The sequence below is a fragment of the Schistocerca gregaria genome, unplaced genomic scaffold, assembly GCF_023897955.1.
Source record: "Schistocerca gregaria isolate iqSchGreg1 unplaced genomic scaffold, iqSchGreg1.2 ptg000414l, whole genome shotgun sequence".
In the NCBI taxonomy this organism is placed as follows: Eukaryota; Metazoa; Arthropoda; class Insecta; order Orthoptera; family Acrididae; genus Schistocerca; species Schistocerca gregaria.
The window spans coordinates 2,144,236-2,280,688 of NW_026061847.1; the positions used below are offsets into that span (position 1 = coordinate 2,144,236).

At 43.3% G+C, this 136,453-nt stretch overlaps 3 protein-coding genes across 6 annotated transcripts; all 3 read right to left on the reverse strand.

Annotated features, from left to right (window-relative positions):
- Positions 1 to 2,658: 2,658 nt before the first annotated feature.
- Positions 2,659 to 8,660, reverse strand: LOC126311358 (balbiani ring protein 3-like). 4 transcript variants are annotated; one of them, XM_049992222.1, is made up of 4 exons: positions 7,751 to 8,660; positions 4,948 to 5,640; positions 3,267 to 3,959; positions 2,659 to 2,705 (listed from the first exon to the last, which is right to left on the reverse strand). In XM_049992222.1, exons 1-4 carry the CDS (start codon positions 7,884 to 7,886, stop codon positions 2,659 to 2,661), a joined length of 1,569 nt encoding a protein of 522 aa, XP_049848179.1. In that variant the 5' UTR covers positions 7,887 to 8,660. The 4 variants fall into 4 exon arrangements, with proteins under 4 accessions (XP_049848179.1, XP_049848178.1, XP_049848181.1 ...); XM_049992221.1 differs by having other exon boundaries at positions 7,421 to 8,660; XM_049992224.1 differs by lacking the exon at positions 4,948 to 5,640 and having other exon boundaries at positions 3,267 to 4,058.
- A 6,631-nt stretch (positions 8,661 to 15,291) lies between these two features.
- On the reverse strand, positions 15,292 to 71,844 carry LOC126311356 (balbiani ring protein 3-like). Its single transcript, XM_049992219.1, has 9 exons — positions 71,812 to 71,844; positions 68,782 to 69,505; positions 67,660 to 67,956; positions 64,433 to 64,696; positions 55,038 to 55,565; positions 49,716 to 50,014; positions 29,047 to 29,101; positions 18,230 to 18,889; positions 15,292 to 16,220 (listed from the first exon to the last, which is right to left on the reverse strand). Exons 1-9 carry the CDS (start codon positions 71,842 to 71,844, stop codon positions 15,958 to 15,960), a joined length of 3,123 nt encoding a protein of 1,040 aa, XP_049848176.1. The 3' UTR covers positions 15,292 to 15,957.
- A 41,574-nt stretch (positions 71,845 to 113,418) lies between these two features.
- Positions 113,419 to 115,070, reverse strand: LOC126311362 (keratin-associated protein 5-5-like). The gene is made up of 2 exons (XM_049992228.1): positions 113,580 to 115,070; positions 113,419 to 113,447 (listed from the first exon to the last, which is right to left on the reverse strand). Exon 1 carries the CDS (start codon positions 114,729 to 114,731, stop codon positions 113,817 to 113,819), a length of 915 nt encoding a protein of 304 aa, XP_049848185.1. The 5' UTR covers positions 114,732 to 115,070; the 3' UTR covers positions 113,419 to 113,447; positions 113,580 to 113,816.
- Positions 115,071 to 136,453: the final 21,383 nt, after the last annotated feature.

Here is a 136,453-nt window from a genome sequence, read left to right on the forward strand (position 1 = left end):
CACCTATTTGGGAAGAAGCACTACACAGACACACACCTATTTGGGAAGAAGCACTACACAGACACACACCTATTTGTAAAGAAGCACTACACAGACACACACCTATTTGGGAAGAAGCAGTACACAGACACACACCTATTTAGGAGGAAGCACTACACAGACACACACCTATTTGGGAGGAAGCACTACACAGACACACACGTATTTGAAAGGAAGCACTACACTGACACACACTTATTTGGGAAGAAGCACTACACTGACTAACACTTATTTGCGAAGAAGCATTACACTGAATCACACTTATTTGGGAAGAAGCACTACACTGACACACACTTATTTGGGAAGAAGCACTACACTCACACACACCTATTTGGGAGGAAGCACTACACTGACACACACCTATTTGGGAGGAAGCACTACACTGACACACACCTATTTGGGAAGAAGCACTACACTGACACACACCTATTTGCTGACAAGCACTACACTGACACACACCTATTTGGGGACAAGCACTACATGGACCCACATCTATTTGGGAAGAAGCACTACACTGACACACACTTATTTGGGAAGAAGCACTACACTGACACACACTTATTTGGGAAGAAACACAACACTGACACACACCTATTTGGTAAGAAGCACTACACGGACACACTCTTATTTGGGATGAAGGACTACACTGACACACACGTATTTGGCAAGAAGCACTACATTGACACACACCTATTTGGGAAGAAGCACTTCACTGACACACACCTATTTTGGAAGAAGCACTACACTGACACACACCTATTTGGCAAGAGGCACTACACTGACACACACTTATTTGGGAAGAAGCACTACACTGACACACACTTATTTCGGAAGAGGCACTACACTGACACACTCCTATTTGGGAAGAAGCACTACACAGACACACACCCATTTGGGAAGAAGCACTACACGGACCCACATCTATTTGGGAAGAAGCACTACACTGACACACACTTATTTGGGAAGAAGCACTACACTGACACACACTTATTTGGGAAGAAGCACAACACTGACATACACCTATTAGGTAAGAAGCACTACACGGACACACACATATTTGGGAAGAAGGACTGCACTGACACACACCTATTTGGCAAGAAGCACTACACTGACACACACCTATTTGGGAAGAAGCACTTCACTGACACACACCTATTTTGGAAGAAGCACTACACTGACACACACCTATTTGGGAAGAAGCACTACACTGACACACACTTATTTGGGAAGAAGCACTACACTGACACACACTTATTTGGGAAGAGGCACTACACTGACACACACCTATTTGGGAAGAAGCACTACAGACACACACCCATTTGGGAAGAAGCACTACACAGACACACACCTATTTGGGAAGAAGCACTACACTGACACAAACCTATTTGCTGACAAGCACTACACTGACACACACCTATTTGGGGACAAGCACTACACTGACACACACCTATTTGGGGACAAGCACTACACTGACACGCACCTATTTGGGAAGAAGCACTACACGGACCCATATCTATTTGGGAAGAAGCACTACACTGACACACACGTATTTGGGAAGAAGCACTACACTGACACACACTTATTTGGGAAGAAGCACAACATTGACACACACCTATTTGGTAAGAAGCACTACACGGACATACACTTATTTGGGAAGAAGGACTACACTGACACACACCTATTTGGCAAGAAGCACTACACTGACACACATCTATTTGGGAAGGAGCACTACACTGACACACCTATTTGCTGACAAGCACTACACTGACACACACCTGTTTGGGGACAAGCACTACACTGACACACACCTATTTGGGGACAAGCACTACACTGAGACACACCTATTTAAGAAGAAGCACTACACGGACCCACATCTATTTGGGAAGAAGCACTACACGGACACACACTTATTTGGGAAGAAGGACTACACTGACACACACCTATTTGGCAAGAAGCACTACACTGACACACACCTATTTGGGAAGAAGCACTTCACTGACACACACCTATTTTGGAAGAAGCACTACGCTGACACACACCTATTTGGGAAGAAGCACTACACTGACACACACTTATTTGGGAAGAAGCACTACACTGACACACACTTATTTGGGAAGAGGCACTACACTGACACACACCTATTTGGGAAGAAGCACTACACAGACACACACCCATTTGGGAAGAAGCACAACACAGACACATACCTATTTGGGAAGAAGCACTACACTGATACACACCTATTTGCTGACAAGCTCTACACTGATACACACCTATTTGGGGACAAGCACTACACTGACACACACCTATTTGGGGACAAGCACTACACTGACACACACCTATTTGGGAAGAAGCACTACACGGACCCATATCTATTGGGGAAGAAGCACTACACTGACACACATGAATTTGGGAAGAAGCACTACACTGACACACACCTATTTGGGAAGAAGCACAACACTGACATACACCTATTTGGGAAGTAGCACTACACAGACACACACATATTCGGGAAGAAGCACTACACAGACACACACCTATTTGTGAAGAAGCACTTCACAGACACACACCTATTTGTGAAGAAGCACTTCACAGACACACCCCTATTTGTGAAGAAGCACTTCACAGACACACACCTATTTGGGAAGAGGCACTACACATACACACACCTATTTGGGAAGAAGCGCTACACAGACACACACCTAATTGGGAAGAAGCACTACACTGACACACACCTATTTGGGGACAAGCACTACACTGACACACACCTATTTGGGAAGAAGCACTACACGGACCCATACCTATTTGGGAAGAAGCACTACACGGACCCATATCTATTTCGGAAGAAGCACTACACTGACACACATGTATTTGTAAAGAAGCACTACACTGACTCACAGTTATTTGCAAAGAAGCTCAACACTTACACACACTTATTTGGGAAGAAGCACTACACTGACACACACCCATTTGGGAAGAAGCACTACACTGACACACACCCATTTGGGAAGAAGCACTACATTGACACACACTTATTTGGGAAGATTCACTACACAGACACACACCTATTTGGGAAGTAGCACTACACAGACACACACATATTCGGGAAGAAGCACTACACAGACACACACCTATTTGTGAAGAAGCACTTCACAGACACACACCTATTTGTGAAGAAGCACTTCACAGACACACACCTATTTGGGAAGAAGCACTACACAGACACACACCTATTTTTGAAGAAGCACTACACAGACACACACCTAATTGGGAAGAAGCACTACACAGACACACACCTATTTGGGAAGAAGCACTACACAGACACACACCTATTTGGGAAGAAGCACTACACAGACACACACTTATTTGGGATGAAGCACTACACTGACACACACGTATTTGGGAAGAAGCTCTACACTGACACACACGTATTTGTGAAGAAGCACTACACTGACACACACGTATTTGTGAAGACGCACTACACTGACACACACTTATTTGCGAAAAAGTACTACACTGACACACACTTATTTGGGAAGAAGCACCACACAGACACACACCTATTTGGTAAGAAACACTACACTGACACACACCTATTTGGGAAGAAGCACTACACTGACACACACCTATTTGGGAAGAAGCACTACACAGACACACACCTATTTGGGAAGAAGCACTACACAGAAACACTCCTAATTGAAAAGAAGCACTACACTGATTCACACCTATTTGGGAAGATGCACTACACTGACCCACACCTATTTGGGAAGAAGCACTACACTGACACACACCTATTTGGGAAGATGCAGTACACTGACACACACCTATTTGGGAAGAAGCAATACACTGACACACACCAATTTGGGAAGAAGCACTACACTGACTCACACCTATTTGTGAAGAAGCACTACACAGACACACACCTATTTGGGAAGAAGCTTTACACAGACACACACCTATTTGGGAAGAAGCACTACACAGACACACACCTATTAGGGAGGAAGCAATACACAGACACACACCTGTTTGGGAAGAAGCACTACACAGACACACACTTATTTGGGAAGAAGCACAATACTGACACACACTTATTTGGGAAGAAGCACTACACTGACTCACACTTATTTGCGAAGAAGAACTACACTGAATCACACTTATTTGGGAAGAAGCACTACACTGAATCACACTTATTTGGGAAGAAGCACTACACTGAATCACACTTATTTGGGAAGAAGCACTACACTGACACACACCTATTTGGTAAGAAGCACTACACTGACGCACACCTATTTGGGAAGAAGCACTACACTGACACACACGTATTTGTGAAGAAGCACTACACTGACACACACCTATTTGCTGACAAGCACTACACTGACACACACATATTTGGGGACAAGCACTACACTGACACACACCTATTTGGGGACAAGCACTACACTGACACACACCTATTTTGGAAGAAGCACTACACGGACCCACATCTATTTGGGAAGAAGCACTACACTGACACACACTTATTTGGGAAGAAGCACTACACTGACACACACTTATTTGGGAAGAAGCACTACACTGACACACATATATTTGGGAAGAAGCACTACACTGACACACACTTATTTGGGAAGAAACACTACACTGACACACACTTATTTGGGAAGATTCACTACACAGACACACCTATTTGGGAAGTAGCACTACACAGACACGCACATATTCGGGAAGAAGCACTACACTGACACACACTTATTTGTGAAGAAGCACTTCACAGACACACACCTATTTGTGAAGAAGCACTTCACAGACACACACCTATTTGGGAAGAAGCACTACACAGACACACACCTATTTTTGAAGAAGCACTACACAGACACACACCTAATTGGGAAGAAGCACTACACAGACACACACCTATTTGGGAAGAAGCACTACACAGACACACACCTATTTGGGAAGAAGCACTACACAGACACACACTTATTTGGGATGAAGCACTACACTGACACACACGTATTTGGGAAGAAGCTCTACACTGACACACACGTATTTGTGAAGAATCACTACACTGACACACACGTATTTGTGAAGACGCACTACACTGACACACACTTATTTGGGAAAAAGTACTACACTGACACACACTTATTTGAGAAGAAGCACCACACAGACACACACCTATTTGGTAAGAAACACTACACTGACACACACCTATTTGGGAAGAAGCACTACACTGACACACACCTATTTGGGAAGAAGCACTACACAGACACACACCTATTTGGGAAGAAGCACTACACAGAAACACTCCTAATTGAAAAGAAGCACTACACTGATTCACACCTATTTGGGAAGATGCACTACACTGACACACACCTATTTGGGAAGAAGCACTACACTGACACACACCTATTTGGGAAGATGCAGTACACTGACACGCACCTATTTGGGAAGAAGCACTACACTGACACACACCTATTTGGGAAGAAGCACTACACTGACTCACACCTATTTGGGAAGAAGCACTACACAGACACACACCTATTGGGGAAGAAGCACTACACAGACACACACCTATTAGGGAGGAAGCAATACACAGACACACACCTGTTTGGGAAGAAGCACTACACAGACACACACTTATTTGGGAAGAAGCACTATACTGACACACACTTATTTGGGAAGAAGCACTACACTGACTCACACTTATTTGCGAAGAAGAACTACACAGAATCACACTTATTTGGGAAGAAGCACTACACTGAATCACACTTATTTGGGAAGAAGCACTACACTGAATCACACTTATTTGGGAAGAAGCACTACACTGAATCACACTTATTTGGGAAGAAGCACTACACTGACACACACCTATTTGGTAAGAAGCACTACACTGACACACACCTATTTGGGAAGAAGCACTACACTGACACACACCTATTTTTGAAGAAGCACTACACTGACACACACCTGTTTGTTGACAAGCACTACACTGACACACACCTATTTGGGGACAAGCACTACACTGACACACACCTATTTGGGGACAAGCACTACACTGACACACACCTATTTTGGAAGAAGCACTACACGGACCCACATCTATTTGGGAAGAAGCACTACACTGACACACACTTATTTGGGAAGAAGCACTACACTGACACACACTTATTTGGGAAGAAGCACTACACTGACACACATATATTTGGGAAGAAGCACTACACTGACACACACTTATTTGGGAAGAAACACTACTCTGACACACACTTATTTGGGAAGAAGCACTACACTGACACACTTATTCTATAAGAAGCACTACACTGACACACACTTATTTGGGAAGAAGCACTACACTGACACACACTTATTTGGGAAGAAGCACTACACTGACTCAAACTTATTTGCGAAGAAGCTCGACACTTACACACACTTATTTGGGAAGAAGCACTACACTGACACACACTTATTTGGGAAGGAGCACTACACTGACACAAACTTATTTGGGAAGAAGCACGACACAGACTCACACCTATTTGGGAAGAAGCACTACACAGACACACACCTATTTGGGAAGAAGCACTACACAGACACACACCTATTTGGGAAGAAGCACTACACAGACACACACCTATTTAGGAGGAAGCACTACACTGACACACACCTATTTGGTAAGAAGCACTACACGGACACACACTTATTTGGGAAGAAGGACTACACTGACACACACCTATTTGGCAAGAAGCACTACACTGACACACACTTATTTGTGAAGAAGCACTACACTGACTCACAGTTATTTGCAAAGAAGCTCAACACTTACACACACTTATTTGGGAAGAAGCACTACACTGACACACACTCATTTGGGAAGAAGCACTACATTGACACACACTTATTTGGGAAGATTCACTACACAGACACACACCTATTTGGGAAGTAGCACTACACAGACACACACATATTCGGGAAGAATCACTACACAGACACACACCTATTTGTGAAGAAGCACTTCACAGACACACACCTATTTGGGAAGAAGCACTACACAGACACACACCTATTTGGGAAGAAGCACTACACAGACACACACCTAATTGGGAAGAAGCACTACACAGACACACACCTATTTGGGAAGAAGCACTACACAGACACACACCTATTTGGGAAGAAGCACTACACAGACACACACTTATTTGGGATGAAGCACTACACTGACACACACGTATTTGGGAAGAAGCTCTACACTGACACACACGTATTTGTGAAGAAGCACTACACTGACACACACGTATTTGTGAAGATGCACTACACTGACACACACTTATTTGGGATAAAGTACTACACTGACACACACTTATTTGGGAAGAAGCACCACACAGACACACACCTATTTGGGAAGAAACACTACACTGACACACACCTATTTGGGAAGAAGCACTACACTGACACACACCTATTTGGGAAGAAGCACTACACAGACACACACCTATTTGGGAAGAAGCACTACACAGAAACACTCCTAATTGAAAGGAAGCACTACACTGACTCACACCTATTTGGGAACAAGCACTACACTGACACACACCTATTTGGGAAGATGCACTACACTGACACACACCTATTTGGGAAGAAGCACTACACTGACACACACCAATTTGGGAAGAAGCACTACACTGACACACACGTATTTGGGAAGAAGCACTACACTGACACACACCTATTTGGGAAGAAACACTACACTGACACACACCTATTTGGGAAGAAGCACTACACTGACACACACCTATTAGGCAAGAAGCACTACACTGACACACACCTATTTGGGAAGAAGCACTACACAGACACACACCCATTTGGGAAGATGCTCGACACTGACACACACCTATTTATAAAGAAGCTCGACACTGACACAAATCTATTTGCGAAGAATCTCGACACTTAAACACACTTTTTTGGGAAGAAGCACTACACTGACACACACTTATTTGGGAAGAAGCACTACGCTGTCACACATTTATTTGGGAAGAATCACTACACTGACACACACTTATTTGGGAAGAAGCACTACACTGACACACACTTATTTGGGAAGAAGCACTACACTGACATACACTTATTTACTTATTTAGGAAGAAGCACTACAATGACACACTTATTTGGGAAGAAGCACTACACTGACACACACTTATTTGGGAAGAAGCACTACACTGACACACTCTTATTTGGGAAGAAGGACTACACTGACACACACGTATTTGGGAAGAAGCACTACACTGACACACACTTATTTGGGAAGAAGCACAATACTGACACACACTTATTTGGGAAGAAGCACTACACTGACACACACCTATTTGGGAAGAAGCACTTCACTGACACACACCTATTTGGGAAGAAGCACTACACTGACACACACCTATTTGGGAAGAAGCAATACACAGACACACACGTATTTGGGAAGAAGCACTACACTGACACACACTTATTTGGGAAGAAGCACTGCACTGACAAACACCTATTTGGGAAGAAGCACTACACTGACGCACACCTATTTGGGATGAAGCACTACACTGACACACACCTATTTGGGATGAAGCACAACACTGACCCACACTTATTTTTGAAGAAGCACTACACTGACACACACTTATTTGTAAAGAAGCACTACACTGACTCACACTTATTTGCAAAGAACCTCAACACTTACACACACTTATTTGGGAAGAAGCACTACACTGACACACACTCATTTGGGAAGAAGCACTACACAGACACACACCTTTTTGGGAAGAAGCACTACACAGACACACACGTATTTGGGAAGAAGCACTACTCTGACACAGACGTATTAGGGAAAAAGCAATACACTGACACACACCTATTTGGGAAGAAGCACTACACTGACACACACCTATTTGGGAATAAGCACTACACTGACACACACCTGTTTGGGAAGAAGCACTACACTGACACACACCTGTTTGGGAAGAAGCACTACACTGACACACACCTATGTGGGAAGAAGCACTACACTGACGCACACGTATTTGGGATGAAGCACAACACTGACACACACCTATTTGTGAAGAAGCTCGACACTTACACACACTTATTTGGGAAGAAGCATTACACTGACACATACTTATTTGGGAAGAAGCACTACACTGACACACACTTATTTGTAAAGAAGCACTACACTGACTCACACTTATTTGCAAAGAAGCTCAACACTTACACACACTTATATGGTAAGAAGCACTACACTGACACACACTCATATGGGAAGAAGCGATACACAGACACACACCTATTTGGTAAGAAGCACTACACATACACACACGTATTTGGGAAGAAGCACTACACTGACACACACGTATTTAGGAAGAAGCACTACTCTGACACACACGTATTTGGGAAAAAGAACTACACTGACACACACGTATTTGTGAAGAAGCACTACACTGACACACACTTATTTGGGAAGAAGCACTACACTGACACACACTTATTTGGGAAGAAGCACTACACTGAATCACACTTATTTGGGAAGAAGCACCACACTGACTCAAACTTATTTGCGAAGAAGCTCAACACTTACACACACTTATTTGGGAACAAGCACTACACTGACACACACTTATTTGGGTAGAAGCACTACACTGACACACACCTATTTGGGAAGAAGCACTACACTGACACACACCTATTTGGGAAGGAGCACTACACTGACACACACCTATTTGCTGACAAGCACTACACTGACACACACCTATTTGGGGACAAGCACTACACTGACACACACCTATTTGGGGACAAGCACTACACTGACACACACCTATTTGGGAAGAAGCACTACACGGACCCACATCTATTTGGGAAGAAGCACTACACCGACACACACTTATTTGGGAAGAAGCACTACACTGACACACACTTATTTGGGAAGAAGCACAACACTGACACACACCTATTTGGGAAGAAGCACTACACGGACACACACTTATTTGGGAAGAAGGACTACACTGACACACACCTATTTGGCAAGAAGCACTACACTGACACACACCTATTTGGGAAGAAGCACTTCACTGACACACACCTATTTGGGAAGGAGATCTATTTGGGAAGAAGCACTACACTGACACACACCTATTTGGGAAGAAGCACTACACTGACACACATTTATTTGGGAAGAAGCACTACACTGACACACACTTATTTGGGAAGAGGCACTACACTGACACACACCTATTTTCGAAGAAGCACTACACAGACACACACCCATTTGGGAAGAAGCACTACACAGACACACACCTATTTAGGAAGAAGCACTACACTGACACACACCTATTTGGGAATAAGCACTACACTGACACACACCTACTTGGGAATAAGCACTACACTGACACACACCTGTTTGGGAAGAATCACTACACTGACACACACCTATTTGGGAAGAAGCACTACACTGACGCACACCTATTTGGGAAGAAGCACTACACTGACACACAGCTATTTGAGAAGAAGCACTACACTGACACACACCTATTTGGGAAGAAGCACTACACTGATACACACATATTTGGGAAGAAGCACTACACAGACCCACATCTATGTGGGAAGAAGCACTACACTGACACACACTTGTTTGGGAAGAAGCACTACACTGACACACACCTATTTGGGAATAAGCACTACACTGACACACACCTATTTGGGAATAAGCACTACACTGACACACACCTGTTTGGGAAGAAGCATTACACTGACACACACCTATTTGGGAAGAAGCACTACACTGACGCACACCTATTTGGGAAGAAGCACTACACTGACACACACCTATTTGGGAAGGAGCATTACACTGACACACACTTATTTGGGAAGATGCACTACACTGACACACACCTATTGGGGAATAAGCACTACACTGACACACACCTATTTGGGAATAAGCACTACACTGACACACACCTGTTTGGGAAGAAGCACTACACTGACACACACCTACTTGGGAACAAGCACTACACTGACCCACACCTATTTGGGAAGAAGCACTACACTGACACACAGCTATTTGAGAAGAAGCTCTACACTGACACACACCTATTTGGGAAGAAGCACTACACTGATACACACATATTTGTGAAGAAGCACTACACTGACACACACCTATATGGGAAGAAGCACTACACTGACACACATCTATTTGGGAAGAAGCACTACACTGACACACACCTATTTGCTGACAAGCACTACACTGACACACACCTATTTGGGGACAATCACTACACTGACACACAAATATTTGGGAAGAAGCACTACACTGACACACATATATTTGGGAAGAAGCACTACACTGACACACACTTTTTTGGGAAGAAACACTACACTGACACACACTTATTTGGGAAGGAGCACTACACTGACACACGCTTATTCTGGAAGTAGCACTACACTGACACACACTTATTTGGGAAGAAGCACTACACTGACACACACTTATTTGGGAAGAAGCACTACACTGACTCAAACTTATTTGCGAAGAAACTCGACACTTACACACACTTATTTGGGAAGAAGCACTACACTGACACACACTTATTTGGGAAGAAGCACTACACTGACACACACTTATTTGGGAAGAAGCATGACACAGACATACACCTATTTGGGAAGAAGCACTACACAGACACACACCTATTTGAGAAGAAGCACTACACAGACAAACACCTATTTGGGAAGAAGCACTACACAGACACACACCTATTTAGGAGGAAGCACTACACAGACACACACCTATTTGGGAAGAAGCACTACTCAGACACACACTTATTTGAAAAGAAGCACTACACTGACACACACTTATTTGGGAAGAAGCACTACACTGACTCACACTTATTTGCGAAGAAGCACTACACTGACTCACACCTATTTGGGAATAAGCACTACACTGACACACACTTATTTGGGAAGAAGCACAACACTGACACACACCTATTTGGGAAGAAGCACTACATGGACACACACTTATTTGGGAAGAAGGACTACACTGACACACACCTATTTGGGAAGAAGCAGTTCGTTGACACACACCTATTTTGGAAGAAGCACTACACTGACACACACCTATTTGGGAAGAAGTACTACACTGACACACACTTATTTGGGAAGAGGCACTACACTGACACACACCTATTTGGGAAGAAGCACTACACAGACACACACCTATTTGGGAAGAAGCACTACACTGACACACACTTATTTGGGACGAAGCACGACACAGACACACACCTATTTGGGAAGAAGCACTACACAGACACACACCTATTTGAGAAGAAGCCCTACACAGACAAACACCTATTTGGGAAGAAGCACTACACAGACACACACCTATTTAGGAGGAAGCGCTACACAGGCACACACCTATTTGGGAAGAAGCACTACACAGACACACACTTATTTGAAAAGAAGCACTACACAGACAAACACCTATTTGGGAAGAAGCACTACACAGACACACACCTATTTAGGAGGAAGCACTACACAGACACACACCCATTTGGGAAGAAGCACTACACAGACACACACCTATTTGGGAAGAAGCACTACACTGTCACACACCTATTTGGGAATAAGCACTACACTGACACACAGCTATTTGGGAAGAAGCACTACACTGACACACACCTATTTGGGAAGAAGCACTACACTGACACACACCTATTTGGGAAGAAGCACTACACACACACACACCTATTTGGGAAGAAGCACTACACTGACACACACCTTTTTGGGAAGAAGCACTACACTGACACACACTTACTTGGGAAGAAGCACTACACTGACACACACTTATTTGGGAAGAAGCACTACACAGACACACACCTATTTGGGAATAAGCACTACACAGACACACACCTATTTGGGAAGAAGCACTACACTAACACACACCTATTTGCGAATAAGCACTACACAGACACACACCTATTTGCGAAGAAGCACTACACAGACACACACCTATTTGGGAAGAAGCACTACACAGACACACACTTATTTGGGAAGAGGCACTACACAGACACACACTTATTTGGGAAGAAGCACGACACAGACACACACCTATTTGGGAAGAAGCACTACACTGACACACACCTATTTGGGAATAAGCACTACACTGACACACACTTATTTGCGAAGAAGCACTACACAGACACACACCTATTTGGGAAGTAGCACTACACGGACACACGTTTATTTGGGAAGAAGCACTACACTGACACACACGTATTTGGGAAGAAGCACTACACTGACACACACTTGCTTGGGAAGAAACACTACGCAGACACACACCTATTTGGGAAGAAGCACAACACAGACACACTCCTATTTGGGAAGAAGCACTACACAGACACACACTTATTTGGGAAGAAGCACTACACAGACACACACTTATTTGGGAAGAAGCACTACACTGACTCACACTTATTTTTGAAGAAGCACTACACTGACTCACACTTATTTGCGAAGAAGCTCGACACTTACACACACTTATTTGGGAAGAAGCACTACACTGACTCACACTTATTTGGGAAGAAGCACTACACTGACACACACTTATTTGGGAAGAAGCACTACACTGACACACACGTATTTGGGAAGAAGCACTATACTGACACACACTTACTTATGATGAAGCGCTACACAGACACACACCTATTAGGGAAGAACCACAACACTGTCACACACCTATTTGCGAAGAAGCTCCACCCTTACACACACTTATTTGGGAAGAAGCACTACACCCACACACTTATTTTGGAAGAAGCGCTACACTGACACACACAGTTATTTGGGAAGAATCACTACACTGACTCACACTTATTTGGGAAAAAGAACTACACTGACTCATACTTATTTGCGAACAAGCTCGACACTTACACACACTTATTTGGGAAGAAGCACTACACTGACTTACACTTATTTGCAAAGAAGCTCGACATTTACACACACTTATTGGGAAGAAGCACTACACTGACACACACTTATTTGGTAAGAAGCACTACATGGACACACACTTATTTGGGAATAAGCACTACACAGACACACACCTATTTGGGAAGAAGCACTACACTGACACACACCTATTTGGGAAGGAGCACTACACTGACACACACCTATTTGGGAATAAGCACTACACAGACACACACCTATTTGGGAAGAAGCACTACACAGACACACACCTAATTGGGAAGAAGCACTACACTGACACACACCTATTTGGGAATAAGCACTACACAGACACACACCTATTCGGGAGGAAGCACTACACAGACACACACTTATTTGGGAAGAAGCACTACACTGACACAAACTTATTTGGGAAGAAGCACTACACTGACACACACTTATTTGGGAAGATGCACGACACAGACACACACCTATTTGGGACGTAGCACTACACAGACACACGCCTATTTGGGAAGAAGCATTACATAGACACACACCTATTTGAATAGAAGCACTACACTGACACACACCTATTTGGTAAGAAGCACTACACTGACACACACCTATTTGGGAAGATGCACTACACTGACACACATCTATTTGGTCAGAAGCACTACACTGACACACACCTATTTGGGAAGAAGCACTACACTGACACACACCTATTTGGGTAGAAGCACTACACTGACACACACCTATTTGGGAAGAAGCACTACACACACACACACCTATTTTAGAAGAAGCACTACACTGACACACACCTATTTGGGAAGAAGCACCACACTGACACACACCTATTTGGGAAGTAGCACTACACTGACACACACCTATTTGGGAAGAAGCACTACACTGTCACACACCTATTTGGGAAGAAGCACTACACGGACACACACTTATTTGGGAAGAAGGACTACACTGACAAACACCTATTTGGGAAGAAGCACTATACTGACACACACCTATTTGGGAAGAAGCACTACACTGACACACACTTATTTGGGAAGAAGCACGACACAGACACACACCTATTTGGGAAGTAGCATTACACAGACACACACCTATTTGGGAAGTAGCACTACACAGACACACACCTACTTGGGAAGAAGCACTACACTGACACACACCTATTTGGGAATAAGCACTACACTGACACACACCTATTTGGGAAGAAGCACTACAGTGACACACACCTATTTCGGAAGAAGCACTACACTGACACACACCTATTTAGGAAGAAGCACTACACTGACACACACCTATTTGGAAGAAGCACTACACTGACACACACCTATTTGGGAAGAAGCACTACACTGACACACACTTACATGGGAAGAAGCACTACACTCACACACACTTATTTGGGAAGAAGCACTACACAGACACACACCTATTTGGGAAGAAGCACTACACTGACACACACTTATTTGGGAAGAAGCACTACACTGACACAGACGTATTTGGGAAGAAGCACTATACTGACACACACTTGCTTGGGAAGAAACACTACGCAGACACACACCTATTTGGGAAGAAGCACAACACTGACACACACCTATTTGGGAAGAAGCACTACACACACACATACACCTATTTGGGAAGAAGCACTACACTGACACACACCTATTTGGGAAGAAGCACTAAACAGGCACACACCAATTTCGGAAGAAGCACTACACAGACACACACCTATTTGGGAAGAAGCACTACACTGACACACACTTATTTGGGAAGAAGCACTACACTGGCACACACTTATTTTGGAAGAAACACTACACTGACACACACTTATTTGTAAAGAATCACTACACTGACTCACACTTATTTGGGAAAAAGAACTACACTGACTCATACTTATTTGCGAACAAGCTCGACACTTAGACACACTTATTTGGGAAGAAGCACTACACTGACTTACACTTATTTGCAAAGAAGCTCGACATTTACACACACTAATTGGGAAGAAGCACTACACTGACACACACTTATTTGGGAAGAAGCACTACACGGACACACACTTATTTGGGAATAAGCACTACACAGACACACACCTATTTGGGAAGAAGCACTACACAGACACACACCTATTTGGGAAGAAGCACTACACTGACACACACCTATTTGGGAAGGAGCACTACACTGACACACACCTATTTGGGAATAAGCACTACACAGACACACACCTATTTGGGAAGAAGCACTACACAGACATACACCTATTTGGGAAGAAGCACTACACTGTCACACACCTATTTGGGAATAAGCACTACATAGACACACACCTATTTGGGAAGAAGCACTACACAGACACACACTTATTTGGGAAGAAGTACTACACCGACACACACTTATTTGGTAAGAAGCACTACACTGACACACACTTATTTGGGAAGAAGCACGACACAGACACACACCTATTTGGGACGTAGCACTACACAGACACACGCCTATTTGGGAAGAAGCATTACATAGACACACACCTATTTGAATAGAAGCACTACACTGACACACACCTATTTGGGAAGAAGCGCTACACTGACACACACGTATTTGGGAAGATGCACTACACTGACACACATCTATTTGGTCAGAAGCACTACACTGACACACACCTATTTGGGAAGAAGCACTACACTGACACACACCTATTTGGGAAGAAGCACTACACACACACACACACTTATTTTAGAAGAAGCACTACACTGACACACACCTATTTGGGAAGAAGCACCACACTGACACACCTATTTGGGAAGAAGCACTACACTGACACACACCTATTTGGGAAGAAGCACTACACTGACACACACCTATTTGGGAAGAAGCACTACACTGACACACACCTATTTGGTAAGAAGCACTACACTGACACACACCTATTTGGGAAGAAGCACTACACTGACACACACTTACTTGGGAAGAAGCACTACACTGACAAACACTTATTTGGGAAGAAGCACTACACAGACACACACCTATTTGGGAATAAGCACTACACAGACACACACCTATTTGGGAAGAAGCACTACACTGACACACACCTATTTGGGAAGAAGCACTACACTGACACACACCTATTTGGGAATAAGCAGTACACAGACACACACCTATTTGGTAAGAAGCACTACACAGACACACACTTATTTGGGAAGAAGCACTACACAGACACACACTTATTTGGGAAGAAGCACTACACTGACACACACTTATTTGGGAAGAAGCACGACACAGACACACAACTATTTGGGAAGTAGCACTACACAGACACACACCTATTTGGGAAGTAGCATTACACAGACACACACCTATTTGGGAAGAAGCACTACACAGACACACACCTATTTGGGAAGATGCACTTTACAGACACACACCTATTTGGGAAGTAGCACTACACGGACACACATTTATTTGGGAAGAAGCACTACACTGACACACATGTATTTTGAAGAAGCACTACACTGACACACACTTGCTTGGGAAGAAACACTACACAGACACACACCTATTTGGGAAGAATCACTACACAGACACACTCCTATTTGGGAAGAAGCACTACACAGACACACACTTATTTGGGAAGAAGCACTACACAGACACACACTTATTTGGGAAGAAGCACTACACTGACTCACACTTATTTGCGAAGAAGCTCGACACTTACACACACTTATTTGGGAAGAAGCACTACACTGACTCACACTTATTTGGGAAGAAGCACTACACTGACACACACTTATTTGGGAAGAAGCACTACACTGACACACGTATTTGGGAAGAAGCACTACACTGACTCACACTTATTTGCGAAGAAGCTCGACACTTACACACACTTATTTGGGAAGAAGCACTACACTGACTCACACTTATTTGGGAAGAAGCACTACACCGACACACACTTATTTTGGAAGAAGCACTACACTGACAAACACTTATTTTTGAAGAATCACTACACTGACTCACACTTATTTGTTAAAAAGAACTACACTGACTCATACTTATTTGCGAACAAGCTCGACACTTACACACACTTATTTGGGAAGAAGCACTACACTGACTTACACTTATTTGCAAAGAAGCTCGACATTTACACACACTTATTGGGAAGAAGCACTACACTGACACACATCTATTTGGTCAGAAGCACTACACGGACACACACTTATTTGGGAATAAGCACTACACAGACACACACCTATTTGGGAAGAAGCACTACACAGACACACACCTATTTGGGAAGAAGCACTACACAGACACACACCTATTTGGGAAGGAGCACTACACTGACACACACCTATTTGGGAATAAGCACTACACAGACACACACCTATTTGGGAAGAAGCACTACACAGACACACACCTATTTGGGAAGAAGCACTACACTGACACACACCTATTTGGTAATAAGCACTACACAGACACACACCTATTTGGGAAGAAGCACTACACAGACACACACTTATTTGGGAAGAAGCAATACACTGACACACACTTATTTGGGAAGAAGCACTACACTGACACACACTTATTTGGGAAGAAGCACGACACAGACACACACCTATTTGGGACGTAGCACTACACAGACACACGCCTATTTGGGAAGAAGCATTACATAGACACACACCTATTTGAATAGAAGCACTACACTGACACACACCTATTTGGGAAGAAGCACTACACTGACACACACCTATTTGGGAAGATGCACTACACTGACACACATCTATTTGGTCAGAAGCACTACACTGACACACACCTATTTGGGAAGAAGCACTACACTGACACACACCTATTTGGGAAGAAGCACTACACACACACACACTTATTTTAGAAGAAGCACTACACTGACACACACCTATTTGGAAGAAGCACCACACTGACACACACCTATTTGGGAAGAAGCATTACACTGACACAAACCTTTTTGGGAAGAAGCACTACACTGTCACACACCTATTTGGGAAGAAGCACTACACGGTCACACACTTATTTGGGAAGAAGGACTACACTGACAAACACCTATTTGGGAAGAAGCACTATACTGACAAACACCTATTTGGGAAGAAGCACTACACTGACACACACTTATTTGGGAAGAAGCACTACACTGACACACACCTATTTGGGAAGAAGCACTACACTGACACACACCTATTTGGGAATAAGCACTACACAGACACACACCTATTTGGGAAGAAGCACTACACAGACACACACTTATTTGGGAAGAAGCACTACACTGACACACACTTATTTGGGAAGAAGCACTACACTGACACACACTTATTTGGGAAGAAGCACGACACGAACACACACTTATTTGGGAAGAAGCATTACACTGAAACACACGTATTTGGGAAGAAGCACTACACTGACACACACTTGTTTGGGAAGAAACACTACACAGACACACACCTATTTGGGAAGAAGTACTACACAGACACACTCCTATTTGGGAAGAAGCACTGCACAGACACACACTTATTAGGGAAGAAGGCCTACACTGACACACACTTATTTGGGAAGAAGCACTACACTGACTCACACTTATTTGCGAAGAAGCTCGACACTTACACACACTTATTTGGGAAGAAGCTCTACACTGACTCACACTTATTTGGGAAGAAGCACTACACTGACACACACTTATTTGGGAAGAAGCACTACACTGACACACACGTATTTGGGAAGAAGCACTATACTGACACACACTTACTTATGATGAAGCACTACACTGACACATACCTATTTGGGAAGAACCACGACACTGACACACACCTATTTGCGAAGAAGCTCGACACTTACACACACTTATTTGGGAAGAAGCACAACACTGTCTTACAATTATTTGCAAAGAAGCTCGACATTTACACACACTTATTGGGAAGGAGCACTACACTGACACACACTTATTTGGGAAGAAGCACTACACTGACACACACTTATTTGGGATGAAGCGCTACACAGACACACACCTAATTGGGAAGAAGCACTACACAGACACACACCTATTTGGGAAGAAGCACTACACTGACACACACCTATTTGGGAAGAAGCACTACACAGACACACACTTATTTGGGAAGAAGCACTACACTGACACACACTTATTTGGGAAGAAGCACTACACAGACACACACCTATTTGGGAAGAAGCATTACATAGACACACACCTATTTGAAAAGAAGCACTACACTGACACACACCTATTTGGGAAGAAGCACTACACTGACTTACACTTATTTGCAAAGAAGCTCGACATTTACACACACTTATTGGGAATAAGCACTACACTGACACACACATATTTGGGATGAAGCACTACACTGACACACACTTATTTGGGAAGCAGCGCTACACAGACACACACCTATTTGGGAAGAAGCACTACACAGACACACACCTATTTGGGAAGAAGCACTACACTGACACACACCTATTTGGGAATAAGCACTACACAGACACACACCTATTTAGGAAGAAGCACCAAACAGACACACACTTATTACGAAGAAGCACTACACAGACACACAATTATTTGGGAAGAAGCACTACACTGACACACACTTATTTGGGAAGAAGCACGACACAGACACACACCTATTTGGGAAGTAGCACTTCACAGACACACACCTATTTGGGAAGTAGCACTACACAGACACACACCTATTTGGTAAGAAGCACTACACAGACACACACCTATTTGGGAAGATGCACTACACAGACACACACCTATTTGGGAAGTAGCACTACACGGACACACATTTATTTGGGAAGAAGCACTACACTGACACACACGTATTTGGGAAGAAGCACTACACAGACACACACTTATTTGGGAAGAAGCACTACACTGACTCACACTTATTTGCGAAGAAGCTCGACACTTACACACACTTATTTGGGAAGAAGCACTACACTGACTCACACTTATTTGGGAAGAAGCACTACACTGACACACACTTATTTGGGAAGAAGCACTACACTGACACACACGTATTTGGGAAGAAGCACTGTACTGACACACACTTACTTATGATGAAGCGTTACACCGACACACACCTATTTGGGAAGAACCACGACACTGACACACACCTATTTGCGAAGAAGCTCCACACTTACACACACTTATTTGGGAAGAAGCACTACACCGACACACACTTATTTTGGAAGAAGCACTACACTGACACACACTTATTTGGGAAGAATCACTACACTGACTCACACTTATTTGGGAAGAAGTACTACACTGACTCATACTTATTTGCGAACAAGCTCGACACTTACACACACTTATTTGGGAAGAAGCACTACACTGACTTACACTTATTTGCAAAGAAGCTTGACATTTACACACACTTATTGGGAAGAAGCACTACACTGACACACACTTATTTGGGAAGAAGCACTACACGGACTCACACTTATTTGGGAATAAGCACCACACAGACACACACCTATTTGGGAAGAAGCACTACACAGACACACACCTATTTGGGAAGAAGCACTACACTGACACACACCTATTTGTGAAGGAGCACTACACTGACACACACCTATTTGGGAATAAGCACTACACAGACACACACCTATTTGGGAAGAAGCACTACACAGACACACACCTATTTGGGAAGAAGCACTACACTGACACACACCTATTTGGGAATAAGCACTACACAGACACACACCTATTTGGGAAGAAGCACTACACAGACACACACTTATTTGGGAAGAAGCACTACACTGACTCACACTTATTTGCGAAGAAGCTCGACACTTACACACACTTATTTGGGAAGAAGCACTACACTGACTCACACTTATTTGGGAAGAAGCACTACACTGACTCACACTTATTTGGGAAGAAGCACTACACTGACACACACTTATTTGGGAACAAGCACTACACCGACACACACTTATTTTGGAAGAAGCACTACACTGACACTCACTTATTTGGGGAGAATCACTACACTGACTCACACTTATTTGGGAAGAAGAACTACACTGACTCATACTTGTTTGCGAAGAAGCTCGACACTTACACACACTTATTTGGGAAGAAGCACTACACTGACTTACACTTATTTGCAAAGAAGCTCGACATTTAGACACACTTATTGGGAAGAAGCACTACTCTGACACACACTTATTTGGGAAGAAGCACTACACTGGCACACACTTATTTGGGAAGAAGCGCTACATAGACACACACCTATTTGGGAAGAAGCACTACACAGACACACACCTATTTGGGAAGAAGCACTACACTGACACACACCTATTTGGGAAGAAGCACTACACTGACACACATTTATTTGGGAAGAAGCACTACACTGACACACACCTATTTGGGAAGAAGCACTACACTGACACACACCTATTTGGGAAGAAGCACTACACACACACATACACCTATTTTAGAAGAAGCACTACACTGACACACAACTATTTGGGAAGAAACACTACACAGACACACACCTATTTGGGAAGAAGCACTACACGGACACACACTTATTTGGGAAGAAGCACTACACTGACACACACGTATTTGGGAAGAAGCACTACACAGACACACACCTATTTGGGAAGAAGCACTACACTGACACACACCTATTTGTGAAGGAGCACTACACTGACACACACCTATTTGGGAATAAGCACTACACAGACACACACCTATTTGGGAAGAAGCACTACACAGACTCACACCTATTTGGGAAGAAGCACTACACTGACACACACCTATTTGGGAATAAGCACTACACAGACACACACCTATTTGGGAAGAAGCACTACACAGACACACACTTATTTGGGAAGAAGCACTACACTGACTCACACTTATTTGCGAAGAAGCTCGACACTTACACACACTTATTTGGGAAGAAGCACTACACTGACTCACACTTATTTGGGAAGAAGCACTACACTGACTCACACTTATTTGGGAAGAAGCACTACACTGACACACACATATTTGGGAACAAGCACTACACCGACACACACTAATTTTTGAAGAAGCACTACACTGACACACACTTATTTGGGAAGAATCACTACACTGACTCATACTTATTTGCGAAGAAGCTCGACATTTACACACACTTATTTGGGAAGAAGCACTACACTGACTTACACTTATTTGCAAAGAAGCTCGACATTTACACACACTTATTGGGAAGGAGCACTACACTGACACACACTTATTTGGGAAGAAGCACTACACTGGCACACACTTATTTGGGAAGAAGCGCTACATAGACACACACCTATTTGGGAAGAAGCACTACACAGACACACACCTATTTGGGAAGAAGCACTACACTGACACACACCTATTTGGGAAGAAGCACTACACTGACACACATTTATTTGGGAAGAAGCACTACACAGACACACACCTATTTGGGAAGAAGCACTACACTGACACACACCTATTTGGGAATAAGCACTACACGGACACACACTTATTTGGGAAGAAGGACTACACTGACACACACTTATTTGGGAAGAAGCACTACACTGACACACACCTATTTGGGAAGAAGCACTACACTGACACACACCTATTTGGGAAGAAGCACTAAACAGGCACACACCTATTTGGGAAGAAGCACTACACAGACACACACCTATTTGGGAAGAAGCACTACACAGACACACACCTATTTGGGAAGAAGCACTACACGGACACACACTTATTTGGGAAGAAGCACTACACTGACACACACGTATTTGGGAAGAAGCTCTACACTGTCAAACAATTGTTTGGGAAGAAACACTACACAGACACACACCTATTTGGGAAGATGCACTACACTGACACACATCTATTTGGGAATAAGCACTACACAGACACACACCTATTTAGGAAGAAGCACTAAACAGACACACACTTATTACGAAGAAGCACTACACTGACACACACTTATTTGGGAAGAAGCACGACACAGACACACACCTATTTGGGAAGTAGCACTTCACAGACACACACCTATTTGGGAAGTAGCACTACACAGACACACACCTATTTGGTAAGAAGCACTACACAGACACACACCTATTTGGGAAGATGCACTACACAGACACACACCTATTTGGGAAGTAGCACTACACGGACACACATTTATTTGGGAAGAAGCACTACACTGACACACACGTATTTGGGAAGAAGCACTACACAGACACACACTTATTTGGGAAGAAGCACTACACTGACTCAAACTTATTTGCGAAGAAGCTCGACACTTACACACACTTATTTGGGAAGAAGCACTACACTGACTCACACTTATTTGGGAAGAAGCACTACACTGACACACACTTATTTGGGAAGAAGCACTACACTGACACACACGTATTTGGGAAGAAGCACTGTACTGACACACACTTACTTATGATGAAGCGCTACACTGACACACACCTATTTGGGAAGAACCACGACACTGACACACACCTATTTGCGAAGAAGCTCCACACTTACACACACTTATTTGGGAAGAAGCACTACACCGACACACACTTATTTTGGAAGAAGCACTACACTGACACACACTTATTTGGGAAGAAACACTACACTGACTCACACTTATTTGGGAAGAAGAACTACACTGACTCATACTTATTTGCGAACAAGCTCGACACTTACACACACTTATTTGGGAAGAAGCACTACACTGACTTACACTTATTTGCAAAGAAGCTCGACATTTATACACACTTATTGGGAAGAAGCACTACACTGACACACACTTATTTGGGAAGAAGCACTACACGGACACACACTTATTTGGGAATAAGCACTACACAGACACACACCTATTTGGGAAGAAGCACTACACAGACACACACCTATTTGGGAAGAAGCACTACACTGACACACACCTATTTGGGAAGAAGCACTACACAGACACACACCTATTTGGGAAGAAGCACTACACTGACACACACCCATTTGGGAATAAGCACTACACAGACACACACCTATTTGGGAAGAAGCACTACACAGACACACACTTATTTGGGAAGAAGCACTACACTGACTCACACTTATTTGCGAAGAAGCTCGACACTTACACACACTTATTTGGGAAGAAGCACTACACTGACTCACACTTATTTGGGAAGAAGCACTACACTGACTCACACTTATTTGGGAAGAAGCACTACACTGACACACACTTATTTGGGAACAAGCACTACACCGACACACACTTATTTTGGAAGAAGCACTACACTGACACTCACTTATTTGGGAAGAATCACTACACTGACTCACACTTATTTGGGAAGAAGAACTACACTGACTCATACTTGTTTGCGAAGAAGCTCGACACTTACACACACTTATTTGGGAAGAAGCACTACACTGACTTACACTTATTTGCAAAGAAGCTCGACATTTACACACACTTATTGGGAAGAAGCACTACTCTGACACACACTTATTTGGGAAGAAGCACTACACTGGCACACACTTATTTGGGAAGAAGCGCTACATAGACACACACCTATTTGGGAAGAAGCACTACACAGACACACACCTATGTGGGAAGAAGCACTACACTGACACACACCTATTTGGGAAGAAGCACTACACTGACACACATTTATTTGGGAAGAAGCACTACACTGACACACACCTATTTGGGAAGAAGCACTACACTGACACACACCTATTTGGGAAGAAGCACTACACACACACATACACCTATTTTAGAAGAAGCACTACACTGACACACAACTATTTGGGAAGAAGCACTACACTGACACACACCTATTTGGGAAGAAGCACTACACTGACACACACCTATTTGGGAATAAGCACTACATGGACACACACTTATTTGGGAAGAAGGACTACACTGACACACACTTATTTGGGAAGAAGCACTACACTGACACACACCTATTTGGGAAGAAGCACTACACTGACACACACCTATTTGGGAAGAAGCACTAAACAGGCACACACCTATTTGGGAAGAAGCACTACACAGACACTCACCTATTTGGGAAGAAGCACTACACAGACACACACCTATTTGGGAAGAAGCACTACACGGACACACACTTATTTAGGAAGAAGCACTACACGGACACACACTTATTTGGGAAGAAGCACTACACTGACACACACGTATTTGGGAAGAAGCACTACACAGACACACACCTATTTGGGAAGAAGCACTACACTGACACACACCTATTTGTGAAGGAGCACTACACTGACACACACCTATTTGGGAATAAGCACTACACAGACACACACCTCTTTGGGAAGAAGCACTACACAGACACACACCTATTTGGGAAGAAGCACTACACTGACACACACCTATTTGGGAATAAGCACTACACAGACACACACCTATTTGGGAAGAAGCACTACACAGACACACACTTATTTGGGAAGAAGCACTACACTGACTCACACTTATTTGCGAAGAAGCTCGACACTTACACACACTTATTTGGGAAGAAGCACTACACTGACTCACACTTATTTGGGAAGAAGCACTACACTGACTCACACTTATTTGGGAAGAAGCACTACACTGACACACACTTATTTGGGAACAGGCACTACACCGTCACACACTAATTTTTGAAGAAGCACTACACTGACACACACTTATTTGGGAAGAATCACTACACTGACTCATACTTATTTGCGAAGAAGCTCGACACTTACACACACTTATTTGGGAAGAAGCACTACACTGACTTACACTTATTTGCAAAGAAGCTCGACATTTACACACACTTATTGGGAAGGAGCACTACACTGACACACACTTATTTGGGAAGAAGCACTACACTGGCACACACTTATTTGGGAAGAAGCGCTACATAGACACACACCTATTTGGGAAGAAGCACTACACAGACACACACCTATTTGGGAAGAAGCACTACACTGACACACACCTATTTGGGAAGAAGCACTACACTGACACACATTTATTTGGGAAGAAGCACTACACAGACACACACCTATTTGGGAAGAAGCACTACACTGACACACACCTATTTGGGAAGAAGCACTACACACACACATACACCTATTTTAGAAGAAGCACTACACTGACACACAACTATTTGGGAAGAAGCACTACACTGACACACACCTATTTGGGAAGAAGCACTACACTGACACACACCTATTTGGGAATAAGCACTACACGGACACACACTTATTTGGGAAGAAGGACTACACTGACACACACTTATTTGGGAAGAAGCACTACACTGAAACACACCTATTTGGGAAGAAGCACTACACTGACACACACCTATTTGGGAAGAAGCACTAAACAGGCACACACCTATTTGGGAAGAAGCACTACACAGACACACACCTAATTGGGAAGAAGCACTACACAGACACACACCTATTTGGGAAGAAGCACTACACGGACACACACTTATTTGGGAAGAAGCACTACACTGACACACACGTATTTGGGAAGAAGCTCTACACTGACAAACAATTGTTTGGGAAGAAACACTACACAGACACACACCTATTTGGGAAGAAGCACTACACAGACACACACTTATTTGGGAAGAAGCACTACACTGACACACACTTATTTGGGAAGAAGCACTACACTGACTCACACTTATTTGCGAAGAAGCTCGACACTTACACACACTTATTTGGGAAGAAGCACTACACTGACTCACACTTATTTGGGAAGAAGCACTACACTGACACACACTTATTTGGGAAGAAGCACTACACTGACACACACGTATTTGGGAAGAAGCACTATACTGACACACACTTACTTATGATGAAGCACTACACTGACACACACCTATTTGGGAAGAACCACGACACTGACACACACCTATTTGCGAAGAAGCTCCACACTTACACACACTTATTTGGCAAGAAGCAGTAAACCGACACACACTTTTTGTGGAAGAAGCACTACACTGACACACACATATTTGTGAATAATCACTACACTGACTCACACTTTTTTGGGAAGAAGAACTACACTGACTCATACTTATTTGCGAAGAAGCTCGACACTTACACACACTTATTTGGGAAGAAGCACTACACTGACTTACACTTATTTGCAAAGAAGCTCGACATTTACACACACTTATTGGGAAGAAGCACTATACTGACACACACTTATTTGGGAAGAAGCACTACACTGACACACATTTATTTGGGAGGAAGCGCTATGCAGACACACACCTATTGGGGAAGAAGAACTACACAGACACACACCTATTTGGGAAGAAGCACTACAGAGACACACACCTATTTGGGAAGAAGCACTACACTGACACACACCTATTTGGGAAGAAGCACAACACAGACACACACTTATTTGGGAAGAAGCATTACACTGACACACACCTATTTGGGAAGAAGCACTACACAGACACACACCTATTTGGGAAGAAGCATTACATAGACACACACCTATTTGAAAAGAAGCACTACACTGACACACACCTATTTGGGAAGAAGCACTATACTGACTTACACTTATATTCAAAGAAGCTCGACATTTACACACACTTATTGGGAATTAGCACTACACTGACACACACTTATTTGGGAAGAAGCACTACACTGACAAACACTTATTTGGGAAGAAGCGCTACACAGACACACACCTATTTGGGAAGAAGCACTACACAGACACACACCTATTTGGGAAGAAGCACTACACTGACACACACCTATTTGGGAAGAAGCACTACACAGACACACACTTATTTGGGAAGAAGCACTACACTGACACACACCTATTTGGGAAGATGCACTACACAGACACACACCTATTTGGGAAGAAGCATTACATAGACACACACCTATTTGAAAAGAAGCACTACACTGACACACACCTATTTGGGAAGAAGCACTACACTGACACACAGCTATTTGGGAAGACGCACTACACTGACACACACCTATTTGGGAAGAAGCACTACACACACACACACCTATTTTAGAAGAAGCACTACACTGACACACACCTATTTGGGAAGAAGCACCACACTGACACACAACTATTTGGGAAGAAGCACTACACTGACACACACATATTTGGGAAGAAGCACTACACGGACACACACTTATTTAGGAAGAAGGACTACACTGACAAACACCTATATGGGAAGAATCACTATACTGACACACACCTATTTGGGAAGAAGCACTACACTGAAACACACTTATTTGGGAAGACGCACTACACTGACACACACCTATTTGGGAAGAAGCACTACACTGACACACACTTATTTGGGAAGAAGCACTACACTGACACACACTTATTTGCGAAGAAGCTCTACACTTACACACACTTACTTGGGAAGAAGCACTACACTGATACACACGTATTTGGGAAGAAGCACTACACAGACACACACCTATTTGGGAAGAAGCACTACACAGACACACACCTATTTGGGAAGAAGCACTACACTGACACACACTTATTTGGGAAGAAGCACTACACTGACACACACCTATTTGGGAAGAAGCACTACACTTTCACACACCTATTTTTTGAAGAAGCACTACACTGACACACACCCATTTGGGAAGAACCACTACACTGACACACTCCTATTTGGGAAGAAGCACTACACAGACACACACCTATTTGGGAAGAAGCACTACACTGATACACACCTATTTGGGAAGAAGCACTACACTGACGCACACCTATTTGGGAAGAAGCAGTACACTGACACACACCTATTTGGGAAGAAGCACTACACTGACACACTCCTACTTGGGAAGAAGCACTACACTGACACACACCTTTTTGGGGACAAGCACTACACTGACACACACCTATTTGGGGACAAGCACTACACTGACACACACCTATTTGGGGACAATCACTACACTGACACACACCTATTTGGGAAGAAGCACTACACTTACACACACTTATTTGGGAAGAAGCACGACACTGACACACACCTATTTGCGAAGAAGCTCGACACTTACACACACTTATCTGGGGAGAAGCACTACAGTGACACACACTTACTTGGGAAGAAGCACTACACTGACACACACTTATTTGGAAAGAAGCACTACACAGACACACACCTATTTGGGGAGAAGCGCTACACAGACACACACCTATTTGTTAAGAAGCACTACACTGACACACACCTATTTGGGAATAAGCACTACACAGACACACACCTATTTGGGAAGAAGCACTACACTGACACACACCTATTTGGGAAGAAGCACTACACTGACACACACCTATTTGGGAATAAGCACTACACTGACACACACCTATTTGGGAATAAGCACTACACAGGCACACACCTATTTGGGAAGAAGCACTACACAGACACACACTTATTTGGAAAGAAGCACTACACTGACACACACTTATTTGGGAAGAAGCACTACACTGACACACACTTATTTGGGAAGAAGCACGACACAGACACACACCTATTTGGGAAGTAGCACTACACAGACACACACCTATATGGGAAGTAGCACTACACAGACACACACCTATTTGGGAAGAAGCACTACACAGACACACACCTATTTGGGAAGAAGCACTACACAGACACACACCTATTTGGGATGAAGCACTACACGGACACACACTTATTTGGGAAGAAGCACTACACTGACACACACGTATTTGGGAAGAAGCACTACACTGACACACACTTGTTTGGGAAGAAACACTACACAGACACACACCTATTTGGGAAGAAGCAACACACAGGCACACACTTATTTGGGAAGAAGCACTACACTGACACACACTTATTTGGGAAGAAGCACTACACTGACTCACACTTATTTGCGAAGAAGCTCGACACTTACACACACTTATTTGGAAAGAAGCACTACACTGACTCACACTTATTTGGGAAGAAGCACTACACTGACACACACCTATTTGGGAAGAAGCACTACACTGACATACACGTATTTGGGAAGAAGCACTATACTGACACACACTTACTTATGATGAAGCACTACACTGACACACACCTATTTGGGAAGAACCACGACACTGACACACACCTATTTGCGAAGAAGCTCCACACTTACACACACTTGTTTGGGAAGAAGCACTACGCCGACACACACTTATTTTATAAGAAGCACTACACTGACACACACTTATTTAAGAAGAATCACTACACTGACTCACACTTATTTGGGAAGAAGCACTACACGGACACACACTTATTTGGGAAGAAGCACTACACTGACACACACGTATTTGGGAAGAAGCTCTACACTGACAAACAATTGTTTGGGAAGAAACACTACACAGACACACACCTATTTGGGAAGAAGCACTACACAGACACACACTTATTTGGGAAGAAGCACTACACTGACACACACTTATTTGGGAAGAAGCACTACACTGACTCACACTTATTTGCGAAGAAGCTCGACACTTACACACACTTATTTGGGAAGAAGCACTACACTGACTCACACTTATTTGGGAAGAAGCACTACACTGACACACACTTATTTGGGAAGAAGCACTACACTGACACACACGTATTTGGGAAGAAGCACTATACTGACACACACTTACTTATGATGAAGCACTACACTGACACACACCTATTTGGGAAGAACCACGACACTGACACACACCTATTTGCGAAGAAGCTCCACACTTACACACACTTATTTGGCAAGAAGCAGTAAACCGACACACACTTTTTGTGGAAGAAGCACTACACTGACACACACATATTTGTGAATAATCACTACACTGACTCACACTTTTTTGGGAAGAAGAACTACACTGACTCATACTTATTTGCGAAGAAGCTCGACACTTACACACACTTATTTGGGAAGAAGCACTACACTGACTTACACTTATTTGCAAAGAAGCTCGACATTTACACACACTTATTGGGAAGAAGCACTACACTGACACACACTTATTTGGGAAGAAGCACTACACTGACACACATTTATTTGGGAGGAAGCGCTATGCAGACACACACCTATTGGGGAAGAAGAACTACACAGACACACACCTATTTGGGAAGAAGCACTACAGAGACACACACCTATTTGGGAAGAAGCACTACACTGACACACACCTATTTGGGAAGAAGCACAACACAGACACACACTTATTTGGGAAGAAGCATTACACTGACACACACCTATTTGGGAAGAAGCACTACACAGACACACACCTATTTGGGAAGAAGCATTACATAGACACACACCTATTTGAAAAGAAGCACTACACTGACACACACCTATTTGGGAAGAAGCACTATACTGACTTACACTTATATTCAAAGAAGCTCGACATTTACACACACTTATTGGGAATTAGCACTACACTGACACACACTTATTTGGGAAGAAGCACTACACTGACAAACACTTATTTGGGAAGAAGCGCTACACAGACACACACCTATTTGGGAAGAAGCACTACACAGACACACACCTATTTGGGAAGAAGCACTACACTGACACACACCTATTTGGGAAGAAGCACTACACAGACACACACTTATTTGGGAAGAAGCACTACACTGACACACACCTATTTGGGAAGATGCACTACACAGACACACACCTATTTGGGAAGAAGCATTACATAGACACACACCTATTTGAAAAGAAGCACTACACTGACACACACCTATTTGGGAAGAAGCACTACACTGACACACAGCTATTTGGGAAGACGCACTACACTGACACACACCTATTTGGGAAGAAGCACTACACACACACACACCTATTTTAGAAGAAGCACTACACTGACACACACCTATTTGGGAAGAAGCACCACACTGACACACAACTATTTGGGAAGAAGCACTACACTGACACACACATATTTGGGAAGAAGCACTACACGGACACACACTTATTTAGGAAGAAGGACTACACTGACAAACACCTATATGGGAAGAATCACTATACTGACACACACCTATTTGGGAAGAAGCACTACACTGAAACACACTTATTTGGGAAGACGCACTACACTGACACACACCTATTTGGGAAGAAGCACTACACTGACACACACTTATTTGGGAAGAAGCACTACACTGACACACACTTATTTGCGAAGAAGCTCTACACTTACACACACTTACTTGGGAAGAAGCACTACACTGATACACACGTATTTGGGAAGAAGCACTACACAGACACACACCTATTTGGGAAGAAGCACTACACAGACACACACCTATTTGGGAAGAAGCACTACACTGACACACACTTATTTGGGAAGAAGCACTACACTGACACACACCTATTTGGGAAGAAGCACTACACTTTCACACACCTATTTTTTGAAGAAGCACTACACTGACACACACCCATTTGGGAAGAACCACTACACTGACACACTCCTATTTGGGAAGAAGCACTACACAGACACACACCTATTTGGGAAGAAGCACTACACTGATACACACCTATTTGGGAAGAAGCACTACACTGACGCACACCTATTTGGGAAGAAGCAGTACACTGACACACACCTATTTGGGAAGAAGCACTACACTGACACACTCCTACTTGGGAAGAAGCACTACACTGACACACACCTTTTTGGGGACAAGCACTACACTGACACACACCTATTTGGGGACAAGCACTACACTGACACACACCTATTTGGGGACAATCACTACACTGACACACACCTATTTGGGAAGAAGCACTACACTTACACACACTTATTTGGGAAGAAGCACGACACTGACACACACCTATTTGCGAAGAAGCTCGACACTTACACACACTTATCTGGGGAGAAGCACTACAGTGACACACACTTACTTGGGAAGAAGCACTACACTGACACACACTTATTTGGAAAGAAGCACTACACAGACACACACCTATTTGGGGAGAAGCGCTACACAGACACACACCTATTTGTTAAGAAGCACTACACTGACACACACCTATTTGGGAATAAGCACTACACAGACACACACCTATTTGGGAAGAAGCACTACACTGACACACACCTATTTGGGAAGAAGCACTACACTGACACACACCTATTTGGGAATAAGCACTACACTGACACACACCTATTTGGGAATAAGCACTACACAGGCACACACCTATTTGGGAAGAAGCACTACACAGACACACACTTATTTGGAAAGAAGCACTACACTGACACACACTTATTTGGGAAGAAGCACTACACTGACACACACTTATTTGGGAAGAAGCACGACACAGACACACACCTATTTGGGAAGTAGCACTACACAGACACACACCTATATGGGAAGTAGCACTACACAGACACACACCTATTTGGGAAGAAGCACTACACAGACACACACCTATTTGGGAAGAAGCACTACACAGACACACACCTATTTGGGATGAAGCACTACACGGACACACACTTATTTGGGAAGAAGCACTACACTGACACACACGTATTTGGGAAGAAGCACTACACTGACACACACTTGTTTGGGAAGAAACACTACACAGACACACACCTATTTGGGAAGAAGCAACACACAGGCACACACTTATTTGGGAAGAAGCACTACACTGACACACACTTATTTGGGAAGAAGCACTACACTGACTCACACTTATTTGCGAAGAAGCTCGACACTTACACACACTTATTTGGAAAGAAGCACTACACTGACTCACACTTATTTGGGAAGAAGCACTACACTGACACACACCTATTTGGGAAGAAGCACTACACTGACATACACGTATTTGGGAAGAAGCACTATACTGACACACACTTACTTATGATGAAGCACTACACTGACACACACCTATTTGGGAAGAACCACGACACTGACACACACCTATTTGCGAAGAAGCTCCACACTTACACACACTTGTTTGGGAAGAAGCACTACACCGACACACACTTATTTTATAAGAAGCACTACACTGACACACACTTATTTGTGAAGAATCACTACACTGACTCACACTTATTTGGGAAGAAGAACTACACTGACTCATACTTATTTGCGAAGAAGCTCGACACTTACACACACTTATTTGGGAAGAAGCACTACACTGACTTACACTTATTTGCATAGAAGCTCGACATTTACACACATTTATTGGGAAGAAGCACTACACAGACACACACTTATTTGGGAAGAAGCACTACACTGACACACACTTATTTGGGAAGAAGCGCTACGCAGACACACACCTATTTGGGAAGAAGCACTACACAGACACACACCTATTTGGGAAGAAGCACTACACTGACACACACCCATTTGGGAAGAAGCATTACATAGACACACACCTATTTGAAAAGAAGCTCTACACTGACACACACCTATTTGGGAAGAAGCACTATACTGACTTACACTTATTTGCAAAGAAGCTCGACCTTTACACACACTTATTGGGAATAAGCACTACACTGACACACACTTATTTGGGAAGAAGCACTACACTGACACACATTTATTTGGGAAGAAGCGCTACACAGACACACACCTATTTGGGAAGAAGCACTACACAGACACACACCAATTTGGGAAGAAGCACTACACTGACACACACCTATTTGTTAAGAAGCACTCCACTGACACACACTTATTTGGGAAGAAGCATTACACTGACACCTATTTGGGAAGAAGAACTACACAGACACACACCTATTTGGGAAGAAGCATTACATAGACACACACGTATTTGAAAAGAAGCACTACACTGACACACACCTATTTGGGAAGAAGCACTACACTGACACACAGCTATTTGGGAAGACGAACTACACTGACACACACTTATTTTTGAAGAAGCACTACACTGACACAAACCTATATGGGAAGAAGCAATACACTGACACACACTTATTTGGGAAGAACCACTACACTGACACACACTTATTTGGGAACAAGCACTACACTGACACACCTATTTGGGAAGAAGCACTACACTGACACACACTTATTTGTGAAGAAGCTCGACACTTACACACACTTACTTGGGAAGAAGCACTACACTGATACGCTCTTATTTGGGAAGAAGCACTACACAGACACACACCTATTTGGGAAGAAGCACAACACTGACACACACCTATTTGGGAATAAGCACTACACTGACACACACCTATTTGGGAAGAAGCATTACATAGACACACACCTATTTGAAAAGAAGCACTACACTGACACACACCTATTTGGGAAGAAGCACTACACTGACACACACCTATTTGGGAAGATGCACTACACACACACATACACCTATTTTAGAAGAAGCACTACACTGACACACAACTATTTGGGAAGAAGCACTACACTGACACACACCTATTTGGGAAGAAGCACTACACTGACACACACCTATTTGGGAATAAGCACTACACGGACACACACTTATTTGGGAAGAAGGACTACACTGACACACACTTATTTGGGAAGAAGCACTACACTGACACACACCTATTTTGGGAAGAAGCACTACACTGACACACACCTATTTGGGAAGAAGCACTAAACAGGCACACACCTATTTGGGAAGAAGCACTACACAGACACACACCTATTTGGGAAGAAGCACTACACAGACACACACCTATTTGGGAAGAAGCACTACACGGACACACACTTATTTGGGAAGAAGCACTACACTGACACACACGTATTTGGGAAGAAGCACTACACTGACAAACACTTGTTTGGGAAGAAACACTACACAGACACACCTATTTGGGAAGAAGCACTACACAGACACACACTTATTTGGGAAGAAGCACTACACTGACACACACTTATTTGGGAAGAAGCACTACACTGACTCACACTTATTTGCGAAGAAGCTCGACACTTACACACACTTATTTGGGAAGAAGCACTACACTGACTCACACTTATTTGGGAAGAAGCACTACACTGACACACACTTATTTGGGAATAAGCACTACACTGACACACACGTATTTGGGAAGAAGCACTATACTGACACACACTTACTTATGATGAAGCACTACACTGACACACACCTATTTGGGAAGAACCACGACACTGACACACACCTATTTGCGAAGAAGCTCCACACTTACACACACTTATTTGGGAAGAAGCACTACACCGACACACACTTATTGTGGAAGAAGCACTACACTGACACACACATATTTGTGAAGAATCACTACACTGACTCACACTTTTATGGGAAGAAGAACTACACTGACTCATACTTATTTGCGAAGAAGCTCGACACTTACACACACTTATTTGGGAAGAAGCACTACACTGACTTACACTTATTTGCAAAGAATCTCGACATTTACACACACTTATTGGGAAGAAGCACTACACTGACACACACTTATTTGGGAAGAAGCACTACACTGACACACATTTATTTGGGAGGAAGCGCTATGCAGACACACACCTATTTGGGAAGAAGCACTACACAGACACACACCTATTTGGGAAGAAGCACTACAGAGACACACACCTATTTGGGAAGAAGCACTACACTGACACACACCTATTTGGGAAGAAGCACAACACAGACACACACTTATTTGGGAAGAAGCATTACACTGACACACACCTATTTGGGAAGAAGCACTACACAGACACAAACCTATTTGGGAAGAAGCATTACATAGTCACAAACCTATTTGAAAAGAAGCACTACACTGACACACACCTAATTGGGAAGAAGCACTATACTGACTTACACTTATTTTCAGAGAAGCTCGACATTTACACACACTTATTGGGAATAAGCACTACACTGACACACACTTATTTGGGAAGAAGCACTACACTGACAGACACTTATTTGGGAAGAAGCGCTACACAGACACACACCTATTTGGGAAGAAGCACTACACAGACACACACCTATTTGGGAAGAAGCACTACACTGACACACACCTATTTGGGAAGAAGCACTACACAGACACACACTTATTTGGGAAGAAGCACTACACTGACACACACCTATTTGGGAAGAAGCACTACACAGACACACACCTGTTTGGGAAGAAGCATTACATAGACACACACCTATTTGAAAAGAAGCACTACACTGACACACACCTATTTGGGAAGAAGCACTACACTGACACACAGCTATTTGGGAAGACGCACTACACTGACACACACCTATTTGGGAAGAAGCACTACACACACACACACCTATTTTAGAAGAAGCACTACACTGACACACACCTATTTGGGAAGAAGCACCACACTGACACACACCTATTTGGGAAGAAGCACTACACTGACACACACATATTTGGGAAGAAGCACTACACGGACACACACTTATTTAGGAAGAAGGACTACACTGACAAACACCTATATGGGAAGAAGCACTATACTGACACACACCTATTTGGGAAGAAGCACTACACTGATACACACTTATTTGGGAAGACGCACTACACTGACACACACCTATTTGGGAAGAAGCACTACACTGACACACACTTATTTGGGAAGAAGCACTACACTGACACACACTTATTTGCGAAGAAGCTCTACACTTAAACACACTTACTTGGGAAGAAGCACTACACTGATACAAACTTATTTGGGAAGAAGCACTACAGAGACACACACCTTTTTGGGAAGGAGCACTACACAGACACACACCTATTTGGGAAGAAGCACTACACTGACACACACTTATTTGGGAAGAAGCACTACACTGACACACACCTATTTGGGAAGAAGCACTACACTGACACACACCTATTTTTTGAAGAAGCACTACACTGACACACACCTATTTGGGAAGAAGCACTACACTGACACACACCTATTTGGGAAGAAGCACTACACAGACACACACCTATTTGGGAAGAAGCACTACACTGATACACACCTATTTGGGAAGAAGCACTACACTGACACACCTATTTGGGAAGAAGCAGTACACTGACACACACCTATTTGGGAAGAAGCACTACACTGACACACTCCTACTTGGGAAGAAGCACTACACTGACGTACACCTATTTGGGGACAAGCACTACACTGACACACACCTATTTGGGGACAAGCACTACACTGACACACACCTATTTGGGGACAATCACTACACTGACACACACCTATTTGGGAAGAAGCACTACACTTACACACACTTATTTGGGAAGAAGCACGACACTGACACACACCTATTTGCGAAGAAGCTCGACACTTACACACACTTATCTGGGGAGAAGCACTACAGTGACACACACTTACTTGGGAAGAAGCACTACACAGACACACACTTATTTGGGAAGAAGCACTACACAGACACACACCTATTTGGGAAGAAGCACTACACAGACACACACCTATTTGTTAAGAAGCACTACACTGACACACACCTATTTGGGAATAAGCACTACACAGACACACACCTATTTGGGAAGAAGCACTATACTGACACACACCTATTTGGGAAGAAGCACTACACTGTCACACACTTATTTGGGAAGAAGCACTACACTTTCACACACCTATTTGGGAAGAAGCACTACACTGACACACACCTATTTGGGAAGAAGCACTACACTGACACACACCTATTTGGGAATAAGCACTACACTGACACACACCTATTTGGGAATAAGCACTACACAGGCACACACCTATTTGGGAAGAAGCACTACACAGACACACACTTATTTGGGAAGAAGCACTACACTGACACACACTTATTTTGGGAAGAAGCACTACACTGACACACACTTATTTGGGAAGAAGCACGACACAGACACACACCTATTTTGGATGTAGCACTACACAGACACACACCTATATGGGAAGTAGCACTACACAGACACACACATATTTGGGAAGAAGCACTACACAGACACACACCTATTTGGGAAGAAGCACTACACAGACACACACCTATTTGGGAAGAAGCACTACACGGACACACACTTATTTGGGAAGAAGCACTACACTGACACACACGTATTTGGGAAGAAGCACTACACTGACACACACTTGTTTGGGAAGAAACACTACACAGACACACACCTATTTGGGAAGAAGCAACACACAGGCACACACTTATTTGGGAAGAAGCACTACACTGACACACACCTATTTGGGAAGAAGCACTACACTGACCCACACTTATTTGCGAAGAAGCTCGACACTTACACACACTTATTTGGGAAGAAGCACTACACTGACTCACACATATTTGGGAAGAAGGACTACACTGACACACACCTATTTTGGAAGAAGCACTACACTGACACACATGTATTTGGGAAGAAGCACTATACTGACACACACTTACTTATGATGAAGCACTACACTGACACACACCTATTTGGGAAGAACCACGACACTGACACACACCTATTTGTGAAGAAGCTCCACACTTACACACACTTGTTTGGGAAGAAGCACTACACCGACACACACTTATTTTATAAGAAGCACTACACTGACACACACTTATTTGTGAAGAATCACTACACTGACTCACACTTATTTGGGAAGAAGAACTACACTGACTCATACTTATTTGCGAAGAAGCTCGACACTTACACACACTTATTTGGGAAGAAGCACTACACTGACTTACACTTATTTGCATAGAAGCTCGACATTTACACACACTTATTGGGAAGAAGCACTACACTGACACACACTTATTTGGGAAGAAACGCTACGCAGACACACACCTATTTGGGAAGAAGCACTACACAAACACACACCTATTTGGGAAGAAGCACTACACTGACACACACCTATTTGGGAAGAAGCACTGCACAGACACACACTTATTTGGGAAGAAGCACTACACTGACACACCTATTTGGGAAGAAGCACTACACAGACACACACCTATTTGGGAAGAAGCATTACATAGACACACACCTATTTGAAAAGAAGCTCTACACTGACACACACCTATTTGGGAAGAAGCACTATACTGACTTACACTTATTTGCAAAGAAGCTCGACATTTACACACACTTATTGGGAATAAGCACTACACTGACACACACTTATTTGGGAAGAAGCACTACACTGACACACATTTATTTGGGAAGAAGCGCTACACAGACACACACCTATTTGGGAAGAAGGACTACACAGACACACACCAATTTGGGAAGTAGCACTACACTGACACACACCTATTTGGGAAGAAGCACTACACTGACACACACTTATTTGGGAAGAAGCATTACACTGACACACACCTATTTGGGAAGAAGCACTACACAGACACACACCTATTTGGGAAGAAGCATTACATAGACACACACGTATTTGAAAAGAAGCACTACACTGACACACACCTATTTGGGAAGAAGCACTACACTGACACACAGCTATTTGGGAAGACGCACTACACTGACACACACTTATTTTTGAAGAAGCACTACACTGACACAAACCTATTTGGGAAGAAGCACTACACTGACACACACTTATTTGGGAAGAAGCACTACACTGACACACACTTATTTGGGAACAAGCACTACACTGACACACACTTATTTGGGAAGAAGCACTACACTGACACACACTTATTTGTGAAGAAGCTCGACACTTACACACACTTACTTGGGAAGAAGCACTACACTGATACGCTCTTATTTGGGTAGAAGCACTACACAGACACACACCTATTTGGGAAGAAGCACAACACTGACACACACCTATTTGGGAATAAGCACTACACTGACACACACCTATTTGGGAAGAAGCATTACATAGACACACACATATTTGAAAAGAAGCACTACACTGACACACACCTATTTGGGAAGAAGCACTACACTGACACACAGCTATTTGGGAAGACGCGCTACACTGACACACACTTATTTTTGAAGAAGCACTACACTGACACAAACCTATTTGGGAAGAAGCACTACACTGACACACACTTATTTGGGAAGAAGCACTACACTGACACACACTTATTTGGGAAGAAGCACTACACTGACACACACCTATTTGGGAAGAAGCACTACACTGACACACAGCTATTTGGGAAGACGCACTACACTGACACACACCTATTTGGGAAGAAGCACTACACACACACACACACACACACCTATTTTAGAAGAAGCACTACACTGACACACACCTATTTGGGAAATAGCACCACACTGACACACACCTATTTGGGCAGAAGCACTACACTGACACACACCTATTTGGAAAGAAGCACTACACGGACACACACTTATTTGGGAAGAAGGACTACACAGACAAACTCCTATTTGGGAAGAAGCACTATACTGACACACACCTATTTGGGAAGAAGCACTACACTGACACACACTTATTTTTGAAGAAGCACTACACTGACACAAACCTATTTGGGAAGAAGCACTACACTGACACACACTTATTTGGGAAGAAGCACTACACGGACACGCACTTATTTGGGAATAAGCACTACACACACACACACACACACCTATTTTAGTAGAAGCACTACACTGACACACACCTATTTGGGAAATAGCACCACACTGACACACACCTATTTGGGCAGAAGCACCACACTGACACACACCTATTTGGGCAGAAGCACTACACTGACACACACTTATTTGGGAAGAAGCACTACACTGATACGCTCTTATTTGGGAAAAAGCACTACACAGACACACACCTATTTGGGAAGAAGCACTACACAGACACACACCTATTTGGGAAGAAGCACAACACTGACACACACCTATTTGGGAGTAAGCACTACACTGACACACACCAATTTGGGAAGAAGCACTACACTGACACACACGTATTTGGGAAGAAGCACTGCACTGACACACACCTATTTGGGAAGAAGCACTACACAGACACACATATATTTGGGAAGAAGCACTACACTGACACACACTTATTTGGGAAGAAGCACTACACTGATACACACCTATTTGGGAAGAAGCACTACACTGACACACACCTATTTGGGAAGAAGCACTACACTGACACACACCTATTTGGGAAGAAGCAGTACACTGACACACACCTATTGGGAAAGAAGCACTACACTGACACACTCCTATTTGGGAAGAAGCACTACACTGACACACACCTATTTGGGAAGAAGCACTACACTGACACACACGTATTTGGGAAGAAGCACTATACTGACACACACTTACTTATGATGAAGTGCCACACTGACACACACCTATTTGGGAAGAACCACGACACTGACACACACCTATTTGCGAAGAAGCTCCACACTTACACACACTTATTTGGGAAGAAGCACAACACCGACACACACTTATTTTGGAAGAAGCACTACACTGACACACACTTATTTGGGAAGAATCACTACATTGACTCACACTTATTTGGGAAGAAGAACTACACTGACTCATACTTATTTGCGAACAAGCTCGACACTTACACACACTTATTTGGGAAGAAGCACTACACTGACTTACACTTATTTGCAAAGAAGCTCGACATTTACACACACTTATTGGGAAGAAGCACTACACTGACACACACTTATTTGGGAAGAAGCACTACACGGACACACACTTATTTGGGAATAAGCACTACACAGACACACACCTATTTGGGAAGAAGCACTACACAGACACACACCTATTTGGGAAGAAGCAGTACACTGACACACACCTATTTGTGAAGGAGCACTACACTGACACACACCTATTTGGGAATAAGCACTACACAGACACACACCTATTTGGGAAGAAGCACTACACAGACACACACCTATTTGGGAAGAAGCACTACACTGACACACACCTATTTGGGAATAAGCACTACACAGACACACACCTATTTGGGAAAAAGCTCTACACAGACACACACTTATTTGGGAAGAAGCACTACACTGACTCACACTTATTTGCGAAGAAGCTCGACACTTACACACACTTATTTGGGAAGAAACACTACACTGACTCACTCTTATTTGGGAAGAAGCACTACACTGACTCACACTTATTTGGGAAGAAGCACTACACTGACACACACTTATTTAGGAACAAGCACTACACTGACACACACTTATTTTGGAAGAAGCACTACACTGACACACACTTATTTGGGAAGAATCACTACACTGACTCACACTTATTTGGGAAGAAGAACTTCACTGACTCATACTTATTTGCGAAGAAGCTCGACACTTACACACACTTATTTGGGAAGAAGCACTACACTGACTTACACTTATTTGCAAAGAAGCTCGACATTTACACACACTTATTGGGAAGAAGCACTACACTGACACACACCTATTTGGGAAGAAGCACTACACTGACACACACCTATTTGGGAAGAAGCACTACACTGACACACATTTATTTGGGAAGAAGCACTACACTGACACACACCTATTTGGGAAGAAGCACTACACTGACACACACCTATTTGGGAAGAAGCACTACACACACACATACACCTATTTTAGAAGAAGCACTACACTGACACACAACTATTTGGGAAGAAGCACTACACTGACACACACTTATTTGGGAAGAAGCACTACACTGACACACACCTATTTGGGAATAAGCACTACACGGACACACACTTATTTGGGAAGAAGGACTACACTGACAAACACCTATTTGGGAAGAAGCACTATACTGACACACACCTATTTGGGAAGAAGCACTACACTGACACACACTTATTTGGGAAGAAGCACTACACTGACACACACCTATTTGGGAAGAAGCACTACACTGACACACACCTATTTGGGAAGAAGCACTAAACAGGCACACACCTATTTCGGAAGAAGCACTACACAGACACACACCTATTTGGGAAGAAGCACTACACTGACACACACTCATTTGGGAAGAAGCACGACACAGACACACACATATTTGGGAAGAAGCACTACACAGACACACACCTATTTGGGAAATAGCACTACACAGACACACACCTATTTGGGAAGAAGCACTACACAGACACACACCTATTTGGGAAGAAGCACTACACAGACACACACTTATTTGGGAAGAAGCACTACACAGACACACACTTATTTGGGAAGAAGCACTACACTGACACACACGTATTTGGGAAGAAGCACTACACTGACACACACTTGTTTGGGAAGAAACACTACACAGACACACACCTATTTGGGAAGAAGCACTACACAGACACACACTTATTTGGGAAGAAGCACTACACTGACACACACTTATTTGGGAAGAAGCACTACACTGACTCACACTTATTTGCGAAGAAGCTCGACACTTACACACACTTATTTGGGAAGAAGCACTACACTGACTCACACTTATTTGGGAAGAAGCACTACACTGACACACACTTATTTGGGAAGAAGCACTACACTGACACACACGTATTTGGGAAGAAGCACTATACTGACACACACTTACTTATGATGAAGCACTACACTGACACACACCTATTTGGGAAGAACCACGACACTGACACACACCTATTTGCGAAGAAGCTCCACACTTACACACACTTATTTGGGAAGAAGCACTACACTGACACACACTTATTGTGGAAGAAGCACTACACTGACACACACATATTTGTGAAGAATCACTACACTGACTCACACTTTTTTGGGAAGAAGAACTACACTGACTCATACTTATTTGCGAAGAAGCTCGACACTTACACACACTTATTTGGGAAGAAGCAACACACTGACTTACACTTATTTGCAAAGAAGCTCGACATTTACACACACTTATTGGGAAGAAGCACTACACTGACACACACTTATTTGGGAAGAAGCACTACACTGACACACATTTATTTGGGAGGAAGCGCTATGCAGACACACACCTATTTGGGAAGAAGCACTACACAGACACACACCTATTTGGGAAGAAACACTACAGAGACACACACCTATTTGGGAAGAAGCACTACACTGGCACACACCTGTTTGGGAAGAAGCACAACACAGACACACACTTATTTGGGAAGAAGCACACACTGACACACACCTATTTGGGAAGAAGCACTACACAGACACACACCTATTTGGGAAGAAGCATTACATAGACACACACTTATTTGAAAAGAAGCACTACACTGACACACACCTATTTGGGAAGAAGCACTATACTGACTTACACTTATTTTCAAAGAAGCTCGACATTTACACACACTAATTGGGAATAAGCACTACACTGACACACACTTATTTGGGAAGGAGCACTACACTGACAGACACTTATTTGGGAAGAAGCGCTAAACAGACACACACCTATTTGGGAGGAAGCACTACACAGACACACACCTATTTGGGAAGAAGCACTACACTGACACACACCTATTTGGGAAGAAGCACTACACAGACAAACACTTATTTGGGAAGAAGCACTACACTGACACACACCTATTTGGGAAGAAGCACTACACAGACACACACCTATTTGGGAAGAAGCATTACATAGACACACACCTATTTGAAAAGAAGCACTACACTGACACACACCTATTTGGGAAGAAGCACTACACTGACACACAGCTATTTGGGAAGACGCACTACACTGACACACACCTATTTGGGAAGAAGCACTACACAGACACACACCTATTTGTTAAGAAGCACTACACTGACACACACCTATTTGGGAATAAGCACTACACAGACACACACCTATTTGGGAAGAAGCACTATACTGACACACACCTATTTGGGAAGAAGCACTACACTGTCACACACTTATTTGGGAAGAAGCACTACACTTTCACACACCTATTTGGGAAGAAGCACTACACTGACACACACCTATTTGGGAAGAAGCACTACACTGACACACACCTATTTGGGAATAAGCACTACACTGACACACACCTATTTGGGAATAAGCACTACACAGGCACACACCTATTTGGGAAGAAGCACTACACAGACACACACTTATTTGGGAAGAAGCACTACACTGACACACACTTATTTTGGGAAGAAGCACTACACTGACACACACTTATTTGGGAAGAAGCACGACACAGACACACACCTATTTTGGAAGTAGCACTACACAGACACACACCTATATGGGAAGTAGCACTACACAGACACACACATATTTGGGAAGAAGCACTACACAGACACACACCTATTTGGGAAGAAGCACTACACAGACACACACCTATTTGGGAAGAAGCACTACACGGACACACACTTATTTGGGAAGAAGCACTACACTGACACACACGTATTTGGGAAGAAGCACTACACTGACACACACTTGTTTGGGAAGAAACACTACACAGACACACACCTATTTGGGAAGAAGCAACACACAGGCACACACTTATTTGGGAAGAAGCACTACACTGACACACACCTATTTGGGAAGAAGCACTACACTGACCCACACTTATTTGCGAAGAAGCTCGACACTTACACACACTTATTTGGGAAGAAGCACTACACTGACTCACACTTATTTGGGAAGAAGCACTACACTGACACACACCTATTTTGGAAGAAGCACTACACTGACACACATGTATTTGGGAAGAAGCACTATACTGACACACACTTACTTATGATGAAGCACTACACTGACACACACCTATTTGGGAAGAACCACGACACTGACACACACCTATTTGTGAAGAAGCTCCACACTTACACACACTTGTTTGGGAAGAAGCACTACACCGACACACACTTATTTTATAAGAAGCACTACACTGACACACACTTATTTGTGAAGAATCACTACACTGACTCACACTTATTTGGGAAGAAGAACTACACTGACTCATACTTATTTGCGAAGAAGCTCGACACTTACACACACTTATTTGGGAAGAAGCACTACACTGACTTACACTTATTTGCATAGAAGCTCGACATTTACACACACTTATTGGGAAGAAGCACTACACTGACACACACTTATTTGGGAAGAAACGCTACGCAGACACACACCTATTTGGGAAGAAGCACTACACAAACACACACCTATTTGGGAAGAAGCACTACACTGACACACACCTATTTGGGAAGAAGCACTGCACAGACATACACTTATTTGGGAAGAAGCACTACACTGACACACCTATTTGGGAAGAAGCACTACACAGACACACACCTATTTGGGAAGAAGCATTACATAGACACACACCTATTTGAAAAGAAGCTCTACACTGACACACACCTATTTGGGAAGAAGCACTATACTGACTTACACTTATTTGCAAAGAAGCTCGACATTTACACACACTTATTGGGAATAAGCACTACACTGACACACACTTATTTGGGAAGAAGCACTACACTGACACACATTTATTTGGGAAGAAGCGCTACACAGACACACACCTATTTGGGAAGAAGGACTACACAGACACACACCAATTTGGGAAGAAGCACTACACTGACACACACCTATTTGGGAAGAAGCACTACACTGACACACACTTATTTGGGAAGAAGCATTACACTGACACACACCTATTTGGGAAGAAGCACTACACAGACACACACCTATTTGGGAAGAAGCATTACATAGACACACACGTATTTGAAAAGAAGCACTACACTGACACACACCTATTTGGGAAGAAGCACTACACTGACACACAGCCATTTGGGAAGACGCACTACACTGACACACACTTATTTTTGAAGAAGCACTACACTGACACAAACCTATTTGGGAAGAAGCACTACACTGACACACACTTATTTGGGAAGAAGCACTACACTGACACACACTTATTTGGGAACAAGCACTACACTGACACACACTTATTTGGGAAGAAGCACTACACTGACACACACTTATTTGTGAAGAAGCTCGACACTTACACACACTTACTTGGGAAGAAGCACTACACTGATACGCTCTTATTTGGGAAGTAGCACTACACAGACACACACCTATTTGGGAAGAAGCACAACACTGACACACACCTATTTGGGAATAAGCACTACACTGACACACACCTATTTGGGAAGAAGCATTACATAGACACACACATATTTGAAAAGAAGCACTACACTGACACACACCTATTTGGGAAGAAGCACTACACTGACACACAGCTATTTGGGAAGACGCACTACACTGACACACACTTATTTTTGAAGAAGCACTACACTGACACAAACCTATTTGGGAAGAAGCACTACACTGACACACACTTATTTGGGAAGAAGCACTACACTGACACACACTTATTTGGGAAGAAGCACTACACTGACACACACCTATTTGGGAAGAAGCACTACACTGACACACAGCTATTTGGGAAGACGCACTACACTGACACACACCTATTTGGGAAGAAGCACTACACACACACACACACACACACCTATTTTAGAAGAAGCACTACACTGACACACACCTATTTGGGAAATAGCACCACACTGACACACACCTATTTGGGCAGAAGCACTACACTGACACACACCTATTTGGAAAGAAGCACTACACGGACACACACTTATTTGGGAAGAAGGACTACACAGACAAACTCCTATTTGGGAAGAAGCACTATACTGACACACACCTATTTGGGAAGAAGCACTACACTGACACACACTTATTTTTGAAGAAGCACTACACTGACACAAACCTATTTGGGAAGAAGCACTACACTGACACACACTTATTTGGGAAGAAGCACTACACGGACACGCACTTATTTGGGAATAAGCACTACACACACACACACACACACACACCTATTTTAGTAGAAGCACTACACTGACACACACCTATTTGGGAAATAGCACCACACTGACACACACCTATTTGGGCAGAAGCACCACACTGACACACACCTATTTGGGCAGAAGCACTACACTGACACACACTTATTTGGGAAGAAGCACTACACTGACACACACTTATTTGCGAAGAAGCTCGACACTTACACACACTTACTTGGGAAGAAGCACTACACTGATACGCTCTTATTTGGGAAAAAGCACTACACAGACACACACCTATTTGGGAAGAAGCACTACACAGACACACACCTATTTGGGAAGAAGCACAACACTGACACACACCTATTTGGGAGTAAGCACTACACTGACACACACCAATTTGGGAAGAAGCACTACACTGACACACACGTATTTGGGAAGAAGCACTGCACTGACACACACCTATTTGGGAAGAAGCACTACACAGACACACATATATTTGGGAAGAAGCACTACACTGACACACACTTATTTGGGAAGAAGCACTACACTGATACACACCTATTTGGGAAGAAGCACTACACTGACACACACCTATTTGGGAAGAAGCACTACACTGACACACACCTATTTGGGAAGAAGCAGTACACTGACACACACCTATTGGGAAAGAAGCACTACACTGACACACTCCTATTTGGGAAGAAGCACTACACTGACACACACCTATTTGGGAAGAAGCACTACACTGACACACACGTATTTGGGAAGAAGCACTATACTGACACACACTTACTTATGATGAAGTGCCACACTGACACACACCTATTTGGGAAGAACCACGACACTGACACACACCTATTTGCGAAGAAGCTCCACACTTACACACACTTATTTGGGAAGAAGCACAACACCGACACACACTTATTTTGGAAGAAGCACTACACTGACACACACTTATTTGGGAAGAATCACTACATTGACTCACACTTATTTGGGAAGAAGAACTACACTGACTCATACTTATTTGCGAACAAGCTCGACACTTACACACACTTATTTGGGAAGAAGCACTACACTGACTTACACTTATTTGCAAAGAAGCTCGACATTTACACACACTTATTGGGAAGAAGCACTACACTGACACACACTTATTTGGGAAGAAGCACTACACGGACACACACTTATTTGGGAATAAGCACTACACAGACACACACCTATTTGGGAAGAAGCACTACACAGACACACACCTATTTGGGAAGAAGCAGTACACTGACACACACCTATTTGTGAAGGAGCACTACACTGACACACACCTATTTGGGAATAAGCACTACACAGACACACACCTATTTGGGAAGAAGCACTACACAGACACACACCTATTTGGGAAGAAGCACTACACTGACACACACCTATTTGGGAATAAGCACTACACAGACACACACCTATTTGGGAAGAAGCACTACACAGACACACACTTATTTGGGAAGAAGCACTACACTGACTCACACTTATTTGCGAAGAAGCTCGACACTTACACACACTTATTTGGGAAGAAACACTACACTGACTCACTCTTATTTGGGAAGAAGCACTACACTGACTCACACTTATTTGGGAAGAAGCACTACACTGACACACACTTATTTGGGAACAAGCACTACACTGACACACACTTATTTTGGAAGAAGCACTACACTGACACACACTTATTTGGGAAGAATCACTACACTGACTCACACTTATTTGGGAAGAAGAACTACACTGACTCATACTTATTTGCGAAGAAGCTCGACACTTACACACACTTATTTGGGAAGAAGCACTACACTGACTTACACTTATTTGCAAAGAAGCTCGACATTTACACACACTTATTGGGAAGAAGCACTACACTGACACAAACTTATTTGTGTAGAAGCACTACACTGGCACACACTTATTTGGGAAGAAGCGCTACATAGACACACACCTATTTGGGAAGAAGCACTACACAGACACACACCTATTTCGGAAGAAGCACTACACTGACACACACCTATTTGGGAAGAAGCACTACACTGACACACATTTATTTGGGAAGAAGCACTACACTGACACACACCTATTTGGGAAGAAGCACTACACTGACACACACCTATTTGGTAAGAAGCACTACACACACACATACACCTATTTTAGAAGAAGCACTACACTGACACACAACTATTTGGGAAGAAGCACTACACTGACACACACTTATTTGGGAAGAAGCACTACACTGACACACACCTATTTGGGAATAAGCACTACACGGACACACACTTATTTGGGAAGAAGGACTACACTGACAAACACCTATTTGGGAAGAAGCACTATACTGACACACACCTATTTGGGAAGAAGCACTACACTGACACACACTTATTTGGGAAGAAGCACTACACTGACACACACCTATTTGGGAAGAAGCACTACAGTGACACACACCTATTTGGGAAGAAGCACTAAACAGGCACACACCTATTTCGGAAGAAGCACTACACAGACACACACCTATTTGGGAAGAAGCACTACACTGACACACACTTATTTGGGAAGAAGCACGACACAGACACACACATATTTGGGAAGAAGCACTACACAGACACACACCTATTTGGGAAATAGCACTACACAGACACACACCTATTTGGGAAGAAGCACTACACAGACACACACCTATTTGGGAAGAAGCACTACACAGACACACACTTATTTGGGAAGAAGCACTACACGGACACACACTTATTTGGGAAGAAGCACTACACTGACACACACGTATTTGGGAAGAAGCACTACACTGACACACACTTGTTTGGGAAGAAACACTACACAGACACACACCTATTTGGGAAGAAGCACTACACAGACACACACTTACTTGGGAAGAAGCACTACACTGACACACACTTATTTGGGAAGAAGCACTACACTGACTCACACTTACTTGCGAAGAAGCTCGACACTTACACACACTTATTTGGGAAGAAGCACTACACTGACTCACACTTATTTGGGAAGAAGCACTACACTGACACACACTTATTTGGGAAGAAGCACTACACTGACACACACGTATTTGGGAAGAAGCACTATACTGACACACACTTACTTATGATGAAGCACTACACTGACACACACCTATTTGGGAAGAACCACGACACTGACACACACCTATTTGCGAAGAAGCTCCACACTTACACACACTTATTTGGGAAGAAGCACTACACTGACACACACTTATTGTGGAAGAAGCACTACACTGACACACACATATTTGTGAAGAATCACTACACTGACTCACACTTTTTTGGGAAGAAGAACTACACTGACTCATACTTATTTGCGAAGAAGCTCGACACTTACACACACTTATTTGGGAAGAAGCACTACACTGACTTACACTTATTTGCAAAGAAGCTCGACATTTACACACACTTATTGGGAAGAAGCACTACACTGACACACACTTATTTGGGAAGAAGCACTACACTGACACACATTTATTTGGGAGGAAGCGCTATGCAGACACACACCTATTTGGGAAGAAGCACTACACAGACACACACCTATTTGGGAAGAAGCACTACAGAGACACACACCTATTTGGGAAGAAGCACTACACTGGCACACACCTGTTTGGGAAGAAGCACAACACAGACACACACTTATTTGGGAAGAAGCACACACTGACACACACCTATTTGGGAAGAAGCACTACACAGACACACACCTATTTGGGAAGAAGCATTACATAGACACACACTTATTTGAAAAGAAGCACTACACTGACACACACCTATTTGGGAAGAAGCACTATACTGACTTACACTTATTTTCAAAGAAGCTCGACATTTACACACACTAATTGGGAATAAGCACTACACTGACACACACTTATTTGGGAAGGAGCACTACACTGACAGACACTTATTTGGGAAGAAGCGCTAAACAGACACACACCTATTTGGGAAGAAGCACTACACAGACACACACCTATTTGGGAAGAAGCACTACACTGACACACACCTATTTGGGAAGAAGCACTACACAGACAAACACTTATTTGGGAAGAAGCACTACACTGACACACACCTATTTGGGAAGAAGCACTACACAGACACACACCTATTTGGGAAGAAGCATTACATAGACACACACCTATTTGAAAAGAAGCACTACACTGACACACACCTATTTGGGAAGAAGCACTACACTGACACACAGCTATTTGGGAAGACGCACTACACTGACACACACCTATTTGGGAAGAAGCACTACACACACACACACACACCTATTTTAGAAGAAGCACTACACTGACACACACCTATTTGGGAAGAAGCACCACACTGACACACACCTATTTGGGAAGAAGCATTACACTGACACACACATATTTGGGAAGAAGCACTACACGGACACACACTTATTTAGGAAGAAGGACTACACTGACAAACACTTATATGGGAAGAAGCACTATACTGACACACACCTATTTGGGAAGAAGCACTACACTGATACACACTTATTTGGGAAGACGCACTACACTGACACACACCTATTTGGGAAGAAGCACTACACTGACACACACTTATTTGGGAAGAAGCACTACACTGACACAAACCTATTTGGGAAGAAGCACTACACTGACACACACTTATTTGGGAAGAAGCACTACACTGACACACACTTATTTGGGAACAAGCACTACACTGACACACACTTATTTGGGAAGAAGCACTACACTGACACACACTTATTTGTGAAGAAGCTCGACACTTACACACACTTACTTGGGAAGAAGCACTACACTGATACGCTCTTATTTGGGAAGAAGCACTACACAGACACACACCTATTTGGGAAGAAGCACAACACTGACACACACCTATTTGGGAATAAGGACTACACTGACACACACCTATTTGGGAAGAAGCATTACATAGACACACACATATTTGAAAAGAAGCACTACACTGACACACACCTATTTGGGAAGAAGCACTACACTGACACACAGCTATTTGGGAAGACGCACTACACTGACACACACTTATTTTTGAAGAAGCACTACACTGACACAAACCTATTTGGGAAGAAGCACTTCACTGACACACACTTATTTGGGAAGAAGCACTACACTGACACACACTTATTTGGGAAGAAGCACTACACTGACACACACCTATTTGGGAAGAAGCACTACACTGACACACAGCTATTTGGGAAGACGCACTACACTGACACACACCTATTTGGGAAGAAGCACTACACACACACACACACACACCTATTTTAGAAGAAGCACTACACTGACACACACCTATTTGGGAAATAGCACCACACTGACACACACCTATTTGGGCAGAAGCACTACACTGACACACACCTATTTGGAAAGAAGCACTACACGGACACACACATATTTGGGAAGAAGGACTACACAGACAAACTCCTATTTGGGAAGAAGCACTACACTGACACACACCTATTTGGGAAATAGCACCACACTGACACACACCTATTTGGGCAGAAGCACCACACTGACACACACCTATTTGGGCAGAAGCACTACACTGACACACACTTATTTGGGAAGAAGCACTACACTGACACACACTTATTTGCGAAGAACCTCGACACTTACACACACTTACTTGGGAAGAAGCACTACACTGATACGCTCTTATTTGGGAAAAAGCACTACACAGACACACACCTATTTGGGAAGAAGCACTACACAGACACACACCTATTTGGGAAGAAGCACAACACTGACACACACCTATTTGGGAGTAAGCACTACACTGACACACACCTATTTGGGAAGAAGCACTACACTGACACACACCTATTTGTGAAGAAGCACTGCACTGACACACACCTATTTGGGAAGAAGCACTACACAGACACACATATATTTGGGAAGAAGCACTACACTGACACACACTTATTTGGGAAGAAGCACTACACTGATACACACCTATTTGGGAAGAAGCACTACACTGACACACACCTATTTGGGAAGAAGCACTACACTGACACACACCTATTTGGGAAGAAGCAGTACACTGACACACACCTATTGGGAAAGAAGCACTACACTGACACACTCCTATTTGGGAAGAAGCACTACACTGACACACACCTATTTGGGAAGAAGCACTACACCGACACACACGTATTTGGGAAGAAGCACTATACTGACACACACTTACTTATGATGAAGCGCTACACTGACACACACCTATTTGGGAAGAACCACGACACTGACACACACCTATTTGCGAAGAAGCTCCACACTTACACACACTTATTTGGGAAGAAGCACAACACCGACACACACTTATTTTGGAAGAAGCACTACACTGACACACACTTATTTGGGAAGAATCACTACATTGACTCACACTTATTTGGGAAGAAGAACTACACTGACTCATACTTATTTGCGAACAAGCTCGACACTTACACACACTTATTTGGGAAGAAGCACTACACTGACTTACACTTATTTGCAAAGAAGCTCGACATTTACACACACTTATTGGGAAGAAGCACTACACTGACACACTTATTTGGGAAGAAGCACTACACGGACACACACTTATTTGGGAATAAGCACTACACAGACACACACCTATTTGGGAAGAAGCACTACACAGACACACACCTATTTGGGAAGAAGCAGTACACTGACACACACCTATTTGTGAAGGAGCACTACACTGACACACACCTATTTGGGAATAAGCACTACACAGACACACACCTATTTGGGAAGAAGCACTACACAGACACACACCTATTTGGGAAGAAGCACTACCCTGACACACACCTATTTGGGAATAAGCACTACACAGACACACACCTATTTGGGAAGAAGCACTACACAGACACACACTTATTTGGGAAGAAGCACTACACTGACTCACACTTATTTGCGAAGAAGCTCGACACTTACACACACTTATTTGGGAAGAAGCACTACACTGACTCACACTTATTTGGGAAGAAGCACTACACTGACACACACTTATGTGGGAACAAGCACTACACTGACACACACTTATTTTGGAAGAAGCACTGCACTGACACACACTTATTTGGGAAGAATCACTACACTGACTCACACTTATTTGCGAAGAAGCTCGACACTTACACACACTTATTTGGGAAGAAGCACTACACTGACTTACACTTATTTGCAAAGAAGCTCGACATTTACACACACTTATTGGGAAGAAGCACTACACTGACACACACTTATTTGGGTAGAAGCACTACACTGGCACACACTTATTTGGGAAGAAGCGCTACATAGACACACACCTATTTGGGAAGAAGCACTACACAGACACACACCTATTTGGGAAGAAGCACTACACTGACACACACCTATTTGGGAAGAAGCACTACACTGACACACATTTATTTGGGAAGAAGCACTACACTGACACACACCTATTTGGGAAGAAGCACTACACTGACACACACCTATTTGGGAAGAAGCACTACACACACACATACACCTATTTTAGAAGAAGCACTACACTGACACACAACTATTTGGGAAGAAGCACTACACTGACACACACTTATTTGGGAAGAAGCACTACACTGACACACACCTATTTGGGAATAAGCACTACACGGGCACACACTTATTTGGGAAGAAGGACTACACTGACAAACACCTATTTGGGAAGAAGCACTATACTGACACACACCTATTTGGGAAGAAGCACGACACAGACACACACATATTTGGGAAGAAGCACTACACAGACACACACCTATTTGTGAAATAGCACTACACAGACACACACCTATTTGGGAAGAAGCACTACACAGACACACACCTATTTGGGAAGAAGCACTACACAGACACACACTTATTTGGGAAGAAGCACTACACGGACACACACTTATTTGGGAAGAAGCACTACACTGACACACACGTATTTGGGAAGAAGCACTACACTGACACACCCTTGTTTGGGAAGAAACACTACACAGACACACACCTATTTGGGAAGAAGCACTACACAGACACACACTTATTTGGGAAGAAGCACTACACTGACACACACTTATTTGGGAAGAAGCACTACACTGACTCACACTTATTTGCGAAGAAGCTCGACACTTACACACACTTATTTGGGAAGAAGCACTACACTGACTCACACTTATTTGGGAAGAAGCACTACACTGACACACACTTATTTGGGAAGAAGCACTACACTGACACACACGTATTTGGGAAGAAGCACTATACTGACACACACTTACTTATGATGAAGCACTACACTGACACACACCTATTTGGGAAGAACCACGACACTGACACACACCTATTTGCGAAGAAGCTCCACACTTACACACACTTATTTGGGAAGAAGCACTACACCGACACACACTTATTGTGGAAGAAGCACTACACTGACACACACATATTTGTGAAGAATCACTACACTGACTCACACTTTTTTGGGAAGAAGAACTACACTGACTCATACTTATTTGCGAAGAAGCTCGACACTTACACACACTTATTTGGGAAGAAGCACTACACTGACTTACACTTATTTGCAAAGAAGCTCGACATTTACACACACTTATTGGGAAGAAGCACTACACTGACACACACTTATTTGGGAAGAAGCACTACACTGACAGACATTTATTTGGGAGGAAGCGCTATGCAGACACACACCTATTTGGGAAGAAGCACTACACAGACACACACCTATTTGGGAAGAAGCACTACAGAGACACACACCTATTTGGGAAGAAGCACTACACTGGCACACACCTGTTTGGGAAGAAGCACAACACAGACACACACTTATTTGGGAAGAAGCACTACACTGACACACACCTATTTGGGAAGAAGCACTACACAGACACACACCTATTTGGGAAGAAGCATTACATAGACACACACCTATTTGAAAAGAAGCACTACACTGACACACACCGTTTTGGGAAGAAGCACTATACTGACTTACACTTATTTTCAAAGAAGCTCGACATTTACACACACTAATTGGGAATAAGCACTACACTGACACACACTTATTTGGGAAGAAGCACTAGACTGACAGACACTTATTTGGGAAGAAGCGCTACACAGACACACACCTATTTGGGAAGAAGCACTACACAGACACACACCTATTTGGGAAGAAGCACTACACTGACACACACCTATTTGGGAAGAAGAACTACACAGACACACACCTATTTGGGAAGAAGCATTACATAGACACACACCTATTTGAAAAGAAGCACTACACTGTCACACACCTATTTGGGAAGAAGCACTACACTGACACACACCTATTTGGGAAGAAGCACTACAGAGACACACACCTATTTGGGAAGAAGCACTACACTGATACACACCTATTTGGGAAGAAGCACTACACTGACACACACCTATTTGGGAAGAAGCAGTACACTGACACACACCTATTTGGGAAGAAGCACTACACTGACACACTCCTACTTGGGAAGAAGCACTACACTGACACACACCTATTTGGGGACAAGCACTACACTGACACACACCTATTTGGGGACAAGCACTACACTGACACACACCTATTTGGGGACAGTCACTACACTGACACACACCTATTTGGGAAGAAGCACTACACTTACACACACTTATTAGGGAAGAAGCACGACACTGACACACACCTATTTGCGAAGAAGCTCGACACTTACACACACTTATCTGGGGAGAAGCACTACACTGACACACACTTACTTGGGAAGAAGCACTACACTGACACACCCTTTTTTATGAAGAAGCACTACACAGACACACACCTATTTGGGAAGAAGCACTACACAGACACACACCTATTTGTTAAGAAGCACTACACTGACACACACCTATTTGGGAATAAGCACTACACAGACACACACCTATTTGGGAAGAAGCACTATACTGACACACACCTATTTGGGAAGAAGCACTACACTGACACACACTTATTTGGGAAGAAGCACTACACTGACACACACCTAATTAGGAAGAAGCACTACACTGACACACACCTATTTGGGAAGAAGCACTACACTAACACACACCTATTTGGGAATAAGCACTACACTGACACACACCTATTTGGGAATAAGCACTACACAGGCACACACCTATTTGGGAAGAAGCACTACACAGACACACACTTATTTGGGAAGAAGCACTACACTGACACACACTTATTTGGGAAGAAGCACTACACTGACACACACTTATTTGGGAAGAAGCACGACACAGACACACACCTATTTGGGAAGTAGCACTACACAGACACACACCTATATGGGAAGTAGCACTACACAGACACACACCTATTTGGGAAGAAGCACTACACAGACACACACCTATTTGGGAAGAAGCACTACACAGACACACACCTATTTGGGAAGAAGCACTACACGGACACACACTTATTTGGGAAGAAGCACTACACTGACACACACCTATTTGGGAAGAAGCACTACACTGACACACACTTGTTTGGGAAGAAACACTACACAGACACACACCTATTTGGGAAGAAGCAACACACAGGCACACACTTATTTGGGAAGAAGCACTACACTGACACACACTTATTTGGGAAGAAGCACTACACTGACTCACACTTATTTGCGAAGAAGCTCGACACTTACACACACTTATTTGGGAAGAAGCACCACACTGACTCACACTTATTTGGGAAGAAGCACTACACTGACACACACCTATTTGGGAAGAAGCACTACATTGACACACACGTATTTGGGAAGAAGCACTATACTGACACACACTTACTTATGATGAAGCACTACACTGACACACACCTATTTGGGAAGAACCACGACACTGACACACACCTATTTGCGAAGAAGCTCCACACTTATACACACTTGTTTGGGAAGAAGCACTACACCGACACACACTTATTTTATAAGAAGCACTACACTGACACACACTTATTTGTGAAGAATCACTACACTGACTCACACTTATTTGGGAAGAAGAACTACACTGACTCATACTTATTTGCGAAGATGCTCGACACTTACACACACTTATTTGGGAAGAAGCACTACACTGACTTACACTTATTTGCATAGAAGCTCGACATTTACACACACTTATTGGGAAGAAGCACTACACAGACACACACTAATTTGGGAAGAAGCACTACACTGACACACACTTATTTGGGAAGAAGCGCTACGCAGACACACACATATTTGGGAAGAAGCACTACACAGACACACACCTATTTGGAAAGAAGCACTACACTGACACACACCTATTTAGGAAGAAGCACTGCACAGACACACACTTATTTGGGAAGAAGCACTACACTGACACACCTATTTGGGAAGAAGCACTACACAGACACACACCTAATTGGGAAGAAGCATTACATAGACACACACCTATTTGAAAAGAAGCTCTACACTGACACACACCTATTTGGGAAGAAGCACTATACTGACTTACACTTATTTGCAAAGAAGCTCGACATTTACACACACTTATTGGGAATAAGCACTACACTGACACACTCTTATTTGGGAAGAAGCACTACACTGACACACATTTATGTGGGAAGAAGCGCTACACAGACACACACCTATTTGGGAAGAAGCACTACACAGACACACACCAATTTGGGAAGAAGCACTACACTGACACACACCTATTTGGGAAGAAGCACTACACTGACACACACTTATTTGGGAAGAAGCATTACACTGACACACACCTATTTGGGAAGAAGCACTACACAGACACACCTATTTGGGAAGAAGCATTACATAGACACACACGTATTTGAAAAGAAGCACTACACTGACACACACCTATTTGGGAAGAAGCACTACACTGACACACAGCTATTTGGGAAGACGCACTACACTGACACACACTTATTTTTGAAGAAGCACTACACTGACACAAACCTATTTGGGAAGAAGCACTACACTGACACACACTTATTTGGGAAGAAGCACTACACAGACACACACTTATTTGGGAAGAAGCACTACACTGACACACACTTATTTGCGAAGAAGCTCGACACTTACACACACATACTTGGGAAGAAGCACTACACTGATACGCTCTTATTTGGGAAGAAGCACTACACAGACACACACCAATTTGGGAAGAAGCACAACACTGACACACACCTATTTGGGAATAAGCACTACACTGACACACACCTATTTGGGAAGAAGCATTACATAGACACACACCTATTTGAAAAGAAGCACTACACTGACACACACCTATTTGGGAAGAAGCACTACACTGACACACAGCTATTTGGGAAGACGCACTACACTGACACACACTTATTTTTGAAGAAGCACTACACTGACACAAACCTATTTGGGAAGAAGCACTACACTGACACACACTTATTTGGGAAGAAGCACTACACTGACACACACTTATTTGGGAAGAAGCACTACACTGACACACACCTATTTGGGAAGAAGCACTACACTGACACACAGCTATTTGGGAAGACGCACTACACTGACACACAACTATTTGGGAAGAAGCACTACACACACACACACACACCTATTTTAGAAGAAGCACTACACTGACACACACCTATTTGGGAAATAGCACCACACTGACACACACCTATTTGGGAAGAAGCACTACACTGACACACACCTATTTGGGAAGAAGCACTACACGGACACACACTTATTTGGGAAGAAAGACTACACAGACAAACTCCAATTTGGGAAGAAGCACTATACTGACACACACCTATTTAGGAAGAAGCACTACACTGACACACACTTATTTTTGAAGAAGCACTACACTGACACAAACCTATTTGGGAAGAAGCACTACACTGACACACACTTATTTGGGAAGAAGCACTACACTGACACACACTTATTTGCGAAGAAGCTCGACACTTACACACACTTACTTGGGAAGAAGCACTACACTGATACGCTCTTATTTGGGAAGAAGCACTACACAGACACACACCTATTTGGGAAGAAGCACTACACAGACACACACCTATTTGGGAAGAAGCACAACACTGACACACACCTATTTGGGAGTAAGCACTACACTGACACACACCTATTTGGGAAGAAGCACTACACTGACAAACACCTATTTGGGAAGAAGCACTGCACTGACACACACCTATTTGGGAAGAAGCACTACACAGACACACATATATTTGGGAAGAAGCACTACACTGACACACACTTATTTGGGAAGAAGCACTACTCTGATACACACCTATTTGGGAAGAAGCACTACACTGACACACACCTATTTGGGAAGAAGCACTACACTGACACACACCTATTTGGGAAGAAGCAGTACACTGACACACACCTATTGGGAAAGAAGCACTACACTGACACACTCCTATTTGGGAAGAAGCACTACACTGACACACACCTATTTGGGGACAAGCACTACACTGACACACACCTATTTGGGGACAAGCACTACACTGACACACACCTATTTGGGGACAATCACTACACTGACACACACCAATTTGATAAGAAGCACTACACTTACACACACTTATTTGGGAAGAAGCACGACACTGACACACACCTATTTGCAAAGAAGCTCGACACTTACACACACTTATCTGTGTAGAAGCACTACACTGACACACACTTATTTGGGAAGAAGCACTACACAGACACACACCTATTTGGGAAGAAGCACTACACAGACACACACCTATTTGTTAAGAAGCACTACACTGACACACACCTATTTGGGAATAAGCACTACACAGACACACACCTATTTGGTAAGAAGCACTACACAGACACACACTTATTTGGGAAGAAGCACTACACTGACACACACTTATTTGGGAAGAAGCACTACACTGACACACACTTATTTGGGAAGAAGCACTACACTGAAACACACTTATTTGGGAAGAAGCACTACACTGACACACACTTATTTGGGAAGAAGCACTACACTGACACACACGTATTTGGGAAGAAGCACTACACTGACACACACTTGTTTGGGAAGAAACACTACACAGACACACACCTGTTTGGGAAGAAGCACTACACAGACACACTCCTATTTGGGAAGAAGCACTACACAGACACACACTTATTTGGGAAGAAGCACTACACTGACTCACACTTATTTGCGAAGAAGCTCGACACTTACACACACTTATTTGGGAAGAAGCACTACACTGACTCACACTTATTTGGGAAGAAGCACTATAGTGACACACACTTATCTGGGAAGAAGCACTACACTGACACACACGTATTTGGGAAGAAGCACTATTTTGACACACACTTACTTATGATGAAGCACTACACTGACACACACCTATTTGGGAAGAACCACGACACTGACACACACCTATTTGCGAAGAAGCTCCACACTTACACACACTTATTTGGGAAGAAGCACTACACCGACACACACTTATTTTGGAAGAAGCACTACACAGGCACACACTTATTTGGGAGATATCACAACACTGATTCACACTTATTTGGTAAGAAGAACTACACTGACTCATACTTATTTGCGAAGAAGCTCGACATTTACACACACTTATTGGGAAGAAGCACTACACTGACAAGCACCTATTTGGGAAGAAGCACTACACTGACACACACTTATTTGGGAAGGACTACACTGACAAACACCTATTTGGGAAGAAGCACTATACTGACACACACCTATTTGGGAAGAAGCACTACACTGACACACACTTATTTGGGATGAAGCATTACACTGACACACACCTACTTGGGAAGAAGCACTACACTGACACACACCTATTTGGGAAGAAGCACTAAACAGGCACACACCTATTTCGGAAGAAGCACTACACAGAAACACACCTATTTGGGAAAAAGCACTACACTGACATACACCTATTTGGGAATAAGCACTACACAGACACACACCTATTGGGGAAGTAGCACTACACAGACACACACTTATTTGGGAAGAAGCACTACACTGACACACACTTATTTGGGAAGAAGCACTACACTGACACACACTTATTTGGGAAGAAGCATGACACAGACACACACTTATTTGGGAAGAAGCACGACACAGACACACAGCTATTTGGGAAGAAGCACTACACAGACACACACCTATTTGGGAAATAGCACTACACAGACACACACCTATTTGGGAAGAAGCACTACACAGACACACACCTATTTGGGAAGAAGCACTACACAGACACACACCTATTTGGGAAGAAGCACTACACGGACACACACTTATTTGGGAAGAAGCAGTACACTGACACACACGTATTTGGGAAGAAGCAGTACACTGACACACACGTATTTGGGAAGAAGCACTACACTGACACACACTTGTTTGGGAAGAAACACTACACAGACACACACGTATGTGGGAAGAAGCACTACACAGACACACACTTATTTGCCAAGAAGCTCGACACTTACACACACTTATTTGGGAAGAAGCACTACACTGACTCACACTTATTTGGTCAGAAGCACTACACTGACACACACTTATTTGGGAAGAAGCACTACACTGACACACACGTATTTGGGAAGAAGCACTATACTGACACACACTTACTTATGATGAAGCACTACACTGACACACACTTGTTTGGAAGAAAGACTACACAGACACACACCTGTTTGGGAAGAAGCACTACACAGACACACTCCTATTTGGGAAGAAGCACTACACAGACACACACTTATTTGGGAAGAAGCACTACACTGATTCACACTTATTTGCGAAGAAGCTCGACACTTACACACACTTATTTGGGAAGAAGCACTACACTGACTCACACTTATTTGGGAAGAAGCACTATAGTGACACACACTTATTTGGGAAGAAGCACTACACTGACACACACGTATTTGGGAAGAAGCACTATTTTGACACACACTTACTAATGATGAAGCACTACACTGACACACACCTATTTGGGAAGAACCACGAAACTGACACACACCTATTTGCGAAGAAGCTCCACACTTACACACACTTATTTGGGAAGAAGCACTACACTGACACACACTTATTTTGGAAGAAGCACTACACAGACACACACTTATTTGGGAGATATCACTACACTGATTCACACTTATTTGGGAAGAAGAACTACACTGACTCATACTTATTTGCGAAGAAGCTCGACATTTACACACACTTATTGGGAAGAAGCACTACACTGACACACACCTATTTGGGAACACTATACTGACACACACCTATTTGGGAAGAAGCACTACACTTACACACACTTATTTGGGAAGAAGCACTACACTGACACACACCTATTTGGGAAGAAGCACTACACTGACACACACCTATTTGGGAAGAAGCACTAAACAGGCACACACCTATTTCGGAGGAAGCACTACACAGAAACACACCTATTTGGGAAGAAGCACTACACTGACATACACCTATTTGGGAATAAGCACTACACAGACACACACCTATTGGGGAAGAAGCACTACACAGACACACACTTATTTGGGAAGAAGCACTACACTGACACACACTTATTTGGGAAGAAGCACTACACTGACACACACTTATTTGGGAAGAAGCACGACACAGACACACACTTATTTGGGAAGAAGCACGACACAGACACACACCTATTTGGGAAGAAGCACTACACAGACACACACCTATTTGGTAAATAGCACTACACAGACACACACCTATTTGGGAAGAAGCACTACACAGACACACACCTATTTGGGAAGAAGCACTACACAGACACACACCTATTTGGGAAGAAGCACTACACGGACACACACTTATTTGGGAAGAAGCAGTACACTGACACACACGTATTTGGGAAGAAGCACTACACTGACACACACTTGTTTGGGAAGAAACACTACACAGACACACACGTATTTGGGAAGAAGCACTACACAGACACACACTTATTTGCGAAGAAGCTCGACACTTACACACACTTATTTGGGAAGAAGCACTACACTGACTCACACTTATTTGGGAAGAAGCACTACACTGACACACACTTATTTGGGAAGAAGCAATACACTGACACACACGTATTTGGGAAGAAGCACTATACTGACACACACTTACTTATGATGAAGCACTACACTGACACACACCTATTTTGGAAGAACCACGACACTGACACACACCTATTTGCGAAGAAGCTCCACACTTACACACAATTATTTGGGAAGAAGCACTACACCGACACACACTTATTTTGGAAGAAGCACTACACTGACACATACATATTTGTGAAGAATCACTACAGTGACTCACACTTATTTGGGAAGAAGAACTACACTGACTCATACTTATTTGCGAAGAAGCTCGACACTTACACACACTTATTTGGGAAGAAGCACTACACTGACTTACACTTATTTGCAAAGAAGCTCGACATTTACACACACTTATTGGGAAGAAGCACTACACTGACACACACTTGTTTGGGAAGAAACACTACACAGACACACAGCTATTTGGGAAGAAGCACTACACAGACACACACTTATTTGGGAAGAAGCACTGCACTGACACACACTTATTTGGGAAGAAGCACTACACTGACACACACCTATTTGGGAAGAAGCACTACACTTACACACACTTATTTGGGAAGAAGCACTACACCGACACACACTTATTTTGGAAGAAGCACTACACAGACACACACTTATTTGGGAAGATGCAGTACACTTACACACATCTATTTGGGAAGAAGCACTACACTGACACACACCTATTTGGGAAGAAGCACTACACTGACACACACCTATTTGGGAAGAAGCACTACACGGACACACACTTATTTGGGAAGAAGGACTACACAGACAAACACCTATTTAGGAAGAAGCACTATACTGACACACACCTATTTGGGAAGAAGCACTACACTGACACACACTTACTTTTGAAGAAGCACTACACTGACACACACCTATTTGGGAAGAAGCACTACACTGACACACACTTATTTGTGAAGAAGCACTACACTGACACACACTTATTTGGGAAGAAGCACTACACTGACACACACTTATTTGGGAAGAAGCACTACACTGACACACACTTATTTGCGAAGAAGCTCGACACTTACACACACTTACTTGGGAAGAAGCACTACACTGATACGCTCTTATTTGGGAAGAAGCACTACACAGACACACACCTATTTGGGAAGAAGCACTACACAGACACACACCTATTTGGGAAGAAGCACTACACTGACACACACCTATTTGGGAATAAGCACTACACTGACACACACCTATTTGGGAAGAAGCACTACACTGACACACACCTATTTGGGAAGAAGCACTACACTGACACTCACCTATTTGGGAAGAAGCAGTACACTGACACACACCTATTGGGGAAGAAGCACTACACTGACACACTCCTATTTGGGAAGAAGCACTACACTGACACACACCTATTTGGGGACAAGCACTACACTGACACACACCTATTTGGGGACAAGCACTACACTGACACACACCTATTTGGGGACAATCACTACACTGACACACACCTATTTCGGAAGAAGCACTACACTTACACACACTTATTTGGGAAGAAGCATGACACTGACACACACCTATTTGCAAAGAAGCTCGACACTTACACACACTTATCTGGGGAGAAGCACTACACTGACACACACTTACTTCGGAAGAAGCACTACACTGACACACACTTATTTGGGAAGAAGCACTACACAGACACACACCTATTTGGGAAGAAGCACTACACAGACACACACCTATTTGTTAAGAATCACTACACTGACACACACCTATTTGGGAATAAGCACTACACAGACACTCACCTATTTGGTAAGAAGCACTACACAGACACACACTTATTTGGGAAGAAGCACTACACTGACACACACTTATTTGGGAAGAAGCACTACACTGACACACACTTATTTGGGAAGAAGCACTACACTGACACACACTTATTTGGGAAGAAGCACTACACTGACACACACCTATTTGGGAAGAAGCACTACACTTACACACACTTATTTGGGAAGAAGCACTACACCGACACACACTTATTTTGGAAGAAGCACTACACAGACACACACTTATTTGGGAAGATGCAGTACACTTACACACATCTATTTGGGAAGAAGCACTACACTGACACACACCTATTTGGGAAGAAGCACTACACTGACACACACCTATTTGGGAAGAAGCACTACACACACACACACCTATTTTAGAAGAAGCACTACACTGACACACACCTATGTGGGAAGAAGCACCACACTGACACACACCTATTTGGGAAGAAGCACTACACTGACACACACCTATATGGGAAGAAGCACTACACTGACACACACTTATTTGGGAAGAAGCACTACATTGACACACACTTATTTGGGAAGAAGCGCTACACAGACACACATCTATTTGGGAAGCAGCACTACACAGACACACAGCTATTTGGGAAGAAGCACTACACTGACACACACCTATTTGGGAAGAAGCACTACACTGACACACACCTATTTGGGAAGAAGCAGTACACTGACACACACCTATTTGGGAAAATGCACTACACTTACACACATCTATTTGGGAAGAAGCACTACACTGACACACACCTATTTGGGAAGAAGCACTACACTGACACACACCTATTTGGGAAGAAGCACTACACAGACACACACTTATTTGGGAAGAAGCACTACACTGACACACCTATTTGGGAAGAAGCACTACACAGACACACACCTATTTGGGAAGAAGCATTACATAGACACACACCTATTTGAAAAGAAGCACTACACTGACACACACTTATTTGGGATGAAACACTACACTGACACACACTTATTTGGGAAGAAGCGCTACACAGACACACACCTATTTGGGAAGAAGCACTACTTTGACACACACCTATTTGGGAAGAAGCACTACACAGACACACACTTATTTTTTAAGAAGCACTACACTGACACACACCTATTTCGGAAGAAGCACTACACAGACACACACCTATTTGGGAAGAAGCATTACACAGACACACACCTATTTGAAAAGAAGCACTACACTGACACACACCTATTTGGGAAGAAGCACTACACTGACAAACACCTATTTGGGAAGATGCACTACACTGACACACATCTATTTGGGAAGAAGCACTACACTGACACACACCTATTTGGGAAGAAGCACTACACTGACACACACCTATTTGGGATGAAGCACTACACCGACACACACTTATTTTGGACGAAGCACTACACTGACACACACCTATTTGGGAAGAAGCACTACACCGACACACACTTATTTTGGACGAAGCACTACACTGACACACACTTATTTGGGAGATATCACTACACTGATTCACACTTATTTGGGAAGAAGAACTACACTGACTCATACTTATTTGCGAAGAAGCTCGACATTTACACACACTTATTGGGAAGAAGCACTACACTGACACACACTTATTTGGGAAGAAGCACTACACTGACACACACTTATTTGTTAAGAAGCGCTACACGGACACACACCTATTTGGGAAGAAGCACTACACAGACACACACCCATTTGGGAAGAAGCACTACACTGACACACACCTATTTGGGAAGAAGCAGTACACAGACACACACTTATTTGGGAAGAAGCACTACACTGACACACACATATTTGGGAAGAAGCACTACACAGACACACACCTATTTGGGAAGAAGCATTACATAGTCACACACCTATTTGAAAAGAAGCACTACACTGACACACACTTACTTGGGAAGAAGCACTACACTGACACACACCTATTTGGGAAGATGCACTACACTGACACACATCTATTTGGGAAGAAGCACTGCACAGACACACACTTATTTGGGAAGAAGCACTACACAGACACACACTTATTTGGGAAGAAGCACTACACTGACACACACCTATTTGGGAAGAAGCACTACACAGACACACACCTATTTGGGAAGAAGCATTACATAGACACACACCTATTTGAAAAGAAGCACTACACTGACACACACCTATTTGGGAAGAAGCACTACACGGACACACACTTATTTGGGAAGAAGGACTACACAGACAAACACCAATGTGGGAAGAAGCACTATACTGACACACACCTATTTGGGAAGAAGCACTACACTGACTCACACTTATTTTTGTAGAAGCACTACACTGACACACACCTATTTGTGAAGAAGCACTACACTGACACACACTTATTTGGGAAGAAGCACTACACTGACACACAGTTATTTGGGAAGAAGCACTACACTGACACACACTAATTTGGGAAGAAGCACTACACTGACACACACTTATTTGCGAAGAAGCTCGACACTTACACACACTTACTTGGGAAGAAGCACTACACTGATACGCTCTTATTATGGAAGAAGCACTACACAGACACACACCTATTTGGGAAGAAGCACAACACTGACACACACCTATTTGGGAAGAAGCACTACACTGACACACACCTATTTGGGAAGAAGCACTACACTGACACACACCTATTTGGGAAGAAGCACTACACTGACACACACCTATTTGGGAAGAAGCACTACACTGACACACACCTATTTGGGAAGAAGCACTACACAGACACACAGATATTTGGAGAGAAGCACTACACTGACACACACTTATTTGGGAGGAAGCACTACACTGATACACACCTATTTGGGAAGAAGCACTACACTGACACACACCTATTTGGGAAGAAGCACTACACTGACACACACCTATTTGGGAAGAAGCAGTACACTGACACACACCTATTGGGGAAGAAGCACTACACTGACACACTCCTATTTGGGAAGAAGCACTACACTGACACACACCTATTTGGGAAGAAGCACTACACGGACACACACTTATTTGGGATAAGGACTACACAGACAAACACCTATTTGGGAAGAAGCACTATACTGACACACACCTATTTGGGAAGAAGCACTACACTGACTCACACTTATTTGGGAAGAATCACTACACTGACTCACACTTATTTGGGAAGAAGAACTACACTGACTCATACTTGTTTGCGAAGAAGCTCGACACTTACACACACTTATTTGGGAAGAAGCACTACACTGACTTACACTTATTTGCAAAGAAGCTCGACATTTACACACACTTATTGGGAAGAAGCACTACTCTGACACACACTTATTTGGGAAGAAGCACTACACTGGCACACACTTATTTGGGAAGAAGCACTACACAGACACACACCTATTTGGGAAGAAGCACTACACAGACACACACCTATTTGGGAATAAGCACTACACTGACACACACCTATTTGGGAAGAAGCACTACACTGACACGCACCTATTTGGGAAGAAGCACTACACAGACACACACCTATTTGGGAAGAAGCATTACATAGACACACACCTATTTGAAAAGAAGCACTACACTGACACACACCTATTTGGGAAGAAGCACTATACTGACTTACACTTATTTGCAAAGAAGCTCGACATTTACACACACTTATTGGGAATAAGCACTACACTGACACACACGTATTTGGGAAGAAGCACTACACTGACACACACTTATTTGGGAAGAAGCGCTACACAGACACACACCTATTTGGGAAGAAGCACTACACAGACACACACCTATTTGGGAAGAAGCACTACACTGACACACACCTATTTGGGAAGAAGCACTACACAGACACACACTTATTTGGGAAGAAGCACTACACTGACACACACCTATTTGGGAAGAAGCACTACACAGACACACACCTATTTGGGAAGAAGCATTACATAGACACACACCTTTTTGGCTGAAGCACTACACTGACACACATCTATTTGGGAAGAAGCACTACACTGTCACACAGCTATTTGGGAAGACGCACTACACTGACACACACCTATTTGGGAAGAAACACTACACACACACACACCTATTTTAGAAGAAGCACTACACTGACACACACCTATTTGGGAAGAAGCACCACACTGACACACACCTATTTGGGAAGAAGCACTACACTGACACACACGTCTTTGGGAAGAAGCTCTACACGGACACACACTTATTTAGGAAGAAGGACTACACTGACAAACACCTATATGGGAAGAAGCACTATACTGACACACACCTATTTGGGAAGAAGCACTACACTGATACACACTTATTTGGGAAGACGCACTACACTGACACACACCTATTTCGGAAGAAGCACTACACTGACACACACTAATTTGGGAAGAAGCACTACACTGACACACACTTATTTGCGAAGAAGCTCTACACTTACACACACTTACTTGGGAAGAAGCACTACACTGATACACACTTATTTGGGAAGAAGCACTACACTGACACACACCTATTTGCGAAGAAGCACTACACTGACACACACCTATTTGGGAAGAAGCACTACAATGACACACACCTATTTGGGAAGAAGCAGTACACTGACACACACCTATTTGGGAAGAAGCACTACACTGACACACTCCTATTTGGGAAGAAGCACTACACTGACACACACCTATTTGGGGACAAGCACTACACTGACACACACCTATTTGGGAAGAAGCAGTACAATGACACACACCTATTTGGGAAGAAGCAGTACACTGACACACACCTATTTGGGAAGAAGCACTACACTGACACACTCCTATTTGGGAAGAAGCACTACACTGACACACACCTATTTGGGGACAAGCACTACACTGACACACACCTATTTGGGGACAAGCACTACACTGACACACACCTATTTGGGGACAAACACTACACTGACACACACCTATTTGGGAAGAAGCACTACACTTACACACACTTATTTGGGAAGAAGCACGACACTGACACACACCTATTTGCGAAGAAGCTCGACACTTACACACACTTATCTGGGGAGAAGCACTACACTGACACACACTTACTTGGGAAGAAGCACTACACTGACACACACTTATTTGTTAAGAAGCACTACACTGACACACACCTATTTGGGAATAAGCACTACACAGACACACACCTATTTGGGAAGAAGCACTATACTGACACACACCTATTTGGGAAGAAGCACTACACTGACACACACTTATTTGGGAAGAAGCACTACACTGACACACACCTATTTGGGAAGAAGCATTACACTGACACACACCTATTTGGGAAGAAGCACTACACTGACACACACCTATTTGGGAAGAAGCACTACACAGACACACACCTATTTGGGAAGAAGCATTACATAGACACACACCTATTTGAAAAGAAGCACTACACTGACACACACCTATTTGGGAAGAAGCACTATACTGACTTACACTTATTTGCAAAGAAGCTCGACATTTACACACACTTATTGGGAATAAGCACTACACTGACACACACGTATTTGGGAAGAAGCACTACACTGACACACACTTATTTGGGAAGAAGCGCTACACAGACACACACCTATTTGGGAAGAAGCACTACACAGACACACACCTATTTGGGAAGAAGCACTACACTGACACACACCTATTTGGGAAGAAGCACTACACTGACACACACCTATTTGGGAAGAAGCACTACACAGACACACACTTATTTGGGAAGGAGCACTACACTGACACACACCTATTTGGGAAGAAGCACTACACAGACACACACCTATTTCGGAAGAAGCATTACATAGACACACACCTATTTGAAAAAAAGCACTACACTGACACACATCTATTTGGGAAGAAGCACTACACTGTCACACAGCTATTTGGGAAGACGCACTACACTGACACACACCTATTTGGGAAGAAACACTACACACACACACCTATTTTAGAAGAAGCACTACACTGACACACACCTATTTGGGAAGAAGCACCACACTGACACACACCTATTTGGGAAGAAGCACTACACTGACACACACGTCTTTGGGAAGAAGCTCTACACGGACACACACTTATTTAGGAAGAAGGACTACACTGACAAACACCTATATGGGAAGAAGCACTATACTGACACACACCTATTTGCGAAGAAGCTCGACACTTACACACACTTATCTGGGGAGAAGCACTAAACTGACACACACTTACTTGGGAAGAAGCACTACACTGACACACACTTATTTGGGAAGAAGCATTACACTGACACACACTTATTTCGGAAGAAGCACTACAGAGACACACACCTATTTGGGAAGAAGCACTACACTGACACACACCTATTTGGGAATAAGCACTACACTGACACACGCCTATTTGGGAATAAGCACTACACAGACACACACCTATTTGGGAAGAAGCACTACACAGACACACACTTATTTGGGAAGAAGCACTACACTGACACACACTTATTTGGGAAGAAGCACTACACTGACACACACTTATTGGGAAGAAGCACGACACAGACACACACCTATTTGGGAAGTAGCACTACACAGACACACACCTATTTGGGAAGTAGCACTACACAGACACACACCTATTTGGGAAGAAGCACTACACAGACACACACCTATTTGGGAAGAAGCACTACACAGACACACACCTATTTGGGAAGAAGCACTACACAGACACCCACTTATTTGGGAAGAAGCACTACACTGACACACACGTATTTGGGAAGAAGCACTACACTGACACACCCTTGTTTGGGAAGAAACACTACACAGACACACACCTATTTGGGAAGAAGCAACACACAGACACACACTTATTTGGGAAGAAGCACTAAACTGACACACACTTATTTGGGAAGAAGCACTACACTGACTCACACTTATTTGCGGAGAAGCTCGACACTTACACACACTTATTTGGGAAGATGCACTACACTGACTCACACTTATTTGGGAAGAAGCACTACACTGACACACACCTATTTTGGAAGAAGCACTACACTGACACACACGTATTTGGGAAGAAGCACTATACTGACACACACTTATTTATGATGAAGCACTACACTGACACACACCTATTTGGGAAGAACCACGACACTGACACACACCTATTTGCGAAGAAGCTCCACACTTACACACACTTATTTGGGAAGAAGCACTACACCGACACACACTTATTTTCGAAGAAGCACTACACTGACACACACTTATTTGTGAAGAATCACTACACTGACTCACACTTATTTGGGAAGAAGAACTACACTGACTCATACTTATTTGCGAAGAAGCTCGACACTTACACACACTTATTTGGGAAGAAGCACTATACTGACTTACACTTATTTGCAAAGAAGCCGACATTTACACACACTTATTGGGAATAAGCACTACACTGACACACACTTATTTGGGAAGAAGCACTACACTGACACACACTTATTTGGGAAGAAGCGCTACACAGACACACACCTATTTGGGAAGAAGCACTACACAGACACACACCTATTTGGGAAGAAGCATTACACAGACACACACCTATTTGGGAAGAAGCACTACACTGACACACACCTATTTGGGAAGAAGCACTACACTGACACACACTTATTTGGGAAGAAGCACTACACTGACACACACCTATTTGGGAAGAAGCATTACACTGTCACACACTTATTTCGGAAGAAGCACTACACAGACACACACCTATTTGGGAAGAAGCACTACACTGACACACACCTATTTGGGAATAAGCACTACACTGACACACGCCTATTTGGGAATAAGCACTACGCAGACACACACCTATTTGGGAAGAAGCACTACACAGACACACACTTATTTGGGAAGAAGCACTACACTGACACACACTTATTTGGGAAGAAGCACTACACTGACACACACTTATTTGAAAGAAGCACAACACAGACACACACCTATTTGGGAAGTAGCACTACACAGACACACACCTATTTGGGAAGTAGCACTACACAGACACACACCTATTTGGGAAGAAGCACTACACAGACACACACCTATTTGGGAAGAAGCACTACACAGACACACACCTATTTGGGAAGAAGCACTACACAGACACACACTTATTTGGGAAGAAGCACTACACTGACACACACGTATTTGGGAAGAAGCACTACACTGACACACACTTGTTTGGGAAGAAACACTACACAGACACACACCTATTTGGGAAGAAGCAACACACAGACACACACTTATTTGGGAAGAAGCACTACACTGACACACACTTATTTGGGAAGAAGCACTACACTGACTCACACTTATTTGCGAAGAAGCTCGACACTTACACACACTTATTTGGGAAGAAGCACTACACTGACTCACACTTATTTGGGAAGAAGCACTACACTGACACACACCTATTTTGGAAGAAGCACTACACTGACACACACGTATTTGGGAAGAAGCACTATACTGACACACACTTACTTATGATGAAGCACTACACTGACACACACCTATTTGGGAAGAACCACGACACTGACACACACCTATTTGCGAAGAAGCTCCACACTTACACACACTTATTTGGGAAGAAGCACTACACCGACACACACTTATTTTCGAAGAAGCACTACACTGACACACACTTATTTGTGAAGAATCACTACACTGACTCACACTTATTTGGGAAGAAGAACTACACTGACTCATACTTATTTGCGAAGAAGCTCGACACTTACACACACTTATTTGGGAAGAAGCACTACACTGACTTACACTTATTTGCAAAGAAGCTCGACATTTACACACACTTATTGGGAAGAAGCACTACATAGACACACACCTATTTGAAAAGAAGCACTACACTGACACACACTTACTTGGGAAGAAGCACTACACTGACACACACCTATTTGGGAAGATGCACTACACTGACACACATCTATTTGGGAAGAAGCACTGCACAGACACACACTTATTTGGGAAGAAGCACTGCACAGACACATACTTATTTGGGAAGAAGCACTACACTGACACACCTATTTGGGAAGAAGCACTACACAGACACACACCTATTTGGGAAGAAGCATTACATAGACACACACCTATTTGAACAGAAGCTCTACACTGACACACACCTATTTGGGAAGAAGCACTATACCGACTTACACTTATTTGCAAAGAAGCTCGACATTTACACACACTTATTGGGAATAAGCACTACACTGACACACACTTATTTGGGAAGAAGCACTACACTGGCACACATTTATTTGGGAAGAAGCGCTACACAGACACACACCAATTTGGGAAGAAGCACTACACAGACACACACCAATTTGGGAAGAAGCACTACACTGACACACACCTATTTGGGAAGAAGCACTACACAGACACACACTTATTTGGGAAGAAGCACTACACTGACACACACCTATTAGGAAGAAGCACTACAAAGACACACACCTATTTGGGAAGAAGCATTACATAGACACACACCTATTTGAAAAGAAGCACTACACTGACACACACCTATTTGGGAAGAAGCACTACACTGACACACAGCTATTTGGGAAGACGCACTACACTGACACACACCTATTTGGGAAGAAGCACTACACACACACACACACACACACCTATTTTAGAAGAAGCACTACACTGACACACACCTATTTGGGAAGAAGCACCACACTGACACACACCTATTTGGGAAGAAGCACTACACTGACACACACCTATTTGGGAAGAAGCACTACACTGACACACACCTATTTGGAAAGAAGCACTACACAGACACACACCTATTTGGGAAGAAGCACTACACTGACACACACCTATTTGGGAAGAAGCACTACACTGACACACACCTATTTGGGAAGAAGCACTACACTGACACACACCTATTTGGAAAGAAGCACTACACAGACACACACCTATTTGGGAAGAAGCATTACATAGACACACACCTATTTGAAAAGAAGCACTACACTGACACACACCTATTTGGGAAGAAGCACTATACTGACTTACACTTATTTGCAAAGAAGCTCGACATTTACACACACTTATTGGGAATAAGCACTACACTGACACACACTTATTTGGGAAGAAGCACTACACTGACACACACTTATTTGGGAAGAAGCGCTACACAGACACACACCTATTTGGGAAGAAGCACTACACAGACACACACCTATTTGGGAAGAAGCACTACACTGACACACACCTATTTGGGAAGAAGCACTACACTGACACACACCTATTTGGGAAGAAGCACTACACAGACACACACTTATTTGGGAAGAAGCACTACACTGACACACACCTATTTGGGAAGAAGCACTACACAGACACACACCTATTTGGGAAGAAGCATTACATAGACGCACACCTATTTGAAAAAAAGCACTACACTGACACACATCTATTTGGGAAGAAGCACTACACTGACACACAGCTATTTGGGAAGACGCACTACACTGACACACACCTATTTGGGAAGAAACACTACACACACACACACCTATTTTAGAAGAAGCACTACACTGACACACACCTATTTGGGAAGAAGCACTACACAGACACACACCTATTTGGGAAGAAGCACTACACTGACACACACCTATTTGGGAAGAAGCTCGACACTTACACACACTTATCTGGGGAGAAGCACTACACTGACACACACTTACTTGGGAAGAAGCACTACACTGACACACATTTATTTGGGAAGAAGCATTACACAGACACACACCTATTTGGGAAGAAGCACTACATAGACACACACCTATTTGTTAAGAAGCACTACACTGACACACACCTATTTGGGGACAAGCACTACACTGACACACACTTATTTGGGAAGAAGCACTACACTGATACACACCGATTTGGGAAGAAGCACTACACTGACACACACCTATTTGGGAAGAAGCACTACAATAACACACACCTATTTGGGAAGAAGCAGTACACTGACACACACCTATTTGGGAAGAAGCACTACACTGACACTCTCCTATTTGGGAAGAAGCACAACACTGACACACACCTATTTGGGGACAAGCACTACACTGACACACACCTATTTGGGGACAAGCACTACACTGACACACACCTATTTGGGGACAATCACTACACTGACACACACCTATTTGGGAAGAAGCACTACACTTACACACACTTATTTGGGAAGAAGCACGACACTGACACACACCTATTTGCGAAGAAGCTCGACACTTACACACACTTATCTGGGGAGAAGCACTACACTGACACACACTTACTTGGGAAGAAGCACTACACTGACACACATTTATTTGGGAAGAAGCATTACACAGACACACACCTATTTGGGAAGAAGCACTACATAGACACACACCTATTTGTTAAGAAGCACTACACTGACACACACCTATTTGGGAATAAGCACTACACAGACACACACCTATTTGGGAAGAAGCACTGTACTGACACACACCTATTTGGGAAGAAGCACTACATTGACACACACTTATTTGTGAAGAAGCACTACACTGACACACACCTATTTGGGAAGAAGCATTACACTGACACACACTTATTTCGGAAGAAGCACTACACAGACACACACCTATTTGGGAAGAAGCACTACACTGACACACACCTATTTGGGAATAAGCACTACACTGAGACACGCCTATTTGGGAATAAGCACTACGCAGACACACACCTATTTGGGAAGAAGCACTACACAGACACACACTTATTTGGGAAGAAGCACTACACTGACACACACGTATTTGGGAAGAAGCACTACACTGACACACACTTGTTTGGGAAGAAACACTACACAGACACACACCTATTTGGGAAGAAGCAACACACAGACACACACTTATTTGGGAAGAAGCACTACACTGACACACACTTATTTGGGAAGAAGCACTACACTGACTCACACTTATTTGCGAAGAAGCTCGACACTTACACACACTTATTTGGGAAGAAGCACTACACTGACTCACACTTATTTGGGAAGAAGCACTACACTGACACACACCTATTTTGGAAGAAGCACTGCACTGACACACACGTATTTGGGAAGAAGCACTATACTGACACACACTTACTTATGATGAAGCACTACACTGACACACACCTATTTGGGAAGAACCACGACACTGACACACACCTATTTGCGAAGAAGCTCCACACTTACACACACTTATTTGGAAAGATGCACTACACCGACACACACATATTTTCGAAGAAGCACTACACTGACACACACGTATTTGTGAAGAATCACTACACTGACTCACACTTATTTGGGAAGAAGAACTACACTGACTCATACTTATTTGCGAAGAAGCTCGACACTTACACACACTTATTTGGGAAGAAGCACTACACTGACTTACACTTATTTGCAAAGAAGCTCGACATTTACACACACTTATTGGGAAGAAGCACTACACTGACACACAATTATTTGGGAAGAAGCACAACACTGACACACACTTATTTCGGAAGAAGTGCTACGCAGACACACACCTATTTGGGAAGAAGCACTACACAGACACACACCTATTTGGGAAGAAGCACTACACTGACACACACCTATTTGGGAAGAAGCACTGCACATACACACACTTATTTGGGAAGAAGCACTACACTGACACACCTATTTGGGAAGAAGCACTACACAGACACACACCTATTTGGGAAGAAGCATTACATAGACACACACCTATTTGGGAAGAAGCACTACACAGACACACACCTATTTGGGAAGAAGCATTACATAGACACACACCTATATGAAAAGAAGCTCTACACTGACACACACCTATTTGGGAAGAAGCACTATACTGACTTACACATATTTGCAAAGAAGCTCGACATTTACACACACTAATTGGGAATAAGCACTACACTGACACACACTTATTTGGGAAGAAGCACTACACTGACACACATTTATTTGGGAAGAAGCGCTACAGAGACACACACCTATTTGGGAAGAAGCACTACACAGACACACACCAATTTGGGAAGAAGCACTACACAGACACACTCCAATTTGGGAAGAAGCACTACACTGACACACTCCTATTTGGGAAGAAGCACTACACAGACACACACTCATTTGGGAAGAAGCACTACACTGACACACACCTATTTGGGAAGAAGCACTACACAGACACACACCTATTTGGGAAGAAGCATTACATAGACACACACCTGTTTGAAAAGAAGCACTACACTGACACACACCTATTTGGGAAGAAGCACTACACTGACACACAGCTATTTGGCAAGACGCACTACACTGACACACACCTATTTGGGAAGAAGCACTACACACACACACACACACACACACATTTTAGAAGAAGCACTACGCTGACACACACCTATTTGGGAAGAAGCACCACACTGACACACACCTATTTGGGAAGAAGCACTACACTGACACACACCTATTTGGGAAGAAGCACTACACGGACACACACTTATTTGGGAAGAAGGACTACACAGACAAACACCTATTTGGGAAGAAGCACTATACTGACACACACCTATTTGGGAAGAAGCACTACACTGACACACACTTACTTTTGAAGAAGCACTACACTGACACACACCTATTTGGGAAGAAGCACTACACTGACACACACTTATTTGTGAAGAAGCACTACACTGACACACACTTATTTGGGAAGAAGCACTACACTGACACACTTATTTGGGAAGAAGCACTACACTGACACACACTTATTTACGAAGAAGCTCGACACTTACACACACTTACTTGGGAAGAAGCACTACACTGATACGCTCTTATTTGGGAAGAAGCACTACACAGACACACACCTATTTGGGAAGAAGCACTACACAGACACACACCTATTTGGGAAGAAGCACAACACTCACACACACCTATTTGGGAAGAAGCACTACACTGACACACACCTATTTGGGAAGAAGCACTACACTGACACACACCTATTTGGGAAGAAGCACTACACTGACACACACCTATTTGGGAAGAAGCACTACACAGACACACATATATTTGGGAAGAAGCACTACACTGACACGCACTTATTTGGGAAGAAGCACTACACTGATACACACCTATTTGGGAAGAAGCACTACACTGATACACACCTATTTGGGAAGAAGCACTACACTGACACACACCTATTTGGGAAGAAGCACTACACTGACACACACCTATTTGGGAAGATGCAGTACAATGACACACACCTATTGGGCAAGAAGCACTACACTGACACACTCCTATTTGGGAAGAAGCACTACACTGACACACACCTATTTGGGGACAAGCACTTCACTGACACACACCTATTTGGGGACAAGCACTACACTGACACACACCTATTTGGGGACAATCACTACACTGACACACACCTATTTGGGAAGAAGCACTACACTTACACACACTTATTTGGGAAGAAGCACGACACTGACACACACCTATTTGCAAAGAAGCTTGACACTTACACACACTTATCTGGGGAGAAGCACTACACTGACACACACTTACTTGGGAAGAAGCACTACACTGACACACACTTATTTGGGAAGAAGCACTACACAGACACACACCTATTTGGGAAGAAGCACTACACAGACACACACCTATTTGTTAAGAAGCACTACACTGGCACACACCTATTTGGGAATAAGCACTACACAGACACTCACCTATTTGGTAAGAAGCACTACACAGACACACACTTATTTGGGAAGAAGCACTACACTGACACACACTTATTTGGGAAGAAGCACTACACTGACACACACTTATTTGGGAAGAAGCACTACACTGACACACACTTATTTGGGAAGAAGCACTACACTGACACACACCTATTTGGGAAGAAGCACTACACTTACACACACTTATTTGGGAAGAAGCACTACACCGACACACACTTATTTTGGAAGAAGCACTACACAGACACACACTTATTTGGGAAGATGCACTACACTTACACACATCTATTTGGGAAGAAGCACTACACTGACACACACCTATTTGGGAAGAAGCACTACACTGACACACACCTATTTGGGAAGAAGCACTACACACACACACACCTATTTTAGAAGAAGCACTACACTGACACACACCTATGTGGGAAGAAGCACCACACTGACACACACCTATTTGGGAAGAAGCACTACACTGACACACACCTATTTGGGAAGAAGCACTACACTGACACACACTTATTTGGGAAGAAGCACTACATTGACACACACTTATTTGGGAAGAAGCGCTACACAGACACACACCTATTTGGGAAGCAGGACTACACAGACACACAGCTATTTGGGAAGAAGCACTACACTGACACACACCTATTTGGGAAGAAGCACTACACTGACACACACCTATTTGGGAAGAAGCAGTACACTGACACACACCTATTTGGGAAGAAGCAGTACACTGACACACACCTATTTGGGAAGATGCACTACACTTACACACATCTATTTGGGAAGAAGCACTACACTGACACACACCTATTTGGGAAGAAGCACTACACTGACACACACCTATTTGGGAAGAAGCACTACACAGACACACACTTATTTGGGAAGAAGCACTACACTGACACACACCTATTTGGGAAGAAGCACTACACAGACACACACCTATTTGGGAAGAAGCATTACATAGACACACACCTATTTGAAAAGAAGCACTACACTGACACACACTTATTTGGGATGAAACACTACACTGACACACACTTATTTGGGAAGAAGCGCTACACAGACACACACCTATTTGGGAAGAAGCACTACACTGACACACACCTATTTGGGAAGAAGCACTACACAGACACACACTTATTTGGGAAGAAGCACTACACTGACACACACCTATTTGGGAAGAAGCACTACACAGACACACACCTATTTGGGAAGAAGCATTACACAGACCCACACCTATTTGAAAAGAAGCACTACACTGACACACACCTATTTGGGAAGAAGCACTACACTGACACACACCTATTTGGGAAGATGCACTACACTGACACACACCTATTTGGGAAGAAGCACTACACTGACACACACCTATTTGGGAAGAAGCACTACACACACACACACACACACACACCTATTTTAGAAGAAGCACTACACTGACACACACCTATTTGGGAAGAAGCACTACACCGACACACACTTATTTTGGACGAAGCACTACACTGACACACACTTATTTGGGAGATATCACTACACTGATTCACACTTATTTGGGAAGAAGAACTACACTGACTCATACTTATTTGCGAAGAAGCTCGACATTTACACACACTTATTGGGAAGAAGCACTACACTGACACACACTTATTTGGGAAGAAGCACTTCACTGACACACACTTATTTGTTAAGAAGCGCTACACAGACACACACCTATTTGGGAAGAAGCACTACACAGACACACACCCATTTGGGAAGAAGCACTACACTGACACACACCTATTTGGGAAGAAGCACTACATAGACACGCACTTATTTGGGAAGAAGCACTACACTGACACACACATATTTGGGAAGAAGCACTCCACTGACACACACCAATTTAGGAAGATGCACTACACTGACACACATCTATTTGGGAAGAAGCACTGCACAGACACACACTTATTGGGAATAAGCACTACACTGACACACACTTATTTGGGAAGAAGCACTACACTGACACACATTTATTTGGGAAGAAGCGCTACACAGACACACACCTATTTGGGAAGAAGCACTACACAGACACACGCCAATTTGGGAAGAAGCACTACACTGACACACACCTATTTGGGATGAAGCACTACACAGACACACACCTATTTGGGAAGAAGCATTACATAGACACACACCTATTTGAAAAGAAGCACTACACTGACACACACCTATTTGGGAATAAGCACTACACTGACACACAACTATTTGGGAAGACGTACTACACTGACACACACTTATTTGGGAAGAAGCACTACACACACACACACACACCTATTTTAGAAGAAGCACTACACTGACACACACCTATTTGGGAAGAAGCACCACACTGACACACACCTATTTGGGAAGAAGCACTACACTGACACACACCTATTTGGGAAGAAGCACTACACAGACACAAACCAATTTGGGAAGAAGCACTACACTGACACACGCCTATTTGGGATGAAGCACTACACACACACACACACACACACACACCTATTTTAGAAGAAGCACTACACTGACACACACCTATTTGGGAAGAAGCACCACACTGACACACACCTATTTGGGAAGAAGCACTACACTGACACACACCTATTTGGGAAAAAGCACTACACGGACACACACTTATTTGGGAAGAAGGACTACACAGACAAACACCTATTTGGGAAGAAGCACTATACTGACACACACCTATTTGGGAAGAAGTACCACACTGACACACTCCTATTTGGGAAGAAGCACTACACTGACACACAGCTATTTGGTAAGACGCACTACACTGACACACACCTATTTGGGAAGAAGCACTACACACACACACACACACACACACACACCTATTTTAGAAGAAGCACCACACTGACACACACCTATTTGTGAAGAAGCACTACACTGACACACACTTATTTGGGAAGAAGCACTACACTGACACACAGTTATTTGGGAAGAAGCACTACACTGACACACACTTATTTGGGAAGAAGCACTACACTGACACACACTTATTTGCGAAGAAGCTCGACACTTACACACACTTACTTGCTAAGAAGCACAACACTGATACGCTCTTATTATGGAAGAAGCACTACACAGACACACACCTATTTGGGAAGAGGCACAACACTGACACACACCTATTTGGGAATAAGCACTACACTGACACACACCTATTTGGGAAGAAGCACTACACTGACACACACCTATTTGGGAAGAAGCACTACACTGACACACACCTATTTGGGAAGAAGCACTACACTGACACACACCTATTTGGGAAGAAGCACTACACAGACACACAGATATTTGGGAAGAAGCACTACACTGACACACACTTATTTGGGAGGAAGCACTACACTGATACACACCTATTTGGGAAGAAGCACTACACTGACACACACCTATTTGGGAAGAAGCACTACACTGACACACACCTATTTGGGAAGAAGCAGTACACTGACACACACCTATTGGGGAAGAAGCAGTACACTGACACACTCCTATTTGGGAAGAAGCACTACACTGACACACACCTATTTGGGAAGAAGCACTACACGGACACACACTTATTTGGGAAGAAGGACTACACAGACAAACACTTATTTGGGAAGAAGCACTATACTGACACACACCTATTTGGGAAGAAGCACTACACTGACTCACACTTATTTGGGAAGAAGCACTACACTGACTCACAATTATTTGCGAAGAAGCTCGACACTTACACACACTTATTTGGGAAGAAGCACTACACTGACACACACTTATTTGGGAAGAAGCGCTACGCAGACACACACCTATTTGGGAAGAAGCACTACACAGACACACACCTATTTGGGAAGAAGCACTACACTGACACGCACCTATTTGGGAAGAAGCACTACACTGACACACACCTATTTGGGAAGAAGCACTACACTGACACACACCTATTTGGGAAGAAGCACTACACAGACACACACCTATTTGGGAAGAAGCATTACATAGACACACACCTATTTGAAAAGAAGCACTACACTGACACACACCTATTTGGGAAGAAGCACTATACTGACTTACACTTATTTGCAAAGAAGCTCCACATTTACACACACTTATTGGGAATAAGCACTACACTGACACACACTTATTTGGGAAGAAGCACTACACTGACACACACTTATTTGGGAAGAAGCGCTACACAGACACACACCTATTTGGGAAGAAGCACTACACAGACACACACCTATTTGGGAAGAAGCACTACACTGACGCACACCTATTTGGGAAGAAGCACTACACTGACACACACCTATTTGGGAAGAAGCACTACACAGACACACACTTATTTGGGAAGAAGCACTACACTGACACACACCTATTTGGGAAGAAGCACTACACAGACACACACCTATTTTGGAAGAAGCATTACATAGACGCACACCTATTTGAAAAAAAGCACTACACTGACACACATCTATTTGGGAAGAAGCACTACACTGACACACAGCTATTTGGGAAGACGCACTACACTGACACACACCTATTTGGGAAGAAACACTACACACACACACACACCTATTTTAGAAGAAGCACTACACTGACACACACCTATTTGGGAAGAAGCACTACACAGACACACACCTATTTGGGAAGAAGCACTACACTGACACACACCTATTTGGGAAGAAGCTCGACACTTACACACACTTATCTGGGGAGAAGCACTACACTGACACACACTTACTTGGGAAGAAGCACTACACTGACACACATTTATTTGGGAAGAAGCATTACACAGACACACACCTATTTGGGAAGAAGCACTACATAGACACACACCTATTTGTTAAGAAGCACTACACTGACACACACCTATTTGGGGACAAGCACTACACTGACACACACTTATTTGGGAAGAAGCACTACACTGATACACACCGATTTGGGAAGAAGCACTACACTGACACACACCTATTTGGGAAGAAGCACTACAATAACACACACCTATTTGGGAAGAAGCAGTACACTGACACACACCTATTTGGGAAGAAGCACTACACTGACACTCTCCTATTTGGGAAGAAGCACAACACTGACACACACCTATTTGGGGACAAGCACTACACTGACACACACCTATTTGGGGACAAGCACTACACTGACACACACCTATTTGGGGACAATCACTACACTGACACACACCTATTTGGGAAGAAGCACTACACTTACACACACTTATTTGGGAAGAAGCACGACACTGACACACACCTATTTGCGAAGAAGCTCGACACTTACACACACTTATCTGGGGAGAAGCACTACACTGACACACACTTACTTGGGAAGAAGCACTACACTGACACACATTTATTTGGGAAGAAGCATTACACAGACACACACCTATTTGGGAAGAAGCACTACATAGACACACACCTATTTGTTAAGAAGCACTACACTGACACACACCTATTTGGGAATAAGCACTACACAGACACACACCTATTTGGGAAGAAGCACTGTACTGACACACACCTATTTGGGAAGAAGCACTACATTGACACACACTTATTTGTGAAGAAGCACTACACTGACACACACCTATTTGGGAAGAAGCATTACACTGACACACACTTATTTCGGAAGAAGCACTACACAGACACACACCTATTTGGGAAGAAGCACTACACTGACACACACCTATTTGGGAATAAGCACTACACTGAGACACGCCTATTTGGGAATAAGCACTACGCAGACACACACCTATTTGGGAAGAAGCACTACACAGACACACACTTATTTGGGAAGAAGCACTACACTGACACACACGTATTTGGGAAGAAGCACTACACTGACACACACTTGTTTGGGAAGAAACACTACACAGACACACACCTATTTGGGAAGAAGCAACACACAGACACACACTTATTTGGGAAGAAGCACTACACTGACACACACTTATTTGGGAAGAAGCACTACACTGACTCACACTTATTTGCGAAGAAGCTCGACACTTACACACACTTATTTGGGAAGAAGCACTACACTGACTCACACTTATTTGGGAAGAAGCACTACACTGACACACACCTATTTTGGAAGAAGCACTGCACTGACACACACGTATTTGGGAAGAAGCACTATACTGACACACACTTACTTATGATGAAGCACTACACTGACACACACCTATTTGGGAAGAATCACGACACTGACACACACCTATTTGCGAAGAAGCTCCACACTTACACACACTTATTTGGAAAGAAGCACTACACCGACACACACATATTTTCGAAGAAGCACTACACTGACACACACGTATTTGTGAAGAATCACTACACTGACTCACACTTATTTGGGAAGAAGAACTACACTGACTCATACTTATTTGCGAAGAAGCTCGACACTTACACACACTTATTTGGGAAGAAGCACTACACTGACTTACACTTATTTGCAAAGAAGCTCGACATTTACACACACTTATTGGGAAGAAGCACTACACTGACACACAATTATTTGGGAAGAAGCACAACACTGACACACACTTATTTCGGAAGAAGTGCTACGCAGACACACACCTATTTGGGAAGAAGCACTACACAGACACACACCTATTTGGGAAGAAGCACTACACTGACACACACCTATTTGGGAAGAAGCACTGCACATACACACACTTATTTGGGAAGAAGCACTACACTGACACACCTATTTGGGAAGAAGCACTACACAGACACACACCTATTTGGGAAGAAGCATTACATAGACACACACCTATTTGGGAAGAAGCACTACACAGACACACACCTATTTGGGAAGAAGCATTACATAGACACACACCTATATGAAAAGAAGCTCTACACTGACACACACCTATTTGGGAAGAAGCACTATACTGACTTACACATATTTGCAAAGAAGCTCGACATTTACACACACTAATTGGGAATAAGCACTACACTGACACACACTTATTTGGGAAGAAGCACTACACTGACACACATTTATTTGGGAAGAAGCGCTACAGAGACACACACCTATTTGGGAAGAAGCACTACACAGACACACACCAATTTGGGAAGAAGCACTACACAGACACACTCCAATTTGGGAAGAAGCACTACACTGACACACTCCTATTTGGGAAGAAGCACTACACAGACACACACTCATTTGGGAAGAAGCACTACACTGACACACACCTATTTGGGAAGAAGCACTACACAGACACACACCTATTTGGGAAGAAGCATTACATAGACACACACCTATTTGAAAAGAAGCACTACACTGACACACACCTATTTGGGAAGAAGCACTACACTGACACACAGCTATTTGGCAAGACGCACTACACTGACACACACCTATTTGGGAAGAAGCACTACACACACACACACACACACACACACATTTTAGAAGAAGCACTACGCTGACACACACCTATTTGGGAAGAAGCACCACACTGACACACACCTATTTGGGAAGAAGCACTACACTGACACACACCTATTTGGGAAGAAGCACTACACGGACACACACTTATTTGGGAAGAAGGACTACACAGACAAACACCTATTTGGGAAGAAGCACTATACTGACACACACCTATTTGGGAAGAAGCACTACACTGACACACACTTACTTTTGAAGAAGCACTACACTGACACACACCTATTTGGGAAGAAGCACTACACTGACACACACTTATTTGTGAAGAAGCACTACACTGACACACACTTATTTGGGAAGAAGCACTACACTGACACACTTATTTGGGAAGAAGCACTACACTGACACACACTTATTTACGAAGAAGCTCGACACTTACACACACTTACTTGGGAAGAAGCACTACACTGATACGCTCTTATTTGGGAAGAAGCACTACACAGACACACACCTATTTGGGAAGAAGCACTACACAGACACACACCTATTTGGGAAGAAGCACAACACTCACACACACCTATTTGGGAAGAAGCACTACACTGACACACACCTATTTGGGAAGAAGCACTACACTGACACACACCTATTTGGGAAGAAGCACTACACTGACACACACCTATTTGGGAAGAAGCACTACACAGACACACATATATTTGGGAAGAAGCACTACACTGACACGCACTTATTTGGGAAGAAGCACTACACTGATACACACCTATTTGGGAAGAAGCACTACACTGACACACACCTATTTGGGAAGAAGCACTACACTGACACACACCTATTTGGGAAGATGCAGTACAATGACACACACCTATTGGGGAAGAAGCACTACACTGACACACTCCTATTTGGGAAGAAGCACTACACTGACACACACCTATTTGGGGACAAGCACTTCACTGACACACACCTATTTGGGGACAAGCACTACACTGACACACACCTATTTGGGGACAATCACTACACTGACACACACCTATTTGGGAAGAAGCACTACACTTACACACACTTATTTGGGAAGAAGCACGACACTGACACACACCTATTTGCAAAGAAGCTTGACACTTACACACACTTATCTGGGGAGAAGCACTACACTGACACACACTTACTTGGGAAGAAGCACTACACTGACACACACTTATTTGGGAAGAAGCACTACACAGACACACACCTATTTGGGAAGAAGCACTACACAGACACACACCTATTTGTTAAGAAGCACTACACTGGCACACACCTATTTGGGAATAAGCACTACACAGACACTCACCTATTTGGTAAGAAGCACTACACAGACACACACTTATTTGGGAAGAAGCACTACACTGACACACACTTATTTGGGAAGAAGCACTACACTGACACACACTTATTTGGGAAGAAGCACTACACTGACACACACTTATTTGGGAAGAAGCACTACACTGACACACACCTATTTGGGAAGAAGCACTACACTTACACACACTTATTTGGGAAGAAGCACTACACCGACACACACTTATTTTGGAAGAAGCACTACACAGACACACACTTATTTGGGAAGATGCACTACACTGACACACACCTATGTGGGAAGAAGCACCACACTGACACACACCTATTTGGGAAGAAGCACTACACTGACACACACCTATTTGGGAAGAAGCACTACACTGACACACACTTATTTGGGAAGAAGCACTACATTGACACACACTTATTTGGGAAGAAGCGCTACACAGACACACACCTATTTGGGAAGCAGCACTACACAGACACACAGCTATTTGGGAAGAAGCACTACACTGACACACACCTATTTGGGAAGAAGCACTACACTGACACACACCTATTTGGGAAGAAGCAGTACACTGACACACACCTATTTGGGAAGAAGCAGTACACTGACACACACCTATTTGGGAAGATGCACTACACTTACACACATCTATTTGGGAAGAAGCACTACACTGACACACACCTATTTGGGAAGAAGCACTACACTGACACACACCTATTTGGGAAGAAGCACTACACAGACACACACTTATTTGGGAAGAAGCACTACACTGACACACACCTATTTGGGAAGAAGCACTACACAGACACACACCTATTTGGGAAGAAGCATTACATAGACACACACCTATTTGAAAAGAAGCACTACACTGACACACACTTATTTGGGATGAAACACTACACTGACACACACTTATTTGGGAAGAAGCGCTACACAGACACACACCTATTTGGGAAGAAGCACTACACTGACACACACCTATTTGGGAAGAAGCACTACACAGACACACACTTATTTGGGAAGAAGCACTACACTGACACACACCTATTTGGGAAGAAGCACTACACAGACACACACCTATTTGGGAAGAAGCATTACACAGACCCACACCTATTTGAAAAGAAGCACTACACTGACACACACCTATTTGGGAAGAAGCACTACACTGACACACACCTATTTGGGAAGATGCACTACACTGACACACACCTATTTGGGAAGAAGCACTACACTGACACACACCTATTTGGGAAGAAGCACTACACACACACACACACACACACACCTATTTTAGAAGAAGCACTACACTGACACACACCTATTTGGGAAGAAGCACTACACCGACACACACTTATTTTGGACGAAGCACTACACTGACACACACTTATTTGGGAGATATCACTACACTGATTCACACTTATTTGGGAAGAAGAACTACACTGACTCATACTTATTTGCGAAGAAGCTCGACATTTACACACACTTATTGGGAAGAAGCACTACACTGACACACACTTATTTGGGAAGAAGCACTTCACTGACACACACTTATTTGTTAAGAAGCGCTACACAGACACACACCTATTTGGGAAGAAGCACTACACAGACACACACCCATTTGGGAAGAAGCACTACACTGACACACACCTATTTGGGAAGAAGCACTACATAGACACGCACTTATTTGGGAAGAAGCACTACACTGACACACACATATTTGGGAAGAAGCACTACACTGACACACACCAATTTAGGAAGATGCACTACACTGACACACATCTATTTGGGAAGAAGCACTGCACAGACACACACTTATTGGGAATAAGCACTACACTGACACACACTTATTTGGGAAGAAGCACTACACTGACACACATTTATTTGGGAAGAAGCGCTACACAGACACACACCTATTTGGGAAGAAGCACTACACAGACACACGCCAATTTGGGAAGAAGCACTACACTGACACACACCTATTTGGGATGAAGCACTACACAGACACACACCTATTTGGGAAGAAGCATTACATAGACACACACCTATTTGAAAAGAAGCACTACACTGACACACACCTATTTGGGAAGAAGCACAACACTGACACACAACTATTTGGGAAGACGTACTACACTGACACACACCTATTTGGGAAGAAGCACTACACACACACACACACACCTATTTTAGAAGAAGCACTACACTGACACACACCTATTTGGGAAGAAGCACCACACTGACACACACCTATTTGGGAAGAAGCACTACACTGACACACACCTATTTGGGAAGAAGCACTACACAGACACACACCAATTTGGGAAGAAGCACTACACTGACACACGCCTATTTGGGATGAAGCACTACACAGACACACACTTATTTAGGAAGAAGCACTACACTGACACACACCTATTTGGGAAGAAGCACTACACAGACACACACCTATTTGGGAAGAAGCATTACATAGACACACACCTATTTGAAAAGAAGCTCTACACTGACACACACCTATTTGGGAAGAAGCACTATACTGACTTACACTTATTTGCAAAGAAGCTCGACATTTACACACACCTATTGGGAATAAGCACTACACTGACACACACTTATTTGGGAAGAAGCACTACACTGACACACATTTATTTGGGAAGAAGCGCTACACAGACACACACCTATTTGGGAAGAAGCACTACACAGACACACACCTATTTGGGAAGAAGCACTACACTGACACACACCTATTTGGGATGAAGCACTACACAGACACACACTTATTTGGGAAGAAGCACTACACTGATACACACCTATTTGGGAAGAAGCACTACACAGACACACACCTATTTGGGAAGAAGCATTACATAGACACACACCTATTTGAAAAGAAGCACTACACTAACACACACCTATTTGGGAAGAAGCACTACACTGACACACAGCTATTTGGGAAGACGTACTACACTGACACACACCTATTTGGGAAGAAGCACTACACACACACACACACACCTATTTTAGAAGAAGCACTACACTGACACACACCTATTTGGGAAAAAGCACCACACTGACACACACCTATTTGGGAAGAAGCACTACACTGACACACACCTATTTGGGAAGAAGCACTACACGGACACACACTTATTTGGGAAGAAGGACTACACAGACAAACACCTATTTGGGAAGAAGCACTATACTGACACACACCTATTTGGGAAGAAGCAATACACTGACTCACACTTATTTTTGAAGAAGCACTACACTGACACACACCTATTTGTGAAGAAGCACTACACTGACACACACCTATTTGTGAAGAAGCACTACACTGATACGCTCTTATTATGGAAGAAGCACTACACAGACACACACCTATTTGGGAAGAAGCACAACACTGACACACACCTATTTGGGAATAAGCACTACACTGACACACACCTATTTGGGAAGAAGCACTACACTGACACACACCTATTTGGGAAGAAGCACTACACTGACACACACCTATTTGGGAAGAAGCACTACACTGACACACACCTATTTGGGAAGAAGCACTACACAGACACACAGATATTTGGGAAGAAGCACTACACTGACACACACTTATTTGGGAGGAAGCACTGCACTGATACATACCTATTTGGGAAGAAGCACTACACTGACACACACCTATTTAGGAAGAAGCACTACACTGACACACACCTATTTGGGAAGAAGCAGTACACTGACACACACCTATTGGGGAAAAAGCACTACACTGACACACTCCTATTTGGGAAGAAGCACTACACTGACACACACCTATTTGGGGACAAGCACTACACTGACACACACCTATTTGGGGACAAGCACTACACTGACACACACCTATTTCGGGACAATCACTACACTGACACACACCTATTTGGGAAGAAGCACTACACTTACACACACTTATTTGGGAAGAAGCACGACACTGACACACACCTATTTGCAAAGAAGCTCGACACTTACACACACTTATCTGGGGAGAAGCACTACACTGACACACACTTACTTGGGAAGAAGCACTACACAGACACACACTTATTTGGGAAGAAGCACTACACAGACACACACCTATTTGGGAAGAAGCACTACACAGACACACACCTATTTTTTAAGAAGCACTACACCGACACACACCTATTTGGGAATAAGCACTACACAGACACACACCTACTTTGTAAGAAGCACTACACAGACACACACTTATTTGGGAAGAAGCACTACACTGACACACACTTATTTGGGAAGAAGCACTACACTGACACACACTTATTTGGGAAGAAGCACTACACTGACACACACGTATTTGGGAAGAAGCACTACACTGACACACACGTATTTGGGAAGAAGCACTATACTGACACACACTTACTTATGATGAAGCACTACACTGACACACACCTATTTGGGAAGAACCACGACACTGACACACACCTATTTGCGAAGAAGCTCCACACTTACACACACTTATTTGGGAAGAAGCACTACACCGACACACACTTATTTTGGACGAAGCACTACATTGACACACACTTATTTGGGAGATATCACTACACTGATTCACACTTATTTGGGAAGAAGCACTACACTGACACACACTTATTTGGGAAGAAGCACTACACAGACACACACCCATTTGGGAAGAAGCACTACACTGACACACACCTATTTGGGAAGAAGCACTACACAGACACACACTTATTTGGGAAGAAGCACTACACTGACACACACATATTTGGGAAGAAGCACTACACAGACACACACCTATTTGGGAAGAAGCATTACATAGACACACACCTATTTGAAAAGAAGCACTACACTGACACACACTTACTTGGGAAGAAGCACTACACTGACACACACCTATTTGGGAAGATGCACTACACTGACACACATCTATTTGGGAAGAAGCACTACACTGACACACACCTATTTGGGAAGAAGCACTACACACACACACACACCTATTTTAGAAGGAGCACTACACTGACACAACCCAATGTGGGAAGAAGCACCACACTGACACACACATATTTGTTAAGAAGCACTACACTGACACACACCTATTTGGGAAGAAGCACTACACTGACACACACCTATTTGGGATGAAGCACTACACAGACACACACTTATTTGGGAAGAAGCACTACACTGACACACACCTATTTGGGAAGAAGCACTACACTGACACACACCTATTTGGGAAGAAGCATTACATAGACACACACCTATTTGAAAAGAAGCTCTACACTGACACACACCTATTTGGGAAGAAGCACTACACAGACACACACCTATTTGGGAAGAAGCATTACATAGACACACACCTATTTGAAAAGAAGCTCCACACTGACACACACCTATTTGGGAAGAAGCACTATACTGACTTACACTTATTTGCAAAGAAGCTCGACATTTACACACACTTATTGGGAATAAGCACTACACTGACACACACTTATTTGGGAAGAAGCACTACACTGACACACATTTATTTGGGAAGAAGCGCTACACAGACACACACATATTTGGGAAGAAGCACTACACAGACACACACCAATTTGGGAAGAAGCACTACACTGACACACACCTATTTGGGATGAAGCACTACACAGACACACACCTATTTGGGAAGAAGCATTACATAGACACACACCTATTTGAAAAGAAGCACTACACTGACACACACCTATTTGGGAAGAAGCACTACACTGACACACACCTATTTGGGAAATAGCACTACACTGACACACACCTATTTGGAAAGAAGCACTACACTGACACACACCTATTTGGGAAGAAGCACTACACAGACACATAGATATTTGGGAAGAAGCACTACACTGACACACACTTATTTGGGAGGAAGCACTACACTGATACACACCTATTTGGGAAGAAGCACTACACTGACACACACCTATTTAGGAAGAAGCACTACACTGACACACACCTATTTAGGAAGAAGCACTACACTGACACACACCTATTTGGGAAGAAGCAGTACACTGACACACACCTATTGGGGAAGAAGCACTACACTGACACACTCCTATTTGGGAAGAAGCACTACACTGACACACACCTATTTGGGGACAAGCACTACACTGACACACACCTATTTCGGGACAATCACTACACTGACACACACCTATTTGGGAAGAAGCACTACACTTACACACACTTATTTGGGAAGAAGCACGCCACTGACACACACCTATTTGCAAAGAAGCTCGACACTTACACACACTTATCTTGGGAGAAGCACTACACTGACACACACTTACTTGGGAAGAAGCACTACACTGACACACACTTTTTTGGGAAGAAGCACTACACTGACACACAGCTATTTGGGAAGACGTACTACACTGACACACACCTATTTGGGAAGAAGCACTACACACACACACACACACTTATTTTAGAAGAAGCACTACACTGACACACACCTATTTGGGAAGAAGCACCACACTGACACACACCTATTTGGGAAGAAGCACTACACTGACACACACCTATTTGGGAAGAAGCACTACACGGACACACACTTATTTGGGAAGAAGGACTACACAGACAAACACCTATTTGGGAAGAAGCACTATACTGACACACACCTATTTGGGAAGAAGCACTACACTGACTCACACTTATTTTTGAAGAAGCACTACACTGACACACACCTATTTGTGAAGAAGCACTACACTGACACACACTTATTTGGGAAGAAGCACCACATTGACACACAGTTATTTGGGAAGAAGCACTACACTGACACACACTTACTTGGGAAGAAGCACTACACTGCCACACACTTATTTGCGAAGAAACTCGACTCTTACACACACTTACTTGGGAAGAAGCACTACACTGATACGCTCTTATTATAGAAGAAGCACTACCCAGACACACCTATTTGGGAAGAAGCACAACACTGACACACACCTATTTGGGAATAAGCACTACACTGACACACACCTATTTGGGAAGAAGCACTACACTGACACACACCTATTTGGGAAGAAGCACTACACTGACACACACCTATTTGGGAAGAAGCACTACACTGACACACACCTATTTGGGAAGAAGCACTACACAGACACACAGATATTTGGGAAGAAGCACTACATTGACACACACTTATTTGGGAGGAAGCACTACACTGATACACACCTATTTGGGAAGAAGCACTACACTGACACACACCTATTTGGGAAGAAGCACTACACTGACACACACCTATTTGGGAAGAAGCAGTACACTGACACACACCTATTTGGGAAGAAGCAGTACACTGACACACTCCTATTTGGGAAGAAGCACTACACTGACACACACCTATTTGGGGACAAGCACTACACTGACACACACCTATTTGGGGACAAGCAGTACACTGACACACACCTATTTCGGGACAATCACTACACTGACACACACCTATTTGGGAAGAAGCACTACACTTACACACACTTATTTGGGAAGAAGCACGACACTGACACACACCTATTTGCAAAGAAGCTCGACACTTACACACACTTATCTGGGGAGAAGCACTACACTGACACACACTTACTTGGGAAGAAGCACTACACAGACACACACTTATTTGGGAAGAAGCACTACACAGACACACACCTATTTGGGAAGAAGCACTACACAGACACACACCTATTTTTTAAGAAGCACTACACCGACACACACCTATTTGGGAATAAGCACTACACAGACACACACCTACTTGGTAAGAAGCACTACACAGACACACACTTATTTGGGAAGAAGCACTACACTGACACACACTTATTTGGGAAGAACCACGACACTGACACACACCTATTTGCGAAGGAGCTCCACACTTACACACACTTATTTGGGAAGAAGCACTACACCGACACACACTTATTTTGGACGAAGCACTACACTGACAGACACTTATTTGGGAGATATCACTACACTGATTCACACTTATTTGGGAAGAAGAACTACACTGACTCATACTTATTTGCGCAGAAGCTCGACGTTTACACACACTTATTGGGAAGAAGCACTACACTGACACACACTTATTTGGGAAGAAGCACTACACTGACACACACCTATTTGGGAAGAAGCACTACACTGACACACACCTATTTGGGAAGAAGCACTACACAGACACACACTTATTTGGGAAGAAGCACTACACTGACACACACATATTTGGGAAGAAGCACTACACAGACACACACCTATTTGGGAAGAAGCATTACATAGACACACACCTATTTGAAAAGAAGCACTACACTGACACACACTTACTTGGGAAGAAGCACTACACTGACACACACCTATTTGGGAAGATGCACTACACTGACACACATCTATTTGGGAAGAAGCACTACACTGACACACACCTATTTGGGAAGAAGCACTACACACACACACACACCTATTTTAGAAGGAGCACTACACTGACACAACCCAATGTGGGAAGAAGCACCACACTGTCACACACATATTTGTTAAGAAGCACTACACTGACACACACCTATTTGGGAAGAAGCACTACACTGACACACACTTATTTGGGAAGAAGCACTACACTGACACACACTTATTTGGGAAGAAGCGCTACACAGACACACACCTATTTGGGAAGAAAAACTACACAGACACACACCTATTTGGGAAGAAGCACTACACTGACACACACCTATTTGGGAAGAAGCACTACACTGACACACACCTATTTGGGAAGAAGCACTACATAGACACACACCTATTTGGGAAGAAGCATTACATAGACACACACCTATTTGAAAGAAAGCACTACACTGACACACACCTATTTGGGAAGAAGCACTACACTGACACACACCTATTTGGGAAGATGCACTACACTTACACACATCTATTTGGGAAGAAGCACTACACTGATACACACCTATTTGGGAAGAAGCACTACACTGACACACACCTATTTGGGAAGAAGCACTACACAGACACACACTTATTTGGGAAGAAGCACTACACAGACACACACTTATTTGGGAAGAAGCACTACACTGACACACACTTATTTGGGAACAAGCACGACACAGACACGCACCTATTTGGGAAGTAGCACTACACAGACACACACCTATTTGGGAAGAAGCACCACACAGACACACACCTATTTGGGAAGAAGCACTACACAGACAAACACCTATTTGGGAAGAAGCACCACACTGACACACACTTATTTGGGAAGAAGCACTACACTGACACACACGTATTTGGGAAGAAACACTACACTGACACACACTTATTTGGGAAGAAGCACTACACTGACACACATTTATTTGGGATGAAGCACTTCACTGACACACACTTATTTGGGTAGAAGCACTACACTGACACACACTTATTTGCGAAGAAGCTCGACGCTTACACACACTTACTTGGGAAGAAGCACTACACTGACACACACGTATTTGGGAAGAAACACTACACTGACACACACTTATTTGGGAAGAAGCACTACACTGACACACATTTATTTGGGATGAAGCACTTCACTGACACACACTTATTTGGGTAGAAGCACTACACTGACACACACTTATTTGCGAAGAAGCTCGACGCTTACACACACTTACTTGGGAAGAAGCACTACACTGACACACACTTATTTGGGAAGAAGCACTACACAGACACACACCTATTTAACAAGAAGCACTACACTGACACACACCTATTTGGGAATAAGCACTACACTGACACACACCTATTTGGGGACAAGCACTACACTTACACACACTTATTTGGGAAGAAGCACGACACTGACACACACCTATTTGCGAAGAACCTCGACACTTACACACACTTATCTGGGGAGAAGCACTACACTGACACACACTTGGGAAGAAGCACTACACTGACACACACTTATTTGGGAAGAAGCACTACACAGACACACACCTATTTGGGAAGAAGCACTACACTGACACACACTTCTTTGGGAAGAAGCACTACACAGACACACACCTATTTGGGAAGAAGCACTACACTGACACACACTGATTTGGGAAGAAGCACTACACTGACACACTCCTATTTGGGAAGAAGCACTACACTGACATATACCTATTTGGGAAGAAGCACTACACTGACACACACCTATTTGGGAAGAAGCACTACACTGACACACACCTATTTGGGGACAAGCACTAAACTGACACACACCCATTTGGGGACAAGCACTACATTGACACACACCTATTTGGTGACAATCACTACACTGACACACACCTATTTGGGAAGAAGCACTACACTTACACACACTTATTTGGGAAGAAGCACAACACTGACACACACCTATTTGCGAAGAAGCTCGACACTTACACACACTTATCTGGAAAGAAGCATTACACTGACACACACTTATTTGGGAAAAAGCACTACACTGACACACACTTATTTGGGAAGAAGCACTACACTGAGACACACTTATTTGCGAAGAAGCTTGACACTTACACACACTTACTTGGGAAAAAGCACTACACTGGCACACACTTATTTGGGAAGAAGCACTACACAGACACACACCTATTTGGGAAGAAGCACTACACAGACACATACCTATTTGGGAAGAAGCACTACACTGACACACAACTATTTGGGAATAAGCACTACACAGCTACACACCTATTTGGGATGAAGCACTACACAGACACACACTTATTTGGGAAGAAGCATGACACAGACACACACCTATTTGGGAAGAAGCACTACACTTACACACACTTATTTGGGAAGAAGCACTACACTGACACACTCCTATTTGGGAAGAAGCACTACACAGACACACACTTATTTCTGGAGAAGCAATACACTGACACACACTTATTTGGGAAGAAGCACTACACTGACTCACACTTATTTGCGAAGAAGCTCGACACTTACACACACTTATTTGGGAAGAAGCACTACACTGACTCACACTTATTTGGGATGAAGCACTATACTGACAGACACTTATTTGGGAAGACGCACTACACTGAAACACACGTATTTGGGAAGATGCACTATACTGACACTCACTTATTTGGGATGAAGCACTACACTGACACACACCTATTTGGGAAGAACCACGACACTGACACACACCTATTTGCGGAGAAGCTCCACACTTACACACACTTATTTGGGAAGAAGAACTACACCGACACACACTTATTTTGGAAGAAGCACTACACTGACACACACTTATTTTGGAAGAAGAACTACACTGACACACTTATTTGGGAAGAATCACTACACTGACTCACACTTATTTTGGGAGAAGCACTACACTGACACACACCTATTTGGGAAGAAGCGCTACACTGACACACACCTATTTGGGAAGAAGCACTACACTCACACACACCTATTTGGGAAGAAGCACTACACTGATACACACCTATTTGGGAAGAAGCACTACACTGACACACACCTATTTGGGAAGAAGCAGTACACTGACACACACCTATTTGGGAAGAAGCACTACACTGACACACTCCTATTTGGGAAGAAGCACTACACTGACACTCACCTATTTGGGGACAAGCACTAAACTGACACACACCTATTTGGGGACAAGCACTACACTGACACACTCCTATTTGGGGACAATCACTACACTGACACACACCTACTTGGGAAGAAGCACTACACTTACACACACTTATTTGGGAAGAAGCACGACACTGACACACACCTATTTGCGAAGAAGCTCGACACTTACACACACTAATTTGGGAAAAAGCACTACACTGACACTCACCTATTTGGGGACAAGCACTAAACTGACACACACCTATTTGGGGACAAGCACTACACTGACACACTCCTATTTGGGGACAATCACTACACTGACACACACCTATTTGGGAAGAAGCACTACACTTACACACACTTATTTGGGAAGAAGCACGACACTGACACACACCTATTTGCAAAGAAGCTCGACACTTACACACACTTATCTGGGGAGAAGCACTACACTGACACACACTTACTTGGGAAGAAGCACTACACAGACACACACTTATTTGGGAAGAAGCACTACACAGACACACACCTATTTGGGTAGAAGCACTACACAGACACACACCTATTTTTTAAGAAGCACTCCACCGACACACACCTATTTGGGAATAAGCACTACACAGACACACACCTACTTGGGAAGAAGCACTACACAGACACACACTTATTTGGGAAGAAGCACTACACAGACACACACTTATTTGGGAAGAAGCACTACACTGACACACACTTATTTGGGAAGAAGCACTACACTGACACACACGTATTTGGGAAGAAGCACTACACTGACACACACGTATTTGGGAAGAAGCACTATACTGACACACACTTACTTATGATGAAGCACTACACTGACACACACCTATTTGGGAAGAACCACGACACTGACACACACCTATTTGCGAAGAAGCTCCACACTTACACACACTTATTTGGGAAGAAGCACTACACCGACACACACTTATTTTGGACGAAGCACTACACTGACACACACTTATTTGGGAGATATCACTACACTGATTCACACTTATTTGGGAAGAAGAACTACACTGACTCATACTTATTTGCGCAGAAGCTCGACATTTACACACACTTATTGGGAAGAAGCACTACACTGACACACACTTATTTGGGAAGAAGCACTACACTGACACACACTTATTTGTTAAGAAGCTCTACAAAGACACACACCTATTTGGGAAGAAGCACTACACAGACACACACCCATTTGGGAAGAAGCACTACACTGACACACACCTATTTGGGAAGAAGCACTACACAGACACACACTTATTTGGGAAGAAGCACTACACTGACACACACATATTTGGGAAGAAGCACTACACAGACACACACCTATTTGGGAAGAAGCATTACATAGACACACACCTATTTGAAAAGAAGCACTACACTGACACACACTTACTTGGGAAGAAGCACTACACTGACACACACCTATTTGGGAAGATGCACTACACTGTTACACATGTATTTGGGAAGAAGCACTACACTGACACACACCTATTTGGGAAGAAGCACTACACACACACACACACACTTATTTAAGAAGGAGCACTACACTGACACAACCCAATGTGGGAAGAAGCACCACACTGACACACAGATATTTGTTAAGAAGCACTACACTGACACACACCTATTTGGGAAGAAGCACTACACTGACACACACTGATTTGGGAAGAAGCACTACACTGACACACACTTATTTGGGAAGAAGCGCTACACAGACACACACCTATTTGGGAAGAAGCACTACACTGACACACACCTATTTGGGAAGAAGCACTACACTGACACACACCTATTTGGGAAGAAGCACTACACAGACACACACTTATTTGGGAAGAAGCACTACACTGACACACACCTATTTGGGAAGAAGCACTACACAGACACACACCTATTTGGGAAGAAGCATTACATAGACACACACCTATTTGAAAAAAAGCACTACACTGACACACACCTATTTGGGAAGGAGCACTACAGTGACACACACCTATTTGGGAAGATGCACTACACTTACACACATCTATTTGGGAAGAAGCACTACACTGATACACACCTATTTGGGAAGAAGCACTACACTGACACACACCTATTTGGGAAGAAGCACTACACAGACACACACTTATTTGGGAAGAAGCACTACACAGACACACACTTATTTGGGAAGAAGCACTACACTGACACACACTTATTTGGGAAGAAGCACGACACAGACACGCACCTATTTGGGAAGTAGCACTACACAGACACACACCTATTTGGGAAGAAGCACCACACAGACACACACCTATTTGGGAAGAAGCACTACACTGACACTCACCTATTTGGGAAGAAGCACTACACTGACACACACTTATTTGGGAAGAAGCACTACACTGACACACACGTATTTGGGAAGAAACACTACACTGACACACACTTATTTGGGAAGAAGCTCTACACTGACACACATTTATTTGGGAAGAAGCACTACACTGACACACACTTATTTGGGTAGAAGCACTACACTGACACACACTTATTTGCGAAGAAGCTCGACGCTTACACACACTTACTTGGGAAAAAGCACTACACTGACACACACTTATTTGGGAAGAAGCACTACACAGACACACACCTATTTGGGAAGAAGCATTACACAGACACACACCTATTTAACAAGAAGCATTACACTGACACACACCTATTTGGGAATAAGCACTACACACACACACACACACCTATTTTAGAAGAAGCACTACACTGACACACACCTATTTGGGAAGAAGCACCACACTGACACACACCTATTTGGGAAGGAGCACTACACTGACACACACCTATTTGGGAAGAAGCACTACACGGACACACACTTATTTGGGAAGAAGGACTACACAGACAAACACCTATTTGGGAAGAAGCACTACACAGACACACACCTATTTTTTAAGAAGCACTACACCGACACACACCTATTTGGGAATAAGCACTACACAGACACACACCTACTTGGTAAGAAGCACTACACAGACACACACTTATTTGGGAAGAAGCACTACACTGACACACACTTATTTGGGAACAAGCACTACACTGACACACACGTATTTGGGAAGAAGCACTACACTGACACACACGAATTTGGGAAGAAGCACTATACTGACACACACTTACTTATGATGAAGCACTACACTGACACACACCTATTTGGGAAGAACCACGACACTGACACACACCTATTTGCGAAGAAGCTCCACACTTACACACACTTATTTGGGAAGAAGCACTACACCGACACACACTTATTTTGGACGAAGCACTACACTGACACACACTTATTTGGGAGATATCACTACACTGATTCACACTTATTTGGGAAGAAGAACTACACTGACTCATACTTATCTGCGCAGAAGCTCGACATTTACACACACTTATTGGGAAGAAGCACTACACTGACACACACTTATTTGGGAAGAAGCACTACACTGACACACACTTATTTGTTAAGAAGCTCTACACAGACACACACCTATTTGGGAAGAAGCACTACACAGACACACACCCATTTGGGAAGAAGCACTACACTGACACACACCTATTTGGGAAGAAGCACTACACAGACACACACTTATTTGGGAAGAAGCACTACACTGACACACACATATTTGGGAAGAAGCACTACACAGACACACACCTATTTGGGAAGAAGCATTACATAGACACACACCTATTTGAAAAGAAGCACTACACTGACACACACTAACTTGGGAAGAAGCACTACACTGACACACACCTATTTGGGAAGATGCACTACACTGACACACATCTATTTGGGAAGAAGCACTACACTGACACACACCTATTTGGGAAGAAGCACTACACACACACACACACACCTATTTTAGAAGGAGCACTACACTGACACAACCCAATGTGGGAAGAAGCACCACACTGACACACACATATTTGTTAAGAAGCACTACACTGACACACACCTATTTGGGAAGAAGCACTACACTGACACACACTTATTTGGGAAGAAGCACTACACTGACACACACCTATTTGGGAAGAAGCGCTACACAGACACACACCTATTTGGGAAGAAAAACTACACAGACACACACCTATTTGGGAAGAAGCACTACACTGACACACACCTATTTGGGAAGAAGCACTACACAGACACACACTTATTTGGGAAGAAGCACTACACTGACACACACCTATTTGGGAAGAAGCACTACACAGACACACACCTATTTGGGAAGAAGCATTACATAGACACACACCTATTTGAAAAAAAGCACTACACTGACACACACCTATTTGGGAAGAAGCACTACACTGACACACACCTATTTGGGAAGATGCACTACACTTACACACATCTATTTGGGAAGAAGCACTACACTGATACACACCTATTTGGCAAGAAGCACTACACTGACACACACCTATTTGGGAAGAAGCACTACACAGACACACACTTATTTGGGAAGAAGCACTACACAGACACACACTTATTTGGGAAGAAGCACTACACTGACACACACTTATTTGGGAAGAAGCACGACACAGACACGCACCTATTTGGGAAGGAGCACTACACAGACACACACCTATTTGGGAAGAAGCACCACACAGACACACACCTGTTTGGGAAGAAGCACTACACAGACAAACACCTATTTGGGAAGAAGCACTACACTGACACACACTTATTTGGGAAGAAGCACTACACTGACACACACGTATTTGGGAAGAAACACTACAGTGACACACACTTATTTGGGAAGAAGCACTACACTGACACACATTTATTTGGGAAGAAGCACTACACTGACACACACTTATTTGGGTAGAAGCACTACACTGACACACACTTATTTGCGAAGAAGCTCGACGCTTACACACACTTACTTGGGAAGAAGCACTACACTGACACACACTTATTTGGGAAGAAGCACTACACAGACACACACCTATTGGGGAAGAAGCATTACACAGACACACACCTATTTAACAAGAAGCACTACACTGACACCTACCTATTTGGGAATAAGCACTACACTGACACACACCTATTTGGGGACAAGCGCTACACTTACACACACTTATTTGGAAAGAAGCACGACACTGACACACACCTATTTGCGAAGAAGCTCGACACTTACACACACTTATCTGGGGAGAAGCACTACACTGACACACACTTGGGAAGAAGCACTACACTGACACACACTTATTTGGCAAGAAGCACTACACAGACACACACCTATTTGGGAAGAAGCACTACACTGACACACACTTATTTGGGAAGAAGCACTACACAGACACACACCTATTTGGGAAGAAGCACTACACTGACACACACCGATTTGGGAAGAAGCACTACACTGACACACTCCTATTTGGGAAGAAGCACTACACTGACATACACCTATTTGGGAAGAAGCACTACACTGACACACACCTATTTGGGAAGAAGCACTACACTGACACACACCTATTAGGGGACAAGCACTAAACTGACACACACCCATTTGGGGACAAGCACTACACTGACACACACCTATTTGGTGACAATCACTACACTGACACACACCTATTTGGGAAGAAGCACTACACTTACACACACTTATTTGGGAAGAAGCACAACACTGACACACACCTATTTGCGAAGAAGCTCGACACTTACACACACTTATCTGGAAAGAAGCATTACACTGACACACACTTATTTGGGAAGAAGCACTACACTGACACACACTTATTTGGGAAGAAGCACTACACTGACACACACTTATTTGGGAAGAAGCACTACACTGACACACACTTATTTGCGAATAAGCTCGACACTTACACACACTTACTTGGGAAAAAGCACTACACTGACACACACTTGTTTGGGAAGAAGCACTACACAGACACACACTAATTTGGGAAGAAGCACTACACTTACACACACTTATTTGGGAAGAAGCACGACACTGACACACACCTATTTGCGAAGAAGCTTGACACTTACACACACTTACTTGGGAAAAAGCACTACACTGGCACACACTTATTTGGGATGAAGCACTACACAGACACACACCTATTTGGGAAGAAGCACTACACAGACACATACCTATTTGGGAAGAAGCACTACACTGACACACAACTATTTGGGAATAAGCACTACACAGACACACACCTATTTGGGATGAAGCACTACACAGACACACACTTATTTGGGAAGAAGCATGACACAGACACACACCTATTTGGGAAGAAGCACTACACTTACACACACTTATTTCGGAAGAAGCACTACACTGACACACTCCTATTTGGGAAGAAGCACTACACAGACACACACTTATTTCTGGAGAAGCACTACACTGACACACACTTATTTGGGAAGAAGCACTACACTGACTCACACTTATTTGCGAAGAAGCTCGACACTTACACACACTTATTTGGGAAGAAGCACTACACTGACTCACACTTATTTGGGATGAAGCACTACACTGACAGACACTTATTTGGGAAGAAGCACTACACTGAAACACACACATTTGGGAAGATGCACTATACTGACTCTCACTTATTTGGGATGAAGCACTACACTGACACACACCTATTTGGGAAGAACCACGACACTGACACACACCTATTTGCGAAGAAGCTCCACACTTACACACACTTATTTGGGAAGAAGAACTACACCGACACACACTTATTTTGGAAGAAGCACTACTCTGACACACACTTATTTTGGAAGAAGAACTACACTGACACACTTATTTGGGAAGAATCACTACACTGCTCACACTTATTTTGGAAGAAGCACTACACTGACACACACCTATTTGGGAAGAAGCGCTACACTGACACACACCCATTTGGGAAGAAGCACTACACTCACACACACCTATTTGGGAAGAAGCACTACACTGATACACACCTATTTGGGAAGAAGCACTACACTGACACACACCTATTTAGGAAGAAGCAGTACACTGACACACACCTATTTGGGAAGAAGCACTACACTGACACACTCCTATTTGGGAAGAAGCACTACACTGACACTCACCTATTTGGGGACAAGCACTAAACTGACACACACCTATTTGGGGACAAGCACTACACTGACACACTCCTATTTGGGGACAATCACTACACTGACACACACCTACTTGGGAAGAAGCACTACACTTACACACACTTATTTGGGAAGAAGCACGACACTGACACACACCTATTTGCGAAGAAGCTCGACACTTACACACACTAATTTGGGAAGAAGCACTACACTGACACTCACCTATTTGGGGACAAGCACTAAACTGACACACACCTATTTGGGGACAAGCACTACACTGACACACTCCTATTTGGGGACAATCACTACACTGACACACACCTATTTGGGAAGAAGCACTACACTTACACACACTTATTTGGGAAGAAGCACGACACTGACACACACCTATTTGCAAAGAAGCTCGACACTTACACACACTTATCTGGGGAGAAGCACTACACTGACACACACTTACTTGGGAAGAAGCACTCCACAGACACACACTTATTTGGGATGAAGCACTACACAGACACACACCTATTTGGGAAGAAGCAGTACACAGACACACACCTATTTTTTAAGAAGCACTACACCGACACACACCTATTTGGGAATAAGCACTACACAGACACACACCTACTTGGTAAGAAGCACTACACAGACACACACTTATTTGGGAAGAAGCACTACACTGACACACACTTATTTGGGAAGAAGCACTACACTGACACACACTTATTTGGGAAGAAGCACTACACTGACACACACGTATTTGGGAAGAAGCACTACACTGACACACACGTATTTGGGAAGAAGCACTATACTGACACACACTTACTTATGATGAAGCACTACACTGACACACACCTATTTGGGAAGAACCACGACACTGACACACACCTATTTGCGAAGAAGCTCCACACTTACACACACTTATTTTGGAAGAAGCACTACACCGACACACACTTATTTTGGACGAAGCACTACACTGACACACACTTATTTGCGAGATATCACTACACTGATTCACACTTATTTGGGAAGAAGAACTACACTGACTCATACTTATTTGCGCAGAAGCTCGACATTTACACACACTTATTGGGAAGAAGCACTACACTGACACACACTTATTTGGGAAGAAGCACTACACTTACACACACTTATTTGTTAAGAAGCTCTACACAGACACACACCTATTTGGGAAGAAGCACTACACAGACACACACCCATTTGGGAAGAAGCACTACACTGACACACACCTATTTGGGAAGAAGCACTACACAGACGCACACTTATTTGGGAAGAAGCACTACACTGATACACACATATTTGGGAAGAAGCACTACACAGACACACACCTATTTGGGAAGAAGCATTACATAGACACACACCTATTTGAAAAGAAGCACTACACTGACACACACTTACTTGGGAAGAAGCACTACACTGACACACACCTATTTGGGAAGATGCACTACACTGGCACACATCTATTTGGGAAGAAGCACTACACTGACACACACCTATTTGGGAAGAAGCACTACACACACACACACACCTATTTTAGAAGGAGCACTACACTGACACAACCCAATGTGGGAAGAAGCACCACACTGACACACACATATTTGTTAAGAAGCACTACACTGACACACACCTATTTGGGAAGAAGCACTACACTGACACACACTTATTTGGGAAGAAGCACTACACTGACACACACTTATTTGGGAAGAAGCGCTACACAGACACACACCTATTTGGGAAGAAAAACTACACAGACACACACCTATTTGGGAAGAAGCACTACACTGACACACACCTATTTGGGAAGAAGCACTACACAGACACACACTTATTTGGGAAGAAGCACTACACTGACACACACCTATTTGGGAAGAAGCACTACACAGACACACACCTATTTGGGAAGAAGCATTACATAGACACACACCTATTTTAAAAAAAGCACTACACTGACACACACCTATTTGGGAAGATGCACTATACTTACACACATCTATTTGGGAAGAAGCACTACACTGATACACACCTATTTGGGAAGAAGCACTACACTGACACACACCTATTTGGGAAGAAGCACTACACAGACACACACTTATTTGGGAAGAAGCACTACACAGACACACACTTATTTGGGAAGAAGCACTACACTGACACACACTTATTTGGGAAGAAGCACGACACAGACACGCACCTATTTGGGAAGTAGCACTACACAGACACACACCTATTTGGGAAGAAGCACCACACAGACACACACCTATTTGGGAAGAAGCACTACACAGACAAACACCTATTTGGGAAGAAGCACTACACTGACACACACTTATTTGGGAAGAAGCACTACACTGACACACACGTATTTGGGAAGAAACACTACACTGACCCACACTTATTTGGGAAGAAGCACTACACTGACACACATTTATTTGGGAAGAAGCACTACACTGACACACACATATTTGGGTAGAAGCACTACACTGACACACACTTATTTGCGAAGAAGCTCGACGCTTACACACACTTACTTGGGAAGAAGCACTACACTGACAAACACCTATTTGGGAAGATGCACTACACTGACACACATCTATTTGGGAAGAAGCACTACACTGACACACACCTATTTGGGAAGAAGCACTACACTGACACACACCTATTTGGGATGAAGCACTACACCGACACACACTTATTTTGGACGAAGCACTACACAGACACACACCTATTTGGGAAGAAGCACTACACCGACACACACTTATTTTGGACGAAGCACTACACTGACACACACTTATTTGGGAGATATCACTACACTGATTCACACTTATTTGGGAAGAAGAACTACACTGACTCATACTTATTTGCGAAGAAGCTCGACATTTACACACACTTATTGGGAAGAAGCACTACACTGACACACACTTATTTGGGAAGAAGCACTACACTGACACACACTTATTTGTTAAGAAGCGCTACACGGACACACACCTATTTGGGAAGAAGCACTACACAGACACACACCCATTTGGGAAGAAGCACTACACTGACACACACCTATTTGGGAAGAAGCACTACACAGACACACACTTATTTGGGAAGAAGCACTACACTGACACACACCTATTTGGGGACAAGCACTAAACTGACACACACCCATTTGGGGACAAGCACTACACTGACACACACCTATTTGGAGACAATCACTACACTGACACACACCTATTTGGGAAGAAGAACTACACTTACACACACTTATTTGGGAAGAAGCACAACACTGACACACACCTATTTGCGATGATGCTCGACACTTACACACACTTATCTGGAAAGAAGCATTACACTGACACACACTTATTTGGGAAGAAGCACTACACTGACTTACACTTATTTGGGAAGAAGCACTACACTGACACACACTTATTTGGGAAGAAGCACTACACTGACACACACTTATTTGCGAATAAGCTCGACACTTACACACACTTACTTGGGAAAAAGCACTACACTGGCACACACTTGTTTGGGAAGAAGCACTACACAGACACACACTAATTTGGGAAGAAGCACTACACTTACACACACTTATTTGGGAAGAAGCACGACACTGACACACACCTATTTGCGAAGAAGCTCGACACTTACACACACTTATCTGGGAAGAAGCATTACACTGACACACACTTATTTGGGAAGAAGCACTACACTGACACACACTTATTTGGGAAGAAGCACTACACTGAGACACACTTATTTGCGAAGAAGCTTGACACTTACACACACTTACTTGGGAAAAAGCACTACACTGGCACACACTTATTTGGGAAGAAGCACTACACAGACACACACCTATTTGGGAAGAAGCACTACACAGACACATACCTATTTGGGAAGAAGCACTACACTGACACACAACTATTTGGGAATAAGCACTACACAGACACACACCTATTTGGGATGAAGCACTACACAGACACACACTTATTTGGGAAGAAGCATGACACAGACACACACCTATTTGGGAAGAAGCACTACACTTACACACACTTATTTGGGAAGAAGCACTACACTGACACACTCCTATTTGGGAAGAAGCACTACACTGACACACCTATTTGGGAAGAAGCACTACACTGACACACACCTATTTGGGAAGAAGCACTACACTGAAACACACGTATTTGGGAAGATGCACTATACTGACACTCACTTGTTTGGGATGAAGCACTACACTGACACACACCTATTTGGGAAGAACCACGACACTGCCACACACCTATTTGCGAAGAAGCTACACACTTACACACACTTATTTGGGAAGAAGAACTACACCGACACACACTTATTTTGGAAGAAGCACTACACTGACACACACTTATTTTGGAAGAAGAACTACACTGACACACTTATTTGGGAAGAATCACTACACTGACTCACACTTATTTAGGAAGAAGCACTACACTGACATACACCTATTTGGGAAGAAGCGCTACACTGACACACACCTATTTGGGAAGAAGCACTACACTGACACAAACCTATTTGGGAAGAAGCACTACACTGACACACACCTATTTGGGAAGAAGCACTACACAGACACACAGATATTTGGGAAGAAGCACTACACTGACACACACTTATTTGGGAGGAAGCACTACACTGATACACACCTATTTGGAAGAAGCACTACACTGACACACACCTATTTTGGAAGAAGCAGTACACTGACACACACCTATTGGGGAAGAAGCACTACACTGACACACTCCTATTTGGGAAGAAGCACTACACTGACACACACCTATTTATGAAGAAGCACTACACGGACACACACTTATTTGGGAAGAAGGACTACACAGACAAACACCTATTTGGGAAGAAGCACTATACTGACACACACCTATTTGGGAAGAAGCACTACACTGACTCACACTTATTTGGGAAGAAGCACTACACTGACTCACAATTATTTGCGAAGAAGCTCGACACTTACACACACTTATTTGGGAAGAAGCACTACACTGACACACACTTATTTGGGAAGAAGCGCTACGCAGACACACACCTATTTGGGAAGAAGCACTACACAGCCACACACCTATCTGGGAAGAAGCACTACACTGACACACACCTATTTGGGAAGAAGCACTACACTGACACACACCTATTTGGGAAGAAGCACTACACAGACACACACCTATTTGGGAAGAAGCATTACATAGACACACACCTATTTGAAAAGAAGCACTACACTGACACACACCTATTTGGGAAGAAGCACTATACTGACTTACACTTATTTGCAAAGAAGCTCGACATTTACACACACTTATTGGGAATAAGCACAACACTGACACACACTTATTTGGGAAGAAGCACTACACTGACACACACTTATTTGGGAAGAAGCGCTACACAGACACACACCTATTTGGGAAGAAGCACTACACAGACACACACCTATTTGGGAAGAAGCACTACACTGACACACACCTATTTGGGAAGAAGCACTACACTGACACACACCTATTTGGGAAGAAGCACTACACTGACACACACCTATTTGGGAAGAAGCATTACATAGACACACACCTATTTGAAAAAAAGCACTACACTGACACACATCTATTTGGGAAGAAGCACTACACTGACACACAGCTATTTGGGAAGACGCACTACACTGACACACACCTATTTGGGAAGAAACACTACACACACACACACCTATTTTAGAAGAAGCACTACACTGACACACACCTATTTGGGAAGAAGCACCACACTGACACACACCTATTTGGGAAGAAGCACTACACTGACACACACGTCTTTGGGAAGAAGCACTACACAGACACACACTTATTTAGGAAGAAGGACTACACTGACAAACACCTATATGGGAAAAAGCACTATACTGACACACACCTATTTGGGAAGAAGCACTACACTGATACACACTTATTTGGGAAGACGCACTACACTGACACACACCTATTTCGGAAGAAGCACTACACTGACACACACCTATTTCGGAAGAAGCACTACACTGACACACACTAATTTGGGAAGAAGCACTACACTGACACACACTTATTTGCGAAGAAGCTCTACACTTACACACACTTACTTGGGAAGAAGCACTACGCTGATACACACTTATTTGGGAAGAAGCACTACACAGACACACACCTATTTGGGAAGAAGCACTACACAGGCACACACCTATTTGGGAAGAAGCACTACACTGACACACACCTATTTGGGAAGAAGCACTACACTGACACACACCTATTTGGGAAGAAGCACTACACTGACACACACCTATTTTTTGAAGAAGCACTACACTGACACACACCTATTTGGGAAGAAGCACTACACTGACACACACCTATTTGGGAAGAAGCACTACACTGACACACACCTATTTGGGAAGAAGCACTACACTGACACACACTTATTTGGGAAGAAGCACTACACAGACACACACCTATTTGGGAAGAAGCACTACACAGGCACACACCTATTTGGGAAGAAGCACTACACTGACACACACCTATTTGGGAATAAGCACTACAGAGACACACACCTATTTGGGAAGAAGCACTATACTGACACACACCTATTTGGGAAGAAGCACTACACTGACACACACTTATTTGGGAAGGAGCACTACACTGACACACACCTATTTGGGAAGAAGCATTACACTGACACACACTTATTTCGGAAGAAGCGCTACACAGACACACACCTATTTGGGAATTAGCACTACACAGACACACACTTATTTGGGAAGAAGCACTACACTGACACACACGTATTTGGGAAGAAGCACTACACTGACACACACTTGTTTGGGAAGAAACACTACACAGACACACACCTATTTGGGAAGAAGCAACACACAGACACACACTTATTTGGGAAGAAGCACTACACTGACACACACTTATTTGGGAAGAAGCACTACACTGACACACACCTATTTGGGAATAAGCACTACACTGACACACGCCTATTTGGGAATAAGCACTACGCAGACACACCTATTTGGGAAGAAGCACTACACAGACACACACTTATTTGGGAAGAAGCACTACACTGACACACACTTATTTGGGAAGAAGCACTACACTGACACACACTTATGTGCGAATAAGCTCGACACTTACACACACTTACTTGGGAAAAAGCACTACACTGGCACACACTTGTTTGGGAAGAAGCACTACACAGACACACACTAATTTGGGAAGAAGCACTACACTTACACACACTTATTTGGGAAGAAGCACGACACTGACACACACCTATTTGCGAAGAAGCTCGACACTTACACACACTTATCTGGGAAGAAGCATTACTCTGACACACACTTATTTGGGAAGAAGCACTACACTGACACACACTTATTTGGGAAGAAGCACTACACTGAGACACACTTATTTGCGAAGAAGCTTGACACTTACACACACTTACTTGGGAAAAAGCACTACACTGGCACACACTTATTTGGGAAGAAGCACTACACAGACACACACCTATTTGGGAAGAAGCACTACACAGACACATACCTATTTGGGAAGAAGCACTACACTGACACACAACTATTTGGGAATAAGCACTACACAGACACACACCTATTTGGGATGAAGCACTACACAGACACACACTTATTTGGGAAGAAGCATGACACAGACACACACCTATTTGGGAAGAAGCACTACACTTACACACACTTATTTGGGAAGAAGCACTACACTGACACACTCCTATTTGGGAAGAAGCACTACACTGACACACCTATTTGGGAAGAAGCACTACACTGACACACACCTATTTGGGAAGAAGCACTACACTGAAACACACGTATTTGGGAAGATGCACTATACTGACACTCACTTGTTTGGGATGAAGCACTACACTGACACACACCTATTTGGGAAGAACCACGACACTGACACACACCTATTTGCGAAGAAGCTCCACACTTACACACACTTATTTGGGAAGAAGAACTACACCGACACACACTTATTTTGGAAGAAGCACTACACTGACACACACTTATTTTGGAAGAAGAACTACACTGACACACTTATTTGGGAAGAATCACTACACTGACTCACACTTATTTAGGAAGAAGCACTACACTGACATACACCTATTTGGGAAGAAGCGCTACACTGACACACACCTATTTGGGAAGAAGCACTACACTGACACAAACCTATTTGGGAAGAAGCACTACACTGACACACACCTATTTGGGAAGAAGCACTACACAGACACACAGATATTTGGGAAGAAGCACTACACTGACACACTCTTATTTGGGAGGAAGCACTACACTGATACACACCTATTTGGAAGAAGCACTACACTGACACACACCTATTTTGGAAGAAGCAGTACACTGACACACACCTATTGGGGAAGAAGCACTACACTGACACACTCCTATTTGGGAAGAAGCACTACACTGACACACACCTATTTATGAAGAAGCACTACACGGACACACACTTATTTGGGAAGAAGGACTACACAGACAAACACCTATTTGGGAAGAAGCACTATACTGACACACACCTATTTGGGAAGAAGCACTACACTGACTCACACTTATTTGGGAAGAAGCACTACACTGACTCACAATTATTTGCGAAGAAGCTCGACACTTACACACACTTATTTGGGAAGAAGCACTACACTGACACACACTTATTTGGGAAGAAGCGCTACGCAGACACACACCTATTTGGGAAGAAGCACTACACAGCCACACACCTATCTGGGAAGAAGCACTACACTGACACACACCTATTTGGGAAGAAGCACTACACTGACACACACCTATTTGGGAAGAAGCACTACACAGACACACACCTATTTGGGAAGAAGCATTACATAGACACACACCTATTTGAAAAGAAGCACTACACTGACACACACCTATTTGGGAAGAAGCACTATACTGACTTACACTTATTTGCAAAGAAGCTCGACATTTACACACACTTATTGGGAATAAGCACTACACTGACACACACTTATTTGGGAAGAAGCACTACACTGACACACACTTATTTGGGAAGAAGCGCTACACAGACACACAAATATTTGGGAAGAAGCACTACACAGACACACACCTATTTGGGAAGAAGCACTACACTGACACACACCTATTTGGGAAGAAGCACTACACTGACACACACCTATTTGGGAAGAAGCACTACACTGACACACACCTATTTGGGAAGAAGCATTACATAGACACACACCTATTTGAAAAAAAGCACTACACTGACACACATCTATTTGGGAAGAAGCACTACACTGACACACAGCTATTTGGGAAGACGCACTACACTGACACACACCTATTTGGGAAGAAACACTACACACACACACACCTATTTTAGAAGAAGCACTACACTGACACACACCTATTTGGGAAGAAGCACCACACTGACACACACCTATTTGGGAAGAAGCACTACACTGACACACACGTCTTTGGGAAGAAGCACTACACAGACACACACTTATTTAGGAAGAAGGACTACACTGACAAACACCTATATGGGAAAAAGCACTATACTGACACACACCTATTTGGGAAGAAGCACTACACTGATACACACTTATTTGGGAAGACGCACTACACTGACACACACCTATTTCGGAAGAAGCACTACACTGACACACACTAATTTGGGAAGAAGCACTACACTGACACACACTTATTTGCGAAGAAGCTCTACACTTACACACACTTACTTGGGAAGAAGCACTACGCTGATACACACTTATTTGGGAAGAAGCACTACACAGACACACACCTATTTGGGAAGAAGCACTACACAGGCACACACCTATTTGGGAAGAAGCACTACACTGACACACACCTATTTGGGAAGAAGCACTACACTGACACACACCTATTTGGGAAGAAGCACTACACTGACACACACCTATTTTTTGAAGAAGCACTACACTGACACACACCTATTTGGGAAGAAGCACTACACTGACACACACCTATTTGGGAAGAAGCACTACACTGACACACACTTATTTGGGAAGAAGCACTACACAGACACACACCTATTTGGGAAGAAGCACTACACAGGCACACACCTATTTGGGAAGAAGCACTACACTGACACACACCTATTTGGGAATAAGCACTACACAGACACACACCTATTTGGGAAGAAGCACTATACTGACACACACCTATTTGGGAAGAAGCACTACACTGACACACACTTATTTGGGAAGGAGCACTACACTGACACACACCTATTTGGGAAGAAGCATTACACTGACACACACTTATTTCGGAAGAAGCGCTACACAGACACACACCTATTTGGGAAGAAGCACTACACTGACACACACCTATTTGGGAATAAGCACTACACTGACACACGCCTATTTGGGAATAAGCACTACGCAGACTCACCTATTTGGGAAGAAGCACTACACAGACACACACTTATTTGGGAAGAAGCACTACACTGACACACACTTATTTGGGAAGAAGCACTACACTGACACACACTTATTGGGAAGTAGCACGACACAGACACACACCTATTTGGGAAGTAGCACTACACAGACACACACCTATTTGGGAAGTAGCACTACACAGACACACACCTATTTGGGAAGAAGCACTACACAGACACACACCTATTTGGGAAGAAGCACTACACAGACACACACCTATTTGGGAATTAGCACTACACAGACACACACTTATTTGGGAAGAAGCACTACACTGACACACACGTATTTGGGAAGAAGCACTACACTGACACACACTTGTTTGGGAAGAAACACTACACAGACACACACCGATTTGGGAAGAGGCAACACACAGACACACACTTATTTGGGAAGAAGCACTACACTGACACACACTTATTTGGGAAGAAGCACTACACTGACACACACCTATTTGGGAATAAGCACTACACTGACACACGCCTATTTGGGAATAAGCACTACGCAGACACACCTATTTGGGAAGAAGCACTACACAGACACACACTTATTTGGGAAGAAGCACTACACTGACACACACTTATTTGGGAAGAAGCACTACACTGACACACACTTATTGGGAAGTAGCACGACACAGACACACACCTATTTGGGAAGTAGCACTACACAGACACACACCTATTTGGGAAGTAGCACTACACAGACACACACCTATTTGGGAAGAAGCACTACACAGACACACACCTATTTGGGAAGAAGCACTACACAGACACACACCTATTTGGGAAGAAGCACTACACAGACACACACTTATTTGGGAAAAAGCACTACACTGACACACACGTATTTGGGAAGAAGCACTACACTGACACACACTTGTTTGGGAAGAAACACTACACTGACACACACCTATTTGGGAAGAAGCAACACACAGACACACACTTATTTGGGAAGAAGCACTACACTGACACACACTTATTTGGGAAGAAGCACTACACTGACTCACACTTATTTGCGAAGAAGCTCGACACTTACACACACTTATTTGGGAAGAACCACTACACTGACTTACACTTATTTGGGAAGAAGCACTACACTGACACACACCTATTTTGGAAGAAGCACTACACTGACACACACGTATTTGGGAAGAAGCACTATACTGACACACACTTACTTATGATGAAGCACTACACTGACACTCACCTATTTGGGAAGAACCACGACACTGACACACACCTATTTGCGAAGAAGCTCCACACTTACACACACTTATTTGGGAAGAAGCACTACACCGACACACACTTATTTTCGAAGAAGCACTACACTGACACACACTTATTTGTGAAGAATCACTACACTGACTCACACTTATTTGGGAAGAAGAACTACACTGACTCATACTTATTTGCGAAGAAGCTCGACACTTACACACACTTATCTGGGAAGAAGCACTACACTGACTTACACTTATTTGCAAAGAAGCTCGACATTTACACACACTTATTGGGAAGAAGCACTACACTGACACACACTTATTTGGGAAGAAGCACAACACTGACACACACTTATTTGGGAAGAAGTGCTACGCAGACACACACCTATTTGGGAAGAAGCACTACACAGACACACACCTATTCTGGAAGAAGCACTACACTGACACACACCTATTTGGGAAGAAGCACTGCACATACACACACTTATTTGGGAAGAAGCACTACACTGACACACCTATTTGGGAAGAAGCACTACACAGACACACACCTATTTGGGAAGAAGCATTACATAGACACACACCTATTTGAAAAGAAGCTCTACACTGACACACACCTATTTGGGAAGAAGCACTATACTGACTTACACTTATTTGCAAAGAAGCTCGACATTTACACACACTTTTGGGAATAAGCACTACACTGACACACACTTATTTGGGAAGAAGCACTACACTGACACACATTTATTTGGGAAGAAGCGCTACACAGACACACACCTATTTGGGAAGAAGCACTACACAGACACACACCTATTTGGGAAGAAGCACTACACAGACACACACCAATTTGGGAAGAAGCACTACACTGACACACACCTATTTGGGAAGAAGCACTACACAGACACACACTTATTTGGGAAGAAGCACTACACTGACACACACCTATTTGGGAAGAAGCACTACACAGACACACACCTATTTGGGAAGAATCATTACATAGACACACACCTATTTGAAAAGAAGCACTACACTGACACACACCTATTTGGGAAGAAGCACTACACTGACACACAGCTATTTGGGAAGACGCACTACACTGACACACACCTATTTGGGAAGAAGCACTACACACACACACACACACACACCTATTTTAGAAGAAGCACTACACTGACACACACCTATTTGGGAAGAAGCACCACACTGGCACACACCTATTTGGGAAGAAGCACTACACTGACACACACCTATTTGGGAAGAAGCACTACACGGAAACACACTTATTTGGGAAGAAGGACTACACAGACAAACACCTATTTGGGAAGAAGCACTATACTGACACACACCTATTTGGGAAGAAGCACTACACTGACACACACTTACTTTTGAAGAAGCACTACACTGACACACACCTATTTGTGAAGAAGCACTACACTGACACATACCTATTTGGGAAGAAGCACTACACAGACACACACCAATTTGGGAAGAAGCACTACACTGACACACACCTATTTGGGAAGAAGCACTACACAGACACACACTTATTTGGGAAGAAGCACTACACTGACACACACCTATTTGGGAATAAGCACTACACTGACACACACCTATTTGGGAAGAAGCACTACACTGACACACACCTATTTGGGAAGAAGCACTACACAGACACACATTTATTTGGGAAGAAGCGCTACACAGACACACACCTATTTGGGAAGAAGCACTACACAGACACACACCAATTTGGGAAGAAGCACTACACTGACACACACCTATTTGGGAAGAAGCACTACACAGACACACACTTATTTGGGAAGAAGCACTACACTGACACACACCTATTTGGGAAGAAACACTACACACACACACACCTATTTTAGAAGAAGCACTACACTGACACACACCTATTTGGGAAGAAGCACCACACTGACACACACCTATTTGGGAAGAAGCACTACACTGACACACACGTCTTTGGGAAGAAGCACTACACGGACACACACTTATTTAGGAAGAAGGACTACACTGACAAACACCTATATGGGAAGAAGCACTATACTGACACACACCTATTTGGGAAGAAGCACTACACTGATACACACTTATTTGGGAAGACGCACTACACTGACACACACCTATTTGGGAAGAAGCACTACACAGGCACACACCTATTTGGGAAGAAGCACTACACTGACACACACTTATTTGGGAAGAAGCACTACACTGACACACACCTATTTGGGAAGAAGCACTACACTGACACACACCTATTTTTTGAAGAAGCACTACACCGACACACACCTATTTGGGAAGAAGCACTACACTGACACACACCTATTTGGGAAGAAGCACTACACTGACACACACCTATTTGGGAAGAAGCACTACACTGACACACACATATTTGGGAAGAAGCACTACACGGACACATACCTGTTTGGGAAGAAGCACTACACAGGCACACACCTATTTGGGAAGAAGCACTACACTGACACACACCTATTTGGGAAGAAGCACGACACTGACACACACCTATTTGGGAAGAAGCACTACACAGACACACACTTATTTGGGAAGAAGCACTACACTGACACACACCTATTTGGGAAGAAGCACTACACAGACACACACCTATTTGGGAAGAAGCATTACATAGACACACACCTATTTGAAAAGAAGCACTACACTGACACACACCTATTTGGGAAGAAGCACTACACTGACACACAGCTATTTGGGAAGACGCACTACACTGACACACACCTATTTGGGAAGAAGCACTACACACACACACACACACACACCTATTTTAGAAGAAGCACTACACTGACACACACCTATTTGGGAAGAAGCACCACACTGACACACACCTATTTGGGAAGAAGCACTACACTGACACACACCTATTTGGGAAGAAGCACTACACGGACACACACTTATTTGGGAAGAAGGACTACACAGACAAACACCTATTTGGGAAGAAGCACTACACTGACACACACCTATTTGGGAAGAAGCACGACACTGACACACACCTATTTGCGAAGAAGCTCGACACTTACACACACTTATCTGGGGAGAAGCACTACACTGACACACACTTACTTGGGGAGAAGCACTACACTGACACACATTTATTTGGGAAGAAGCATTACACAGACACACACCTATTTGGGAAGAAGCACTACACAGACACACACCTATTTGTTAAGAAGCACTACACTGACACACACCTATTTGGGAATAAGCACTACACAGACACACACCTATTTGGGAAGAAGCACTATACTGACACACACCTATTTGGGAAGAAGCACTACACTGACACACACTTATTTGGGAAGAAGCACTACACTGACACACACCTATTTGGGAAGAAGCTTTACACTGACACACACTTATTTCGGAAGAAGCGCTACACAGACACACATATTTGGGAAGAAGCACTACACTGACACACACCTATTTGGGAATAAGCACTACACTGACACATGCCTATTTGGGAATAAGCACTACGCAGACACACCTATTTGGGAAGAAGCACTACACAGACACACACTTATTTGGGAAGAAGCACTACACTGACACACACTTATTTGGGAAGAAGCACTACACTGACACACACTTATTGGGAAGTAGCACGACACAGACACACACCTATTTGGGAAGTAGCACTACACAGACACTCACCTATTTGGGAAGTAGCACTACACAGACACACACCTATTTGGGAAGAAGCACTACACAGACACACACCTATTTGGGAAAAAGCACTACACAGACACACACCTATTTGGGAAGAAGCACTACACAGACACACACTTATTTGGGATTAAGCACTACACTGACACACACGTATTTGGGAAGAAGCACTACACTGACACACACTTGTTTGGGAAGAAACACTACACAGACACACACCTATTTGGGAAGAAGCAACACACAGACACACACTTATTTGGGAAGAAGCACTACACTGACTCACACTTATTTGGGAAGAAGCACTACACTGACTCACACTTATTTGCGAAGAAGCTCGACACTTACACACACTTATTTGGGAAGAAGCACTACACTGACTCACACTTATTTGGGAAGAAGCACTACACTGACACACACCTATTTTGGAAGAAGCACTACACTGACACACACGTATTTGGGAAGAAGCACTATACTGACACACACTTACTTATGATGAAGCACTACACTGACACACACCTATTTGGGAAGAACCACGACACTGACACACACCTATTTGCGAAGAAGCTCCACACTTACACACACTTATTTGGGAAGAAGCACTACACCGACACACACTTATTATCGAAGAAGCACTACACTGACACACACTTATTTGTGAAGAATCACTACACTGACTCACACTTATTTGGGAAGAAGAACTACACTGACTCATACTTATTTGCCAAGAAGCTCGACACTTACACACACTTATTTGGGAAGAAGCACTACACTGACTTCCACTTATTTGCAAAGAAGCTCGACATTTACACACACTTATTGGGAAGAAGCACTACACTGACACACACTTATTTGGGAAGAAGCACAACACTGACACACACTTATTTGGGAAGAAGTGCTACGCAGACACACACCTATTTGGGAAGAAGCACTACACAGACACACACCTATTTGGGAAGAAGCACTACACTGACACACACATATTTGGGAAGAAGCACTGCACATACACACACTTATTTGGGAAGAAGCACTACACTGACACACCTATTTGGGAAGAAGCACTACACAGACACACACCTATTTGGGAAGAAGCATTACATAGACACACACCTATTTGAAAAGAAGCTCTACACTGACACACACCTATTTGGGAAGAAGCACTATACTGACTTACACTTATTTGCAAAGAAGCTCGACATTTACACACACTTATTGGGAATAAGCACTACACTGACACACACTTATTTGGGAAGAAGCACTACACTGACACACATTTATTTGGGAAGAAGCGCTACACAGACACACACCTATTTGGGAAGAAGCACTACACAGACACACACCAATTTGGGAAGAAGCACTACACTGACACACACCTATTTGGGAAGAAGCACTACACAGACACACACTTATTTGGGAAGAAGCACTACACTGACACACACCTATTTGGGAAGAAGCACTACACAGACACACACCTATTTGGGAAGAAGCATTACATAGACACACACCTATTTGAAAAGAAGCACTACACTGACACACACCTATTTGGGAAGAAGCACTACACTGACACACAGCTATTTGGGAAGACGCACTACACTGACACACACCTATTTGGGAAGAAGCACTACACACACACACACACACACACACCTATTTTAGAAGAAGCACTACACTGACACACACCTATTTGGGAAGAAGCACCACACTGACACACACCTATTTGGGAAGAAGCACTACACTGACACACACCTATTTGGGAAGAAGCACTACACGGACACACACTTATTTGGGAAGAAGGACTACACAGACAAACACCTATTTGGGAAGAAGCACTATACTGACACACACCTATTTGGGAAGAAGCACTACACTGACACACACTTACTTTTGAAGAAGCACTACACTGACACACACCTATTTGGGAAGAAGCACTACACTGACACACACTTATTTGTGAAGAAGCACTACACTGACACACACTTATTTGGGAAGAAGCACTACACTGACACACACTAATTTGGGAAGAAGCACTACACTGACACACACTTATTTACGAAGAAGCTCGACACTTACACACACTTACTTGGGAAGAAGCACTACACTGATACGCTCTTATTTGGGAAGAAGCACTACACAGACACACAACTATTTGGGAAGAAGCACTACACAGACACACACCTATTTGGGAAGAAGCACAACACTGACACACACCTATTTGGGAAGAAGCACTACACTGACACACACCTATTTGGGAAGAAGCATTACACTGACACACACCTATTTGGGAAGAAGCACTACACAGACACACATATATTTGGGAAGAAGCACTACACTGACACGCACTTATTTGGGAAGAAGCACTACACTGATACACACCTATTTGGGAAGAAGCACTACACTGACACACACCTATTTGGGAAGAAGCACTACACTGACACACACCTATTTGGGAAGAAGCAGTACAATGACACACACCTATTGGGGAAGAAGCACTACACTGACACACTCCTATTTGGGAAGAAGCACTACACTGACACACACCTATTTGGGGACAAGCACTACACTGACACACACCTATTTGGGGACAAGCACTACACTGACACACACCTATTTGGGGACAATCACTACACTGACACACACCTATTTGGGAAGAAGCACTACACTTACACACACTAATTTGGGAAGAAGCACGACACTGACACACACCTATTTGCAAAGAAGCTTGACACTTACACACACTTATCTGGGGAGAAGCACTACACTGACACACACTTACTTGGGAAGAAGCATTACACTGACACACACTTATTTGGGAAGAAGCACTACACAGACACACACCTATTTGTGAAGAAGCTTGACACTTACACACACTTATCTGGGGAGAAGCACTACACTGACACACACTTACTTGGGAAGAAGCACTACACTGACACACACTTATTTGGGAAGAAGCACTACACAGACACACACCTATTTGGGAAGAAGCACTACACAGACACACACCTATTTGTTAAGAAGCACTACACTGACACACACCTATTTGGGAATAAGCACTACACAGACACTCACCAATTTGGTAAGAAGCACTACACACACACACATTTATTGGGGAAGAAGCACTACACTGACACACACTTATTTGGGAAGAAGCACTACACTGACACACACTTATTTGGGAAGAAGCACTACACTGACACACACTTATTTGGGAAGAAGCACTACACTGACACACACCTATTTGGGAAGAAGCACTACACTTACACACACTTATTTGGGAAGAAGCACTACACCGACACACATTTATTTTGGAAGAAGCACTACACAGACACACATTTATTTGGGAAGATGCACTACACTTACACACATCTATTTGGGAAGAAGCACTACACTGACACACACCTATTTGGGAAGAAGCACTACACTGACACACACCTCTTTGGGAAGAAGCACTACACACACACACACCTATTTTAGAAGAAGCACTACACTGACACACACCTATGTGGGAAGAAGCACCACACTGACACACACCTATTTGGGAAGAAGCACTACACTGACACACACCTATTTGGGAAGAAGCACTACACTGACACACACTTATTTGGGAAGAAGCACTACATTGACACACACTTATTTGGGAAGAAACGCTACACAGACACACACCTATTTGGGAAGCAGCACTACACAGACACACAGCTATTTGGGAAGAAGCACTACACTGACACACACCTATTTGGGAAGAAGCACTACACTGACACACACCTATTTGGGAAGAAGCAGTACACTGACACACACCTATTTGGGAAGAAGCAGTACACTGACACACACCTATTTGGGAAGATGCACTACACTTACACACATCTATTTGGGAAGAAGCACTACACTGACACACACCTATTTGGGAAGAAGCACTACACTGACACACACCTATTTGGGAAGAAGCACTACACAGACACACACTTATTTGGTAAGAAGCACTACACTGACACACACCTATTTGGGAAGAAGCACTACACAGACACACACCTATTTGGGAAGAAGCATTACATAGACACACACCTATTTGAAAAGAAGCACTACACTGACACACACTTATTTGGGATGAAACACTACACTGACACACACTTATTTGGGAAGAAGCGCTACACAGACACACACTTATTTGGGAAGAAGCGCTACACAGACACACACCTATTTGGGAAGAAGCACTACACTGACACACACCTATTTGGGAAGAAGCACTACACAGACACACACTTATTTGGGAAGAAGCACTACACTGACACACACCTATTTGGGAAGAAGCACTACACAGACACACACCTATTTGGGAAGAAGCATTACACAGACACACACCTATTTGAAAAGAAGCACTACACTGACACACACCAATTTGGGAAGAAGCACTACACTGACACACACCTATTTGGGAAGATGCACTACACTGACACACATCTATTTGGGAAGAAGCACTACACTGACACACACCTATTTGTGAAGAAGCACTACACTGACACACACTTATTTGGGAAGAAGCACTACACTGACACACAGTTATTTGGGAAGAAGCACTACACTGACACACACTTACTTGGGAAGAAGCACTACACTGACACACACTTATTTACGAAGAAGCTCGACACTTACACACACTTACTTGGGAAGAAGCACTACACTGATACGCTCTTATTTGGGAAGAAGCACTACACAGACACACAACTATTTGGGAAGAAGCACTACACAGACACACACCTATTTGGGAAGAAGCACAACACTGACACACACCTATTTGGGAAGAAGCACTACACTGACACACACCTATTTGGGAAGAAGCACTACACTGACACACACCTATTTGGGAAGAAGCACTACACAGACACACATATATTTGGGAAGAAGCACTACACTGACACGCACTTATTTGGGAAGAAGCACTACACTGATACACACCTATTTGGGAAGAAGCACTACACTGACACACACCTATTTGGGAAGAAGCACTACACTGACACACACCTATTTGGGAAGAAGCAGTACAATGACACACACCTATTGGGGAAGAAGCACTACACTGACACACTCCTATTTGGGAAGAAGCACTACACTGACACACACCTATTTGGGGACAAGCACTACACTGACACACACCTATTTGGGGACAAGCACTACACAGACACACACCTATTTGGGGACAATCACTACACTGACACACACCTATTTGGGAAGAAGCACTACACTTACACACACTTATTTGGGAAGAAGCACGACAATGACACACACCTATTTGCAAAGAAGCTTGACACTTACACACACTTATCTGGGGAGAAGCACTACACTGACACACACTTACTTGGGAAGAAGCACTACACTGACACACACTTATTTGGGAAGAAGCACTACACAGACACACACCTATTTGTGAAGAAGCTTGACACTTACACACACTTATCTGGGGAGAAGCACTACACTGACACACATTTACTTGGGAAGAAGCACTACACTGACACACACTTATTTGGGAAGAAGCACTACACAGACACACACCTATTTGGGAAGAAGCACTACACAGACACACACCTATTTGTTAAGAAGCACTACACTGACACTCACCTATTTGGGAATAAGCACTACACAGACACTCACCAATTTGGTAAGAAGCACTACACACACACACACTTATTGGGGAAGAAGCACTACACTGACACACACTTATTTGGGAAGAAGCACTACACTGACACACACTTATTTGGGAAGAAGCACTACACTGACACACACTTATTTGGGAAGAAGCACTACACTGACACACACCTATTTGGGAAGAAGCACTACACTTACACACACTTATTTGGGAAGAAGCACTACACCGACACACATTTATTTTGGAAGAAGCACTACACAGACACACACTTATTTGGGAAGATGCACTACACTTACACACATCTATTTGGGAAGAAGCACTACACTGACACACACCTATTTGGGAAGAAGCACTACACTGACACACACCTCTTTGGAAAGAAGCACTACACACACACACACCTATTTTAGAAGAAGCACTACACTGACACACACCTATGTGGGAAGAAGCACCACACTGACACACACCTATTTGGGAAGAAGCACTACACTGACACACACCTATTTGGGAAGAAGCACTACACTGACACACACTTATTTGGGAAGAAGCACTACATTGACACACACTTATTTGGGAAGAAGCGCTACACAGACACACACCTATTTGGGAAGCAGCACTACACAGACACACAGCTATTTGGGAAGAAGCACTACACTGACACACTCCTATTTGGGAAGAAGCACTACACTGACACACACCTATTTGGGAAGAAGCAGTACACTGACACACACCTATTTGGGAAGAAGCAGTACACTGACACACACCTATTTGGGAAGATGCACTACACTTACACACATCTATTTGGGAAGAAGCACTACACTGACACACACCTATTTGGGAAGAAGCACTAAACCGACACACACCTATTTGGGAATAAGCACTACACAGACACACACCTACTTGGTAAGAAGCACTACACAGACACACACTTATTTGGGAAGAAGCACTACACTGACACACACTTATTTGGGAAGAAGCACTACACTGACACACACTTATTTGGGAAGAAGCACTACACTGACACACACGTATTTGGGAAGAAGCACTACACTGACACACACGTATTTGGGAAGAAGCACTATACTGACACACACTTACTTATGATGAAGCTCTACACTGACACACACCTATGTGGGAAGAACCACGACACTGACACACACCTATTTGCGAAGAAGCTCCACACTTACACACACTTATTTGGGAAGAAGCACTACACCGACACACACTTATTTTGGACGAAGCACTACACTGACACACACTTATTTGGGAGATATCACTACACTGATTCACACTTATTTGGGAAAGAGAACTACACTGACTCATACTTATTTGCGCAGAAGCTCGACATTTACATACACTTATTGGGAAGAAGCACTACACTGACACACACTTATTTGGGAAGAAGCACTACACTGACACACACTTATTTGTTAAGAAGCGCTACACAGACACACACCTATTTGGGAAGAAGCACTACACAGACACACACCCATTTGGGAAGAAGCACTACACTGACACACACCTATTTGGGAAGAAGCACTACACAGACACACACTTATTTGGGAAGAAGCACTACACTGACACACACATATTTGGGAAGAAGCACTACACAGACACACACCTATTTGGGAAGAAGCATTACATAGACACACACCTATTTGAAAAGAAGCACTACACTGACACACACTTACTTGGGAAGAAGCACTACACTGACACACACCTATTTGGGAAGATGCACTACACTGACACACATCTATTTGGGAAGAAGCACTACACTGACACACACCTATTTGGGAAGAAGCACTACACACACACACACACCTATTTTAGAAGGAGCACTACACTGACACAACCCAATGTGGGAAGAAGCACCACACTGACACACACATATTTGTTAAGAAGCACTACACTGACACACACCTATTTGGGAAGAAGCACTACACTGACACACACTTATTTGGGAAGAAGCACTACACTGACACACACTTATTTGGGAAGAAGCGCTACACAGACACACACCTATTTGGGAAGAAAAACTACACAGACACACACCTATTTGGGAAGAAGCACTACACTGACACACACCTATTTGGGAAGAAGCACTACACAGACACACACTTATTTGGGAAGAAGCACTACACTGACACACACCTATTTGGGAAGAAGCACTACACAGACACACACCTATTTGGGAAGAAGCATTACATAGACACACACCTATTTGAAAAAAAGCACTACACTGACACACACCTATTTGGGAAGAAGCACTACACTGACACACACCTATTTGGGAAGATGCACTACACTTACACACATCTATTTGGGAAGAAGCACTACACTGATACACACCTATTTGGGAAGAAGCACTACACTGACACACACCTATTTGGGAAGAAGCACTACACAGACACACACTTATTTGGGAAGAAGCACTACACAGACACACACTTATTTGGGAAGAAGCACTACACTGACACACACTTATTTGGGAAGAAGCACGACACAGACACGCACCTATTTGGGAAGAAGCACTACACTGACACACACTTATTTGGGAAGAAGCACTACACTGACACACACGTATCTGGGAAGAAACACTACACTGACACACACTTATTTGGGAAGAAGCACTACACTGACACACATTTATTTGGGAAGAAGCACTAGACTGACACACACTTATTTGGGTAGAAGCACTACACTGACACACACTTATTTGCGAAGAAGCTCGACGCTTACACACACTTACTTGGGAAGAAGCACTACACTGACACACACTTATTTGGGAAGAAGCACTACACAGACACACACCTATTTGGGAAGAAGCATTACACAGACACACACCTATTTAACAAGAAGCACTACACTGACACACACCTATTTGGGAATAAGCACTACACTGACACACACCTATTTGGGGACAAGCACTACACTAACACACACTTATTTGGGAAGAAGCACGACACTGACACACACCTATTTGCAAAGAAGCTCGACACTTACACACACTTATCTGGGGAGAAGCACTACACTGACACACACTTGGGAAGAAGCTTTACACTGACACACGCTTATTTGGGAAGAAGCACTACACAGACACACACCTATTTGGGAAGAAGCACTACACTGACACACACTTATTTGGGAAGAAGCACAACACAGACACACACCTATTTGGGAAGAAGCACTACACTGACACACACCGATTTGGGAAGAAGCACTACACTGACACACTCCTATTTGGGAAGAAGCACTACACTGACATACACCTATTTGGGAAGAAGCACTACACTGACACACACCTATTTGGGAAGAAGCACTACACTGACACACACCTATTTGGGGACAAGCACTAAACTGACACACACCCATTTGGGGACAAGCACTACACTGACACACACCTATTTGGTGACAATCACTACACTGACACACACCTATTTGGGAAGAAGCACTACACTTACACACACTTATTTGGGAAGAAGCACAACACTGACACACACCTATTTGCGAAGAAGCTCGACACTTACACAGACTTATCTGGAAAGAAGCATTACACTGACACACACTTATTTGGGAAGAAGCACTACACTGACACACACTTATTTGGGAAGAAGCACTACACTGACACACACTTATTTGGGAAGAAGCACTACACTGACACACACTTATTTGCGAATAAGCTCGACACTTACACACACTTACTTGGGAAAAAGCACTACACTGGCACACACTTGTTTGGGAAGAAGCACTACACAGACACACACTAATTTGGGAAGAAGCACTACACTTACACACACTAATTTGGGAAGAAGCACGACACTGACACACACCTATTTGCGAAGAAGCTCGACACTTACACACACTTATCTGGGAAGAAGCATTACACTGACACACACTTATTTGGGAAGAAGCACTACACTGACACACACTTATTTGGGAAGAAGCACTACATTGAGACACACTTATTTGCGAAGAAGCTTGACACTTACACACACTTACTTGGGAAAAAGCACTACACTGGCACACACTTATTTGGGAAGAAGCACTACACAGACACACACCTATTTGGGAAGAAGCACTACACAGAGACATACCTATTTGGGAAGAAGCACTACACTGACACACAACTATTTGGGAATAAACACTACACAGACACACACCTATTTGGGATGAAGCACTACACAGACACACACTTATTTGGGAAGAAGCATGACACAGACACACACCTATTTGGGAAGAAGCACTACACTTACACACACTTATTTGGGAAGAAGCACTACACTGACACACTACTATTTGGGAAGAAGCACTACACAGACACACACTTATTTCTGGAGAAGCACTACACTGACACACACTTATTTGGGAAGAAGCACTACACTGACTCACACTTATTTGCGAAGAAGCTCAACACTTACACACACTTATTTGGGAAGAAGCACTACACTGACTCACACTTATTTGGGATGAAGCACTACACTGACAGACACTTATTTGGGAAGAAGCACTACACTGAAACACACGTATTTTGGAAGAT

Excerpts from the sequence above, each read along its gene's own strand:
- LOC126311358 (XM_049992221.1), bottom strand. The coding sequence starts at position 7,886 with ATGGGTGTGTGTCTGTGTAGTGCTTCTTCCCAAATAGGTGTGTGTCAG. Across the intron at positions 5,641-7,420 it reads TAGTGTTTCTTCCCAAATAG|GTGTGTGTCTGTGTATTGCT; the intron begins GTGTGTGTCTGT and ends CTTCCCAAACAG. Across the intron at positions 2,706-3,266 it reads TAGTGCTTCTTCAAAAATAG|GTGTGTGTATGTGTAGTGCC; the intron begins GTGTGTGTCTGT and ends CTTCCCAAATAG.
- LOC126311356 (XM_049992219.1), bottom strand. The coding sequence starts at position 71,844 with ATGAGTCAGTGTAGTTCTTCTTCCCAAATAAGT. Across the intron at positions 64,697-67,659 it reads TAGTGCTTCTTCCCAAATAG|GTGTGTGTCTGTGTAGTGCT; the intron begins GTGTGTGTCAGT and ends CTTCCCCAATAG. Across the intron at positions 16,221-18,229 it reads TAGTGCTTCTTCCCAAATAG|GTGTGTGTCTGTGTAGTGCT; the intron begins GTGTGTGTCTGT and ends CTTCCCAAATAG.
- LOC126311362 (XM_049992228.1), bottom strand. The coding sequence starts at position 114,731 with ATGTGTCTGTGTAGTGCTTCTTCCCAAATAGGTGTGTGTCTGTGTAGT.